The sequence below is a fragment of the Bombus terrestris genome, chromosome 7 (genome assembly GCF_910591885.1).
Source record: "Bombus terrestris chromosome 7, iyBomTerr1.2, whole genome shotgun sequence".
In the NCBI taxonomy this organism is placed as follows: domain Eukaryota; kingdom Metazoa; phylum Arthropoda; class Insecta; order Hymenoptera; family Apidae; genus Bombus; species Bombus terrestris.
The window spans coordinates 20,837,025-20,948,158 of record NC_063275.1 but is presented as its reverse complement, the minus strand read 5'-3'; the positions used below and the strand labels follow the sequence as shown (position 1 = coordinate 20,948,158).

Genomic DNA, 111,134 nt, shown 5'->3' with positions numbered 1-111,134 from the left:
TCTTTCCAGTCGTCTCTGGACATCTGCCATCGATCGCCATTGCATTCGACCGTATATCGAGGGATATTGCGCCATGGACCACTGTCCATCATCATATAAGAACTTTAACGTACCTGCCATACCTATACCACTTCATTAATTCCCTGCGCTTTTCCTCATCCAGGAATATTTCCTTTCTTTTTTTCTTTCCTTTTTTTTTTTTTTTTTTTTTGAATTTATTCCCCGTTTCTCACGAGAATCTCGTCTGCGAGATTTTCGCAACAGCAGAGAGGCTAGAGAGGGTACTTCAACCAGACTACCGATACAGAGTTATGATAATTATTTCGCACAACCCTTGAGAACGAGATGCACGAACGAGAGAATCACTCGAGGACTTGTTTCCTTTTTTTCTTTCGCTTGAACCAGTACCACTCCCGGAGCTCTCGTGTCTCAGCGAAAACAATAACTTGCATAATAAGCAGGACGAATAAAGAGGAACCTGTTTCTCGGGTGCCGCGGACGAAGAGGGAGCGTACGGCAACGGAGATAGAAGAGACGAAAGAGACAGAGAGAGAAGAAACGATCCGAGGCTCGCTAAGAGGAACGGAGGAATTCTTTCTCTCGCGCCTTAGCCAGCCTGCCGTCTCACGAGTTATGATGATCTTTTTTTCGGCGCGCCAATACAGGTATATTGAAATTTCGAAGCGAAAGGACAAAACGACGCACTAATAACGTATGCACCGTGCAGCTGGCACCGTCGTTTTGTTCTTCTTGACGCTACAGGTTCTTGAATTTCACACACGCCGTGCCGCGGTTCGATGGGGTTGCTCTCCGCGACGGTTCTACTTTCTCTTTCTCACCCTCTTGTTTCTCGCCGAGCCGGGTAACCGCGCGCGCTCTTTCACTCGCTCGCGCGTTCACCATCTCTACTCTCCTCTGTCGTTCTTTCCCCGACCGAAGAACCCCCTCTATTGTTTTACCTAGCGAGACCAGTTTTTGTTTCACTCTGTCTCTCTCTCCATGGCTTATTATATGCGCTTTCTGGCGTTCGTGCACGGTCGATTGTGTTCGCACGGGCGAGCTTCGAACCTGATTCGCTCGCTCGCTCGCGGGCCACCAGGAGAAAGAGAAACCGTGAGGGTCGAAATGCGAATCCGGTCAAACGGCGAAGAGAGAACGATGGAAAAAAAGCGATACAATAAAAGGGGTTAAAGTTGATACAATTGAGCGAGAAACGACGACGTTGCACGCGTGATTTATTTTTACAGTCAGCCCTCCCCCCCGCGCGCCGTCCCTCGCCCAGCACCCGGCTATATCGGTCCCATTGTCTTTTCTCTCATGCACCGTTCGCCTAGCAGGCGAAAATACCTTCGCGATGACTTAAAAACTCGACACGCAAGCCTTTTTGTTCGGAAAGTTCGTTACGGCTAACGAATGTCGCGAAAAGGGAGAGACAGGAGGACTGGTTCCGCTGCGTATCGAACTGTTGCGTTTTTCTTACCGTTGTAAAGAACCGAGTTGATGATTATGCTCCTTGTGTCAAAGTCTTCTGCACTGCGAAAGTTTTTATAGTACGATCAGCCAAGGAGATTCTAACATAGTTTTACTTTTATAGCGAAACTTTTTGTTTGAAAAAGGAAGAGGTTTCGCGAACGTTTATGAGCTTATTCATAAAGCAAGCTCTTTCATTTTCTATGTTTTACTAATGAGAGTAACACGAGAAACAATTTGCGTATTATCGGCGTAGCTGTAAGAGCATAAAACGGTTCTTTCTAATCGTAATTGTAATCTAACTTTAACGAACAAAGTAGAAGAAAAATGTCTCCCAACTATGCGTTGTAAGTAGTGTTAATATCTGTTTGCTTTTGAATTTATCTCTATGTCCTTGAGGAAGCTAATGGTTCTCGAAAACCAATGGTCAAGATTTTAATATACTGCTTTTTCATGTACACTGCACCGCCATTTACGCGGACTTGTACAATCTACAACGCGGATACATATACTTCGTATAGCTCTGTTTCCTATGATGCGGTAGAGGATCTTCTCGTTATACAACCGATAGCCATATTTTTGGAAAAATGAATCATACAAGAGACATAGATATAGCGACATCTTCTTTCTTTACTTCAAAATTTAAAAAATAGTTCGTCGTAAGCCTTAAGTAAAAAATATTTAAGTGCCCTAAATTCGATAATTTTCCTATATAAATATAAAATTAAAATTAATTTTTAATTCTATATATCTTTATATATCTTTTAATTCTATATCTTCTCTTATCTTCTATATATCTTTTAATTCTCTATAAAAGTTCAATTCGTGAATTAGGACGGATTAATATAGAGAAACAAAAAACTTCGCAAGCATATACTTTTCTATCAAATAATGACGATAGCATATACCTAGATCTGAATGAATAATTGTATGTACCATACACGGTTGTCGTAACTCGAAATTTAGTGGCACCGTACAGAACGCAACCATTAATCATCGGACCACGCACTGACACAACATCCCCTATACACCATTCCGACACGAGATGGCATGTGACGCCATAAATTGCTAAATTAAAAGGCCGAACGGCTATACAAAATAGTACCAGTGTGCTGTTTTTTACGGCCATGGAATGGTTCTGTTGTATTGTTTTTATATTTACTCATTTGCATCCGAATGATGTTCGCGTAATTAGCATAGAAAGAGCACAAGGTGTTACGGTTTAATTGCCTGAAAGGAATACTTTATATCTTTCTGTTTTATTGCAAACCCTATAAATATTGAAAAGTTAAAAGATCTAAAATGTTTGGTAATACAACGTTATTATTTTTAGAGGCAAATTAAAAACGTTTGGATTACCTCGATTGTGCAAGAAAGAAAATTACTTTTTTAATTCATCTTTCCATTGTGTTATACTGTATATATCGATCATCCATATCGATTGTACAAGATCGAATTGAGAGTAGATGCTCCATTTTAAAATGTAAGTATAAAATAAAAGTAGAAGAACATAATTAATTGTAACATAATTTTTCGAGTCTATTGCAAATCTTCGCTTAAAATCTAAAAATTGTACATAAACCCGTGAGATTTTATTGAATGGAATACACTTGCTAATCTGATGTAAAACAAAATATCTATCATTTGTAAGGACGCGTATTAAAATGGTTTTATAATATTTCTTGAACGTTCGTTAAAATCAAATAGGTTACTATTTTTGGATGACACTGTATATAATTTACTGAATCGAATTTTTATTCGATCTTGTCGCTGCCTACGTGACACACGGCTTTCCCAATAAAATTGCAATGTCACGTCAAAAATGACATACGACCGATAAAGTTTAATTCAAAAAATGTAATTTAAGATAACACCAAAAAAGGAATCTATCAATCAATCAAAGAGTCCTAAGCTTCTAGATTAAAAAATAAACGAAGACAAACTTCTCCTTTTCCATACAAATCTCTCTCTGTTAAATTCAATTTTTCCATCGAATACGCGAGTCGAATTCGTCAACGTTACTGCCCCCCCCTCCCGCTCACCTCACCCTTAATAACGAAAGGAAAGAGAAAGAACACGTGGTGGAAAAAAGAAACATTTCACCGAGCGGGTGTATTTTATCCATCGAAATTTCTCGTCGTTCCCTTGCTCTCGCAATCCAGCGATCCGAGAGGGTCGGCACGTCTAACAAATCGGTTCGCGGCCATAAATTGAAATGCTAAAAGCGAAATTGGGTAGGAATTAGGAAAAACGCCACGAAATGGGACGATGATTACACGAAGGAAAGTTGCAAGGCGGAGGTGAACGAGAGAACGAGCGAGCGAGCGAGCGAGCGACGGTGAAGGTTGAAAGGGTCGAGGAGGTGGGTCGGACGAAGAGGTGGGCCCAGCGGCAAAGTCGGAATTCCCTTAGCTCGCGTTGAGGGGGTTGCGCTGGCCATCGGTAGTCTATGGTGGAACTGCGACTAGAACGAACGAGGGTGAAAGAAAAGAGTGGAGCAAGCGCGGGGGTTAAAATGGTGGGGGTAGCAGTATTGCTGCGTCTTACCGAAGGAAAAAGGGGGAGGCCGGCGTAGAAACGCGACGAGGAAAGGGAATGGTTACGGGGTTGCGATGGTGGAGGGTGCTCCGAGTGCCGCGTAAATAACTTCCATCTTCGAGGGTGCAACCACCCGCTTGCCTCCTCCTTCCCACCCCCTCCCCCTCCTCTTCTCCCTTCCTATCGGGGGGATGGACTCGCGGTACAGAAGGAGAGAAGGATAGGGGATGAAAAAACGTGGAAAAAGAAAGTCGAACCGAGGGTGAAGGGGGTGGGTGATCCAGAGGAGGGTAGTGATTCCGTTGGAAGAGGGAGACGTAAAATATTCTTAATGAGCAAAGACTTTCAAGTATTGACTCAAAATGGCGGCCGTCCTTTCAAGTCGGCTTGTTAAGCATTATTCCGCGCCCTGCCACCCCCCTTTCCTCTTCGCCCTTCGCTTTGTACGAATTCTCGTCCTCCCTCCTCTCGTATTCTTCGTCCTCCTCGTGCGCACCGCTTGCTTAGCGTACCCGGATCCTACGCAAGGACACTAATCCGTGTCCCGAGCCCCTCTGTTCTCCGTAAGCTTTTGACCGAGGTACAGTGGCAAACAAGGGAAAGAAACGACAGAAAGAAAGCCGCGAAAGAAAGGACGAGAAGCCTACGATGGTAGTCTCGCCGATCTTTTTGAGGTTTTTATTAGGTCGAAGAAGACAAGAAACCCGTCCTTTCCCTCGTTTTTCGCTAATGTCAAAGGAAACCAGCCACAATGGGCTCGTTCATCGCGGAAGAAACGGAAGTCCTTTTTGTTACAATATTTACAAGGGCCGAAGTCATGGCGCCGGAAACATTCAGACGATTCCACGAGCACCGATCCGTAAATACTAATTAAAGTTTTTGAATCGACGTTGAAAAGGATTGATGTTTCGATGTCCTGTTTAAAGACTTCTCGAGGGTTTTTATACGTCTCGGTTGAGTAAACGTCGTAAATGATAGAACATGTATCTGAATATTAGTTTAATAACTTGAATCATTTTTATATTCATTTTCATATTGTATATTTTTTCCCGGTATTTATTTAGTTTGAAATATAAAATAAAATAGAAACATCTTTCGCATCCTCTTTGAAAGCTCAAAATTTAGATACCCATTTCCATATCCACTGTCCTTTCTCTTACATTTCGCACTATTTTTACGTACAATTGTTCTCTCCGATAAAAAAGATGTAAACGTCACGAATTCAGTTCCACGACTATTAAGAAATTCACTTGAATCACAATTTACTAGGAAAGAACTATCAGAGAATCGACTTAGATTTTGGATCTTCGGCTTTTCGTCCTTACGCCGAGTGTCCAGTCCAATAACGAGATATTTTACGACCGATCTTAACGACTTATAGACACACAATTCTTAATTCCGCTGACTACTGTCTTTCTTCTCACATTTATCTTACGTTCGTGTTACAATTTCCCTTTGCTAAAAAAATATAAATACGAATGCAAACATGCATGTAAAAACATAGATTCTAAAACAATGTAAAATATCTATCATCTTCTAACGGCAAAAAATATCAAGAAACCAACTTGAAACCTTCGACGAACATCCGATCCGTGTCGAAGTATTTTCCGATCAATCTGGATTTAATTCCTCTACCTACTGTTACGACTACTGTTTTACTTTTCACGTTCAACTTCTCCCTTGCCGAAAAAATGTAAGTAAATACCGCGGCTTCGGTTCCATGAATATTCTAATGTCATTTTATGTATCAAAGAAGCAGCTTAAGAGGCTCGACGACCATCTAATCCGATGTCGAAATATTTCCCGACGAATTTCAACCATCTGCAGGCACGCGATCCTTAATTCTGTCGAGCGAAGAGACCGACGAAAGTCCCAAATTTTTTAAGACTCTCTCCCCGCTGAATGATGGCTATCCAGGCTTTTACAAAAAGGCTTTCGTACGAATGGATCGGGGAGTGGATTATTTAAGGGAGAGGGCCAGCAGCGTTGGGTGCTCGGCTCGAGGCTTGTTAGAACTTGGCTTTCGCTTTGAGCCTTCGTGCACCGTTTCGTCCTCCTCCTTCGCAAGAAGGGGGAGGGGAAGCCGGAATAAGGGTTAAAAATGTATAAGATAAGATAGAGAAGATCGGTGGTGGAAGAAAGAGAAAAAGAGGGCCAATAGCTCGGGGCCAAAGAAGACAGTGAAACGAAGAAGAACGTGAAACCGAGACAGAGAGAACTTTCATTATTGATCAAAGAAACTGAGTGTCGCTTCCCTACCCAAAAGCTTGTTCTATTCAACTTGCCTTCGGCTTTCCATTAAAAATACCGGCGTCATCCGCTTTTTGCGACGTCGTCGGCACGATCTCACCTTCCGATACTATTCGCGTGTCCTACCGGGCTCTCTCTCTCTCTCTCTCTCTCTTTCTTTCCCAGTTATTTATCGACTGGTGCCGCTTTCACGAATGCTTTAATTGTATTGTCAACAATCCCAATGCTTCAAACAGTTTATTACCTTCAAGAAGTTAATTAAGTCTCGTTGCGGTGTCTCGTGACTGCTAATAAAAACTTGGAACAAATACTTTATCCTGGCCTATTAGAAATGTAAAAGTTTCTTTTCTATGGATTCTACTTATATAAAAATTTAAATTATGCGTCGTATAAAAATGAAACTATGGATCGTATGGTGTTCCCAATGATATTTTGCTAATTTGGTAATTTAGTAATAACTGTATGAGGAAATGTTTCAGTAAATATTCCAAGTGACCTACTGCTTGTCTATAGAGAAAGTGGTGAAACATTTTTTAACTACAAGAACGTAAAACACAAGTTATTTTACGAAACATACGAGGATAATATATTATTGGTACAATCAATGAATTAATAATAAATATCAATTTCCTAAAATATATTAGGGAATTTAGAAATACCAATATGCAACAAATAATGTATTATACTCGATAGAAACATCATTATTTACATGATTTTTAGTAGTATAGGTATGTACCTAGAATATCCGATTTATACACCCATTATACAACCGTAGTACGAAAAACGTGAGGAGATGTAATGAAAATTATTACTTTTATATATTATTATATGTAATTAACAAATTATTGATTTTATCTTTTATTTTTATTATGAGATAAAACACAAAAGAAAACAAATCACTGTATACTATATACTATACTATACTATATACTATATCCTTAAAATATGAAACTAGATTTTGATGTCATTTTACTTTCATCGTGACATAATCATTTAATTATGTTTCTCTCTTCGTACATTTGCATGTATTTGCCTCACATTATGTCTACGATAGTGTTCTTGAAAGGTCACAAAATGTGTTTTTAATAACGACATTTGATACCAGTAATGATTTTATATATCATCTAATAAAATTCTATAGTGTTGCATAAAGTATCTACCTGTACAACACACAGAAACTCGTCTTACCATAAAGTAAATGGCCGAATAATACAGTGCACTCTATCCTAAAAGTCCACAAGTTCTATGAACTGCCATTGTGCAGTTACCGGCACAGACCTTATTCTATCACGGACAAAAACCATCGATATTGATTATCAACAACCTTTTTACCATAAACCATACAGTCAACTGTGATGGACTTCAAACTTTTGCATGATTAAACCATAAAACATAACGCGATTATATTATTCTTACATTTGTCTATCTTAGATAGATAAGTATACATTTCTGTAAAACCGTAATAGTAAAGCTTTTGTAACGTGAAACAATAGCGATTATATCTCATTTTGGTGGAACTATTGGGTTGCCAATACCACCTAATGCAAAATCTGCATAGTTGCCAACCCAATAAATAGGACCTTCAGTAGTAGACCGCTAGAGACAGCACTGTACTGTGGAACAAAGACAATGCATATGAGCTCCGTTACTTCTCTGATATTATGTATATTTTCCACGGTTTGATAAGATTGTTCGATGTTATACTTATTCTGTTATAATCTGTTATTCTTAAGCTTACATTTTTCCAACACTTAGCGTATGAAGTGTCTCTAAGTAGCATCGGCATCATGTCATCTTCAAAACTTACTGCAGATGCGAAGTTCGGTGTTGACATCGGAGGTATAACTTTATCTTTTGTAATTATTATAAAAGTATATTTCGTATATTATAAAAGTAACTATTATTATAAAAGAGAATTTCTTTTTATTACCATTTACGTAACTTTTAAACGAAAGCCTTTCACGATTTTAAAGCAAACATTTTTTGGTAATTATTCACAATGCCCTCCTCATCGATTTCAATAATTTTTGAATGTATTGTAGAAATCAGTATTTTGAAGTTTAATACTTTCGATAGTTTTCGGTAAAAATCTGTCGGACATAATAGTGAATTATAATAATTCTACGAATTATGTCTGCAGCGTATCAAGCACGTTGATTATCAAGCACTTCTCTGCTTACAAACGAAGATCGGACGAATTTAAAAACCTCATGGACATCTGATATTATTTTATCATTGATATTATTATTTTACGAAAAGAATAAATTTTTATTATTTCACACAAACGTAGCCGGCCGCTTTGCGACAACCAGATTAAAAATATTAGCCCAAACCCAAACGCAATACATCAATGTTATTCATTTTTAATTGAATTATAAAATATAGTACAGTCTCGTATATGCTCGCTCGACTCTCACTTACATATACTTTAAACAAAACATAAAAGTTAGGTTTCGATTATATCATTATACCTGCCCACTACAAGACTACCAAGAACCAATACTGACGCAAACGCTACCACAGACGTATAATTATAGGCAGAATTCTCTATAATAGCGCTGATAACTTTCGTGAATATCTCGGAAACTAAAGCTAATCTACAGTTATATAGGAAAAAGTTCAAAAAAAGTTCAAAACGTTGAGTTTTACAATGCATTAAAAAATCATCGAAATCGAAGTTGAAGGTAAACTTCTAAATATCTAATTACTTACTTCTTGTAGATATGCGAATTAGGTACAAAGGCAGAAACGAAACTTTTACGGAGGAACAACTTGTTAGCAAGGAGCCTATTGGTCAATTTAAAGCATGGTTCGAGGAAGCCTCCAAGGACCCGCAAATTTTCGAGCCAAACACCATGTATCTTGCCACAGCTACTAAGTAATACTGAATAAATCGCTTGGCATTGCCTATTATAAGATATTTCCTACAGTATCGTTTTTTACAGAAATGGAATTCCGTCCATACGACCAGTGTTACTAAAACATTATGGTAACGATGGTTTCAAATTTTATACGAATTACGAAAGTAGAAAAGGTCGCGATATAGTAAGTACATTATATTTTCAATTTGCAACGGTTGTAACGATATGTATAAGTACTATATTTAACAATTTTTTTAGGCTCAAAACTCAAATGTAGCGGCGTACTTCTATTGGCAATCTTTGAGACGAGGCGTAAGAGACATTATACCGATATACATTGGCTATAGGAAGAAATAAAATATTATCTTAAATTAACGTTTACAAATTATTAGCATATTATTATACTATTAAAGTAAGAAATTATGTTTAATGAAAATGTTGAACAAATTTTTTTATTAGGTGCGTATAGAAGGCAGAGCAGTAAAAACTTCTCCAGAAGACTCGGATGATTATTTCCAAACCCGACCATATGCGAGTCAAATAGGATCAATGTCTAGTAAACAAAGTAGTGTGATCGCGAGTAGAGAGACGCTTATTGTGAAAGAAAGAGAATTACTGGCGCAGTTCCCAGAGGGTCAAGTTAAAAGACCAGACTGCTGGTAATTCGATGAATTATTAAAAACGCATCGTGTACGATAATAATCTAATCTAATTTTTAGGGGAGGGTATATCATTATTCCACATTCCGTAGAATTTTGGCAAGGTCAAAGCGATCGTTTACACGATAGAATTCGTTTCAGACGGCCTACGCCAAACGAAAAAATCGACGACGTATTACTCCATCGAGGAGATGACGGATGGGTTTATGAAAGATTATCTCCCTAGATAATACAAGAAAAGATATTTTTTATTAAATAACATTTCTTGTTTTACAAATTACAAAAAGAATAATGCTTCTAGAATAATAAATTCTAAATCAACCTAAGATTGTTGCTTCCTTGTAATTTTTAGAATTTCTCTTTGTAATCCTAAAAATGTATATATATATATAATATACAAATATAATTACATATATTTTAAACTATATAAATAAACTATATATATAAATAAATTATATATATAATTATTGCTTGTTTAGAAAAATACCCTCTGTATTTCTCCACACTATCTCAACATCAAAAATAGCATCTTCCTCTATTAGGTTCTGAAATTGCCACATTCCTCCACCGACACCGAAATAATAACTTTTACCGGCAATAAACCTAAGAATATCACGTGAGCCAATGTTATATTGTGTTCTCATAAAAGTCGAAACCAAGATTAGATAATAATTGTACTTGCCCAATGCCATTCGCTTTGAGCCTACGTTTGAAAACTTCATACAATTTTTTATGATTATCGGGGTCATAAATTGTTTCACTTGTGAAAATCAGATCGTATTCTACGAATTCATCCCCATTGTTAGAATCACGCAATTTTGTGAAGGATTCCCAATCACCGCAAAAAAATTGACACCTATTTAATACGCTCTCTCGATCCTCAAAATTCAATAGAACATTCGGGATCGTTACAGTTTTAATTACCTCTACATTCTGTAATGGTAATTAATCGTAAAATCAACTTTATAAGCCACATCATGAACATATCATGATAAATACGAACATAATCTTGAAAATGAACGATGGAATTTTTAAGAAGAGCAATAAGACCAATAATACCGGTACCGCATCCTAAGTCCAAAACAAATTTATCTTGAAATTCGATATTTTTTAATAAGTATTGGCCTAAATCGTAACTGCACTCCCAGATTTTTAAGCCACCTTTATACAAGAAATCGAACAATTCAACAATTTTTTACTGTCGTTAATGATGACGAAACTTTTTTAGAAAGTAAATGATATTGTTTTAAGGAAAATTAAATATAGTCTACCTTCGTATTTAGCGGGAATACGATCAGAATGTTGCGATTCTGCCTCTAAAATATTTGTACAATTATACTTTTGCAAATCGTGTAACGCCTTTTCATGTTGAATTAATTTTAATTTGCAATCCGGAAAAAGCAGACATTCTCTGTAATCATTAGGTTCATATCGGTTCTCGATTTGCAATTCCAATTCCGATACCTCCACCTTTGAGGCAGGTATCCAATTGAGTGTTGATTTTTTAGTATCTTCACCTTTCACTAAAATAATAGTTTTATTCATTTCTTCTTCATACACTTATTCTTTAAAACACTAATTCAACGAAAACTTGGATCGCGTTCAACAATTATATATATACGGAAGGATAACGCAAGCATAACCTCAAAAATAATTCTCGATGCTGAGAATTTTAATTAGTTATAGAGAAATGAAATATATAAAAATACCTTCATCCTGTTTATTTTCCGAAAATCCGAATTTAAACATTTCCTATTTGATAGTTTTCCTGTCACGCTCTATTACAAAAAATCATTGAAAAATAAAATAATTGAAGACAGAAATCAAACCATAACCGTGTGTTTTTACCATTTTAGTGTCGTTACCAACGTTATCGACATAACGTAGAATAAGATAGCAATCACAGAGAATTACTTTCTTGTAATTGACCTTGATATAGTTTATAACGTCTTTCAAGCTAATAACAGAGTTACGAAGTATTTGCAGTCTATTTAAAAATTTTTCGAACTTCCTTTAGGACTTTTAGCTATCTACATTGAACTACAAATATTAATTAACCCTGCTATAGTCCTACATTTTTTATATCTGAATCTTAATCTTGTTTTAACAAAAAGTTTTAACAAATTTTCTATCAAAAAATTAAAATAAAAAATCACGTATGTCAGTAACAATTATTTCATATGTTCCTCAAGTTTAAGGAATTTGTTAACGATAGAAAAATACGCTTGGATCGACAATAATTGAAAGAACGCAACAGGATTAAATAAAACTAGTAATCATGCACAAACAATATGTAGTCGATACGTATAAATGATTAGTATTATACTTACCATTACCGCCACAATTTTCAACAGCAAAATTCCTGTGTCAAGGTACAACTAGTGACTCCTTCCGCCCAAAACCGTGCAATGAACCGTCAGTTTAAATATTGTAAAGATTTTCTAGGCTAACGATAGGCCTAAACAAAAATTTTGGAAGTACTTGTTAGAATATATATAAATAATGAAATATAAAACTGAATAGAATATACTTTTCAATTAAGTTTAGCTTGTTATTCATAGAAAAATTTTTAATTCATATTTCTGAATGATTATAATTGCAAAAAACATAAATATTTATAAAATAAAATATTAAATATTATGAAATAAGATACAGTTTGCTTACAAACCAAATCTCTTAAAGAGCATCTTATATCATTGCTTTAATGACTATAGCCCAAAAAACTGGACGCAACAGAAGCTAATTCCATTAAAAAGAAATAAAAACATGGAATACAAAATACTTACACTGCTTTATTCACCGTTTTGTTTAATTTTTTGGCAATAAAAATGCAAGGCTCTCTTAACCGACACTTTCAAACTTAATAAACTTTCCGGAAGCTGAACTGCTTGCGATTCTCGCATTACTTCTTATCCTATCGATTATCGATTCTATAGAGACAAGAAATTTAAACTTTTATTATTCAATAGGAAAAAAATATGAAATTATTTGTTGTAAAAAGAAATATCATTATAGAATATATTTAATTTGCTGTTTTATTGATATTTAATATTAAAGAAACTATTATGTTATTATAAACAATAACGTTAATATATATATGTATATATACTTTTTTATACTATCAATACTATCTCGCCTTTTGTTATGCATGTACTTCTATCAATTATTAAGTTGTTTGATCGTTTCCTTTATCTTTATAGATCATAACTAGAATGAATGAAGAAACTGTGTGGCAAGAATTATCAGAAATACTTCCTGATCCTCCAGAGGCAAGAGATAAGTGTTCGCAATGCAAGTACGTGTAAATATGAAATTAGGTTATGTTTAAGCAATTATATATATTTGTATGTAGATGTATTTCACATATCATTTTGATTCCATTAAAATTGATTAATGCGTTATATACAGAAGGCCTGTGCCAGTATGTTGGTGTCCGGGATTACCAAAGCATCCTGTATGTCCTGCATCAAGAATAATAATTTTACAACATCCAGCTGAGGCAAAACGTTGCTTACGAACTGCACCTATGCTTGCTCTTGGTTTAGAACCTGGAAAATGTGTAATTTATAGGTGATCTATTTAAAATATTGGTGTATAATATTAAAATTTGGAGTTATATATAATGCTATGGCATTCTTTTATTTTAGAGGAAAAAAGTTTCCACTTTCAAAACATGAAGGCTTAACTGAAATTTTAAATGACAAAGATACTATATTATTATACCCATCTCCGGGTGCTATAGCACTTGATAAATTAAATCCTGTTGGAATTAATGAACAGAAACCTTATAATCTTATTTTATTAGATGGAACTTGGCCACAAGCAAAGGTAGTGTATCTAGTAACTTAGCCAATTTATATACTAAAATGAATAAAGGAGAAGCTGTTTGTGACAGGCAATATATCATTCAAGTCCAGCACTGTGTGTTTTACGAACATGTAAATTAGTTGGTATTCCAACAAGTGAATATGTTATTAGAACACAACCAACTGAAGGTTGTTTGTCTACACTTGAAACTGGTGCATTTGCTCTTTCCATTTTAGAAGGTGATCTAGAATTAAAAAATAAAATGCTTGGACCTTTACATTATCTCTGCAGGCAAGATTTCTATTCATGTAACATAAGATTACATCTTATACAAAAAGAGAATATAATTATGAAAATTTTAGGTTTCAACTAGAAAATGGTGCTGTAACTCATCAAAGTAAAGAATTTCTAATTAAACAGAAAGCTTATCCAAAACTAATAGGACGAAGACTAGCTAAGCAATTACGTATACTGCCAGAAGAATCTACATAATATTTTTTATATGATAGTTTTTGTAAGGATATTTTATAATATGTAATTTTTATAAGCATATCTAAAAAATAAATAAAGAGGTAAATAAGACGAACCAATAAAATTTTTAATTGGAAGTATATTTTTATAAATATTATATCATATTATTTCATATTTTTTCACAAAAAATTAATTAATTAATTAATTAAGATACGAAAATCAAATGTAATATTTCCGTATCGTGGTACAAAGCTAAATGACCATAAAACAGTACTTTGTTGTGTAACATGTGTTATGTCCCTAAATAGATGTACACCTTGTCTTGTAAATGGGTCCCATGATATTCGCTTTCCAAATTGTACTTCGGCAGTAGGTCCTGATGATACTGTGATTTCGGAACTCAATTGCCAATCAACCCATAAGGCTACACCATTACACATTCCACTTCTAAATTAACAAAAAATATAAAAAATGTAAACACGACTTTGTAATAACCATTAACATAAAATACCACAAACTCTTACGTTAAAATGGGTACACTTTCTGAAATATTAACATTCTCACATTTATTGACATCTTGCGTTAAATCAAATTTTTTAATAACAAAAGGTAAACTTAATGCTTTGGCAGGATATTCCCATAATGGTTGAGCTTCTACAGAACTATCACTTTTATCACTTGATGTCTATAAACATTATAATTAAAATTAACATTACAATTAAATATTATAAAAATTAAACTTTCATCATTTTATAATCTGCATTGCTGTACTTACTTGTATAAGTTTGTCAAAAATAGATAAGTCAAAATCCTCACAAACTCCAAGAGGTGCTCGTATTTTATGCAAATCCTTAAATTCAACTATAACGCCCATTATTGTTGCTGCGATTGGAATTCTTTGTATTTGAGGTGAATATCTTGATACTAGATACCAAAAGTAAAGATTTTCCCAAGGTACAATTGAAGTGATAAAATATGGTTCACCAAAAATTAAATTAATTGCACTTTCAGGAGGCAAATCGTTTATTGATTCAACAATTTCTACTCTCTCTGATAGCTCGTTCGTTTTAACAAACATTTCGATACATTTCCGAGACAAAAAGTTTGTCTCTAAGATAAAAATCTTTTTCGCACCTAATTGAATAGCTGCAAGACTCAATAGAGAGCCGTCTGAAAGACATAAACACACTGTGTCAGGTGTAACTTCTTTTTCTAGAGCTTTGATATATTTTTCATTTCGTATATGATCATTTAATTGTCCTATACGAGTTCTACAATAAGCTACATGTACATTACAGCTGCAAACAGGTCTTTCACAATCTGGTGCTTCATTTCTGCAAACAAGACTTTGTATTTATTCTTATAAAAAAGTGAAACAACTAAAACAAAATAATAAGATCGTTAAAGCAGCTTACATTGATTCATTCATTAATTGAAACCATAATGAATATTCATCATGATATCCAATCAGGCTAACTTCTTTGTTAACAGTAACTAAGGTTTCAACAGGTAAATAGTAAATAGCTTGCATCCAGTGATCTCTCCAGGGTATTGCATCTGATATTTCTTGCAAACTGAAACCTTTATTTTTTAAAATTTTTGTATCTGGATGTTCCCACACTGGAGCACTGCTTAACAGAATCTACATAAAGACTATTTAGTGATAGGTTTAAAATCTTTTAATAAATAATGATTACATACCTCATTATTTACGTCCATAACTAAATCCCACCACATAAAAATAGCATGTACAGTACCATTTGTAATTGGTTTTACATGCAAACACTTTTTTTCATTATATAATAGAGTTGATTTACCAGATAAATCGAACCTAAAATATTCATTTTATATTTTGACCTTTTAATAGGTCTTTTCAATCTTGAACAATTTACATACATATGTAACATATATTTACCTAAAGATAGGCTGAGGAGGTAATAAAGGTTTGAACGCATTATCAGGAAATTGTGTTAACTGTATATCATGTACTGCAGCTGCTCCAGAACAAGATTTTATAGAACATGGGGTACTTAGTAAATATTTACTTTTATTTTGGAGGGGATGTACTGTATTCCATGAGCATACAGTTGGACTCTCCACTGCTTGTACCCAAATGGTGGCAGTATGTGGAATCACAATACTGTTTTCCTTGAATAAAGTAAAAATGCATATATATTAAATGATATTATTCAAAATTGTATTAACTAAAGATGAGATTATACTTCAAGGAGATTTTCATGGGCATGACGAAATGTAGAAAGTGCTCCTTCTCCAATAAGTTCGGTATCAAATACTTCAGTAACTAAAATGTTTGCTTTTTTTATCATATCACCATCCTTTCCAATAGTCATTCTTGTGGAACGCTTGTGTATTAATTTAATTTTGTCTTCAAGACCATTCTCTTGAATTATTTTTATAGCACATTTAGCCATTGGTGTGAAAGTCTAAAAAATGTCGCCAGGTCATAAAAGCTGTTTAATTTATAAATGCAATGCATAGTAATTTTTGTGAAAATGTTCACTTCGCAAGCTGTTATACTATCTGCTCCACATCTTGCAGCCATCATTGACAATAAACCAGTTCCAGTTCCTATATCAAGTACATTAGCTTCTTCTCCATCTTTATGTTTTTTCTCAATCGCTGCTTTAAGAGCTAGGTAATATTTCTGATTCTGTAATTATAAAAATATTTTGTAAACAGCACAAGTAAAAACTTATTTTAAAACTATATAATATATAGTACTAACTCTTTCATGGTCATGTAACATATCAGCAAATGCTGATCTAGCAACTTCTTGATGATAATCATAATTTTCATCCTTTTCCTCCCAATTAGCAGTCCCAATTAAAGGATTCAGGCATTGGATAAACATACTCATATTTCGTGTACGAATTAATTGAGTGAAACAAACTTTTAGCATAACCTTTTTCTGATAAACTCACGGAAACATGAAGTTTATTACCAAAAGCAACTACTTATTTAGGAAACGAGAAATAGAAAACATTATGAAAGATCAATGTCAAACATGTAATTAATAATAAATTTATTTACAGATATACGATACAAATTAAAGCTAAGGTTAGAATTTATCATATATTGAATGATTGAATCTATAATAATTGCGCTATAATTAATGCATAAATCAGAAATAATGAAATAGAATAAAATAAAATGAAATCAATAATTGCAGAAAAATATAATTTTAATTTTAAACACTGCAAACTACAAGAGCACGTGTATTCTACAAATTTATAGAATTTACTGATGAACTGTTGATAAATGTATGTAAATAAGTACATATGTATGTATCTGAAATTATTTTCTGCTATAGCAGAGTAAGAGATCATTTAATATGATAATTCCTAATATATTAGTTTTAATTTATCTAATTATTGGGCATTAATATTCTCCTTGTAATAGTACATATAATGTGTTAAAATGACTACTGCATTTTTTCTACTACAAGTGGATATTTTTTAAACATACTAATGTGTATTAAATATTATAAACAGTAATTAGAAATATACTATTTGAGAAATAAGTAATAAAATAATAAAAATTGATACAAACTAGATACTGTTAAATTTTTAATTTTTTTTCGCGCGTATTTTTACTATTCCGTTTCACTACCAGGTGGCATACTTTCGCGCACATTTTCAACCAATCATAGTCATTTACTTAAACTTCGCAGATATCTAACTCAAGAATACCTTTTCATTTGTTTCGTGTCTTGTTTACCGGTAACGCATTTCTTTAAAACGGAATGTGTGTGTATATTTCTTTAAAGCGCATTTATATCTCGTTCCGCCTGTTTTAAGTGTAATGAAACCAAGAAAAATTTTTAGAAAACTAAAAACTATGATTCATCGAAGCTATTTGATTATCGACATAAAAAGTACGTAAACATATACTTTCTGCATTTTATGATAGTCTTTATGATTTACTGTATAATATTCTATTATCTGCGGTATGTATTTAAATGATTTCTATTTCCTGTATTCTTAACATATTTCGTGCTCCAAAGATTGAATTTCGGCAGATGTCCGATATATAACCAAGAAATTACATAAAAATATTTATTTATAAAGAAATTGCAACAGCATTGAATTTTTTCCGATATGGTTTCGTTTTGTACGAATTTCTTCGTATTTTATTTGTATAGTACATTGAAGAATACTTTTATTTACTGAAGAAACGTTTTATATCCTTAGTCTTAGTGATCAACATGAAAAGATCTTGATGTCAATTATAAAATAATACTTTGTGAATATTATTTTAAATGATATTTTATGTAAATATTAAAATAATATTATATATTAATATTATTAATATGAATATATTATTCTTAATTTAAAACTAAATTTTATCTCTTAAAAAGTTAAGGAAATCGATATAATAAGAAATCCACATTTACGCCCGGTATTTATTTTAACATTCAACTGACAACAATATATATATGTACAGTTTTATGTATGCGTAATATCAGTGTGTATATACTCATTATTCTTTATATATAATTATAACATTAGCTACCGTCCGTACCTGATCTTTATATCTTATTTATTATTGCGCAAGCTACATCGACGTTGGTTACCTGATACGATGTATCATTAAAACTTTAATATAACACGAATCATCCTCAAAATCTGACTTCACAGCTTACGCTCGTGTCTCTTCGACCGATATATCAACCTTTCTTTCACGCTTAAATTGTATTTTAAGTATGGATGGACACGACTTCCTTGTTATACACTTTGAAAACACAATGAGATATGTAGGAGAACGATAAACGAAATTATCTAAAATTAAGATATTAAGATTAGTAATCCATTCTGTTATCCTTGATTAAGCACATAATAGTTCATAATTATTATTGATACATTTCATTGACCCTTTTTGTGCAGTCCACGAACATCGACATGAAACAACGTTCTTCACTTATCCTTGAATGCCATAAATGGACTTTAAACTACTAAAATCGGCGTATAAGTGTACAAAGTGCGCTAAATAAATTATATTTTATTTTTTCTTGCTTTAAATTCTTATCTTTTAATTATTGTCTACTGATTACGTATTGTTTTGCTCGGGCAAATAATACTTACCGCATTTCGTATTTGTGTTATTTACTTCAGTTTCTTTTATTATCGAGATCGATAGGTAATAACACTTCGTATTTACAAATAATTTACGAAGACATTAACAATTACGGATTAACAATTAAACGATGTTAGCGCACTGCATACACCAACGCAGCCCTTCCAGGCTCAAGATCTTGAGTAACGATACGAATAAATAAAATTAATTCGTGTGAATTATTGTCTGAGACTTATATGTTTCATAGTTCGAGGCAATGCATACGAAACACATGATAGTGAAAGAAACATTTGTACTATTCATTGCAGGGGCGATTCATCATGTTTCACGCGGCAGCTCCTTGTCCCGCAAGTTATTGTCCATTTAGAGTTTAAAAGACACTTCAACAATTATTTACAATCGAACTATTCCATACGAATAATAATAATATAATATACGAATACAAGTAAATCACTAATTGATTCAGGAGCAACATAATTAATCCTCGGGACTGTTATTAAGTCTGTAACAGGACCTTAACAAGTATAATATAATATTATCAACGATTTTGTTTATATATATCATTTTGTATTAAATTCTCTTATATTATCATAGTTTAGCACCTTTTTGAGGAAACAAGAGAAAAACGACCTATGAAAATGTTAATAACTCGAAATCAAAAGTATATGTGGTTATTAGTTTATCGAATATAAAGGTTCGAGTTTCTTCTCTTTACCGATGATGGCAAACCTATTTCCGATACTGTGCGCGATTTCTACAATGAATTTCTTCTGTTTCAAGCTGTTTCATTAGAATGATAGTGAAACATGTGACAGTTCGTGATCAACAATTTGTCAAAAAGAGTTAAGACCATACCCAAAAGCGCGCATACAAAATAGAGAGATTCGAAGTACAAATAGACGCGATTAGAGCGTATCTCGCTACTGCTCTAGTCTCTGTTAATAAACGATCTTCTTATCGAAGGAATGGATTCGTTTATCTTTTTCGTAAAATACCAATTTCGGAAATATTTCTGGATTTTAATGTTTACGATAGATTTGCATCGTTAGCTTTTGCCTTAAAGAGACCCTTTAAAGTGTAAAATTGATCTAAAAAGTATGCTATCTCATTTGCATGTTACAAAGACGATTGGAATAACGTAAACGATACCGCAACATATATAAAATACATCGTGTATAGTACGTTAAGAAAATATATGAAAACGAAATTCTCTATTCCTTCGACCGATGCAGTAGCTCTCGATTTCATAGGCCTCGGTGAATGTGCAAGAAGTGCAGTGCATACGTTTATCTTATTGTCGAATTTTTTAGTCGATTAAAAGTTCCGATTAATCGAATCTCATTATTGTCGTACGACTCCTCGTCAATATCAAGTCTTAAAAGATTTTCTTATTGTCCTTATACGTTAGAACGTTCGCCGACAAGATCGACGAACATACGCTAAAATCGCAACGAAATTTTCTCTCGCCTGATACGTCGTTTTGATATGCGATCCTCTTTTCTCTCTTTTCTATTCCTATCGGGGTACTTTCAACGCGATATACCAAACAAACATGCTGATCAATTCTCACTTGCCCTTCGAATTCTCGTTCTCTTTTCTCGGCTATACTTAGAAACAAAGTTTATAAGATATGTATGTAGAGATATCGTTAAAGTAACTGATATTCGTTTAAGAAGGCTACGATGGAATATTAATTATTCGAATGCAGCACACTTGATCACACCTTGGGAAAGGTTTTTTCTTCATATAATTCTTGATCTGATTGCTATTTCTATTTCTTTCGAACTTTCGTCGTAAATTTTGCAATGAAATATAGATGTCACCTTCGTGATATAACTTTCATGTAATATTAGTACGCAATGGTAAGAGCTTAACGGAGAATCAATCAGCGAAGTAGCGCTGTTTAATACCGTCACCAAAAACGAGAATAAAAGCAATACGATTTGGGAACGTCCCCTTTTTCACGCCCATTGGACGGTTCCTACTCTAATCTTAGGTCTCACATTATTTAAAATTTACTAAGCGGTAAAAGTTCTCTCGAGTCTAATTTTAATATTATCCTAGTTATATTATGATCTGCAACCTGTCGCAGGGATTCAACTTGTCTTTTAAGAATGTATATTGTAAATGCTAAAATGACGCGTTACATGCTAAATAGTCCGGATATACGATATATCTCTTAAATTATTGCGAAACATATGATTTAATTTATGAAATTTTATTCGATAGGATTCCTATCATTTTGATAACTGTTCCATCTTTCTTTCTTTCTTTCTTTCTAGAAGACGATTGAAATACTTTGTTATATTTAATTTAAAATGATTTCTTATTCGCTGTATATAGTATGAATAGATATATTTTCTTTTTTCTTCTTTTTTTCATTATCGCGCAATGTGTAAAAAAGAAAATTTTATCTCTTACAAGTTTTTGATATATCGAATATAATAATCGAATTAAATAATGGAATTTAATAGATCTAATGACAGTATATCGTATCGATAGATGTATCGTATATCTGCATCACCAAAGAAACTGTAAGTTTATATTAAAAACAGAACTTGCAGTTTCTTATTAATGTTTATCCTTATCCGTTTTGTATTCGCTTCCACATATTGGAAATTACTTATTGAAAATGTTAAACGCTTCTACCTTACCTTCTCAATTAATATTGACATTCGCACGTACCGCTAAATGATTCAGAGACTCGAGAATCAGCGGAAAGACACGTCTAAAAATGAAGAGCAATTAATTGCGCTTTAATCGTCATATTAAATCCGTACTTTCGAATTTCTCCCTTATTCAAACGTGTTTTATAATATATCTTCTAAAAGAAGTTCATCATAACACCGCAATGTAAATGTAAATCGAATTATATAAACGTCATTTCCAGATTAATTGACACGATGTACCCTTCTAAATATTCTCTAAATTAAATTAAACGATGTCAAGTGTTAAATTTAAATTGAGACGAAGAATGGTAATCATAACACCTGGTTATTCTTAAATTAATTTCCAATGATGCAAACCTCGATATGAAATTTAAAAATGCTGTTTCTCTGTCTATGAACCATTTAAACACGTGTTAATCCAACATATACGAGGATAACCATTCCTAGGTGAGATCCTCGTCGTCATCGCTGGGGCCACCAGTTGGGCAACAAAGACCCTCTGAGCCATCGCTTCTTATACAGAATAACAAAGTTTCAGCAGGTGTAACTTCGTGTGGCACGATTCCGTGAAATTCTTTCAGATCGGCTGCGGGGAACCACGCTTTCTCGTTATCCTCGATTATGAGTATTCCAAAAAGTCTAAATTGAAAAACGAATGACAAAAAATTGTGAGAATATGAAATATTAAAATACATATATAAAATGGTTTCGGATATTACGAAATATTTGAAACGTGAAATTAATCTTTGACTATAGGTCGCATGTTCTTAGGAGAGAATCGAAATTTTGTTCCATTATCATGATCTAAATATCTGTAACTGTAACAATTTTTAACAAAAAGAAAAACGCGTACTGTTGAAGGAAATAGATTAATTTACTAATTTTTATCGCACAATTTAATAAATAGAATCATCGAGTAATTTGTTTGCAATAATAGAAAAATACGAAGTTTATAGTTAGCGGGTTGTAATAAAAAAAAGTTGAAAAAATACGAAAACATCACCTGCAAATAGCAACTGTGGGGATCCAAAGAACAGAAGCGAGAATGAGGATACCGATGAGAACCAAGGCCCAAACCGGCCACTCGTGTTTCTCTGTAATACCTTTACTGGCAACCCAGGCTGGATAACCACTTCCATCGACAATGATTTCCACGATCGAGGCAACTAAAATGCTCAACATAGCTAACGGACTGAGATATTTCCAACAGATTAGCCAATAAAGGCCTGGACGGTTGCCAGTCATTAGCTCGATATCATCGGCGAATCTATCAACGAAATAACACCAACAATCCAAATGATCTTACGGATAATATCAATTAATATTAATAATAATAATAATTATTATATACCTTTTCAAACCATATACATATGACACCGCGATACATTCAAAGAAAGCGATAATCAACAGAGGAAAGTTTCCACTGAAATTATCGAATAATACGAACACGTAGCTACCAGCACCGTGAGCAAAGGCCATTGAAATCGTGCAGCAAACCAAACAAATACCCCCTATATTGAAAATGATTAACTTTAGTCACGTTTAACTATTTTAATGAATAGCTAATTTTTTTAATAATCGCTGACCTGTGAGAATTTCTTTTCGTAAATTTGGAAACAATTTCATGTCCACGATACTTGTAACGACTCCCTCGAGAGTGCCGAATTGAGAGTCGATTCCCAATGTGAATAACATAAGGAAGAATAATATGGACCAGAATTGTGCTCCAGGAAATTGATTAATCGCTTCTGTGAAGATGATAAACGCTAAACCTGTGCCAGATGCTGACTGAAATGATCATTAGAAAAAGATTAAGCTTCTAAAACAATTAAAGATAAATTCTGTAATAGTAGAATTAGGCTGATCGTCATTATTATAACTTACATTATCCAACTCTTTCTCGAGATCACATTCGGGTAATTCTGGCATGATTAAATTATCCAGCGTTCCATTCCCTGTAGTAATATTCAAAAGTGTACCGGTTGTTGGTATTTCATCCGGTATTTTATCTATCTGGCCAAAAACATTCATGAGCGTCGTGTTCCTTTCCACCAAACAATGTTCATAAACCATAGTAGCTTTGAAACCTATATTTCAACAAATACACATACATATGTATTTAATATATCCTTTTTCGTATTTATCATTTAAAAATCAGTAGAAAAATAATTACCAATAATAGAAAACACAACAATTCCGGCAAACATCGAAGTGAAACAATTCGTCAAACTGACCATGATAGCGTCTCGATAGCAATTGTTATTCACGGGATTGTAAGAAGAGAACGCTATTAAACCACCAAATGCCAAACCGAGGGAAAAGAATATCTGAGTGCCCGCTTCTAGCCATACTACCGGGTCGGTTAATTTCCACCACTAAACAAATTATTTTATTATTGAAATTAATAATAATAATTAATATTCATCTACTATAATACTAATGCATATTATAATATGAAGATTAAATGGGAACTAATGAAGATTAACACGATAAATTTATATCTGTCGATCTTCTAATTTTTGTTACCTGATGACTAAAATAAAATACTTTAATATGACACAATTGGAAAAAGAACCATTTGTTAGGTCCGAAGGTATAAATCTTGTTGAATCCCGCTATAAAATGTATCTCATTATCATATTTTTCCCCTGTGGTTTTCATATTAATAATATTATTATTGATAAAGATTGAAAAATCATACCTTTGGAGTGAAAAGATGACGTAGACCATCGGACATCCCCGTCAAAGTGACGCCACGGAAGAAGAATATGATCAAAACGATATATGGAAATGTGGCGGTCACATACACGACCTATAAAATATATTTCGATTTATAAAATTCTTTGAAAAATTGATCATATAATCCTACATATAATTACATAAAATCATGCAGTCAAAGTTTGAATACTTTAAAGGAATACCTTCCCTGAAGACGCGATTCCCTTGATCATGCACATATAGACGAGAATCCAAGCGATCACCAATGCCAGAGCAATTTTCCAATTAAATATTTCTGGGGTATTGATGTCTTCGGAGATTGCCAATGTCGTTCGATACCAGAAGTACTGCGTGGGACTGCTAACCTGAGAAGCAATCACTGGTAGTAGTGCAATTATCCCGATTAAGCACGGAGGCATTAATTAATTCGATCAATCGTACCACACACTCTGGTTCAGGCGCATATGATCCGTTTTGGAAATATACGTTAGGACACTCTGCCCATGGTAGCTGTGATTGAAAACTCTAGAGAGGAGATGATTTATTCGTTAATTTATTTATTAACTATATTTAGATATAAGTACTAAAAAAGTTAGCATACGAGTTGATATATCTACAGCTGACAGAAGTTTTCGGCCACAGTGTGATTCTATTTTAGTCTAAATTATGCATTAATAAAATCTTCTTTTCACAAATGTTTTATGTTATCCCAACGATATAATAAAATTATGTTTTGATTGGGAATTTTTGGCAACCGTTATAGAAGTATCAAGAATTATAGATTAGCAATTTTTTAGCGAGCAACTATTTAAAGATGAACGAATACTTGCTTGAACGAAGTAAAAGAGGCACCAGGCGATAATAGTATTGTAATACAGAGCTACGTTGAAAGATACTACAGCACTGCTTACGCCGATACCAGCCATATATGGAGAAACCTGTTAGAAAGTATGATGTATCGTAAGCGTAAGTTTATTTTGACGGATGCAAGTTATACATTTTTCATCAATCACCTGATTCCATACACCGATAGCACCCTTTCGTAATCTCTGGCCAATTGCCAATTCCAGATAAAATATAGGGATACCCTCGATGGCCAGCATTACAAAGTAAGGGATTAAGAATGCACCTGTTTTGGATGGTTCAAACAAAGAGAAAACAGTGAATTTTAAATATTTAGAATTTCTATAATAAAATAACTCATTAATCATTCTAGAGCCCTGCCAATTTTTAAAAATATGTTTCTTTTTTCATTATAAAACAATCAACGCACCTCCACCATTTTTTTGCGCGAGATATGGAAATCTCCATACGTTCCCAAGCCCTACTGCGTACCCCACGGTTGCTAATAGAAACGTAAGCTTACTATCCCAGTTTTCTCTTTCATCTTCCCCCGCTTCTGGTCGGAAAATCGGTTTTCCTTCATTACTTCCAAGCTTGCTACCCCCGCCCTCATTCCCCGTTTTGTTGTTCTGCAATGACAAATAATAACCAGATTACGTATTTCACTTCATAACAGATGTTCTCTACAGTATGTTTATTCACACGTAACAAACATTTTTTAGTCATAAATTAACAAATACAAGTAATTAAATTTACAGGCAATTTATATTACGTATTTAACTTCCAAGTTCTATTTTTTTTATCATTGATTCTTCTGTCATGACGTATTATTTTTATAATATTTTTCAAATTATTATTGCTTCACATTATTACCTTCGTGTTAGGACTGGAGTCCTCAAAGGCTGCGTTCGTGGCCCCGTAATTGGCAGTGGTGTTAGTCTTTCTATTGTCCACCACTAATCTTCCTCTCATTTCCTTCATTTCGAGTTTGTCGACGCTTTTTTGAGGCTTCAAGTCGCGCGAACTTTGCCGCCGGACGAGGTGGGCCGTGTTCGCCATTCTTTCTGTTTATTGTGCGACCACGGTTTTCTTTTCTTCGAAAGATCAAACAAAAATACCACGCGCGCCTATGGACTCCATCCTGTTGGAATTAAAATGCCTATTTTATTTTATATACGTATAAATATTAATTACTATTATACCTATGGAGGAATGTCTGTAATCTTGGAAAAAGAGCAGCAAGTGTGAAAGTTGTAAAGCTTCGAAGATTTAAATAACAATAGAAGGTTGGAAGAAAAAGAGAGAGAAAAACAGAAAAGTATAACTTTTGCTACGTATTCATAAACATGAATGAATTTGTAGATACAAACGTAGTAAATTTTAGTCACTTAATAAATGGAAATTTCAGCGAAAAAATTAAACATAGTATTCGTGTTTGAGATATTCAATTTTAGTACATAGATAAATATAAATGCAAACTATAATTATTCAGCTTTTATTTAATTTAGTAGTTTTTAATTTTACTACGCTAACATTGAGTTCAATTAATAACTAATTGACGGCTAATAGATGTTAAATTCTTTTGTTCCTTAAAAATTTTTGTATACCATAAAATTCAATATCCTATGTTTCAACGGTACTAATGAAATAGAATGCCAATATTGTTCGTCGGAAAGGTTCTATTACAGCATCTTATTTTACATTAATCATGAAAAAATCATAAAGGAAGGAAATGAATACATTTCTGGAATTAAAATTAGGCTCGTTTCAGAAAGAATTATTGAATTACTCTTCGTTTCACACGCATTCACAGTTCTCGGTTCCGTTCTATGGTGTTAACAAGTACAAGCAAGGACTACGACTAGTACAGCCTTTTACAGTCCCATTTGTAAGAACACGCTCCATAAACTCGACGCGTTACATTTGGAACCTCTAGTTATTTCACTCGTTTATTGATTATAGTTTTCAATAAAATATTTATTGAAAAACAAAATATGGCTTAGAACATTCAACACGTTATTTAAATGTCCAATTACAGTTTTTCATTAAATATATTCATTGATTTTACATATTTATTGATTTATTAATCATTTTTAAAAACGTCTATTTTTTCCAACGATTGAAATAATAAGCAAGAATAATTACTCTGTATTCAGCAAATTCATATGATTATGTAACATAGATATTACATGTAAATTCTAATATAGTCGCGAGGATTTAAAGTAAACAATAGATAAGGGTGAGCAAGTGATGTGTAAAGGATCGCACGCGATTTCTCCGTTTACTAATTTGAACGCTCTCTACGAGAAAAGCACTTGATAGAAAATGTCTTAATAATTCTACTTAAAGAACCTGGCACACGTCGTTTTTTTCATCAATAGGACAGTTAGTTAGGAGGGAGAGATGTTTGCCTTGCGACTTTACCACGGCCCTGACCTCGTATACAGGCAAACTGGACAATTAATTACGAGTCGCTAAATATTCTGCAAGTATGATTACATCGAGAACGCTCGCCGTTGAAAATGTTTACTTCCATGTCAATTGTGATCGAATATCCTTACAGTTCTCCAACCGAACGATTTGCGCTAATTTCATGAATAAAAATTTACTCGGAAAAGAAAATGACATTAAGACGAATCATTTCCATACAACTTCCTTCGCTTTTGTTTAATAAAGATCAAGCGAAATCTAATCATTTCTTTAAAATATTTTCGATAACATGTTGGGCGGCAATTTTACACGAGTGACATGCACTATAACTATCGTTCCCATTGACGTCATGAGTGCACTAGTCAAGTGACATTTTTCGTCCTACGTAATATTCCCAACAGAAAACGTCTCTGAGAAATATCTTCCAAATATTTCGAACTGCATTCATTCAACGAAACTTATTCATACGAACGTAACTCGATGTGCTTTCATTCAAAAGTCCGGAGAGAAAGAAATGAAATAAATACGATTCGACCCTGTTATTTTCACAAAATAATCTCACGTAACAACAACGTAATACGATCTATATCGACTTTATACAAAATTATTAGCAAAAAAAATTGTACCATTTAGTCAGAAAATAACATTGCAAGCTCGTCACTAACCTGTTGGGGCGAAATAAAGAAAAGCGCGAGGGCCTCCTTATGGTTCGAGGAGCAGTGAGCTACTGTGGCACCCTCTACTACGATGGTAACTTTTGAAATCACGATATTCAACAGAATCAATAGCAAGCGCCGGCGCCCCAATGCGTCCATGTCCTACAGACCGGAATATGCGTGAGCCCCTTTTGTCAGGAGATTGGTCGATGATCGGCAAACCGATCGTAGGAGTATGACGAGTAACCAATGTCATCGCGATTAATATTTGTCGTTGATCAAAGGACTAAAACGCAAACGTAACACGACACGGGACGATGCCTGATATTACAATCGTTTAGTTTGAAATATTACGGAAAAATGGAATTCTTTCTTATGAAATTCCGCACGTATAGACATATATATGTGTGATTTTGATAAATGCATTTTGCAATTAATACTTTACCTTGCATACTTTTAAGCAATTCCTCATTAAAAACTAACGAATAAGAGGATTTTTTAAAGAGGAACTTTTAAAAAGGATTCTAAATACTTAGAAACGCATAATAATTGTATTAAGTTGGAAAAGTTCGTGACAGGTGAGTAGTTTATAATAGACTTTACAGATTAGGTATATCGAATGCATAGGATTTTATCTGGGTAGGTAATTACATTGGAAATTCCGGTGGAAGATTAAATAAAAGCATTTGACCTTTACAAAAATTGAATCGATAATAAGTAACACGAATTCTACTATTCTATATATACGAATGTAGAAGAAAGTGTCCAAATGTGACATGTCCAACAGAAAAAAGTCGTGAATTACGTAATTATTATTTTTTCTGTTGTGGATTTTACTTCATCTCGCGAAGGAATTATGTTTCGCTAAGTGGTTGTTTTCTCCAATTACCAGTTGCTCGTGTTATGGATAAGTAATGCGAAGAGGGTAAACCTCAGCGACAGTAATGAAATTATCGTTAATATTGTTTCAAGCTAACGCTCATTTCGATTAAACAGCATGCTTTACTTCCGATAGACAGCGAAGCGGCTTTGTATTTGCTAGTTGGGGCAAGGAATAGTCAAATTTTGCTTGTATCATGTCAGAATGTTTGTTAATACAAAAAGGAATATCAAACCTTCCATATCAGTTCCTTTTTTATGACATGAATTTAAATCCACATACATATTGATATAGTAAATAGAACAAAAAGTTAGCAAAGTTTTAATTGAAATTTCACTTCAATAACATATCAGACATCGTGAATCATTAGTTCACGCAAGAAAAGTTGTGGTATCTTTTTATTGCTGTCACCTGCAGATAAAAGAAGTTTATACATATATTCGTCGCTTCAGTAGATAAACTTGCTTTTAGTCAGACAAGGAGAACACGCCGTGCAGTCTGTGAGTGTTAACTTATATAACAGCTTATACTACTTGTAATATCTATTTCACTATGGATTTCATAATCCGCAGGCAATTAGTTTTCATTATTTTGTATGAATTAAGTTTTCATATATTGATTTTGTGAAGTATACAAATATAAAGACACATATTTGCGAGTTCACTCGGTATACTTATGGTTTGCTGTGTGCAGGAACTTCTTGAATTTCAGTAAGATGAAATCATTGAAGAAATAATATAAATACAGATATTTTTATTTATTCTAATTATATATAAAATATTGCAGGCTCTAAAAATATTTGCTTATAAAGATTTGTGGTAGTTATACGCAATAAAAAGAAATTTCTAACGTAAAGACTCTTTTATTAAGAATTGCGTAAAATATAGTATACCTGTAATAAATAATGCAAATTAACGACAAAACTGCTAATTAATTAAAATGCTAATTAAAGCCAGGCACTTACGTTCGATCTGCGCCCTTTTAAACCGGTCCTCGACGAAAGACTTCGTTAAATTTTCAATCGTATCTTCATCTTTGTAATTGAACTGTTTTATATTTCCATTGATCAGAAGATATCTAAAGATGTTATAAATTAAGAAAAATCTGCACATAGATACAGTAAAATTGAAATCTGAGAAATATTTCCAATTAAAAGATACAATTCATGGTAGTAATTGAAAGCCTCAATAGCCCATTCTAAGAGCAAATTTAATCGTGGTCTATAGGGTGTTCCATTGATTAATTCCTTCATTGTTCCCTCATCTAGCGAAACCTTGCTTCGTGCATCTTCCAGATTGTTTAAACGATTTTTTAAGTCCTAAAGTAACATTTTCAATAATTCTATCACATCACCGATTAATTAATTTTTTACTTTGACATAATTATCTCTACATATTTTTATATGCGATATTATGTAACAGTTTCTAGGGAAATTAATCTTTTTATATAAATGATAATGTATTACCTTCAATTCTTTGTAATCAATAAGAGAAGAAGAATTAATTAAGGTTATATGTATAACAAACAAGATATGAATGTAGAGATGAAAATTTTATTTACTTGATTAATGTTATTGAATCGCATTAAAATGTTGAACAGCAATGTCAGTTCATCGTCGATCCCCATAAGAATTTTAAAAATCAATCTTTCACGTAGCTCATTTACTTTACAGAGTTCTGCATCATCAACTTCGCTGCTGTAACAGAACGACATCTGATGGTAGGTCAATGAAATTTCTACTTCTCTGAAATATCGATGTAGCTCGGAATTATGTGTTGAGTTTCTACTCTAGCTACTGTATGCGCATAACGTCTGAACCAGTGATAAAATTCGTGACAAAAAATAGAAAGTTAACGTTACCTTATGACGAGTCGGAGTTGCTCTGATTGATTTCTCAACGCATGTAGAGGCCGCTTAGCTTCTTCGGATAATTCATTCCACTTGCAATCTACTTTCTCTAACTGTGAGAAATAATTTATCAAACATTTATGTACTTCCTTTGCCATGTCGTCTATAGGTTATTAAACAACTTTGGACATGTCCTAATAGCTTCTGGTAGAAGAAACAGAGAGCGCTGATTCACACTAATGTTATCACCGCAAAGAAAATTTTGTATTGATGTATCCAATGTGTTATAAATACAAAATTCGCAACATAGATAGATTAAATCAATCCAAAATTTACTATCATTATATTAAATAATAATTGGACATATAAAAATTGGACAATGAAACATTTTTTATTAAATACGTAACTGTAATTGACCATCACGGATAAATTATGCAATTAATGCTATTGTTTGTTTCATTTTATAAATCAAATTATTTCTGTAGATATATTACATTATCATTATAATTATTTAGATAAAAAGCACTTGATTATTGGTTAGTCGCGGCATTGATAGTACTGTCATTGACGATTTGAGATCTCTTTCACAAGGTTCGTAAAACTGATCTCTCGTGTAAACTCATTCATTCATACAGAAACACAGCTTATATGAAACAGAGAGAAACAAGAACCTTTCTTCCGTTTAATTGTGCTTAGAATAGAGCGAAGCACAACCATTGTATCTGAAATATACATACATATATAAATGCAAAAACATCGATATTAAATTACAGAAAATATAAAAATATTGTTAATTAAATACAGAAAATTTATTATATTTATAAATACAGAATTAATTTATTATATTTATCTTTTATTTACCTATGTATAATTTACTCAACTACATTGGTAATAATAAATGTATCTATGAAATATTCAATTATTTTTAAATAATATTTCAGATTACAGAATAACATTTCAGTTCAGTTTAGAATAAGTTAGTAGTCTTTGAAAGATTGGTTTATCGTTGTGCCTTGAACTGGAACAAAATTTTTTATTTACCCGATTATGAGAGTATAACTTCCTCGTTCTATAGAACGTTCTATATCATTAATGTTTAAAGTTTCGATACCTTGAGAACTTCCGATTTATAAGCTACACTTTAAAGCGTATCTGTTTCCTTCGTCTTTGTTCTTTTATTGATCATTCCTACAATTGTACAGTATCTTACTGGCACTTATTTACTACAGTATCTTAGTAGCAGTAATTTTCATTTCACAAAAAGTAATTACAAATTTTAACAATTGACACACTTAAAAATTATATATTTAACACCATTATTAAAAATTAAATTACCTACATATAAAATTTAAAAGAATATATTTTTAATTCTGAATTAGAGCATTATAAGCAGAATTTATTAACATTGACAAAATTATAAGAATATATACGATCGTTTCTAATATCGAAAATATTATAGTTGCCATTAGGTTCCAGAATTTTTCATAAAATGCTATTTTTATTGGGCAACTATTATAGTCCATATATTTCATGTACTAGATACCAAGTAAGTTAATTAGACGTTAATTTCCGATAGTTCTTCTAGCTGAATTGGTCAGAAATCACTCGTTAAGTCCATCAAAAATTACTTCGCCGATTCTGTGAATTTCTCATAACCATGAACATTGAATACAGTTTTAGACCCTTACCTAATTTTAAAACTTTTTAGATATTTAATTTAACACGGCTACTTATTTGTTTAAGAAATATACTATTTAATTCAAAGAAGCAAGTATTAAAATTTATTCTCTATCATGATTATTTCCCTTCCTAGATTATACTTCTAACACTTTTAAACGAAACATTTGATTAAAAATTTTGACATTAACGTACGCTTACATTTTTTAATTTATCTGTACGTAACATGACCTTTCCTTCTTTTTATACGTGGGGAAATTCTCATGAACACCCCGCCGCTCTTTTAGGAAGCGGCGGGATAGTATCGGGCCGACTAAAATCTCACGGTGGTCCGCCTGACGCCCAACAAGGATGCCCCTGATCTCTTTCGAATTACTACCGGAGCACTCCTGCGTCTTCTCCCATTCTAGAGGAGTCGTTCCTAAGTTAATTCGGGCATTGAGAGGGACCAGCCCTCTCAACGCCATCCCCTGGGCCGTTGTGCAGGTCCGAGGAGATCCCAGAACCTCTTCGACGCGTCGACCCCTATGAAGGGCGAGTCTCATCTTCTCCCGCTCTGTCCGGTGTCTATGAAAATTACTCAATTAAAAAACACCAATTTTGATTAACTTTTTACAGAATGATAATACCAGTAACAGATGCAATGAGTGACAAAAATAATCAAAGTTCAGTACAGCTCCAGAAAGTCCTCATATCCTGGAAGCTACTTTAGATAAAAAGACCTAGGCGCTTTCAGAGAAATGTACCTTTTAGAGAAATTAAACTACATCAATAGTTTTTTGCAAAAGTCATACATTATTACAGATTTTGTACTTTCATTGAATCTTTTGCCCCTTGAAAGTTAATTATGGATGTGCAAAAATATTACTCGGATTTGTTTTAAAAACTGCTTGTAAAAAATATATAATATGTAACAGCATTTGCAAATAAATAATTCCTCATTGTAAAATTTAAGTGTAGGATTCGAATCTGTATTCAGGCTCCGCAAAATTTTTAAACCCGGCCTCGCAAAGAGTCACGTCGGCCCTGTTTGATTCCTTTAAATGTCGTACGATTAATAAAGTGACGTTTTATTATGAGATTTATCATTTGCGTAGTAGTATACAGTAAAAGACATAAAAAAGCATTAAATATCATACAGTTTTATACAAAATATTCAAAATTAAATGATGTAGCATATATTTAATATATATAGCATATATATAACATTCACTACATTTCTAATTTTTACTTTTTAATTTCAATTTAGAAAAAAGAATAATATAAAATTATTCGCCTTAAAAAAAAGATTATTTTTTAAAAGTAAACTTATCTTAAGTGAAGTAAGCTCTTCAGAGACCTAAACGTAGAAAAGGGAAGGGCACCTGGGAACGAAGATAGCGGTCCTGACTCGGCTTCCTCCTGCCACTTTGCTTTCACAGGGGCAGTCTGACGGAGATACCCGAAGGAACTTTCGACTAGGCGGCAAGATGCGCACGCATCCGACAGTATCCCCCATGCATTCGGTGGGGTTCGGTAATGGTCGGAGAGCATTTGGCCGGTTCGTCCCGTCGAGTCGACCGCGAGCACAGTAGATCGTCGACCGACAACCCCTTCGCGTACGATCATGTCTCGCCACGGCTGATTAAGAGCTCCCTTCTTTTTTCTTCGTCATTTTTTTTTACCTGTCTGTCTCGGCTGGTACCACATTATAAACAGTGTCAAGAAGCTCGAGCATATCGCCAGAAAGTTTCGCACCTACCGATACATATCGACGTTTCGCGGCTTGCAGTGTGTGACACGTCAGGCTACTAAGCCGCGTTTATTGTCTTGCTATCCCTCCGTATATATCTTTCTTCAATCCTCTGTCTCTTTCTTATTCTCTGCCTCTCTCTCTCTCTTTTTCTGTTCGTGACCACTGGGAAAAAAGAATATGGATGAGGCGAACGGAAAAATGCGGAGCAAGCACGAGGACGTGGATACTGCGTCCCTCAGCGCTGACATCCTGAACCCCTTCGTACACCGTCTCGAGCTCGACACAACCTACGACAAGCTCAAGGTCAGTAGTTCTTCGAATCTTCCTGCACGCGAAAATGCTCCACGGAATCGATGTTCACGCGTCGGACCCGAATGTTTCAGGGGGTTGTCAAGGGCGGGGCGGGGAATTTTGCGATCGTTCCAACAACGTTTACGTCTGTCACTTTTCGGCTACTACTCTATACTTTCTATGTTACACATGCCGGTCTGTGTTTAGATGAACTTGGTAGACGGCTACCATCTGGCTCGTAAAAATAGAACGAATTCTTTCTGAAGCGACGTGACTTTACGTCACTGATACATCATCAAATGTTCGATCTCAAGTGTTTTTCTTATTCGGGAGCCATCGCGTCGCGAACAGTTACGTAAAGTTCGAATCGTTGTTGCGACGTAATGATCGGTTTCCGATTGGGGGCGAAATTTGACGATTGAATCACCTGGTTACGCATGGACCGCGTAACGTTACTCGTTGCGTTAACAAAAATGTATTCTCATCATATTTTAACAACATTAATGAGCCATTATCGAATGTAGGTATTGAACATCCGATGAATATATAATTTTTGGCAGAAATGCTCGTATTTCGTATTAATCGTAAGTTCTCACGAACTCCTTTTATACATATATAGTATTATCTGTTGTGTTATAAGCCTTATCTGAATTAAAGTCGATCTTTTAAAGATCTTGTTTTTAGCTCGAAAATATATATAGATAAAATGTATAGATGATTGACTGAATATAAATAATAACATACACGATTTGCTTTAGAAAAAGTAAATGTCGTAAAAGATAAGATTCGAAGATATTATTTCCTTTTATGATAGCAAAGATTAACTGCGAAAACTGTTTAAAGTTTTTCGCGTTTACGTGCACACGGTTTTGACACCTTGACATTATCGAGTTATCGACATTTTCTAGCTGTTCCTGTCATTTGAAGTGATACAACTTCGCTATGGATGTGATCGAATTTTTCAGCCTCAAATACACTACGATTCATCTAAATCAGCTTACGAGCTATTGAACTTCCCTCACCACAAATATTTTAGCTAAGCAAAAGCAGATTAAAACGTAAATTCCTCGTAAAATCAATATTAAATTGCGTGAAATACCTGTGAATAATATTTATATTATTTTATATGGACGTATTGTACGATTCGTCAAACGTTAATGACGAATCAATGATTTCATCGATTGTTTATACGATCGCTCGATATACATTCACTACAGCAATGAAACGTTTCTTCATTGACACACATTGATAAATATTACAAATACCATCTTTTTCAACTGTTATGCATTTTAATATCATAATCAGTAATAATAAAATTCATTGAGCGATTTCACTTTTCCGGAAGGAAATTAATTTTTCGGCAGATTTTTATTGAGAAAAATCGAATAACGAATTAGAATAAAATTTTATGTAAAGATTATTGCTCCTCCTATTTCTTCCGTTACCGTTTCGTAACTTGATCCACTTCCTTAATACAATTTGGTAATAGAAGGACTGATTGGAAAAGTAATACAAATACATTTTTTCAACTATGTAAGTGCATAAAATGAGATAAAATTTGTAGTTACGTAGGAAAGAAACGATACAAATGTTTCTCATGACGATAGTAACGCTTATTTCATCAACGTTTAAATATTTTTAAACATACAAAACTTTTTCTATGAAAATATAGCTTGAAGATTTTATTACTGACGTACCATTTGTTCCATTTAGTTATATGTATAATGATTGAAGATCATAACTAAAGTCAATTAAATTAATTAAAACCTATTTAAAAAAACCGAAGAGCAATTTAATCCTAAGTAATCCATTATCATTGAAATGCTTACAATTCCTTCCAAGTGTTACATTCTGTTTTAAGAGTAAAAATCTTTTTTCATTAACACATGTAAATCGTAGATATTCTTCTACGAATTAATTACGTTTATAGGAACATAATTAAAAATATCGAACACAAATAGAGAATTATTTCATCTAATAAATATTATAAGTAAACCGCGGATTTTTATGATTTCATGGGAAATTTAAGAATGCAAAAATGAATATGACGCGCATAATATACAAGAATGTGTCTATAAAATATCTATCGTGGAATACCTATTATAATCAATATTCAGCCAATAAAACAGATACTGTTTAACTTTGGTTTCTTTAATTTTGATCATAAATATAATTGTTACGAATACTATGGATATTATATAAATATATTTTTGCGTACTATCTGTACTCTTGAATTTCTATGTATAAAAATATGTAAGTGTATAAAAACCAGCTATTTAATCGAAAGATTTTATGGCTTCCGGCCACAAATTCTTAAAAATTCGTCTGACGTGGTAATTAGCACGCATGTGCACTATCTTACAGCGACCCGTGCAGGCGCATAACTTAAACGCACCATGAGATGCACTTTTTTGAATAGAAGAGGCTCAGAAAGCGTGCTGCATCGCATTTGATGCGGGCATCACTGCCTCTACATTGTGGACCGTATATATCACGCAATCGTCAGAGATGAAACAAGTTAAAAGATTGCGTTCTCTTTATTCCACGACTCTTTTAGTTTCGTTTCTTATTCGCTTTTTAAATCTGTCGAGCATCGGGATTTCACTACGTGTTTAAAAACCGTTTTGTACCACGTACAAAGTCTGCGTTTGAAATTTTTTCTTTTTACTGCCTTTTCCTTTTATGTGAAATAGATGACCGGATGATAATAAAATTAATTGTTTTATAAAGTAGCTCTATCGTAGGTCTATCGCAGTAGTGAAAAATATTTTGTAAAAGAACGGAGAAACAGATGAAGATACGGATAAGTTATAGATACGGATAAGTTGAATTTGGATTCTAATTGACAGATGATCTTCTTACTCGACGACTATAGCATAAGCAAAGTGCACTGATTAGACAAGTAAGTTTGTTTATAAATAGAATCCTATCATATGATGAAATGACGAACATTCATTTCTTAAAGATATTATTAGTGGAGCTACACTTTGTCTATAGCCATAACGTTAATATTAGACACATAAGTTAATATTGTGTTAACATTAAATATGACGCTATATTATAGGCACACGTTAATCTGTTCATACCAATTAAAATAATAAGTAATACTATGTTTCTATATATCTTTTCAAGATCTAACGTTATGTATTTTCATATTTCATGACAAACAACAGAGTTGACATCACATAAATCATTTAAAAAATGTCTCTTATCTTGTCATAAAGGATAAAACATTTTTTTTTTATTTATCATTATAATCCTTATCTTTTGGCTTAGGCTAGCTTTCATTTAATATTGATCATAAAATCTATATAATATTTATCTATGAAATAATTTTCATTAATAATTCTTAATAATATTGACGTCTTTTAACGTTATTCCTTTGCTAGGACAACAAAAAACTACATTAATAATAAGCACTAATACAAAAATATCATTAATATATGCCATTGAAATCTACGACAGAAAAGAAATAACATTAGTATAAAAAAGAGGGAACATCGTAAAAAGGAAATTGAAGTATATGTAGGTCAACCAAAATTATGATTAACGATATATTCCTTTATATCTTTCCGATATAGTATAAAATGTATACATTTCCACATTTTATAAACTACTGTGCCAAATTATGAGTTTTCTTTAAATTCGGTGTGAAATACAATTTTCTATAATTTATGGGTAAACCATTACCAAAGAAAGATTTATCAAATTAGTCGCATTGCTACGCGTATTATCTATATATTATCTTATATGCTTAGGAATATAAGAAAAGCATGATGCAGATACATACTGTAACAATTTTAACGGCATCATTCGGTCTTATCCACTAGGGTAGGTACCGTTAAATTTGATGCGTACATTAAGCGAAATTGCATCGCGCAGATGGTTCGATGAATAACCATATATATCGTGAAAGAAGCATTTCATTGCCCTGTCATAATCTAATAAGAAAAGAGGTATGATGAACATATGGTTAAGAAGAAAAATTCTGTGGTAGCTAGATATAAAAAGGAAGATCCGATAATAAATACATATATCATAGGCGATAAATAGTATATACCGGATACATTGTTGTTTTACGTATATAATATTGTAGGTTTAAGTTGTTTGATTTTTTATTTTTCTTAATTTATATTCACAAACATAAAAGATTTTTTAGAATTTTGCAAAAAATAAAGCTTCCACTTGCCATTAATCTTTTCTAAAAGTTGTTCCTTTCTTTAAGTGATAAATTAGGATATAATATTTTTAACGTAATATCATCGTTCTTGACACCATTTTAATTCTCGCACAAATGAATTCTCGCTGTGTACACGAATCCAACTTTCTCCATTTGAACTGGACATACCGGAACCAGCGTAACTAAAAATAACGTAGTATTACAAAGGAATTATAATAAAAATTATTTTTGTTCAATAGTGCGAATTTCAATAAGTTATGGCCCCGTACAAGAGGCTTTTCGTTGACCTTTGTGCGTTTATTGCAGAGATATTATGCAATAGGAACTCGATAGTATAAAAAGATATTGCAATAGAATATTGCAAAGAGATTCTATAATTGACACAACGTTGATCATTTCATATTACAAGAAAAAGGCATCTGTATTCATAACAAGAAAAAAGTGTATTTCTCAAAAATTGTACTTTGCATCGTATAGATAAGATGTATTTGTTTCACATTTATTTGTATTTCTAAATGTCAAAGATAAATTAAAGATGTTATTTTCTTTAAAATAATTTGATATTACAACGCGTGCAATAGTTTTATAATAAAATTAATAATTTATATGAAGTGATAATAAAGCCTGATTTCGATTAATTATTTAATGTAAGAAATAATAAATGTGAAGGTTGAAATTCAGTTAAGATAAACAATAAAGTTTACTTTTTAATGATAATATTTAAATAATATATAATACGATACAATAATGTTTTAATTCCGATCAGTTAGAAGTTGCTGTATTATTTTTAGTTACAAAATAGGAAAGATATTTTTAATATTAACTAACATTTTACCACATCGTGTATATATCATAAATATAAAGAAGACACAGCTATTTAGAGCCTTTAAAATGATATCCTGTTATAGTAAACAGAAAATATTCAGGTAACGCATATGTAATTGATATTGAATTCCGAAGCCTGTAAATATCCTTTCAGTCGGGAAGAAAATCTCTTTAACTACGGCAAGAAAATCTGACGATGGTATACTCTATCGGATTCACGATATGCTTCCGGTATTTACCGGCTGTAACTTTTTTCCATATAAATTGGCACAATATGTATATATCGAGATGCAACGAATTATTAAATTTCGTATAATTAAAACAAGTATCTAATAAATTAATTCACCTTCGATAACAACTTAAATTATATAAAATATACGTTGATTTTAATTTTTAACTTTTATTTGTAAATTTTTAGATTATTAAAAATTTACAAGTGAAAATATATATGTATTAATAGTCTGCAACAGAATCATTTCAATGTATACTTTGTGAATTTTTTTACCTAGTTAAGTACAGAATAAACTAGATTTCCACACTAAACGAGGCTAAAAATTGTTAAAAATAAATACTAAATAAGAAGCACGAAGATAATTCATACAGAAAAAGACGAATAAAAATATTACCAGTGACTTTTCAATGCAATTTCATCATTGCGTTTCACGTTTTACTTTCACGTCGTTTAATCTTTCTTAAGGTAAAAGATATGAAAAGACCAATAAAATGAAAGGATATTCTGTTTTATCATCGATAAATATCGATGTTTGGCAAATTTTGATCGGTTGCACAAAAACGCGTCAAATACTGACGTGAAGAAAATAAGCGATGTAAAACGACTGGAAAAACAATTCTCGTCAATTTTTGCTGGTAGAAGAGCAAGTCTTTCGCCTGCGCAAAATGTGGGTCACAAGTACGTAGAGAACTTACTCTGTGGAACGTATTCTTTACAAAGAGCAAAAAAGAGAGACAGAAAAGCAGTCCTAGAATTTTCTCCGCTTTTTTTTATAAAATTTATACCAGGGAAAAATCATGCTTGACGGTAATAATCGAACCGTCGAAATATGCATGTAATCTTCACATTTCCGGTTATTTAGAAAAGAAAAAACGAAAAATGTAGTATTAATAACTATAAATGAGTATCGAAATATTTCTGTGTAAATATAGTCATAGCATTTAATTATCTAAGAGTTTAATACGTCACGCCGAGAAATATCGTCATTGCTAATGGAATACAGGAAGTTTAATAAAAATGCATTAGGTAATCCTAATATTATTTTAATCACAATTAAATGACTCTCGTGAGGTATATTTAAAAATTCATCATATTTTTAAACACCTGACACGTGACATTCAAATATATGCATATCTATATGTACACCGTATATATACTTAGAACTATGTATATAGTTTCTTCTGATTCAATAACGCCGATTGTGAAAATAACATAATTAAAAGGTACGAGGGAAATCATTATAGAATCGGTAAAAACTATCTATGGCATATATACATATTTCTATCAAATGTTTTGAAAATATCTTATCGGTTGCGCAAAAGTATTAGTCGTTCTCATAAAGTTGTCGTGTTTTATATGTTTCACGTATGTACATACAGATTCGGTGCATACAGCATGAAAAGCTCCTTGTCGATATACATGTACACGTTTGAAAATTCTCACATTTAAATCACGTGTTTTCCTCATCTTCATCGTCCTGAAGAGCCTTGACACAATTTCTGACCGTCAACCTAAATAGCTATGAGTTCATTAATTCACAACGTAATGTTATACACGGTAGATTAAATTCGTGCTTCGTTCACGTGTTTTCCATCTCATTACAGCATATACAACACGTATCATTGACGATGTTCAATGAACAACCTTCTAGATTTCGTACAAATACCTTGTACGACATTGAGAAGTTCATTGAAAGTTTCCGAACGAAGTCTTACGTAGATGCCGCTCATTCTTTTCGAATACTAATTGTTAATTTAGCAAAGACCTCATTCGATCAATTACGTCTTTGACTGTACTTAATATTTGACCATGAATACACTTATAGAATCATGGTCCTCGTTCGTTTTCAGGCAAAGTATTTTTGTTTGAAAATTATAAGAACATTGTAAGAAATGTACCCTAAGAATTTGTTCTCGTTATATTTATGGAAAACGCAGGTCAAAATGAAAAGATTTTAGCAAACTTCTACTATAATAAAATCATAGTAAATTAAATTCTAGTAAAATAAAATATATATATGAACATTATTTATTAAACCCGCGTCTTATTTTTACAAACATCGTCTGCATACTAAGTCGTTTAAGCCCACGCAGTTCTTTTTTAGGTTTTTGTCGGTTGAAAAATCCAAAAAGATTTTTTAATATTCTCCCGAGTATCCAGAATATCATCCAATAGTTTTTATTACTACATTTTACCTTAATCTTTTTAATCAACGCAAAATTCAAACAAGAATTTCGAAAAAATGAAAAATTATAAAAAAATTTATGATTAATTACCGAATAGTATTTGGATCTGTACCTTTGGATTTGTACACTACCAGGTATGGCCTGTTATAAGAAAACGATGGCATGACAGCCTCGGCTTAAAAAAGTATAGTTATTTTAATAATCGAAAATGGTCAAAATTTTTGACCATGCGTCGTCGGAAACCTTATCGTAAGTCGAAAAAATACCGATCTAATAATTAATTAACCATTTTTAAGGTACATAAACATTTAAAAACCAACTAAAAATCGCGAAAAAGCAAAACTTTCAAACTTTTGAAAACATTAATGCGGTCTCTATCCATGATCAACATGACAATACTAGCCTAAACTTTATTTTAGAAATAGGACGAGGTCTCGGTTCTTTGCAACCTTCGAGTAACTACAAAAACAAAAACAGTTTATCCGAAAGACGAGCAAGTATGCAAACGATAGGTAATTTAAAAAATTACTTTAAATATTTTTCATCCATTTAGATATATTTATAAAATTCTTTTATCATCGCATTGTTGATCTATCGAAGATTTCAATGCCTTTCAACGCCTATAATAGTAGTACGTAATTAAAGAGATAAAAATCAGTATTCTCATTTCCTTATTTTCTCTCAAGATCTAGGTTAAGATTTTCCATCATTTAGAGACACGTATCTCGTGAAAATTTTTAGAGAAGAAACTATACGATCAAAGGTGCACATAAGTGGTGAATTTCACTATCAGCGTCTTCTATGGAACTTAGTAACATGTCTAATAATTAGTTGTAAGGTAGTCACAAGCAAATAAATATTTTCTAACGATAGAACGACAAGATTTAATACACAGTTTGTATTTATAATTGCACAGTCTGCGATATCACTAAAAGTTTATTATTTACTTTCCCTCGTAAACGTAACTTTACGGAAATTGTTTTCGTGAACAGAAGACAAAAAGCAAAATGCAAAAACGATAATTTCGAGTCGGCTGAAAGCGAATAGACTAATGATCTTTGCCTCGTAAACATTCACCGATCTTTCTCTTTGAAAAGTTTTTAAGCGAGAAAGGGGACGAGAAATCGAACATAACCGACGAAACTGTCAGATCAATTTTCACCGTCACATTTTCAGTCTTTCGATTGATCTACTAGTCTGTATAATATTCGAGAGTAATATGCAACGCGAACAAAGAAGAGCAGAATATAAAAAGTGTAGTTATAGGCTACTTGCAAGTGACCTAAATACAATCATTTTGGAAACGCTGATCTCGTAGAATAGTTATTCGACGAAATGCACGATTTAAAGATTTCGAAATTTTCATAGATAATTTTAATATACACGCGTAATTTACTTCTTAGACATTAAGTTTGTAAGAAGTTAAGAAACGTACATGTTCTTATATTGATAGTTCACTAGTTAGATATTGATAAATGATCATGTTGAAATGTATTAAAATTCGTGTTACTTAAAGTTACACATTACTATTACACATTATTATTCCGTCATGCAAAAAGAATACTGTAAAATTTTTTTTTTTTTTTTGGATTCATAATTTCATTAAATTTATTTCGCTAAATACGAGATCGTAGAGAGTATAAACAATATCAGTTTCTCAAGGTGGTTATGATCAAGGTAATTCTTAGTAATAATAAGACGAATATACATTTTTCCATAATCTGACGTATATAGAAGAGAAACATTTCTGGTGGGAGGACAAGAGATTAAATGTGCAGATTTCTGAGGAAGATAGAGTGTTAAAGAAGTTACTTGGATATAACCTTGGTGTTCAAAGTCACAGATGATGTATACATTATGTATGAATAGATGAGAAATTAAACAAGAAGCCGAGTGCATTGAACGCCAATTCATCATTGTATGCCTACATATAGTAATCTCATGATTTCATACTTCAAAATCCAATGGCTTCTAAATTCAGTGTGCGTCCTACTTAGAATATATTTTCATAGAGGCTATTGTATACCTATCTTGTTAAAAATGTACATGAAACAATTTTCTAAGGTCAAAAATGGTCTGGAACATGCTTTAAAACAACAAATTGCTAAAACACTAATTTAAACATGCAATCAATAACTTTATTATCCCACTTTTATTAATAACTTCAACTTTATATCGAGTACCTTTATACGATAGAAATAAAAGTTTAATTAAAAATTGTAATTTCCTCCTCCCCCTTCCCCTCTCCTCTTCAAGATATCGAATCGCAAAAAATATGGACAAGATAAAGGCACTGCCCATTTAATCAACTACGTTGTATTCAAACATTTATCGCATCTAGTATTACCAGTCACATAGTAACAATTTGGCCAATTAAAGTCTGCACTTAATTACCGCCGACGTCATAAAGAAAAAGTGAAACTTGAAATACAATTTAAATTACTCAGGCCTTTTGTATTCGTTAAAAGTCAACTTACAAAGAGAAATATCTGCTAAAAGAATTGCAAAAAAAATAATTTATACATAATATTTCTTGTTGTTTTGAAATAGAACGTGAAAAGGAATTCCATTTGTTAGGAATCTCCAAGTGTCGAAAGGATTACTCGGTCGTAACCTCGATCTTGAAAGTTTCTTGTGTGCGTGTTATGTAAATACATGTGCGTTTGTCTGTAACACATGGACGAAATGAAGTTAACAGGTGAGATGGAGCCTAACGGAACGACTGAACGGTACTCTTTCTCCTTTTTTACTCTTCGCTCTCCCTTCCGTCTTTCTACGCCTTTACGTTCCTCTCTTTATCGGTCGAACCAGACAGCATCCTAAACCATTTACAGTCTTGTAGCCTTGGCCCACTGAAGGAAGAAGTAGTTCTCATCGAGAAAGAATAAGTTCACTCGGTTAATACAAAATTGATTTGTTCGTTGAATATCGATTAATTGATCATCTATTTTGCACATGAACCTTCTTTGGAACAAATTTCACGTATAAAAATATTAAAACGAAATTGTAGATACAGGGCGTCGTACGAAAAAGTTATCGAAATTCTTAGATTATTAAATTGTCGAACAACCTTGCAAAAAGCGTAAGCTCGATTAACTTAAAAAAAGAAAAGACATTTATCGAACATTTATTTGTCGGTAATATAAGTTTACAAATCGAAAGTAAAATTATCTATTTATAACAAAAAGCATCTTCTCTTGGAAAGAAATTTGGAAATGTTAAGAAATGCAAGAAGTTTTGAAAATACTACAACGAAATAAATGAGACCCAATAATAATCTGACGTAATGATGATCGATGTGAAATAAATTTTATATCAGTAATCAGTACAAAAGGTCGTCGTCCTTTTCATCGCTCCTTGTCATCGAAGGTAGGCGATTAAAGTTTATCGATTATCACGCAAAACGAGCTCTATGGAATATTTGTGGCGTTAGTCATTGTTCGCTGTTGAATGCACAAAATGTGCTGATCTAGGTTTTGTTGGCCTTATCAGCGAAATACTTGTCCATCCTCCAATTTAAGTCACCGTCAACAACAACTGAAAATGGCACGAAGCACCTTCAGGTAATCGCCGAATAAAGAACCCCGAGCCCTTCCTTTTTGACCTGTTTTAACATTTTCTTCCTCGAGATACGATTTGGCAAATGACCTACATCCAGCGTATTGCCGCTTTCTGGGCTCACTCGCTTCGACGTCGAATTTTGCTCGAAAAATTTTGGAACATTTTATGCTACCCGAGTTTGTAGCAAATTGAAACTATCGACCAGCTTTGACGTTTTGAAATACACGTAAACTAGAGTAGTATATTACACAACAGTTCGTAATTATTAGGATATTTACAAAAATTTAAGTAAACTGGAACGTACCATTAGAAAATTGTTAAAATATTTGAGAATTATTATTTTCCTTGGAAATCTTATTAATTTATTACAATAAAATTATTGTTTTCTTGTTCATATCTGTCGTGTCTTTCGATCGTCATTTTCATTAATTTTGTACACTCGTATTATTATTGTATTTGATGTAATTCAATTCTATATATGCTACGAACAATCTCATAATACAGATTCAGATTTTCAATGGACATTCTCTTCCTAATTCATATGAAATTTTTCCAGTAAGATTTACGTTATCAGCTTCGACACGTAATTATTATAACTTTCTATGTTGTTACACCTTTGAGAGATAGTGTTTAGTATATATTAGATCGCAATCATGCATGTATTTTAATGCATTAAAATCATACCTTATGCAGTTTATCTAGAAAATCGCAAAATAATGCAATTCAAATTTTCAGACAAATCATATCCAAAGCTCAACTGAAATACGAATATCTGAAACTTATTTGAAAATTATATAATCATTAATTTATTATAAAAATAGAGTGACACACTGTACAATATATTTAGAAAAACATAAAATAAAGCAACATGAATATCAAAACAGAAAATTATTCAAATCCTAACCGAACTCTACATTTTACCAAACTGAAAAGAGCTTATCTTTACAGTTACTATGTCTTGCAGTCTTAAAGCCTCGAATGTTTTATTCGATTTAAGAGAACACAGGGTAATATAACGCGAATATCAAAACGAATCATATTTAAATCTCAACAACAACTAAAACTTTAATTTTCTCAAATTGAGAACAATTTATTGTTAATTTATCAACGATACACCTGTCGTAAAATTAACCAGCAACGTATAAACAGGTGCTAGACTACAAAGAGCCAAACGGTACAACGACAAACAGGTAGTGAGCATAAAATCGACGCTTTGACGTACAATCTTTCTCTGAGGGTTGTAGAACTTGATGGTTTTTTCTTCTATCGACCGCTGTAATACGTTGAAAGTGGTTGTTGAAGCGGAAATGCTTCATGTTTCAGACGGCATTCCTGACGGTAGCACTACTACCATTCAGACTGGCCGCAATTACGGCTCTGGTGATCATGGCCTGGCTCCTGGCTTGTTTAGGTCTTCTTGGATTGTCCGAAGAAGATCTTCGTCGCGCACCTCTGACAGGGTGGAGACGGTAAGATACATCAACTTACCGTTACGTTTTTCTTCCTTGCATATATGCATATATATCATCTGCGCATCATCTCATTTTCTGATGTTCAGTTTGTAGTCACAGCTATCCGCGAGCATCGAGCATTTTATTTAACTTTTACTTCATTTTCACTTGATGACCATATTCGTTTATTCTATTCTTATGCATGTAAAATGATGAGTTTCCGCTTGCTTCCATTACTTTGTGTGCTTGTATATGTTAATTAATTTGATAACGTTAAATATATTCACGCTTTTAGTCTTCAGAGCTTGTACCAATTATATGTCTATGATAACATTGCATTTGAAAATCACTGAAGAAAATTAAATAATTTTTATTTTTTATTATTTTTGAATTTACTATGTTAATCGAGTTCATGTTATCAACACTTTGAAGATATTGACTATCACAATGTTAATTATGCTAATCGTAATAACAATTACTGTTATATAGTTTCCATCTTCCTTCATAAAATTTTGTGGATTTATCGTGGGTTTTTAGGAGGTTTATGCTTTTGAGCCAGAGTTTCTTTCTTCAAATATGTTGCATGAAAATACTACCTTCCAACCACCGAAAGATACTAAAATTATGCAATCAATAAAAATGGACTTACTATGTTTCTCCACGCGTTCTTCGTTCGTTGTCAGTCTTAACTTTCATTTACTTCATACTCGCACAGCAAATTATATTTAGGTCGAAACATTAGTATCATGCTGTTATACAAGAAATACGCATATTCACTATTTATTTATATGTAGCACGAGCTTTCAGAATTATCCGGTCAGACGTTATTTTTAGATAAATTTTAATTTGATGAGACGTAACGATACAGAGTCACAAAGACAAAATTAGAATTTATGACAAACGGATGCAGTTTATGAGAAAAAATAATACGTAAGTTAGTTTAGATCACTATAGATATGAGCGACGTGCAATCGAGATGACGTGGAAAATACCAAACGTTTAATAAATCCGCAAGTTCCTCTATAAATTACACAAAGTTTCTAAATCTCAAACTAAGATCATTTTCAACAGAAAATTTCATTTTCAATTCTTTTCTTTTATTCTTTATCTAACACTTTTTTATTTCGATTTTTTTCCTAGTATTATAATTTATATTTTCCTGAACCAAATAGAAAGAAATACTGAGGCAATAAATGTCTGTTAAAATTTTCATGATTAAAGAGAGAGATAAGCATATGGTTCCTAGCGAAGGCGTATTATCGTCCAGACGAAATGATGAGGATAAATTGCGGAAATCCCTTGAAGAATTTTATTTCATGGTCATACACTTGAAATGATTGAAGATGTCCAGTGGGGAGAGAGCGTGAATGACCGCAGCGAAGAAACGAGCGAGGATACGATAAAAAGAATAAGTAACGGGAGAAAGTATGCGTCGGATAAGTAGTTCACGTCCGTTTCGGTATGAGCTTCGAATCGAAGTAATTCACAATACGCTTGCCTGAGATGTTTTCGTTGATCGTGTGTCATCATTTCGATTGTTCGATTGTTGCGACATTTAATCGTAGCAAATGTCGTTGCACTTCGCTTTGCTCACAATTCGAACGATACTTCAAACGAGTTTCGTTTATATATATACAATAGATTTTTGAAAATAATTCGAGAAGTTTCACTTCTATATTATTAAATTGCATTATTGTAGAAATTTGTATTATTGATTATACTATCATTTTTATAGTAAAAATGAAAGCATTAGTTATTTTTTTTTTTTGATAAAATTTAAAGAATGTAGAATACGATTCAATGGAAAATTGTACCCACGATTATTTATTGTAATTATAGGTTTCGTTATTTTTTATTAAAAATTTAAATAATTAAATTTTCGTAACATGGTAATGATATTTGGAATCTAGTTCAATGAAAAGGAAGCGATATTTACGTTTATATTGATAATATTTTAGTTTTTTATATTATAATTCTATCATTTCTAATTAATGACGAGGGAAAAGCTATAACATGAAAATTTGTTTCATATTACTATAGTAATCATTTAGAAGCATTTATTTGGGTGTGCGTAGTTGTTTGGATTTCCATAGCAGAAAGTGTGTCAAACTGGATTGAAACTTTCATTAACACTTTCACACGTGGACATTGTTTAGAATAATAAATTCTTTTGTAAGAATACATGAAAAAGAGGAATAATATTGACAAAAGTTAGTTTACACGCAAATGTAATTGCTTTTTGCATAAAACAATGATTATCCTAGCTGTTATTCTGCTTCGCACACCTTCTACAGTATGTATTAGATACATACCTGGCATTTATTATTAACTGGAAATGCAAACCTCCATGCACGCTGTAGAAGTAGAATATTGATTTTATGTTTTATACATTTTTAGGTGTAGCATACCATGCGGGTTATTAATCCTCTGAAATATATATTTGTAAATATCAATCCTCCAGAAGTAATTAATCACCCTGACATTGCTTTTCTAATTAAACAATAAATATTTAAAGTAATGTGAGTAGCTCGTATTAAAAATATGTTCAAATGAAAAAAAAAACTATTTTCTTCCGAACTTATAATTTGTATTAACAATTGCTTTTTACGAACGATTAAAATCTAAATTCTCAGAGTCTTTTAAATATATTTAAAGTCTATGATAAGAAGAGAAATTCAGTTATAAAGTAGATTGATAAAATAATTTCATCAGATATTTGAAATAAAGATCGAGTAAACATTTTTCTGTAAGCTTGACTCGTAGTCAGTAAAGCCAAAGTACACGCGATGATTTTCTTTATTCATGTAATAATCAATATAAACGATTCCTTAGATCTAACATACATCGCCAGTACCTAGTTCCTGATAAAGAATTTAGTAACAAAGCATAGACTTCAGATTCAATGTAATCTTTAAGAAAGTAGTTCAATTGTCCTCTACATATTGTAGGAGAAATCTCAACTGGTCATAAAACGTATATAAACTAAATATTCTAAAACTTTTTAATTTTCGTTCAATTTCGTTCAAAAAAAAAAAAAACGTTCAATTTTTGTAAACATTTTTATTTCACAAATGCACTTGTTATCTTTTGTAGATGCCAACGAATGTGTATTTTGTTTATCATAGTAAGTCTTTCTTTTAATGAGAATTATTATATCCTTATTTTCTTATCGCAAAACTTTTCAAAACAATTTGGAGAAAAGCCATGCATGTCTTGTAACATCAATATATCGAGTAGTTAAAATGCTTTGCATGTTACAATAAGTACGAAAAAATATTACGTGTACAAAATGAATTCATTTTGCTATTTACTGGAAAATCTTCCCCCAATCGACCGAATAACGGTTTTAATCGAAACAATATGCATAACCTCATTTCTATATCAGTTTAACTATAAATAATTTCATAGAAAATTTATTTTAATCAGCACAGTAGAATCTCGGTTACCAAAAGGAAAATAATAAATTTGTACATGCAATTTCTTCGCCAGACCTACAAAAATCTTTAATCCGCAACTATTATACATTACTAAATTTCATTTGATAGAAAAGAAAAAAAAAAGGTATAAATAGAGGACATTGTCGAATAATGTATGTTGTAAACGAAATTCTACTGAATTTTACAATCTGATTCTGAATATCATAAATTGGGAAATATAGATTGCACGATGTAGCAACTAGTAAAATTATATATACCAAATAATATTATTTAAATATATTTACTACAAAAAAAAAATAAAAAATGAAAAAAACAGAGATATGAGAATTATAATCTGCTGGATGATACGAGCATTGTTCATCTGCGGGGGATTTCATCACCTGAAGGTCAAAGGTCGTAAAGCGGAAACAAAGGATGCCCCCGTGTTAGCCCTAGCTCCGCATTCAAGCTTCTTCGATGCACTTCCGGTTGTTTACCTCGGCGGACCGAGCATCGTCGCCAAGGCAGAGATCGGACGCATTCCTTTTTTCGGAAGTAGGTCTCCTACTTTTTGCTCTGTCAAGCCACCAGAGTCGTTGTTCCATCTCGTGGTATTTCTTTAGTATTATTAAAATTTACATTTCGCATCTAAAACAATGAAATAAGCTAAAGAACTATTGTTTTATAATTTTATAGTTCATTTACGAATTTGTTGCATTTTTTGCTTTTTTTTTTACTTGACAACTAAATTTTAAGAACCGTGATAGGTATTAGAGGTTGATAATAACGAGAATCCTTCAATACGATAATCTACCAAGTACATAATGACATTAGTGAATCGACATAAGTTACAGGTTATAGATTTCTGTCTTTTTTGGAAATTTATAATTTTGCATTGAATCAACTGATTGGCAATTTGTAAAATTTAGATGTGCAACTTCGTTTGTTTGATATTCGAGCCTGTTGCTGTTATGTTAATGACTTATAACTTGTGACTTGTAAAATTTCATTAATAATAGCCTGGACATAAAGAGGTCATAGCTTTCTATTCCCTTTCTTGAAAGACGCAACAATGGTACTGTGCGAAACAGATTGGAGAATTTTTAAAATACAATTTTAAATAAAGAAAGAAAGTACGCCATTTGCTTGGCTCATTTTAAGAAACATGAAATGGTGGAACACGACTTCTATACGTCTTATAGTACATATGCAAATCTACAGATTCTCTACCTTATTCTTATAAGTTGAATACTTGAATACGAACATATCCTTTCATTTTACATCGATACTTGGCAAAGAAATATGTTGAACTAGAAGCTCGTAAATTGAAAAGTTTCATTATTATTCAAGAGTCCTTGTAGTTTGTATCCGACGACTAAATGATTTACCTCAAAGTTAAAAAAAAAAATAAAAGGTTCTAAAAAACGAATTTTTAAATAGCAGTTCGTAAAAATTTCGTTTGATTAAGTTTTCAATTATATCATTAAAACGATTCTACTTGCCTGCATGTATTTAAAATTATACAGGATCATACTGCTCTTCAAATTTTTGGAAATGCGTAATGTTAATCATATTAGACATATCAATTGCGAAACTATATATTTGTATACACGTGCACAATTGTGAAAACAGAAAAAAGCAGAGTTATCTAAATTAGGTTAACAGAGAAATGTACATATATATGTGGTGAATGGGAACATCTACATGGTCACTAACAAGCTATGGAATAATGGGCATACCTATGCTATTAACTGATACTATTTAACGTTCTAGAACACAGTTGAAACACATTATTTTCCATTGCGAGGTTCAAAGTGTTACACTTTTAATGCTTGACGCTACCAACCGCTTCGTATATTTATTCATTCCTTTATTCTCTAATTATTCTATTTTTCAACTTTTCCTTTCTTTCTGTCTATACTTTAACACTGGAATTAATCAAATTGGCAAATTAAAACGACAAATTTCAGATTCTTTATGTTGACAATTATTAAGAACATGCAGATATTTTTGACCAAAGTCTTAATCCTCGTTCAATAACTTATAAACGTTATATTATTATTTTTATAGTAACATAGTAACTAGTACTTATCGTTTGAAACATTATTTTGCACACCAATTACAAATCAGTAATTCTAGTGTTAGAGTAATCTTAAAACTGGATGTACCTAATCGTTGCGTATAAGACAACATAAAAGTTCATTCTTCCCTTTTTAACCCTTTCGGGAATTCTTTTGGAATCTTCGAAAAAATTATTTTCTTTTTATTAACCCTCCAATGTACGAGTGAAAAGTAAATTCCAAGGAAGTTGAATGGAAACAAACGAGAAAAAAAATGGCACGACCTGATCGGCCACGACCCAACACGTGCACTGGATGGTTAATGATTAGGGCAATACTGAACAATAATAAGAAATATACCATGCATTAACTACAAACTGCAAAGATAACTACGTTTATTGTTTCATTAATCAACAACTTATCAATGTACGATGTTACGTATTTTCGCAACATAGAGCCTGAAAGGGTTAATTGCTTGGAAATAAAGGAAAAAGTTTTCCAAAGTATATTTTCCGAGGTGTAATAATATAACAAATGAAAATTGTCGGTACTCGTAGAGTAACGAACTCACGGCTGCGTAAACTTTCTCGTTGCAGTGTCACGTGGCTCTTGAAGCCGTAAAGTTTCACTGTTGTGCAAATAAACCTGATCGTGGAATTTTCTGCTATAATAGGTCACTACAGCTCTACCTATTTGAGATAAAAAGCGCTTGATATATTTTCAGCTCTGTCTACATCGATGCAATGCGCTATAAGAACCGTGCGCCATCGAAAAATGCGATATGATTGCGAAGTTTATATTACCCAAAAAAGAAAACTTTTGTTTATGCTAAAATTATCGCCAACTAACTTTCAATTTACGTTTATCATCAGTACTTGTCGTGGCTAACTTTACGCTGGTACAATATTCAAGACGTTAATTGGCGCTAATTATATATTTGCACCGACGAAACTGCAAATCACTTCTGTAGAATATGCAACTGAGAGTTCGAGCGAACGAGCACGCGACAATTTTTGATATACATATATACATATACGCAATGAATTTCTGCATGCTTTCGAGCCCATTAATATAACGAGACGATGATTTTCGACGTCGCTAATGCTGCTCGAGATTTCCACAGTAAAGTTACCTTGTCTTAGAAAGTCGATTCGAAGAAAAGTGCAGAGTAACGTGGCCCACCAGAAACTTCGAGCAACGTTACATGTAAAAAGCCAGGCCGCGAAATGCTAAAAAACTGCATTATCTTTTTCGATTTTTTGGCTATCGACTCTTTGTTATTTGGCTATTAAACTGCGAAGATTTGTACGATATTAAATTTTGTACGATACGATCTATCAACAACTCCAGAATGCTTCTGTAATAAAATCGTTTGAAACCGGGGTTTCATACCAAAAAGGATTATCTTAAATATTCATAAATTTATTTATACAGTATCCTTCTTTTCTCTTACGTTTTTATTGGTGAAAACGGGAAAAAAAGAAACAGTGTTCGCCTTATCGATATCGCTGTAGCGCCAATGAAGTTCAGACAGTCAAATCAAGACCAATGAGTCTCATCCTAAATTCTAAATTTTTTGTCAACAACGAGATACCTTTGTATAAAAATACGTTGAAAAAACGAACGAAAAGAGAAAGATACGAAATTATCACTTTTCGAGAGAGCTCTTCGATAATCTCTTAAACAATCCACTCCGTTCAAACGTTCGATTGATAAGCGATCAGTGATAAATATTCAGCTTGTAGTAAAATTTGGAAAGATAAGAAATAAACGTTGAGCTCGTTAAGAGCGTCCAACGTCCGAACGATGTTTTCTCGAGGCTGAAATCTCGAGACGAAATAAATAGAACGCAAGAAATCGCGTTAATGTAATTGGGATTCGTTAACCATGCTCGATTGAAACCTGCAGCAAAATAGTGCCCTGGCTGTGTTTTATGGGCCGGCTGACATACCAAGCAGGAGGAATGAGAATCATTGTGCGTGGAAGACAGGCGACGAGGGCGGAAGCGCCGATTTTAGTGGTTGCACCCCACTCGACCTTCATGGACGGAGGGATCGTCTACATAACCGGGTTCCCTTCGATCATCGTAAGACGAGAATCAGGATTGAACCCATTTATCGGAAGTATGTGCAAATTATTGAAACGATTTCACGCTCGCTTTCCACGATTAACCCTCTCCGTTAGCGGTAGACTAACCGTGGTTGCCGCAACACTTCCGTATGGCGGTTGTTCGATAGATCGGTGGTTCTAACGAAAACAGTTGGACTAACCGTTTGTAGGATGAAACATAAAACTTATAACGCACAAACTATTAGAGGTTTTTCTGCGTAAATTGGATTTGATATAGACGATGATAGATTACGTTAGAACGTTAAAAAGAAAAGTTAGACATTTGGATGCTTCGTGATACTTAATTCATTGAGAAAAGTAGAAATATTTAATTGACATTGAAAGATAGATGAAATTAATTCTTTTACGAGAGGGAATTTTAATTCTTTATGTGTAAGTAATTTACGTTTGTTGAAAATGGGCTAAAAATTAATTAAAGAAATGACAAGGAAATATTATGTATTAATTTTAAAAACTTAAAAAAGGAAGAGGTATCGTATCATGATGAAAGATTGTCGTTAATATAACGGAGATATAAGATTACAGTAGTAATACGTTTACCTGAAATTCGAAGACAACATTCGTAGGAGTGAAATTTCTATTCATTTAAAGTTTTCTTTCACCTCGTGGTGTACACATTTCCCATTCATTGTTCTAACTTAACTACGTTAACTAACGTTGTTGTGGTGCAAATTTAGCTCATTAAGTATTTCTACAAGACTGTATAAAATTATATTTTACACCGAAGCTATTAATATTAGATGCAACATCGATTAAAACACTCTTTATTCCTTTTTCTCAAAGTTTTCTTCTTTTTCTCAATACACCGCATAGTTCTGTTATTTTACAGTTTTTCGATTGTTTTCATCATGAAAATTGATTTATGTATTACTGTGAACTGTATCGACAGTCTCGTTTACTTATAAATACAATCGATACGAATATTTATGTTTTGAGTTTTCGGTTCCTGTATTTCGCCTCATTATCTTGTAAAAGAATATGACTCACACTTGAAAACCTCTATTAGTTTAACTGGAAAATCATGAAGTCTTCGAACTTTGATTAAAAGGATGCCCAACCAGTTCGATAAGAAATATTTTACCGATACCTGTAGTAATAAAAAGACATAGTGGTATAATGATTTGATAACATAAACGTTAAAACTTTTCAACTATTTTATCGATAACTTTAATGAAAGTTTTAACGTCTGTTGTATGCAAATATTACTGGTAATTTAATGGTTACTTGTACAAATAACGCTTCAAGTGTATCTTTTATCAATTGGAAGGAATTTCCAAAATATATAAATTTAATAATAACTTCTTTATGGATTGTCCCATTCGCCACGATATTACCTAGAAATGAAATTTTTTTTTTTAATAAAAAGATGAAAATTCAGGTTCAAAACATATAGCACAGAAAATATGATAAAAAGTAAAAAGTATTATAAAAGACGCAGTTTTTATTAACTCTTCTTTGTAGATAAATAAAATTTATAGAAAGTAGGTTTCTCTACAGCATATGTATCGCATAACAATTATTGATTTAGGAGCATATGTTTCCGTTTGTTACATTATGCACTTTTTTATGATGTACTCGCAGAACTTATCAACTATACACAACCGGTCTATGTTTGGAGAGAAGATCCGAATTCACGGCAAAATACTATCAAGGAAATTATCGAAAGAGCTACTTCAAAAGAGGATTGGCCACAGGTAGCCCTCATAAAAATAGTACCTTTATTAAAAATAAGCTTATGAACTCGCTGCAGTCGCTTATTTTCTAAAAATTACTCTTGATATTATGATCCGTATAAATTTTTCAAGTACAGCAGCGTAACTTATAATTTTTAAATTAAACATATTTTTTTTTTATAATTTATATATAATTTTTTTTTAAATTACATAGCGCTCTAAATCGAATTGCAAGGTAGTCGTTCATCTGCAACAAAAATGCAAATTAGCATCGGTATTAGCGTTATTATTTGTTAATTAGAAACATCTTAAGAGATGCCTCGCTCGAAAATGTGTACAACCTTTTGAATCTTGTACAATAAAGTCTTATCTTCGATCCCTTATTAAAAAATATTTAAATCAAATTAACAATTTTCTTCTACAGGTGATGATATTCCCGGAAGGTACTTGTACAAATCGATCGTGCCTTATTACTTTCAAATCAGGTGCATTTTATCCTGGTGTTCCTGTTCAGCCAGTCTGCATCAGATATCCTAACAAATTGGACACCGTAACATGGACATGGGAAGGTCCTGGGGCGTAAGCGTCTTATTCTAAATGTCTTTTTGTAATTAAAATTACTAAATTGAATATTTTAGAAATTGAACAGGAAGATCTGCTGACATTCTGTTTATCAAAATGTTAAATAACAAAAATTTTAATTTCAGATTAAAGCTACTGTGGCTTACATTGACACAGCTAAATAGCAGTTGTGAAATAGAGTTCCTTCCTGTTTACAAACCAAGCGAAGCGGAGAAAACAGATCCCAAGCTTTATGCAAATAACGTGCGACGTCTTATGGCGGAGTGAGTACATTTCATTACTCAAAACAAGCGTTTCTCAATTCTAAAAAGTCATTTAACTTGTCCGTGTTTGACTTAAGTCGAATGTTCATAAGTTACTAACATGTTCAACGATAAAAATCTGATAAGAAAATTAATCTAAAATCTATAAACAATCTAATGAATTCAAACTTAATAGAAAAAGAAATGAAAATGAAATTTGTATTTTTTAAAATACATTGTTAAAAATGGAATTTTATTTATTTTTTAGGGCATTGCAGATTCCCGTGTCAGATTATACGTATGACGATTGCCGAATTATCAGCAAAGCTCATCAGCTAAACATACCACGAGCATCCATCATAGTGGAAGCCCATAAACTTCGTAACAAACTCGGGTATGTCGTTAAAACCAAATACATGTGTGTAGAAAAATACAAATATGTATTATGTAATTAATCTTGCAATATACGCTATTTTATTTCCACAGTTTGGTATCGGCCAAAACGGAAGAGGAGTTAGTTCAGAAGAAAACAGAGAGATTTAACGAAGAAGTTAATTTGCACGAATTTGCGCAAATCCTCAGAATAGATGAAAAAGAGCCTGTTACTCAGCAACTATTTCGGATACACGATAGGGTCTGTATCATTTGTCATATCCTCCCTTAATTAAATTTTCTATACATTTATAAATGTTTCTTATTGTGTATCATACATAGGTACATAGTTCATTATGTAATTCTAATATAACCAATATTTCACTTTCTGTTATACACAACGTATCACTTACTCATCCTATAACTATTCCAGCATGGAAATGGTAAAATAGATTTAGAAGAATATTTATTCACGGTGTTAGCTACAACAACCGCAAACTCGGAGCTAGACAAAATCGAAACAGCGTTCGAAGTAAGTAGCAATGAAAACTAATCTCCTAAATTATTTATCTGCTACATATACGTATTATTTACGTCATAATCAACAGGTATGTGGTACCAAGTCATTATCTTGTATCAATAAAATGGAATTAAGAAAGGCTTTAAAACTCTCATTAAGTACGCCAACGGAAGAATCTGATAAAATTTTTCAGAATGCAAAGATCGATTTTGCTGATACAACAGTAAATTTTGGTATGTTTTACTTAAACCAAGCTGCTATATTAAGATAGAAAGTTATCTTGACTTTATAACAGTAATTACTTTGTTCTCTATTATGTTTGAATAGAATTCGTACTAGCAGCATTATCAGCAAGAGCAGAATACTGTCATATATTCGCTGGTAACCCCGAGACGAGGAAAAAAACTATTTGAGAGTATTTCATCAACTCGTTCCATGCTCATCGAAGATACAGAACACACCGTGTCTGTGGCAGGCCGCTTCTCAATCAGGCATGCTCCAGCCCTGTATAAATTTGTTCAATTCTTGCTGATATTACTACCCTCTCAACGAATAGATAGCCATTTTTATTTAGTATTATTATCGTTGACGAAGCAAGAAGTGTCGTCTTCGTGAGAATTAAACAAGCGACGTACGGAACGAGAAGATTATACACCGATCACTAAAAAGTCGCGTTAAACGAGTCTGGCGTTTGTATAGCATGAATTTTCTTCCTTTTTTCTTTTTCTTTTCCTTAAATCCTAGAAGAAGAACTTATCACGTACGAATGAAGTCAATTTTCGAAAGGAACGTTAAAATCCAGAGTAAAAAAGAAAGTAAGGAAGGGAAATGATATGTATTTATTATTTAACTCGCATTGTAATGATTTTTTATTTTACTACGACTTAATTTATGAAAATTTAAACTTTTATATCGTACTATTTTTTCAATACAAGAGTTCATATTGCAAAAAAACACGTAGTTATAGAAACATGAAAAAGAGGGAGACAACGGTTGACTTTTTTTTAATTTATTGCGCAGTTCATACGCATACGATAGTTGTGATATAGTTTTTTTGTTTCGTTCGAATAACAAGGCATAATAAAAGAGAACTACTATGTATTTTCATTCACAGATATACACTTATCGTTGTTACTCACGTAGAGCTTACTGAAAAGCTTTCTTCCCTTTTAAAATGTCACGTTGAAATTCAAAGTCATGTACATAAATAGTATTACACTGAAGGTTTCTTAGACGTAAGCAAATTCCCCAAATCTAACCCGTGTAAAAATTACGAATCACGGCGGGAAAATTGTCCATGCAAAGTAAAATTAGATTTAGAACTATTATCTAGATTGCTCAGGGTATCGATTAATTAATTCGGAGGCTATTGAATGTTTCGCGCGTTATATCGTAATAAAACATACTGTGGCCAACAGTTGGCGAGTCATCGGTTCATACAAACATAACCAGAGTTTCTAATATGTCTAAGAAAACCGAATATGTTTAGGACAATGCATTTAGAATAAATATACTATAAAATTTATTCTTTGCACGGTAATAATATATGCTACAGTATTTAATATTTAATAAACGTAAATACATATGCATGTATACGGATGTATATATGTACATATATGTATGTAAAATAACGGTAATACATTGATCGAGAGATACGAAGTAAATTATTGATCATTGTATATACACATATATATACATATATACGTATACATGGATTATATACATGTAATGTGTATCAACATATATGTATATACGGGAAATGTAATTGTATATATATATAGATACAATAAAATATTCTTACAAGATATGATCTATTTTAAATAAATTTGATTAATTTTTTTCTTTCTTTCGTTTACAGTGAAGAAGATAATATTATCTGATTTATATTTATGTAATCGATTTAAGTACAAATATACATACATATATCCTAATTGTAATAGATCTATAATATCACACAAAATGCTTAAACGTGATAAGAATAAAGACTATTTTGCTTCGTAATATCAAACAGTAATACAAAATGAAATTATCTCTTCCGACATTCAACGCTTAATAATCACAACCGATTTCTTGCATAGTTAATTTACCTATAATTATTTTTCTATATAATTTAAAATATAGCAAATACTCTTAAAACTTTACTTTTAAATTCGTAGTCGTGTTATGGCAGAATATATTTGAAAATTTTTTTAGTAGAAGCACGATAACGTTATACGGTTCATAAATTATCGGCGTTAGTAAGTAGTGAGATTCATTTTAATAAATATTTCACAAAATATAAAATAACAAACTATAATAACATTCTACTTATTACAATGCCTTGAAAAAAATAACGATATAAAACATTGCAACTATTTTAGTATTTAACGTTATACTTAGTTGTGCAGTTAAAAAACAAAATTAATATACTATTGACTTTTCTTCTATCTCCAAACAGTTAGATTTCGTAATTCACGTGATTTAAAATTACATTTTAAAAGGCACACACATCATTACAGCAATATTCAATAATATTTGTCTTCAAACTTATATGTATTCCGATTATAATGAGTAATACTTACATAATATTATATCCTGATTGGTGTAAATGTTGTGCATCGCTTGTACCGTTAATCGTATAATACATATACATGCGGTAAGTACAACAGAGATTATGAATAAATAAAATTTGAAAACAATGAAAAGAGAATATAGAATTTTGAAATGATAAAAAGTAATATTTGTGTATAAATATGAATACGAAAAAGATCTTACTTCTTTCGAAAGATACTTGACATACTTGGTGAACTAGTCTTTTGTTGAAATATTTTGCTCACTCTTTGTCTCATGTCTTCTACACCTTGTCCTACATTTACTGTAGCCATTGATAATGAGAGGCCAGAACTCATTGATAAGGATCTGAGAAAACGGCAATAAACAATCCATTGCAAAATTATTTCCAAAATAAACAGGTTTTGTATTTACCTCTCCATTGGTTTTGAAAGATCTTGCCGAGATTCGGCTTCTCGCAAAAGCGACCGAACAGCTTCCTTCTGTTGAGGTAAATATTGATTAACCAATTGTTCAAGATATTTTAATCCCGGCAATAATACGCCAGAAACACACTGATTACTCAGTGGACAATAAACCAAGACAGAATATGCTTCGACCAAAGCACTAATGAGATCGATCTTGCGACCTTGTTGCAACGCCGATGAAGTTATCCCCATTAATTGGGTAGATATAACTATACAAAATTAAAGACTTTAATTTCGCATGTTAAATATTAAAAATGCAAATTTTTATAAAAACTTACCATCTTCTATATAATTTTGAGGACAATTAGGGGCAATAAATGCTAATGTTGAAACCAGTGGGAGTGCTAAAGTAGGCGGAACACCTTGAGGTTCTTTAGCAATGGTTTCTAAAGTTAAACGTGCTTTATCACGCATCTCTCTCACTTTACATTCCGTTATTAAACGACCGAGAGAAGGAATTGCAGCAGATCGAACAGTTCTGAAAGTATGTTAACTATGACAAATGTTCATATTGCTTCAAAATAGATAATTGACTTAATTAATTTTATTAAATGGTTTTATTATTATTATTTTAGTATTAAATAGTTAATTTGAAATAAACGAAATATTTACAAAGATATCTTACATATCAGGATCATTAACGAGCGTAACAATTGCAGGAACTACCTTAGCACTTGCTAACCGATCGGAAACGTGAGCTATTACACAACCAAATAATGTTGCGGTTGCACATCTTACAATGGGTCTTTGGTGCACTACCCCTATAAAAAAAGCATGAAAAACAAAACTTGATTACTAGATTTCTAATGAAAAAAAAAATAACAAAATTCTATCAAAACTATTTGATAAAACTAACCATCCCATAAACCACTAAGGACGTATTCTTGCATATGTTCTTGAGTACATAACATAATGATTGCGATCTGTAAACTAGTAATACTGGTGCCACTCATAGATAAAGCAACAAGGAACTGTTTTAAAGACTTAGAAACATCTATACCGTTTAAAGTGGACAATATAATTAAATATGTTGGAATTAACGTCAAACTCATATTTTTTTTATCTGTTGCAAGAGTCGTTAACTGTTGCTCAAGTTCAGTTACTTCGGATACGACTATCGGTTGGATCTGAAAGATAGAAGGTTGTTAATTATGCTCGTGATATAATATAACAATCAAACTTCATTAAGATATCAAATTTACCCGTGTTTGCGTGATATATCGCCCAAAACCCAAACATAAAGAATGAATATATGTTAAAAGAGCATTTAAAATGGTCTCCTGTGTACTTTCAACAGATTTTACCATTTCCAAAATGTCCAATACTCTGAAAGTGTTAATTGTAAGTATATGAAAGTATCGATTGAGAACTTAAAGGAAAAATATCAAGTACAGTGAATTTGTAAACCACTCTAATTCTCCCCATGAATCATTCTCCCACGTATTTGCAAAAAACGTATTTAGAAGAGATCCTATATCTACATCTCCATTATAAAATAGCTTTGGATTGACGATATTGGAATGACACAAATTCAGGAACACGTCAGCTGCATAATAAAACATATGTAAAATTTAAAATGTCACAATTATTTAAATATTTTCTAGACGCAAATATATGATATACTCACGTATATCGGATGGTGTTCCATGCTCAATATAAGATCTAACAGAATCAGTATCTGCAATGCAGATAACCATATGTGGAAGTAAATATTGTAGTACCGCGATTGATGATACTATTCTTCCTTCGTCAACATGATCTTTGTTAGGCGAATGTTGAGAATACCCAGACTTTAAATGACTTTTTACTTTAGATATTATACGTGGTAATAAATGTGTTTGTAATCTTTTAAGACAGAGTGCCCACTGGGCTAAAATGGGTAAAAGTAAAGAGGATGCAACGTCAACGACGATAGATGACGTGTCATGAAGTGCCGTTAGTGCTAATTCTTCACACTGTAAAAATAAATATCATCGCTATGATACATTTAAATCTCTATTAAACGTTAAGTAACTTCTCTTTTCATATCGTACCTGAAAATATTTATCAGGATCATCCATTAAAGCTATCAACAGTGCAAGACTTCTCACTACACTAGCTCTAACTGTTGGATCTTTATCTTCAAGTAACATTTGCTGAAGCATGGAGAGCATTAAAGAATTTCTTATCCCAACTGACATGTATGGAGCTAATACAGAACAGCATTCAACAGCTAGCAACCTTTTCTCAGGATACTTATGCTGACTTTGTTCCCAACAAATGGTCAATATTTCTTCACCTTCCATTGGTTCATCTTCAAGTTTAGCCATAGCAACGAAACCTATTATTAAAAGGAATAAATAAAAAGACATTTCTACTTAAAATGATTATATCATCAATGATAATTTGCGTTAATAACTAACCAGCTAAAATTAATTGCCTTTCATCTTCTTGTGGCCTTTTCTTTAGATTGAATAGCATTTGTAATAATTTTTCCCTTTCTGTAGAGTCATTATGAAGTCGAATTGCACTTAACATTAATGGTATTACCTCTTCGCGTTTATTTAAAATAACATTGGGTACGATGCGAGGTAACGTTTGTGCTAAAATATGAACGAGAGTATCGCGCGTAACTCCATTTTTGAAAACTTCTTCTGCTGCCGATATTACAGAACTTGGAACATTTACTAAACAATGTGATATTACTTCCATTTTAAATTTCAATGGTAAATGTCTGAAAAATATTTATTTTTTATAAAATATTTCTATATATTAAAAAAATATGCACATTATTGCGAAAAAATACAATACCTAGATGGCGGATTTGGAAGGATGGATGATCCTTCAGTAACGTCCACCCTAGGCAATTGAATTCTAGTCCATTCTTTATCTCCAGGATCTGTTTCACCAAGACTAACAACAACAGAAACGCTGTCGTCTTCCTCGGCTTCTTGAGTCACTGTCGACGTATCACGAGCTGGAGTTTCAAGGAGTTCAAACTTATCTGGAGTAGTAGAATTCGAATTTATCGTTTGTATCGTTCCACTGCTACCTTGCTACATAGAAAATACATCTATTATAGGAATCTAGAAAATAAACCTTTTTAATATTTTTGTACACGAATTTAGTTTATACCTTAATTGGATTTTGAGATAGATTTTCCGAAGTGGCAATAAATTGTTGCAAGTCCAACCTTTCTTGTTCTAATAATGCAGTCTGTTGTTTAAGTTCTTCTACTTTTTTTACCTGTTAATGATACTATTTTTTAACAAATCATCCATACAGCAAATCATAGCAGAATGTAAATTTTCTCATAGATACGATTTACCTACCATTTCTTTGAACTCATCCTTCTCTGCTTCTGTTTCTGGTTCTAATTCACAGAAATCAGTTTGCACACCAACACTTACAGAAGGTAATTTATCATATCCATTTGCCTTCATATATTCCCTATATATTTGTAATAATTCTGCTGGTTTTGGGATATTCAATCCTACATCTTGCCAATCTTCAAAATCTTGATTTCCATTTTCATCACTAAATGTAATTGATGTTAATTTGTAAGAACTTGCTAGCAGGTATTCATTAACAAGAAAATTTATAGCTCTTTGTTCATGAGGTTTTATAGGTGTTCCAGTAACAAGATGCTTATCAGAGCATTTGTCAGGTGTAGTCCCTTCTGACTCTAAAATATTAAAATAAATATCAGTTCTTATGTCATAACTGATGTTATGAAATTGTAATAGTCAAACTGAAAGAAACCTGTTACTACAGTGAGATTTGCACGAAGAGCAGAAATACTTTCCCTGGCCTTTCTTAATTCAAATTCTAAAATTGCTACTCTCTCATCAACACCTGCACCATCTTCTGAGTATCTGGTCATATCAAGTGAGTCTAAAGTAGCCTGACTAGAGGACCTAGCTAATAAATTAAAATTCAGATATTGTATTACTCTTGTAATATTTTACGAAATTAAATACACAATTTACTTGAAGAAGTGAAATATGCACACAAATATGCATACATATAAACAAATAAGCAAGCTTTAATATTTAATCATAATTTTCTTTATATTTTTTAATTAATCTTTTTGTAACATAAAAATAAAGAATTATTACAATATAAATATAATGACAAAAATTTATTTTAATATTAAATTTTTGTATTGATTTCTATTCATTTCTTATTTATTTTGATTATTTACAAATTTGTATAAGAAAAATAAATAACTCCTCTAACATATATTTTATACATACGCATAGGAGTATATGGTTCTGGCTTAATACTTTGACTCTCAAAATGATTGGGATTTGAAAAAAATTCTCTTAAAATAGGTAATTCTTTTCCAGCTTCGCATAGTTCTGCGTGTAATTCCAAGGCCGTTAATAAAAGCTTTTCATTTAAAAGCTTGGTAGCAATTTCTTCATACGATATCGTTGGTTTTACAGTCGCACACCCTAAAATAATAAGTAAAAATCCAATATTATGACATTCTCACGACAAGAATGTCACATTATTAAAAATTAATATAGGATAATTTGTTTGCCCTAACGTTTGCCCGATGACGTGTATATATTCTATGGTACCAGTGACACAATTTATATTCGTTAAAAACACGTTTTTATTTCAAATTGTGATTTTGTGTAATACACAAATATTATTTAAAAAATAGAAAGTGCAAACTTTTTTTCATAAAATTAAGCTACCAAAAAATATTTATTACCTTTACTGTCTGTAGACAGAGGATCTCTAACCTCTTGTGTAGCACCAGCCATAGCTTTCACTTTGTTCGAACGTTAAGAGAGAATGACATGTCCATCTAGGTTGATGAATAAAATAGTAACCTACTCAAGCGCGTGCCATGCTTTCATTAATTTGATTAAGTATATTAATAGAAATCACTTGACTCTACGCAACACAGCAGAGCATTTAAGATGACAACAAAGCCATGTTACCCTCCGTGATGTCAGTAAACTAGCGCCTTTGAACTGGCAACTATGAACACATGAATTCTTAAAAGATCTCTCGCAATAATGTATTTAACTATTTGTATATCACATTAACATAAATTTATGCGACTAATACTATATTATAAAATTCAATTAGGTCAAATCGTTAAAGAATCGAAATAATGCATAATTAACTCCTCTTAATAGGTAAAATTAAATTTCCGTTTTTTTTTGTAAGCATTTTGTATAATATTGTAAAACCAAATAAAACTTAAACCTCTAGTTTTTAAAAAATATTTAAATAATTTATAAAGGTTCTAGTTACATGGTGCACTGAATAACACATAAAAGGTATAAATTTGTCAACATACACATGTACTTCAAAAACATAGTTCTTTATCTTTCTCAGTACAAGTTTGAAGCAATTTGAATATCAATAATTTCTTAGAAAAATTACAAATAAAATATAATTATAAGGAAATAAATGTGTATAAAATTAATACTTAAGCAGAACAAGTATTACAGATATAAGTGTTTTTGTATTATGTTACACTTAAAAGTCTAAACGATCCTGTGGCTTGCTGCACATGGAAAAACCTAACAAAGAATAGGGTCTGAAGTGTACCGAACTACGCTTTAATTTATTACAAAGTCACATTTATTAGTTCAGCTCAGCTATCTCAGCATCATCAATAATACGAACCTGTTGTTCTATATACAATCTACCTTCTGCGCGTCTTTTTTCAAATAATAATTTTTAATAAGTAATAATAGTAGTAATAACGTGTCTCAAATTTTTTCGAAATATTTTTCAATTTTTTTTCTTTTTTGCTTTCGCCTCGTTGATATTTTTATAAGTGTGCTGAAAAATCGGTATAAATGTAACTACTAAAGGAGTAATATTTTACCGTATTAATCATCGTAGCTTAGAGAAAACTCGGAAGGACTGTAACACTGTTTTATGTTATCCTATATTACTATTGCAACATTATTAAAGTTGGTTCGTTTAGATATATGGTCATCGAAAACCATTTAGAAACAAGATTGGCCGAACGGTCCATTCTAAATAACTAATACGAAATTATTAACATTTTATTCCTACAATTCGTTCAAGCACCATTGGCTGTTAAATATATGAGCGATTGAACAAATTGGATTTGATTACGTCTATAATTATTACTTCGTTCTTGTTTTACTATCACTGATAGATACTACTTTGTAAATGTCGATAATGAACTTCGATCGACCCTAGATGCTAATATTATTCTTACAACTAGATCACTACCGTCGATATCATCAACGATGAGTTTTTTTCGTTAGTCTTGCCGTGTTTCTTGGTGTTGGTAGCTACGACACTTGATTCGTATTGATATCTTATTTTCTTAAACTTCTATTTATTTTCTATCATCACGTCATATAATTAACAACTAGTTTTAATTCGAACAATGATTTTTTTCGTTATATACCAATATATTCAACTGTCTCAGCAACCAACGGTAAAGTCAAAAACAGCATAAAATTCATATAAAGTATTACAGGTCTTCCAGAATTTTTCTAAGTTATAATTATTTTATTATATTTTTTCTAACCAGAAACCGCCATCTCCAGACTTCACTCAGATTGGGATCAAGAGACACAAGGCGGTGTAGTACTTTTTTTTTGATTGGTATCAATCTAAATCTAGTATTTGGACGAAGTGCGAGGATGGGTCGTGCGTGCTTTTGCTTTCTAAATCGAGCGTGCAAATCTCATAAAATCGTTTTACTTCATTTAGCCACAGATAGCTTACTTTCGTATTTTCTTCGCCAGTTAATAATTTATCTTCGTTAATTCATTTGATACATGTGTACTAGTCTTGAAAAAAAAAAAGGAAAAAAGAAACAAAAATACGAATGTCGCAATTATGTATATGAATGTGTTTATGTTTGTGTGTGCACATATCAACATGTGTGTGAACAATGATTGGAATTTGTAGAGCAGCCCTGAGAAAGAGCGATTGACGCGCGTGGAAATAACGTGTAGGTGAATTAAGGCATGTTGCCTGTGTGAATTTGATCTGTATGAGAATGAACGTTTCATTGAACATGTGAATTTGGGAATTACTTATTATTTACTTTTCTTTTTTCTTTACGTTTACTTTTAACCTCAAGTCTTAAGGGCTGTGTGACGCGAATCTGCACACCCGTGCCTCGAATTTGTATACAAATGACAACCTTCAACACTAAATATCGATACTTCTGTAAAGAAATAATATCCGATCAATGACAAATTACTGTTCCAGTGAGATAAATATATATTTTTTTAATAAATATACTGAACTTACCGTCAGGCAACTCGTATAGTTTTCTAGGAAGAGAGGCAAAGTAAGGATGCCTTAACGCTTCTTCAGCTCCAATCCGTTGATCCGGATTTAATTGCAGAAGCGACGATGCCATACTATCACCTTCAGCAATATCATAGAGTCTAGGAAATGAAAGACCCAATTTTCGTGGAGGATAGAATCCCAGTCTATGTGGTTTATATCCTGGCAGGTGTGTGACACCAGGCCAAGTTTCTTCGGTAGGAGTACCCAATACTTTGAATATTTTATCAAGTTGGTCGTACGTACAGCGTACACCTGGGAATGTTGGTTCACCAGTCAACATCTCCATAAATATGCAACCTACTCCCCACATATCAAGCGAGGTAGAATACTCTGTGGAACCCAAAAGAACATCAGGTGGCCTGTACCATAATGTCACAACTTCATGTGAGTACGTATGTGACGGTACAGATTTAGCTCTCGCTAAACCGAAATCTGCTAATTTAAGTTCTCCTATTTCACTGATTAACAAGTTTTGCGGCTTCACGTCTCTATGTAATACTCTCCTAAATTAACATACGATAAATTAGTTATTAATATTAAACTCGAAAATCTTAAATTCATATGTACGCGTGGTTTTACCTGCGGTGACAATATGCCAATCCTCTTAATAATTGAAATAAGAATAGTTTAACATTTCGTGGATCTAGACCACCATTACCGCTTCCATACCTCTCCATATATTGCGATAGATCAGTATGAACATATTCAAAAACAAAAGTAAGAGTCTCGCGCGTATGAATTATATCGTGTAAAGTAACGATATTGCTATGCTTCAATTCTTTAAGAAGGCTTGCCTCGCGGATGGCAGTAAATGGAGCACCTTCTTCCTCTTGTAGTCTAATTTCTTTAAGTGCCACCATTTGATTTGTAAGATGACTATAGCCTTTGAACACTGTGGCATACGATCCTTCCCCTAATTGTTCCAGTTTTATATAAGCTTCGGATTTACCGAAAGGAGAATCTCCCTGCGAATATAAGCATAAACACTTGTTAACACTAAAATGTTGAAAGAATATAAGTAAATATGAGTCTAGCATTACCCCAAATGCTGAAAATCTCTTGGTTCTTCTAGGAGGTGGATCTGGCCCAAGGAAGACCTCTGATTTGGGTCGCGGTGGACGCCGAGGTCTTAAGATTACTCTCGCTTCTTCACGTATATCCTCGTCGAGAAGCTTGGAATCACTAGAAACGGAAAGCTGCCGATGCACTCTCTCATGGTCGCCCACACCTGTCCATTCTATGACATCCAATTTCGTCCTTAAAACTTTCTTTAAAATAACAGCAATAGGAATCCACGTAGAATCATAATTCCTCAATATTTTATTAATACATAAAAATTTTAGTGTATGTGCAATACATATTTAGTACAATACATTATAATGGGTCAATTTAATCATACTACTAGTTTCTATTAACTACTAAAGTAACAAATATTTACCACAGATATCAAACCCCGATGTAAATGTTTTTCATAACAGTTATCTATTTAACATGTTATGACTTCAAAAAAAAGATGGTATGTAGCTTCCTGATAAGTGCCAATGTGCACTATAAAAACTTAGTTTGATAAATATAGTTATTTGTTAAACTATTTATAGTCATACCATATATTATAAAAAATACAATACTTTCTTTTATAATAAATAAATTTTACACTTACCATAACGACGATCCTTATCTGCAGGTATATTGCCGTTTGGTTCTAAACGGTCTAGGAACTCCTCAGAATAGCCATTATACGGCAGTTGACCCCTGTTTGCAGCATCATCAGCCTCTTCTTTTGATATTGCTAAAAAAGACAAACCAATAATATTGATAAACTAATATTAAAAACATTTTTTATCAATCTTTACTACAAAATTCAATATAAGAAGTAGATAAAGTGAAAAATGTAAATAAAGATCAGAGTAGCAATTATTTAATTAACTTGGAAGTACATGCGATAAGCAATATTATTTTACAATACAATGTTAATATCAATGATAATGAAATTATATTTGTGGAACCTTTTAAGTGTCTAAATAGACATTAATTCTTTTATGACTTATCTTTATATAATGAAAAAGTACTATATTTAAGTAATAGGTATTAAACTCTTTTTATCTTTTTATTTTATAAGGTATTTTACATAATACATTGACATTGTGTAACATTAGATAATTTTGATTATACTTACAAAGTCTTCCAAAGCTGTGGCTAAGCCTTTTTTTCAGCTTTTGTACTCTGCTAAGAGCACCTCCTTTCTTCTCCCGCATTGTCACAGACCCTGTGCATAATAAGCGCAATCTTTAGCAACTGTAAATCAAAACAAAGATATATAAATTCAGACATTGGCGTACTATAATATATAACCAAGAAACTCAGAATAATTCAAACATTATGGATTATTACATGTGTGATGACATCATGCAGTGTGCAATGCCAGTGTTCCTCAATCTTATGATTAATAGTGGCAGGGATGTGTAAGATATGTTTGTCTTGGATAAAGTGCTATATATATATGACAATATTATCAATGAACACTTCTTTCAGAAAGAAGAATATATCTTGTTTATATAGATAACAATATTTTTTCTTCTGTTAAATAAAGTAAAGATTACCACCATGTAACAGTATGTTCGTTGAAACAATGAAATAGTAGAGCAGAAGAGTTTATAACTGCTTCTACAAATACAAACGACATTCTTTCTTAATTTATGTACCATATAAGTATGTATGCTCAATTCGAAAAGATAATAGCACCAGTTGTTCAACTGCATTGACAAAGTTATTCTATTGAAGAAAATTCATATCTAATTAAATTCATGAATTAATACATAACATGAACAATTGTTAGCAGATTATGATATTGAAACAATGATATGCTAATACATAATGATAACGAGAATTTGAAATTGATCATACATTTTTTCAAATATAAGATAAGTTTTTCTTTAAAAACCTATAGTTTATATCTTAAGAACAAATATCTTATAACTCTATAAACATGAATTCCATTGTTAGGAAGCAACAAATAATTAGAAGTTTGATAAATATATATATACATAAATACATGATGTGTATGGTTATGTGTATCACATATATAACGTATATACACCGTACAATGTACATACATGCGTATACGCACATGTGTTGTTACTACAGGTCAATGAACTAAAGAAAGTTTAGTTATAACGTGTGAAATAACGATAGATAAATTACGTTGATAATCTTTAGAATGACTACTGACTCCACATCTCATTTCACGGTGTTCCGCATGCTTCCCCGTACACAAAAGCACTTTTCTCCATTCACGCATCTGTCGCGATTCTACGAGTAACGTTTTCGCGGCAATGGAAAGACACTACAATATCCAGAGCACTCAAGGTGACGATGCACAACTTTGATACAATCTCACATCTGATAAACTCGTCTACGCGACTGAAGTTCGATAAAAAGCTTCGCCAAGAATGTACATGATTCGTTTCTCTCTTCGAAATACATACTGTCCGCCCCCACCCCTCTCGTTAGTAAACGACACGCTCTCCTTGCCTCTCTCTTTGCTGCACTCTCTTCGCCTGTCACTTTGTCTCTCTTTGTCGGACCAATGTCCGCCCCCATAATCGCGCAACTTTTGACACTCCGTCAGACTATTACTCGATTGTGTTTTACCGAGTCCACATGTGTAAACCAGAGAGATGATTCAATTCGCAATGAAACACGAACAGAGGGTAAAAACGAAAAGCGGTACACGAGCTTCGAGGACACAGTCTAAGGCTGCGGAAAAATGAAAAAGGGGGGGGGGAGCAGCCGGGGGAATTAGTTCTGTGATAGTCGGATCTCGCGGGCGTCAACTTACCCTCTTTGCTCTTGGAGGCGGTGGAGCCCTTGTCTTGACAGTACATGATTACTCATTCGCTCGAACGCACGAAACACATCACATATGGGCGGTGACGCACAGTGTGTGTGTATATGTGAGAAGCTATGTTTCGTGGTGTTCCTCTCGGGCAGGTCAGGTCCGGCGAGTACCTCCTTCACCTTTCCCGTATCTTGTACGTCGGTGGCAGCGTACGATACTTTCCTAATGAACTGATCGCCATGAAAAACACACCACCGTCTTCCCGTTCACCGCTTAAAGATCTCGCGCCGTGCGCTCTCGCCGTGCTATACGCTTCGCAGATATTATCCCCGGTTAGACCTCACCGAACATTTATACGTTCTCGATTCAGTGAAATATCTCAAATATCTTTTGCAACCGGGTTTCTCTATCGCGACTTCCTGGATATATGGCGGGTGCTCGCGCACGCCACCACTACCTCGAATAACTCATCCGCGAGAACAAACTTCTCCCACGAAGTTCTCTATTCCCATAGCCCCACTACTGCCTCGCGCCACAGACAAAAGTCTGAAACTGGCCGATCTACGTTGGCCTGGGTATATACAACGTGCAACTAGAATGGCTACTCGATAGGATTTTCATACGTGTTCGTTTACACCCATCTGGATTTCGTTATCGTACTCTTTTGGTGCTGGAGTTACATTGTATATATTTCATTGCATTGTGTAATCTTTTTAATTAATAATGTGTATATGCGTCAGAAAGTGAGTTTTTATGTTTATTTTGCAAAATAAATAAAGTCATCAATAACATATTGTTAGTTTTCATGTTACGAACAATATCAAATATTGAGTTTTTATTTGTCATATTGTTGACAAACTATTCTTAACACACGATTACATACTTGGCTAGTTTAAAATCTACTTTTCATTACTGTAAAATGTACCTAAACAAGTTCCTAGTATAATATTCCTTTCTGTATATTACATAATCATAGGCAAGCGTTAACCGCTTATTCTAGCTGTACCTAAATTATGCAACTTATATCTTTTTCTAATTCAATTCACTTCAAGTACGGACTCGCGTGTACAATTAATTAAACAATTCTACCAAATATTTGCATTTAAGTTAAGTAAAAAGTGAGACAACAACTTGTTCTCAATGAAAATAGGACAATTACAATATCAAGGAATTAAAAATTAATATACTTGGAATAAAACAGTAACATTGAAATTTTTAGTACGAATATAGGATATGGATTAAAATCAAAATTTGCGCGTTTATGTCCATGGCGACATCAGAGCACGTGATTTGTTCTTTTTAGCAGTTATAGTTCCATTTTTATTCACATCTTTGTATATAGCATGCATATTGCGCATGCGTCTGCGATGGTTTGAGGCGTTGCGTGTTAATGCATACTTTCGCGTTGTGAGTCGGCAAAAAGGAAAAGCTCAAAACGGGTTTTAAGACATTTCGATATTTAAGGATTTTTCGAATCGCGATTCAACATCGAGCGATGTCAAGTGTAGAAAAAAAGCCATTTCGTCGGCTGCCCACAGATGTTCAGCCTTACCACTATAATATCGTTTTGTCACCGAATCTGAAAACTTTTGTTTTCGACGGCAAGGAGGATGTGCACATTGACGTAAGCTCAGTCAATCTAGTTCACTCATTGGCATATTAATTATTCACGTGGCTTCTAGTAAATTTATAATTTGAATGATAGAACAAAAAATATTGTCCATATGGCAAACATAACCACAAAATTTATATGCTATATATAAAACAAATTCTAATATAACCTTGAATGACAGTAAATTTGAAGGCATTTTTCTTATCTTGCTTTATCTTTATCCTTAAAATTCTGAAAATGTGTATGATTACTAAAAGTAGAACATGATAAGATAGTCATATGAAAGACATTTGATTTGATGTTTTATGCTAAGATGTTAAATGCTATGTTCTTTTAATTTTATTGTCACTTTATTAATTATGATTTTTTAATATTCGCAGGTCAAATCATCTACAGACACTATCGTTTTAAATTCATTGGACATTGATATAAAGAGCGTAATTTTTAATGATAATGATGGAAAAGTTATTCCAACAAAACAAATTGAAGTTTGCTCACCCGAAGAAACAGCCACTTTGGTATTTGAAGAAAAATTACCAATGGGTAGAAGTGGATACTTGAGCTTGGAATTTGTTGGGGAAATTAATGATAAAATGAAGGGTTTCTATAGAAGCAAATACATTGGGTACTATAATTTGTATAGAATTATAATAATATGATTCTATCAAATATTTATTTCATTATAAGAGTTATACATTTTTTTTTATCATTTATTATAAGAATTTAACATTTTGTAGACAAAATAAGTACTATGCTGTAACTTATTTATGTCCTACATCAGCTCGTAGACTTTTTCCCTGTTGGGATGAACCATCATTAAAAGCTACTTTTACTATACAACTTGTGCTTCCTCGTGATATGTCACTTGTTGGTTTATCAAATATGGTAAGCAATGATTGGCATTTTTAAAATAACAAGGACCTTTTATGTGTTTGCAGGACCAATGGAACTGTTGAACATGCAGCTGTAACTCAATTCGAGCCAACAGATGCTAGACGTTGCTTCCCATGCTGGGATGAACCAGCACACAAAGCCACGTTTGATATTACTCTAAATGTACCGTCAGGTCTTACAGCACTTTCCAATATGGTAAGCAGCGCCTAGCACATGTGGTTTTATTTATTTTTTCTTTTGTTTTCTTTTTTAAATAAACATTAATATTATTAAACATATACATAATTTTAGAAGAAATATTTATTTATTTGTTGTAGCCTATTAAAAGCAAGGTAACGAATGAATCGGTCGAGACTTTAATATTTGAGAGGACACCAATCATGTCGACATATTTAGTAGCAGTGGTAGTTGGTGAATTCGATTACATAGAAGACAAATCGAGCGATGGTGTACTAGTACGCGTGTACACCCCGAAATCGAAGAAAGAACAAGGACAGTTCGCGTTGGAAGTAGCGACAAAAGTACTACCATATTATAAAACCTACTTTGGAATTGCTTATCCACTCCCAAAAATTGATCTTATCGCGATTGCTGATTTCTCATCCGGAGCTATGGAAAATTGGGGTCTAGTTACATATCGAGAAACTTGTCTTCTGGTAGATCCACAAAACACATCCGCTGTGCGGAAACAGTGGATCGCTTTAGTCGTAGCGCACGAACTGGCGCATCAATGGTTTGGAAATCTCGTAACCATGGAATGGTGGACGCATTTATGGTTAAACGAAGGATACGCTTCGTTTGTAGAATTCTTATGCGTTGCTCATCTGTTTCCCGAATACGATATTTGGACTCAATTTGTGACAGACACGTACATCAGAGCATTAGAGCTTGACGCTTTAAAGAATAGTCATCCAATCGAGGTACCAGTCGGTCACCCTTCTGAAATCGATGAGATTTTCGATGACATTTCTTACAATAAAGGAGCATGTGTTATTCGAATGTTGCATTCCTACATTGGAGACGACGATTTTCGAAAAGGTATGAATCTCTATTTGAAAAAACACAGCTATGCCAATGCAGAAACTGGAGATCTTTGGGACGCTCTGGAGGAAGCCAGCAATAAGGACGTACGCAGCGTGATGTCCACTTGGACCGAGCAGCAAGGATTCCCTGTTGTCAGAGTTCAACATCGTCAAGAAGGCAGTGATCGAATTCTGTCTCTGTCCCAGGAAAGATTCCTAGCTGATGGTTCCGTGGATACCGGAAACAGTTTGTGGATCATACCAATTAGCATAAGTACGTCGAAGAATCCAGAGGAGTGTGTACTTAAGGCTCTGTTCGACGAGAAGACGAAAGAGTTTCGAGTCCAAAACGTTCCTGAAGATCATTGGGTAAAGATCAACCCTGGAACGATCGGCTTCTACAGAACTCACTATAGTCCAGAAGCATTGTCTCTCTTGTTACCGGCTGTCAAAGATCACGCGTTACCTCCCTTAGATAGACTGGGTCTACTGGACGATCTATTTGCTATGGTACAAGCTGGTCATGCTTCTACCGTAGAAGTGCTTCAACTTATGCAAGCGTTTCAACATGAAGACAATTTCACTGTATGGTCCAGTATAGTCAATAGCCTAGGAAAAATCGGAGTTCTCGTGTCTCATTTGGATTTTGAGGATTCGTTCAAAGCGTTTGGACGTAACTTGATGCGCGACATCACCAACAAACTAGGCTGGGATCCTAAACCTAATGAATGTCATCTGGACACTCTTTTACGATCTCTTGTTCTAGGTCGTATGGCAGCATTGAACGACGAGGATACTATACAAGAAGCGAAAAAGAGATTTGAGTTGCACGTTTCTGGCGTCACGCTACTCGCTGCCGATTTACGTAGCCCTGTTTACAGGGCTGTACTCTCTGTTGCTGATGCCGACACTTATGAAACCATGTTGAGGCTTTATCGAGAGGCAGATTTGCACGAAGAGAAAGACAGAATACTGAGAGCGCTAGGTGCGATCAAAGATGAAACCTTGTTGGCCAAAGTTCTAGATTTCGCTATGAGCGACGAAGTCAGAGCTCAGGACACAGTGTTTGCTATCATGTCGGTGGCAATGACTTACAAAGGTCGCGTGATGGCTTGGGACTTTTTCAAGGAAAATTGGAAGACCCTGCTCGATCGATACGGTGGCGGTTTCTTGATCTCGAGATTGGTGAAATTCACTACGGAGAATTTCGTTACCGAGGAACAAGCCAAAGATGTCGAGGAATTCTTCAAGAACCACCCGACACCGGGAACCGAAAGAACGGTCCAACAGAGCGCCGAATCCATCAGATTGAACGCGGCATGGCTTGCCAGAGATAAAGACTCTATCAAGGAATACTTGATCACTCATGTTTAGTAGTATACTGAGTTATTTATCTTGAGTTCTTGTCCTTACCTTGTTACAATTTCTCATACAATAGGAAATCTAAAAGGCTACAGTATGCCATTCTGCGAACGTTTTAAAAATAAAACACGAGTTGCTTCGAGTCAATTTAGAGAAAAAGAGAAGATTGCAAGGATTCTCTTGTAACACACGACATCGTAGAATTCGCCTTTACAGACATACATATACACACGCATACACACAAACGGGTACACATATACAACAGTTGCTTCAAAGGAACCTCGAGTGCGTGCATAGTTGCTCGTTGTTTCGTTGCAAATTTCGTTGCAATTCTTTCGAACGAATGTACAGGAGCTATGAAAGGATATTACAATCTGTACTACCGAACTTTATCGAGTATCGACGACGGCATTTTTTAAATTGCTGCATTATATTCTTTGGCATTTACTTTCCCAGTCTTATGATTCACGTACGATGCAAGTTCTTTTCCCGATAAGTATGATGTCTCAAAACCGCGCACTAGTATTTACTACTTTTATAATATGAGTAAAATGAGTGAATCAAGATGAATAAAAAGAAAGAAAACAAGCGTGTAGCTGCAGAAACTCATTTATATCACGTACTATAACCGAGAAAATTGAAATAAATACTTCTACGCTTGTATCTTTACGACTACGTATTCAATTAGCTTTCTCCTTTCTTAATATTTAATATTATTAAAAATTTCATTTGATCGTCCATATTCACATTTTATTAATCATCAAATTCATAACAACCAGAATCCACCCCTCGAGCCTCCAACCTATGAAAGTCTCCGCCTCCTCGGTATCTCGTGATTGAAGCACGCGTGGGCGAGCAGAAGTCATATCGGTCACTTAAGCGTCGTTACACGCTCGCAAGGTGACGGTTGCGGAGTACGAGTTCGCTCCTTATCCCCAGCATTGATCAGCTCTTTTAACCCGCGTAGGAGGGTTGCGCTGCCGTGAGTCAGCTTCCACTTTCGTTTATTAGCGCGTACACACGCGTGTATCCAGCCTGGTGGTTTGCGTCGACAAGTCGTCCGCCACCCTCCTTATCTCTCTCTTTCTCTCTCTCTTTTTATCTCCCTGCGGTGCTTCCTCCCCATCTCTCCGTATGAATACGAAGCAAACTCGAGTGGCCGAAGGGATGAGAGAGCTAGCCGGGCCGGGGGCACACGCGTTCGGACGGAATCAGTTCCCGTGGGTATTCCGCGGTCTCGAGGTTCCCAGGAGCGCGCACGCGACCCGGGACAGGGGACACACGATCAATACGGGAACTTGGCGAACTCCTACAACGATACATCGTGCGACCACTACCAGCCCTGTCCTCTCCTTGCCTCGACGAGGACGACCATCCGAAGGGCCGCCTCCTCCTCGCACGTGTGCACGGATTATTACGTACACGTGTGTCCATTTAAGTCAGCCCACCCCGCGCGTGTTCCACAGGATGCTCGCGGATTTATCGTTGAAAGCGATGCAGCGACCTAACGAGAAGAAATTGCCGATGGGGATCGTTACGGGTTGAGCTCGATTGTCGGGAACAGTCCCTTTTTCGAGGTAATGTCCCCGGAACACCTTATTCGCCAACAACTTCGTTGGCTTTTCCATTGCATCTCGTCGACCAAGGAAACCTTTATTGGGCCATTCTATTTCTTGTAATAGGCACCTGTGCTGGCAGGTACGAACGCGCGGGATATATCACCTATTCGAATCGTTTTATCGATGATTAAGACTTTATACTCGAACGCCTTGGGCAATTTAGCGTGATGTATGCGTTGGACCGAGGGTGAAAGGATTATGGTATCAGATGGATCTCCCGGATTGGAGATCGGGTAGAAGGGCTGGCGTAATCGCTACAAGTTTTTAGGGTAAAACTTGGAGGAGAATGGCAAAAGTAAGATGTATATGAATTTATTGGCGATATTTTACGAAAAGGCTGCGTGCTTTGGAACATTATATTTATGAAGAAGGAAATATATCGTCGAGTTATACTTTTACCTTTAGCTTTCTTCGAAAGGCTGAGATTTTCTGTTGGATAACTACTTACATAAATATACGACTCTTCTCTTATTTCTCTTCAGCGTTGCGCACAGTGGCGAGCATAAAAATAGAAACAGTCCTAATTTTATTTGTAATTATTAATCGAAATAAAGACAAACATTGTTCTACATTATAAGAAAAAAAAGACATTTCACGATATAATTAGTTGAAATTACAATTTTCCTCTTTATACGCTTTTTACAGCTTAAACAATATCTTTTATCTTTCTTTTTTCGTTAATTAACTAATCTGTTAAGGGGAAGGATCATCGTTGATGAGAAAACAGTATACACAAAAGTAATCGTATGGACACAGTTTGTATTTTATTTCGCGCGCGAGCGAGCATAACCAGCTCGCACATCAAATATACTTACACTTTACAGCCTTTCAGTCTTCGCGAATATACAATAATTACGGAGAAAATTTCTAAATTATAATATGAAAAGCAATAACAATGATAATCATGTAATAATAATATAATATAATAATAATAATAATATATAATCGACCGTTGCGATTAATGTAATAATTCATAATACAAATAAATTCGCTTTATTATCTACAAGGGGGAGTTCAAAATAATACATGCTCTGATCAACGCGATGATAAACATTTCTCTTCCACGCGAAAACTACGAAAGAAAAGGAAAGGCGATCCATTCACGACTGATTGTGGGACGAGGGGGTGGTACTTACAATTAAAACGCAGGTGATCAATTCGATTTCGATCTTCGTCGATCCTTAAATATACATTCGTTCCTCTAAAACGAACATTTATAGAAAAATTTCCTAGATTTCGAACTAAACTATCAGAATCGATCGGAATTTCTTGTCGAAACGAATAGTTGCAATATTATAAAATCAATCGATGCGAAGAAACGATTTTCCTATATATTACAATTTGGAGTTACGAAACAAAGTAACAAGAGAATGATTAAAAAAAAAAAAAAAAAGAACAACGCGATCGTCGTTTACGATATCAAGAAACGAGACACATGTAACACAGTTCGGATTAGGAGAGGATTATAAGAATCGGAGAAGGGAGGTCGGAAGGCGGAGAGAGTTTGGTGGATCAAAAAAGAAGTGAATCGATTAAAAGATGAGAAAAGGGGTCTCGTGCGAGGAATGCGGTGAGTTCTATGTACAAGTATTTACATCTTTACTCGAAGAAAGAAGTTAAGATCGGCCGTAATCGGCCCGCTTCGTCGTCCTTCTTTCACGTCGTCTTCGTTCTTCTCTTCAGGCGCCGCGCCGCCTCGAGACGTCGAGCGCATCCCTATTCGATGTCCTCGCTCTTTTCTCGAAACGCTTGACAAAATCCCGTTCTTCTCCCGAATACCTGAACATCAGGATACCTTTCATCCCTGTTTCCCTTCTGGACCTTCGAAATCTTCAAGAAATCTCTATACAGTCGAAGACGAGCACAAAACATGGTTGTAGCAACGTTCTTCCGGTGAAACGCTACCACAATGAGCCGAGTTCTCGATTCAACTCCCCGAAGATGACTCGAACAATCCCGCGACGTCGAAACACGGAGGTCAAGCCGTCAGCCCACGAGGACAAGAAGCTCGCAGCGACCTGAACCTCACTGGAGCTCGTTCGCCGATACAGGTCACCGTTCCGCGACCATTCCGGTGATCGTGGATGTTGACGATGTTGTCGTCGTCGTTGGAACGGTCGTCGGGGCATTCAACAACGGTTGCAACGGTTGCCTCGGTGTCGTTTTCGCTACGGTGGATTCGTGATGAACGTTCGTTTCTTCCAGGGTCGTCTGAAGATCGCAGATGTACTCGATCACCCTCTGGATAACCTCGAGCTTGGATAACTTCCGTTTCCTCGGCATGTCAGGCACCAGGGATCTCAGTTTCGTTAGGTAAGCGGCCACTTCTTCTGCTTCCAGGTCACGACGAGTTCCGTTGATGCCCAGGCTGCTGTGCAGAACACCTCGACTTGGCGGTACTCTGCCGCCCACTGGGCTTACCACCATCGCTTTCATGTCGTACGCGTATATGCGTGTTTCTTACTTCTGGTCGATTTTCAGTCGACGCGAGAGTTCGCTCGCTAAACGGCACACAGTCAGCAGTTAAGCGGCGAAAAAGATGTGGGTCGTCGATTAATTCGATCGGGCAGCACACTTTCCGAAATATGCGGCTGCTTATCTGCCGGACGCCAGTGCACGCACCCCGTGTATTTATCGATCGAACCAACCCACCAAAGTAAGCGCACGAGATAGCGGTAGAGACTCGCGCGATCTTGGTCTTTCGTTCTTCTTTCTAATTCCGTCCACTTTGTATGCCGCTCCTTTTTCCTTTCGGTGAAGTTTGACGATTTACAACACCAACGTCACACACTATTTCTATGGCTGTCTGTGTTATCGCAAGATAGTTACACTCACGTTGAACATCGCCTTGATCGAACTGTTTGTTAATTCGAGAAGAGAAATTTTCTGATTCCGAACGCAACGAGTGCGCAAGAAAAGAGCGTGCAGCGTACTCCTTGTAACGTACACGTTACGCTCGACGGATCGAAATCAACTGGCCTCCGCCCCTCACCTGCGCGCTTATATAGCTTTCCCCCACCCGGTACCGTTCTACCCGCGACGCCTCCACTATCCATACGGCGCAATCGCTGCCCGAATAAAATAGCGTTGGACTCGAATCGCTCACGAAACGAATTGTTATCTGACCTATTTATATATGCACTTTTGGTAAATATTTATGCATAGGTAATTTCTTTTTTCTTTTTTTTTCTTTCTCTTTATTTTCAATCGACTGAAAGAAATGGCTGCTATTTGCGATCGGAGATAATGTAATCGATGATAATCTTGTTTGCACTGTACTCGATTGCGCGGGCTATTTGCCGGTACATGTGAACCGAGCGTCGATTTCTTTAGAAAAATTATTTTACTGAGAAGTATAAAGTGGTATTCGTGTCGCATCGATGCTTTGTTCTTAATGTCGACTAGATTGGTTTATTAAAGAAGAATGTTGATATTTATTCATATTTGAAGATTCTTTTATCTAATTTTTCCTTTCTTCTTTTTGTTTTAAACTTTAGGTCTTGTAATTGTCGCCATATATTTTGGTACGTAGTTTAATAAAAAGAGATATACATATTGGCAGAATATCGCGTAGGTAATTCGTTTCAAAATATGTAAATTTAATTTATTCGTCAATGTATAGCTACAAATACAGACAAAGCAAATATTCAGCTTTCTTAATCAGTACGGAAATACCAAAATAGTAACGTATAAAATGTGTCACATGATATATCATTTCTATTAATATATTCTTTCCACGGATTAATTTCCTGCGGTATGATCGCATACGTATTATGTAGCCCAAAGTCATACAAACTACCTAAGAACTTCAACCGTACTTCCTTACCCATACCAGGTGTACACAGCTTCTATATAACCCAAAATCCTGTACAACGACCGAACACCATATTGTACGTACAAACACGTTCCCAAACCATCGATCTCGTCATTCTTCCAAACGACGTTCTGTTACCCCCTTAAGGCATCCCTTATATTCCATTCACAAGCTGTAGCCAGCAGCTAACCGAAGAAGCAGTGAAAAAGGACGAGGCAAGACAAACAGGAGAAAAGAGGGAAGAAAATCCGACAGAAGCGGACGGGTACACGTATCGTGAGCCGAGGCGACGAATAATTCGCGGAAAGGCGCGAGCAGGAACGCCGCCAGGAATTCCTGCTGGACGCCTGCTCGCTATCTCCGTCACCTCCTCCCTGGCCATGGAGCTTGTTCCAGCGAAAATCGTTCGGCTCGAAGCCAACCGTAGTCGGGGGTGTTTGACGACCATGGGACCAGAGGCGTCGGCGGGACAAGCCGGGCGTGGAAGAGAAGGGCGACGCCGCTAAAGCTAAAGCTGCCCACGACGAGAGGGACACGGGTGGCGGCGGCGCTTGAGGGGAGGGGGCAAAGGCATAGCGGTGTGGTGGCGGGGTAAGAGAGGGTGCGCGCTAAGGGTTCTAGGCGCGGGTGGAGGGGTGGGAGAGCTGCACGGCTGTACGCGGTCGCGGGGAGGGGGGAAGGGGAGACACGACCATTGTTGAACGTCCGGCGGCGCCAGCCACTAGCCATCACGGCTACCACTACCATCACCAACTCGCGTCGTCTCACTACCACCATCATCGACGACAACCACCGTCCTCTCATGCATGCTCATGGTTCACGAGCTCTCGCGGCACCGTGCACCGCCAACCTGTACACCATGATTCCGGCTACGGTTTTCTATATATGTACGCGCGTGTATAGCATATCTATATATACGTGCACGCATATATGTATACAAGCGCGAGGTGCCCAGCGCCGAGACTCTTTCGCCTTCTTGACTTTGCGTGCTAGCGCGTATACATACGACTCCACGCTCTCGTGGTCTTCCTCCGATCGCCGGTTCGTCGATCTCGCTCTCGCTCCTCGTGACTCTCTGGTTACTTCGGCGTCTCGTTACCGGTCGCTGGGACAAGAACCCATCCGTTGTCCGGCGCTACGGACACACAGCGAGCGGAGTCCTTTATTATGCGCTACGTTTCGGATACGAGTCCCACGAGACGTCTCGGCGAAATTGCGTTGGAGGAGGAGGCGGGAGAGATCTCTGATTCGTAGGGTGAGTCGGTGCTGATTGCACGAACGCGGCGGTGAGGATACGAAGAAGGTTCCTATATGATATACAGAGAATGGATATATGACACGAGGAAGGTTGATGTTAGAACTTCGGATGTATCTATTTTTGTCTTTCTTCGGTTTACCTTCTTTGCCACCTTTATGCATTAATATATCACAGTATCGTATCTTTTTTTGAATATGTCAGATATACAACTCTTGTAAAAATTATTATTTCGCTGTAGCTGCTCTGATATTACTTCGCCATGCATGGGATTTTAAATAAAACAGCCTTGCATATTATTTCATCCTCACAAAATTACGTACATACAGCGTGAACTTGTTGTTTATTTTCTATATCTTCTAATGTATTCAACTTCGGTAAAGAGTTCAATAAGAAGTAATTCGTTAATAGCTATGTAGTTAAAAAAAAAACTCAACGAAAAATAGCTAACAAGGTTCTAGTGTCAGGATATATATGAAGCTTATGAATATATATCAAGATTAGGTACGTTCGCACTTGAGTATAATTCGCTGTGGGCCAGCTTGCCTCATGGTTATGTTTATGAACGTAGCTAATGTCCGTGCAAAGTTCACGGCAGCGGTGAAGAACCGAAAGAACCCAGGGTTCAACATGATACAAAATGTAGAGCAAAGTTCACATCTGCAATTGTGTATTTTAGAACTCGTTTTGATAGTAGTGGTGTTTGTAGAATTTCAGCGAACTAGATATACTTCTGAGTTTTCCGTACACTCGAATCATTATCAGTTGAGAACGTCGAAAAAGATTAAAATTTCTAGAATTTCAGAAACTTTTTTAATATTTCTCAATAGAGATGAACGATATTTACGTTAAAATCAAACAGATAAAACATTTGTACGTTTACATTCGATCGTCGAACGAAAATGATGCACGAGTATGACACATCGCGATGAAATTTGTCAAGCACAGTTACACTCGAATACTCACGTACCTATTAAACATTCAAAATCTCCTATCTTTAAAACAAATTTATATAGAAAATCTTATTCGTGTTTACATCTCATTTTCTCGCATAAATCGCTTTCTCATCGAAGCTAGCAGTTACGAAGCATCTCGCGTAACAAGCACGCGTAACATTCTCCTATAGAAAGAAAATTAAAACTCTGGAGATAGAAGATAACGTTATCTAGTATCGGAAAAGGATGAGATCTTCGTGAGAAAGCTGCTTCGTGGTAAAGCTGTTTTTTCATCGATGTCTAACGAGGAAGAAGATTGAATATCTTCGCGAGCAAACTTTGTCGAATGTTGGACGAACAGGTAAAAAGAAAAAAAAAAAAATAGAAGAGTAGAATTTCTAAGAACGAGAAAGAAGTAAATATACTGCTGTAGCGGATAAAATAAGTTTATGCTCAGGAGAAACACGCGGCGAGAGTATAAAGCGGAGAACGCTGAGAGAGATGCGAGTGTGATAATCGGAAATGCAAAGCGTAACGGAGCGCGCCTCATTGCGCGTGAAATCTCGTCGTGATAAAGATTTTAGATATCACGGAATAGTTGGCCGAGTTGGAAGCCGCGATTTTCCATTCGGCTAAAAGCGAAGGCGTGAGTCGAGTCGATCGAGAGGAAGAATATGGGAGTTAACGGTAAACGTGGAAGAAATACGTAATTCGCGAGCTTTTGCTAATCGAGGAGCTGCAGACGACGACGCGCGCCGGATGTTCCGTTTAGCTGTCGGTGGAGCGCGAGACGAGCAAAAAAGAATAACGAGGAGAAATAGAAAATGATGTGGTAATAAGAATTGTGGATGTAATTAAAGCGCTAAGTAGCATGTAAGACGCCGTGACGTTCTGACATGTTAACGCGATGGAATGGCAAGATAAAGGCACTTCAAGTCCTAGGTAAATATTTTTAACATAAAATGATGGGTTTTGATTCTCTCTTTCTGCGATTAATAAGAACGTATGGGTGTTTTTGCAAGATTGAAGTTGATTTTCTTTGAAGTCGAAACGTATTAATGTACTTACTTCATGTTCAGCATACCATTTTGATTATAACTATTTATATATGTGTATATAGTATACTTGTGCGCACATCAGTTCTATTGTATTATAAGTAACAGTTAGTATGAAAATATCGTTACATATAAACCTTCTATTTTTATATAAAAATTATAAATATAAAATTAATATTTTTACTATAGCTTTAGGCGAAGTTAAAGTTAAATCAGGCTGTTGAATATCTTTCAACTTTTTGCTATTCTTTTAGATAGATATCCGAAGACTTCGTATAGATTATGTGTATAATGACTTTTTATTTCGATGCCAAATCATAATACTTCAGCTGCTGTCAGTGCGCAGCTATAATCAGTCATTATTACGCCATCAAACAAATCTTACAAAAAATTGTTCCAATTTATAGCAGCTTTTTGTATCACGGGGAAAAAAGCTATTAATAAATCATATTTTATCTAATCGACATAAATCAATCATCACCCTTTCTCGATCAGATACCATCAACGATTTTGCGTAAGTTAATCTGCATACGAGCGGTGAACTAAAACCATGGAATTTTCGATGCTTATCTTCGTCCTTTTGCAATAACGCGAAACAATAACGCATAACTTGACAATGCAGTAATCACACCTTCTAACATACTTGGTGCGTACGTACGATTATCGAGCAATGACGATCGCGTATAATAATCAGTGTCGTTAGTTCGACGAACGTGAACGATATCTCGATGAAGAGATCGTTGGTGTTTGTCGATGCAGAGTCAACGTTAACCGGCACGAAGATTCCATGGAAAATTACAGGGAATAAAATCGAACGAAACGCCCGTGAGACTCGGGCACTTGCGCGGTTACATACCTGAGCAACCGGATCTCATTGACTTCTTGACCTTCGAGTTTAAGAAATGGAGTTCCCTTGACCTGGGAATAAATAAACTGACGAAACCGCTGCCCGGCAGTATCATTTTAGCCCAAGTGTATTTATACTTTTCCCCGGTATCGTGGCTCTATTACGCGTAAGCAAAGTATTAAGTGGTACCCGGTAATTGAAACTGGATACCGCGCACGCTGTTCCTTTATCTGTCATTACGGGATCGCGAGTCGGAGAACACCAGTTACCGGTAACGACCGCGAGCACCCGCTTTTAACCTCGTTTAATTTCGTTAATTAATTGTTACAATCGATCGCCTTCGGCGTCTCTATTTAAGCTTCCGTTTCTCGTTACACGTGTACCGAGCGAAAAACCGCGTTTACGTTTATAGTCGCCGGGGTTATCTGGATATGTTACGAGCTTAATTAGCATCAGAAATGTAGCTTCGCATTAAGTTCCAAGGGAGATAAGTAAATTACTATATTCCAACGCTTTCTAACGAGTCGAATAGTCACGGATAAAAGAAACGTCGACTAGAAACGTTTCGTTCGGCCGGTGTATCATTACTTAACTGGAATTATTTTACTTACTTGCTGTTTATTTGACTCGAAGTATCTTTTTCAATTTCTATCCTCGTTTTTTGCTAGTCAAGATGGTTAACTCCAAGCTGCGTGTGATCAAGAATGCAGCTTGAAACCATTTTACTAATTTGCAGCTATTATCTTACTTCGCTTGAAATATCCTTTCAAGTTTCTCGAAGCTAATATTCTTCCAACTATTCTTTGTCTCGAAGGAACAATAACTGTTATCTTCGTGTTTTTGTTTCCTTTCTTTCGCGATCTCTCTCAATGCCATTTCCAGCATCCATTTTCCATTAGAAATCCACCTGAAGCCAGGTGGCTCGAATTCGATAAAATTATATATCAAATAACTGAATGAACTATTAACGCAAACTTGAAGTGATTCGGGAGCTGGAACGAGGCTATACTCTCGATTTATATGTTACGACATCGACCGCTTGCTCGATCGTTAATTACCCTCCGAAACGTTCAGTTTCCACTGAAACCTACGAGATAATTATTCCCGTGTTCCTATTTTCAGCTCGTGGCTCTCACTTATACGCGTCGTTTCGCTGGACACGTTTTTGGATCGTCGTTTAGTTTAGACGATCAGCCAATCTACACTCTGAACTGAGCAGTTTTCAACGAGAAAAAAAAAGCTCAATGTCCGCCGTTAGAAACCGGAATAGTAACGCGTTACGTGGAAATTCTACGGAATACTAACGCGAGCCGAGGAAATCACTCGAATGCCGGACACGTAGCTCGTCTCACGAGCACCGGATCTTCATTGACTCTGGATAGCTCGAGTGTCATTCGAAATTAACCCCGGCGGACAGGGTAACATACTTGTTACGTAACTGGTCGATTGGAAGTATAGATGTGCTAAAACGTACTATCTAATCAAAAGTGTAAAATTACTTATCCAGTTGTTTTCTTCTATTCTTATGCCCCTAAAAATTTGTAAAGAGTTGTATGGCTTTACATTAACTTTTACATCAAGTTTTTGTATTGTAAGTTTGCTGTTTCTCGAGGCACGTGAGATTTTAAATGCCAATTGTAGGAAGCTTAAATTTGGATGTTACATCTTTTAAAAAAACGGTATACATGAGAACATACTTCATTATCTGGTTCATTAAGTAAAGATCTTATGTTTAGCCGTGGCTACGATTTGCGTTTTGTAAAATTCTTTATTACATCAATTCTATGGGAATTAAAAAGAATAAAACGTCATCAGAGTATATAATAAATCACCTGCTAATTTTATTATTAATTTCAAATTAATGCTACAAATATCAATAATATTCTTTAGTTTCGATAGTATCTTGTATCGGGAATTGCAACTTGATTTTTTCTTTAAATTCTTCATTTCTATGAAACACATGGAGATTTCAAATTTTAGATAGCGTACTTCAATAATAATACAGCGAAAATTATAGCGTGAGACTTGTATCAGAGAAATAAAAAGAAAAAGAGGAAAGTTATATAGAAAAAATCCATAAGGCAGGGGAAGTATATATTTTACAAAAATCATGATAAAATTTCTCCGTTACGTATCCTTTCAAATCTATAGATCAAGTTACCGTGAAAGATTGCGAATTGATCCTGCTGATCTCTCTTCGATACCAGCTTGTCACAATACGATACGATACGATTGTAACTATCTATTATAAATGTCAACGCATCGTAACTTTTCGAAATATTTTGTATATTAGCCATCAGTCATTCGAGATCTTTGCCTTTTAATTACTAGCCCTTCACCTTATGCGTCACTGCGTTTCTACGAAGACGTAAATAACAGGTTAACGAGCTAAGTATATTTTCTATCATTTTGATTTACACCAACTACACGTACTTAACACCAATGCCGTTAGATCAACGTTTATAAAGCTTGAACTTTACCATAACGTTACTTAAACGATATTTTTATCGCTGCTACACTGAAAGGAAATATCATGGTAACAGGAATAAAAGAAAAGGTATCAAGGTTTCTAGGTTAAAAAAAATGGTGATAAGATGACTCGAGTTGGTACAAGATCAGCAAAAGATAAGAGCCAGACACGTAACTATAAATTAGATTATGTAAATCATCGATGACGTGCCATTGACTGCGACCCGATACAATTTGCAATCGAGTCGCTTTCATACGTAACGAGGAACTGAACTGGAATTGCATCGAAAATAACTGCGACATTCCTCCGGGGCCGATATCAGTTCGATGTTTTTAACCGTGACCAGACGCAATAGAACGCGCAACGCACGGTTTTAAATAAACCGTAATCGTGTACGCATTACATAAATCTTTTTCGAGCCTGGACAAGTTAATCGGCCATTTTACGCCGCGAAGAGGTGCACCAACGAGTCGTATAAATTATCGAGTAATTGCTCGACGACTTTTCCGAGGGAACGAGAATGCGTGTCGTTCGATGGTACTATCGCGTTGGTAACAGAGACAGATAGATACTTGTTCGTATACATATAACGATCGTGGCGAATCTTATAAAACGCGATCTGGTTAGCGAGACCGATCAAGCTGTAGTTTTCAACTGCACACGGTACAGCCATGAATGCAAATAAGGATAAACTTCGTGTCGTTAAAGGTTGGAGAAAATGATCTTTCGAAAGAACGTTACGCCGGAGTAAAAAGTAAAAATAAAGAAGAAATAGGAAAGTCGAACGGACGACGAAGGTACGTACGGTTTCGATGTAAAAACACGAATCGTTGTGATATGCAAATATATTGGAGAAATGCGAAATGCAAGATGATCGAAAAAAAGAAAATGATCTTTCGGCAGAACGTTATACGGGAGTAATAAAGTAACTGAGGAATAAAAAGAAAACTCGGACGAGCGATCGAGGTACCGTTTCCACGTAAAATCACGAATCGAATGGAGAATCATCGTAGCATGCAAATATATCGAGGAAATGTAAAATACGAAAGGTTGAAGAAGATCTTTCGAAAGAACTTTATATTTACAGAAATAAGAAAAAAAAAAAAAAAAAAATCGAGCTTTCGGTCGTAAAATTACGAATCATATGGAGGATCGTTGCGATATGCAAACATGTTGGGGAAATGCAAAATGCAAAAAGGTCGGAGAAAATGATCCGTCGAAAGAACGTCATATGGAAGTAAAAATGAAAATAAAAAGAAAAATGAGAAATCGAGCGAATGATCCAGGTACCGTTTCGACGTAAAATCACCAATCGAATGCAGAGAATCGTTGTGACATGCAAACACGATCCAACACGAATACTCGAAATGCAGTTTCGTTGTACGCTTTGGAACAGCGTCAATCAGAGCGTGAATTCATCGATCGCGCCTCGCCCCTTTTATTTGCTTCGCGATTCGTCCTCGATTAGCTGAAAAGGAAGAAATCCGTCATTTCACGGGGATTCCAGAATAAAAACAGCTTGGTCGTCTCTGCTGCCGTTGACAGTCGGTGCCACTTGCGGTACCACTGGAAAATGGGACAGAGGAAATTTATACGTACGCATCCCATGCTTCACCTGTCTTCGGGTAATTAACATAAATCAACGCGGAGGAGAGCGAAATTACGATTAACCTCCTACATTCTGTGGTCGGTTATTACGATGTAAAATATAGAATAAAATGATTCATGGTGGATTATATTTGTCCTTTGTTAATAAAATATCATTATCGTATCTTAATTAGCAGAGAAGACACGGAAAACTCTACAAATCGATTCTACTTATACCGTTTAATTTCTGTCTAAATTGTATCGTTCGTGTATCGAATGTGATTTCATTCGACCCGGCTGGAATAATTAAACGACGAATATATTACGTTGTATTATGTATGTTTGACGTTTGCACAGTGACGTTTTCGGCTCGATTCGAGAATTATAATTGCTATCATAATTCGTCGAATATATCATCTATCTTCTACTATATTACGATTATAATTTTATGATTCCTACTTATATATTCTACTATAAATAAAGTGACTGATATAATTTAACCGAAGAAGAAGCTATTTGAATTATTCATAGTGAACTAATATCGTCAGTAATAAATTTTAAATATTGCTATTGAACCGTTGAATATGATACCATCGAATCTTTAAATATAATCATCGAATATTGGATCTTTTTTTAATTTCTAAAAAATACAATTTAAATATTACAAATTACGAGTAATAACGACCTTTTCCCTTTATATCAAAGAAAGGAGAAGAAGTATTCAATAAAGTAGAAATAAATTTGTTGTAATTAGTATGATTAGGTAATGAATACACGCACAACGTTTCAACTAAAACTAAATCGAACGATATCGTCTTTAAATTCGCCATCTGCATCGTCGGTTCGAGCATCTGAAGCTGCTTAGTTCCAGCGTAAAGCCTGGTTCGTTATACATGTGTTTTCATAATGGAATTGTATCATAAATTATAATTTATAGTTTTATAACGTTTTATGACTTTCTACCTACTAAGGACCATATGTAGAGAGTGTCCCAAACTTGGAAATCCCAACTGCGAGAGTCTAATCTGCTGGCAGAAATCCGAAACAGATGTTACACAAAGTTTGTCAATAAACGCACTGTCACAGAGAAATAAAGGAATACTGTGCGCATGAAGTAGGTAACGACGCAGCTATCAAAGGCCAATAATTGTTCGTTGATCCTTTGCTTGTATCCGAACACAAGGGTAACATTTTGAAATATGAAATTAAAAGTACCTAATCATTTTTATTGTATTATTATATTCCATAATTATTAACGACGCAGGATTATTTTTTCCAACCCAACTCGTGCGTGCTGTGATGGAAAATGCATACAATATCTGTGTATAGTCATGAAAGAAAGCGTTTATCGACAAACTTTATATAACATTTCTTCCTTCTTTTTTCCCGTAAATCAAGACTGTTTAAGTTTGGGACTCCCTGTATATTCTTCTTCACAAGACATATGTACGATCAAAAATATAGGCATACAGAATGCAGCTGTCTCTTTGTTGTTACAATCCCTTCGACTTCTCCTCTTATCACCAATAAAATAGTTGGTTGTTTCTATTCCCCGTTCCAATTTCAATACGATATTATTCGTTGCAACGTACAAGTACCGATTCTATTAGTATGCGCATTATTTTTTAGACACAAAAGAATCATTTTCCATAAGTTGGGAGAAAGAAAGGGTTATCTGTCCGGCGTACAAAAAGCCACGTTTCCTTCGTGATTTACCGATTTCACCAGGAATCCATAGACCTTTTGAATGGGACGAAACGAAACGCGTCTGTTCTTTGTCGGTCTTGCGCGTGGAAACGCACAGCCGCTGCGGACGCATTCGTCAACGGGTGACTTCAAACTGCTCGTCGCTATTATCTCATGCATTATGAATGATTCATGAACGATCACGGCGTTGGCTACGTGGCCTGTTTTTGTAAAAATCATAGATTTTCCCCGGTGTACCGTTTCCGAGAACGACATTCACGACACGTCGGTTTTCGGAGTGAACCAGAGGAATTTCGAAAGCGACGCTATGTTTGTTATGCTGCATATGCGATATTCGTATCGCAATATTCAACGTTCGTGTTAAAATTCGCAAGTACGGTTATATTAATATTTGGTATTCCAGGTGACTGAACGACGTCACATCGATTTGGTCGCTTTGATCAACACGTTAGCTAGCTATTTATTTGGAAATATTTCCATTGAGCGGTATCTTTGGCGATCTCTAATCGTCGAAGAAGCCGAAAACTTTTTGCTTCTAAATATACGTGCCTGTATCATTATGTGCAAGGGTACGAATATTTGCTTTGCATTTTGTAATACGAAATTAGACGAGATTCAAAAAACGATAGCAAGCTTTCTTAACGTAAAAGTTCATGTGTACTGTGAATCTATTCTCATCCTTGTTCCATTCGTGTTTTTGATAAGATATACATAGATTTATTTTTTAATCATTTATTTATTCCTCATAATATTAGGTACGTATCTATCTTTCCATTTGTTACTATTTTATATAATACCTTATTGTATCGTAACTAATATATAATTGTACAAATTTTATAAAGTTCGAGTTATTAAAAAAGAGTAGTATTTAGTTGTAAAAATTTAATAAATAACGATGGCAAAACGTATACTAATTATTTCCGACAAATAATTTTCGAAAAATATTTCGTCGCAAGAATTTGCGAAAAAAGCAAATCTTCGCTAACGCATATGATACGCAAAAGAATCACGTACAGTAGCACGACTAAGCACGTAAACAGAATATCGTATCTCAAGTAAGCGAATTATTTGCTGCTTCACGAGAAAACACCTGAACTAATTACGCGAGAATGGGTTTGCGTAAGCGATAAAATGTTTTTTAGGGAAACAACAAAGCTATTACGTAATTTTTCGTTATATACCACGCGGTCGAATCGCGTGTACGTGTACATACATGAAGATGCACTTTATCAGACAAGCTCTATCGAGATAAACGCACCAAGAAAAAGACAAGATATCACGATGAAGAGGCTCACGACCAACAGTAAAGAAATATTAAAAATGAAAGAAACGTACGATCTAGGCTTTTCTCAAAGGAGTTCAACGTAAATTCTTGTGAATGATGAAATGGCAAACTGCAATCGTATATGTCAGTTGTTCATAGAGCATTCTGTATGAGGCAACCTTGCGATAAGATTACGTGAAATTGTCTTTAACTATTTTTATTCTTTAAAGATCGTTATGTAGTACACGAATATTTTCATCGAATAAGTAAATTAAAAACGCGTGTATGTCGTAATTAAAATTGCAGAATGTAAAATTAAGTGGCTTGTATGGAAAAAAATTTGCATATGATATAAAGGTTTCTTAAGCTAACCGTTCTGTGGACTGTTTCGAACGAATATCGAACGTACGAGTATCACGTAAATACGATGGTACGTACATATTCCAAGAATAATTAACATGTCATCATTATGTGATTCTTGACGCAGTATATACAAAATTATCTATAACCTTATGTCGACGTTGCTTTTACTGTACTTCAACTTGTCCAGCGTTCTTTGGTCTTCTGCGTACCTCGTGTTTCCTCCCTCCGAACTTTACAACTTATTTGTCACTCGACGTTTACGACACGTATGACGTCCAAGTAAATAGCGGTACTTACTTAAATGATTTTTTCTGTTAGTAATCAATTCCCACAAAGGAAAAAAAGAATCTCTACGTATAAAATGTTAGATAGATAGAGTATCAAAAAATACTCTAATCTTTTAGTTTTAGATATTCAACAATCTATTTCTCTACCAATATACGTTCCGATTTCGTATCCTGTAAAGTTTTCTTTCGTGTAATCCATTTTATTTGTTTCCATATTTATTTGTTTTTATTGTATTATCTTCTCTATTGTCCCGTTAAGATTACATTTATAACGCAACGAGTGAAGTAAAATATCTTTGATTGAAATTTCGATCGAAAACTGACTCTAATCCACTCTAAATCATAATTCTCTAAAATTAAACCTCCATAACCAAAGTCCACTGCTTTCTTAAAACCATTTATATCTCTTAATACTCTTTCAACGATGCGAATACCGGTCCTAAAATCAAACCCAATCCAACAAATTGGAGAGTGCGAAGAACCACACTTACATAAGCTAGCTGCTCCAAATTCTCAACTTAACAGGTACCCATACATATAAATACGTCTCTCGGTAAATGTCACGTCCTTTTACGTTTCTCCAGCCATCATCCTATTAATAAATGATTATGTATCTCGATAAACGTTCGCGGTCCTCGAAATAGCGTACGCTTTCGAAACTTCACCGCCGTCGGACAAGGAACATCTTCGCCAGCCTCGAGTGGTGCACGTGTCGAGTGAAATGTAATCGTTGAAATTTACGTGGCGCGAAAACAAGCTACGTGCCAGAATGCAAAACGAACGAACGAACAAGCATTAGCAGAGAAAGAAGATGGTCGTGACTGCGAAAGAAATTGAGTCACACCTACTCGGAGGTGCACGATTGTGTACGCGATTTGGTTTGTGATTCACCGAAAGGAAATGATTTGACGGAATCGATCGACGCTCGCCCAGGTGTTTCGGTCAGCTGTACTGACCACGCACTTGAAGGAGTTCCGTTCGTGGCAAAAGAATCGGCTTATCTAAGTATCGCGATAAGGAATCACGATTACGCGTGTAAGTACACCTTCGGTACAGGTGAACCGAAATTCTACGAAGTTTCGTCGAATCGCGATATCTATGTCGGATTTCGATAAACCACTCGACACCATTTTTCTGTTATTTTTTTTTCAGCTACTTTCCTCGACGCTGTCTACGTTGTTTGTTTACAGCCAACGATTTTTCTGCTTAGCTCCGTGAATAGATATCGATAGGACGTTGTAGGAAAACTACGACACCGGATTACCACGTGATCATACGTTGTCGAGGCTAGTTAATGTCGCTTTGCAATTATTTTATTATTATTTATTTTAATTATTTATTATTATTTTTATTATTTTATTATTTATTATTATTTATTTTAAATTCGAAGGTTCTCGTTATTAATGACATCAAGTATAGCGTCAATAGTTTTAAACGTGTAAGAGAAGTTTCAAACATTTCACCAATAGTATTCCTAACGTTAAATAACGATCCTTTGAATTTTTTATAAATCTGAAACACTAAAGAATCTAAAATTCCGAACGAATCTGAATAATACTACCGTTATTAATGTAAATTGCGATTAGTCTGCTACACTCGTCATCTAATACGATAAATAGTATAAATCTCTTCAATGGAATTATTTATCCTTTAGATAGAATACTGGGAATATTAACGAATCTGCCGTATAATCTTTCTCCGTCTCGCAACACCAAGACAGTTTATGAAGACAAGAAATCGTAGGAAAATACTCGATAAAAGATGTACTTTACTCCAACCTCGGCTTCATTCGTACAAATGAATGAACTCAATGTGGTGACGCAAGTATCTATAATCTGACATGAATTTTGAATCTGGATAAATATCGAAATAGATTTAACTAGACAGAGATTCGATAGAAGACTGTTCGCGATAAACAGGTGCGTCGCGATGCGATTTTATCGAGTCGTCTCGCACTTCTTTTAATTAAGCCACCAGGTGTTACACCTATCGCAACAATCATATAATCCAAGTGATCTGAAAGAAAAGGGAAAAGAATTCATTTCATCCATTGTTTTGGATCTTTGATGATTTTCTTCGTGAACATTTGAGTCACGTAATGACTGAAGAATTCACGAGGTAGTGACGTTTCAAACATCACGCAGACGACGGCCAATGAATGGTCGTTTGTATGTATGTATTTCGTGATAATATAAATTAAGTTAGTATGAGTACGTTCCGTGTAGTAGAACTTCGAATATATCAAACTTGTCATTATTAATTCTAAACTAATTTTTATATATTTCAGAATTTAACAATCGTTCATTCTTTATTTATTAATATATTTAAATCCTCTCAATTATAGTTCCATCTTTCTCTTTTTTTTTTTTTTTAACAAACAAGCATAAATTAAATCAAATTTCCTATTAGATGAATAGCTACATATCCTAATCTTGTATTATTCATTAACTTTCTACAGTTTATCAATTTTACCAAATTAAAATGAGATATTCCTCGAAATCTACTCGAAGAACAACTACTACGGTTTTGATGACATCTGTTTAATTCAAAATTGATGAAATTCTTAAAATTCATGAATTCTAATATCTTTCCATTTTTTTAAACAAACATGTCAGACATCGATTTCCTATTCGAACGACAACCATTCTAATATTTTATCATTTACTAATTTCTGACAGTTTATCGCTTGAATTTTATTCAATCGAAATCTCATCAAGTTTTCTCAAAATCTGCTCGAAGGACAACCATTTACTAATTCCAAGTACATAAAATTCTTAAAGTTTATCAATTTCGGTATCCTCTTCTTCTCGCCAAACGAATCAATGAATGATACATAAGTACCTACATATGTCTATGTCTATATATAGACACATGTCCATACATATGTAAGTACCTACCGTGCGATAATGCAGGCGAGAATGTAACGTAAGCCGACGTGTACGAATACGGGTCGATCGAACGCACTTCTTCGCGCCTGAGGATCGGACGTGGAAGAAAAAAAGCAGACGCACGATCTTTGGCGCAGATACTCGTTTCTCCTCGATACGAAGGTCGAGTCTGCACAAAAACATTTCGTAACGCTTTATGATAAACGAAAGGCTGAAAGGTCGGTTACGTAATTAGACGTATGACGGTGCAGTTTCGTTTCCATTATATCGACGCTAAAGACACGCATCGTTCGATCGAGCTTACGATCCGTACCGATTTTCCGCATACCAGAGCGGTAAACTACGGTTGCCTCTGGGAACAATCTTTCTCTCCTTCGTTTCTTTTTTTTTTTTTTTCGTTTACGAAACTATCGCGCGAGCAAAGATTGCTCAGAGTCACGTAACGCTCGCTAACAATGAGAGATGAGTATGTGGCGCGTTCAAAAATGGAGCGATCGGTATGACGTTAGGAGAGATTGCGATGTCTTTATACGGAGGTTCATCAGTTTACTGCTCGAGGATTTCGATTTGGTTAATCAAAGTTTACAACTCCGTTTGGGTAATTAGGTCACTATTTACTATTTATCGAGAAGTTTTGCAAGAATATTGTATGGAATTCCTAAGGCCGAAGTAGAAGGAGCAATGTTTCCTACATGGTATTTTATAAATTATTACCTAGTTTCGTCGAATCCTTCTCTCTTTCCATGATTTCTATTTTCTATAAATCTTCATTCTCTGTATAACAATGGTTTATCGGTTTATTGATAGTGGAGGATCTAGTTTTGATTAATAAACGACCACTATATGGTTTGAATAATTAGACCTAATTATTAAATAAATTCTGCAAAGCGTCACTTACAATTTTTAAGGTCAAAGTATGCGAACTAAAATTTGTTATACGTTTCATAAATTATCGTCTAATTTTTCTTTCGCGATATAAATAAAATTTGAACTTTCTCGGAATTTGTAATAGATTAGAATGTCTGTATGATACGTAATGTATCGTGTATGATATATTCTGTTCTATGCATTGGAGACAGGCCGTAAAGCGTTAGTCTTTGTTCACACTATGAGTGTTATCGGTGTAATATTGGTTGGACTATACAGGATAATTCATAAATGCATGTGCATATCTCGGTAGGAGAATCTATGGAAAGAAAACAAGTAAAAAATGTCGTACGAACACGTGTCCGGTATACCTTAGTTTTCGAGTACGAGAGATTAAAGAAAATATTCGATATGGCCTTCTCGGACACACGTTGCTGTACGAGTTACGTACAGACCTTATCTAATGTTTACATATAATGTTCGTACCAGATGGATTTCGGACTATTTGAAGAATATGTAGTATTTTGGAGCGAGTGCGGAAATCAGTTCTATGAGTGCGTTAGTGGAGTAGCGTCTGCTGAGACACGAGGCGGTCATTTCGCATATTTTCTTTAATCATCGATAACTCAAAAACTAAGGTATATCGAACATATGTGACGTTCTTTACTCGTTTCTTTTACTTGTATAAATTTCTTCACTGAAACATGGGCATGCTTTTATGAATCACCCTATATATTTCTCCGGCAGCCGGAAGGCGGTCAGTACCCTTATACGAAATGATGTTTGACAAATCGATTCATACATTGACAATAACTTTCGTACCAATGGACTCGCAAATTAAAAATCGCGATATTTCGTCTTTACTAGTCGACTACTACCGGAAGATGCAAAAATAGTTAAGCAAGAGGTGACGCCCCGAAACGAAGTTTGACCTATTTTCCCAAACTCCTAGCTGCAGAACGAACCAAAAAGATATTTCCCGTATAATTTGTCCAGTTCTGCGATATAATAATATAACAAATATAAATATAATATATAAATAAAATTGAACATTCTTCTTCGATAGCATCTTACGGTATCGCTATTGAAACACCTCCACGCGAATTACTTCTCAAGCCACCAACAACAAACTACCACGGCAGAACGTACAGCCATTAAAATTCCCGAGATAGCTCGATATTTCACGTAATTACGCGGCAGTGTCGGCCGAACGACGAAGTCAGGTGTGCCCAGGAGTCCATCTATTATCGCGCGAAACTTGGACGAGAGTCGTGGTTCGTCGATAAACTCGATCATAGATCAACGTTCTCATTGTTCGATCCAACGATAATAAGATCGCTCGTCGCCGTACGATGCGCTCTCCTAAGTACGATTTGTCGCGAAGAAAGGCTAGAGAACGTACCCACACCTATAATTAGCGTACTCGCGTGCTCGCCCCTTGGAAATCGGGACGGCACGATTGCGGACCGGTGAAACTGCTCTCGCATCTCTTGCAGCTGGCGCGCACGCACCGGCCGCGAACGACCCCAAAGCGAGCCGGTAATCGTGTGCTTCCTGCCGCATCGCGTCCGTCGCTCGTCGCGATAGCATGCGTAGGTACTCACCTCGTATACACGCTCGGTCGTACACTCGCGCGAATAAATTTACGCCGCCGACGAGGCGTGCGCGCGTGCAAGGCTGCCGCCGGCGATTCTTTCGTTTCAGAAAAAACCAAGGAAACCAGAGAGACTTTATCGTTTGTGGCTCGTCTCTGCTGCGCGATCAGCGGAAAATGAAGGATTCACTGTTGGATTTATGGTCGGGGCAATCGAACGAGATACGGTTGGTGGAAATGTTTGATGGATGAAGCTCGCGGATTCTGATGTTCAGGGGGTTGGCTGGTGGTTAAAGTAGATGGATCTGGTAGATACTGGTGCTGTGATATTTAGATTTCGATATCTTATGATTTTATATGTCGTTATGTAGTTGCATAAATTATGTCCGAACTTAGGTGATCTTGATATTGAAACAATTAAATTTATCGCGACGAAGAGTTACAGGTATTTTGATTTTGGCAAAATTGGCAAAAATATGAACGCTCCTTTGGGAAAAAATCACGTTGGTATGGATGACTATGTAGATATATATTAAAGGTTACGGTCTTAATGTTTCAAAGATAAGTAGAAGATACTGTATAGCATGTTGAAACGTATAAACAGGGGACAATTTAATTTATTTGTCCCGATAAATGAATCGTCGTTTTTTAATTTAATCGTAATTTTAATTACACGAAAGACGAAGAATTATTGGAAAAATAAAGCATTTTAAAGTAATGAAATAAATTTGAAATATTCTTTATTATCAATGATTCGTTGGAAAGTACTAGATTCGTTTGAAAGCTTGGTGTTGTGTTAAGCGATAGTAATTGATTTGACTGCAGTGGACAATTGAATGATGAATTGTTGGTAGCAACGTGAAAAAATAATTAAAATATCGAAGAATATTGAAAACACTCGGTACAGTCTGATTCAATAAAAAGCAATAATATCCGATCTACTTCCTAAACAGAAATTCGAATACATTAGTATTCAAATTTATCGTCACTGATTCGGAACTGTTTTTCATACGCTTTAGAATCTAATAATTGACCCACGAATCAAAGAGAATTTCTCAAGCGGATTCGATATACGGTTACTTCTGTCTAGCCAGCGACAAAATTAATCTTTTTCCAAATTTTTTCAATTTTATTCAAAATGGAATCACATTTGCCCATATTTACTCGGAGATTAACTATCCTAATATCATGCCGACTTCATTCATTAATCTTCATAACAATACATTAAAGTTTAACGATTTTAGTTTCCTTTCGTTTAAAAAAATATTTCAACAAATTTCCTCAAAACATATGTGAAAATTAAAAAATAGCTGTTACAGTTACTGTATGCGTTAAATTGTCGTTTAAAATTTAAAGAATTGTCAAAAGCAGCGGTATCGTTGTTGATTGATTAAAATTAGAAAATTTAACTGTATTCGCCAGACGAACAATCCCGCTATTCTGGCAAACGAGAGCCGTAAAAAAATAAAAATAGAGTTACGTCGAAAGGTAAATCGACGAAACCCGTTCTGGTTGGTAGGTAAATCTCTTTTTTCGCGATGCACAGAGTCGAAGGAGGAAGGCATGGGAGTGCCCCACGAAAATTATTCCGTGGAGTGTATCTTGGCATCCGATGATTGTGCGCCAGAGGCTAGAGTGGTCTCTCGGAGTGCACGTGCGCCTTGCACGTGTTAGCTGTGGGGCGACCCTCCCGATTCCTGACTGCCTACAGACTGTAACATCGTATCAGGGCCACGCCGGCTATAACTATATACCCACACTTGCCTCGTCGTACTTCATCTCTCTTCCTCCTCGTCGCTCCCTCGTTCAGCCGCGATTCCACTTTACGATCTCTGTCCTCTTCTATTCTGACGCGGTGCTAATTGTAAGCGCAGAGCTTCTCAGCCGTCACGATCGCGGGAATACGCAGGGAAATCGTGGAATCGGGAACGACACGATCCAATACTATCTTCCTTTACGATCTACTAACGCGTTTCGCTGCAATGCGATTCGATAGGGGCGTTTTTCAACTGTTGAGAGTTTAAGTTCTTTCTTATCGTCTGCTTTTTGTTTCGCGTCTTCTGCACAATTTAAATGTTGTTAGACGTGTTACAAGGAATGGTCTTTTCGCTACTTTTAAAATACTTTAGTTACGATAATTTGATAATGGGGAATAAACGATGACAACAAAATGGAATTTTTCGTGTTATAATCCGGTAATTATATTGAATTGATGAATCTTTAAGTTGTTGGTTATCGTTCATTGTGATTTTCATTGATTTAGAGATTAAATATTTTAGAGTTAATTGTTCTCTTCGTATCTTATTTTTTTTGTTCTCTATGTTCTACTTGTATTTTTCACATTTTACTGACTAATCTTATATTCGTTATAATTTGATAAGTAAAGTGTCTGTATAGCGTAATAAATTTCGATTCCGTTCAATGGACTCTTTTTTATGCATTTTATGCGTTTGATACGAGAAAGTAAATAACGATTATGATAAAATGGAATAATTTATATTATAATATACGGCTGTTGAATTGATGGATCTTTTTATAGCGTCGTATATTTTGCAGAATTCAATATCATTAGAATTCCAAAGTGTATCATAAATAATCATTCTTCGTTATAAGAAAGTAAAAAATAACGGTAATGAAAGAACGATAAAAAATGATTAATTATATTGCAATCTCGTTGATGCTTTAATGCTATAATAGCTTAATACAAAGATGACAATAATAGCAAAATCGAGGCATTTATATTCCCAAGAATGCCAAAGGACGATCAGTTACGATAAGCTAATTTTAAATTCATACGTGACCTCATACACGCCACAAATTAAGTATCATGTGCGACTTCTTTTCCTCCTCAAAAAATCCTTCAATATCCGGTTTTACACGGTCGACTTCGTGGTAACCGGTTCAAACGTGCATATGTCAGGAAGAGAATATCTTTTACAAGTTTGCTCCCACAGTGACGCGACGTACCAATAGGCCGCTAATTAGGAAACAGATAAATAGAAACTAAGTTATGCGTCACTGTCGAAACACGAACGTTGATGTTTCGAATGATGGAGACAAATCAGGACAGCACTTCCCCTTTTCACTAATAACCTCCATTAGTCGAACGTTGACTGACCTGAGATTTTTCTCGAGAGATCTTAATGAATCCATCGATCGATATCTAACAATTTGACCGGTTTATCTAAAAAAAAATTAGGTAAGGGAGAGCTGCAAATATACAGAGAGTGTTTTTAAATATTATCCTTGTTATTTAGAACAGAGCGTACGGTACTTACGGGTTATGTCTATGTACGTACGGGTTTTTCCAGTGTATGGGGTATGATACATATGTAACTAGGTACATACGAATTTTCTCCACTCCAGTAGACAAATAGGGAAAGTGAAATTTCATACCATTTTTTCATTGTTGACTCAAATAATATTTTGAGACTTTTGGATTATATTTTTGTTTATCTTGTATTAACCGAGAAAGCATTTAATGAATATAATCTTAATTATACACTTTTTAAGAGCTTAATGCCTCTATAATACCCTTACGTATATCTAGGTGCAAGTGAAATTTCACTTTTGAATATTTCGTCGAGATTAAGAAAATTTTGAACAAGTAACTTTAAAATAAGAACGTTACCAAGCTATCTGTTATTTTTTCCAAACTTCTGAAACCTTTGAACGGATGTTAAAAAAGATGGACAAAGTGTAATCAAAAGTACATAGAAGTACTGTGATATTAATAGAAAAATTTAGTATACTAATCAATGGGTCTTCTCATAACTGATAATAATAATAATCGGACAGACAGACATTCTCTACGTCACTTATCTTTTTGTCATTCGACGTGAGATCGAGACACGAAAATAACCGGTTAATTTATACGACCGATTATTTCAGCCAGTATAAAGAGTGGCTCGCAATCGGGCGAGCAATAAAAATACACTCGGCTCCGAAACGGGAGACAAAAATCGCGGCATCGCGTCGCGGCGAGGATCCGCTATTTGCGCAGCTGTTCAAACGGGTCGTACCGCGAAAATACTACACCTCGCCGCCGGTTTTTAAAATATCCGTCAAGTGACGAGTGCGCATTTGCTACGTGCGTAGAACACACCCGTGTCCACGGCCTAGTCATTAACACGGTGAAGAAACGCTTCGTGACCCGTTTTTCGTTGTAAGAGCCTAGGAGGGCCGTTTGTTCTCCGGTTTAACCGAGATCTGGAGCACTAGGTACGTCGATGGCTTCTTCACCTAGCTACGGGAACCGGAGACCGTTCCATGGAGAACAGAGCCACTCATTGTACGGCTAGACATTGAATTTTATTATTTCCAACGCACAGCTGTGCGATGCCCAAGCCAGAAAACCAGTCGAATCCCATTAAGACCGAGACAATTGTTTCTTATTCCCCTTTCATTCTTTGCCGAATGAATGCTTAAGCTGTGCTTCGCTACCTGCGTACATGCTGCACGTCTGTCCGTGTACAGTTGTCCGTTTTCACGGTCATCGTTGCCGCGCCGTGAAATTCATTTGGTCTCGAATCACTTACGAGGACCGTTCGACGTGAAATCTATACGAAGCCTGGAATTCTGCCGTTTCTGGGAATTGTTTCCAAGTAAATGCATCAGGTAATTCAGGTATGCCGAATACCGTCAAAGGTACATGGTTGGTACGAGGAACGTTCGGTTTGCCCATTTACTGCGACACAACGAGACGCTCTTGCCGATTTTCGGCACACAATGCACAGTACACCATATGGTTTTAACTCGGATATACGCAGCTGATTGGGATGCTAAGAGTAGCTGCGAAAACAGCCGTAATGTAAATAGCCCAGGTACACAGAGAGTGGTCCATAATTTAGGGCTTAACAAAGACTAAGCGAAAAGAAAAATAACTACGAGAGAGTGGGCGTCGTATTTTTGTAAATTAGGAAGATTAGTCTTGTTGGGAAAACCCCGAAGTAATATTAGTGATCTTGTCGTTTTCATTCCCTATATCTCCATATGTTCTGCCTTAGGCACTCAACGATGTTCCAGATTTTATTGCTGCAATATTATGTACGAAAAGTATTGTGCAACGTTGTCATTTTTATTTATATTATTTATACTTATTGAGAAATTGGAAATTTTTGTATAAATTCTAATTTGCGCGATGAAAAATAAATTAAGGGAATCAATGTATTTATATATTTCATTAAGAGAAATTCCTCTTTGTAATTCTATTCTACTGTTCGGTGTATACATTTTGAAATAAAATATATGAATTATATATGTATTAATTTTTAGAAATTTTATATAATTAGAACGATTGATTATCACACAATGTATATTATGTGTCAGTAAAAGACAATTGAATATGACGCTAATGAAGAAAATTATAGAATATAACTGAATGTTTGTTAAAAATATACACACAGTAAAGAAAATCGTGTACCATCAAAATGACCATTAATAAGGTCCTAGGTAGACTGAAATCTCTAAGATTCTAGCGTTACAGATGTAATAAAATACACACAGTTATTAATTTAATTTAAATTATAAATTTAAAATAAATTATTAATTTAAATAAATATTTGTTAAAATTGTATTCGTATAGTCAATTTGATAATTGAAATAATTTTTTCGAATTGTAAACTATTGCAGTTGACTTGAAATCTCGTTAAATCGATCTAAATAAACATTGTATGTTATTATTGTACTGTTGTGTCGAAAAATTGTAAAAGAAAGTTCATTTTGTTACTCTTTGAAGCATCGTTATCTCGTAAATCCAAGTGAGAAGAAAAACAAGATAAAACGAACGAGTACGGTAAGCATAGATTTCCATTAACCACGGTAACCCTTCTACCCTTGTCATCATATTTCTTGAAAACGAGGCACGACTCTCGTATCAAAATTTGGATACGAGTCATGAAAAGCCCAAAAGTACGTCGGCCACCCTCGTAACATCACTCAACGTTACTTCACTTCGGATCGATAACGGTGTATATCACAAGGACCACCTCTGTTCTCAACTCTACATTTTCCTCTTGGCTATACAGAACAGCTTTTTGTGTAAAACGCGTAACGATTAATCAGATGAATATAATGCAAAGTTTCTTATCGTGATATTAATACGGAAACAATAAGACTATAGATTAATGTTAGAATCTCATAGAATTCTTATATTAAATAATATTTAACAATAAGCGACAAATGTCTTTTCTCAAGAAAAAAAAAACATATGTAATTAAAATTTCTTTTTTCATTGCTAATATTTTATTACGTACGAAGAACATATATCTTTTCGAGGATCTAAGCATTAATTTCATCTTACTGATATTTTCATATAGCCTTTTGTTAGTCGAAAATTCAGACATGTACATCTATCTATACAATTTACAAAAAATTAAATTTTAATTAAAAATGTTCCTATCAAATTACACATATCAGTTTCATTTAACAAACTATTTTACTTTCGTTGCAAGACTATCATTTGGTCTTCTTAAAAATACCAACTGAATCATAATCAGCGTAAGAACAAAAATGACCCATTAATTATTTGCCTTTCTTAAACGATAGCCAATTAAAAATTGTATTCCAACCTCGCAAAATTAAATCTATCGGTTACCAAGCGAAGATTGTAATTCGTATAAAGTCCTTATAGGAATCATCTCGATTGAAACATCAATTGCTTCTCGCAATGAAATAAGTCAACCAAAAACGGATGTTTTTCATTCAGCGTCGTTGTCCATCGAACAGAGCCACCATGGCGGTCCTGTATGGTGATTATATGAGCCTGGCGATACTACATAGGGGAATATAATAACGACGATAAATTCATTTGATCATCTCCATCTCGAACACTGTATAAAGCCTACCACGAGCACGCCCGTGGCGACGAATTCTGTAAGAAGAAAGCCTCGAAAGCGGGCTTCTCGCATACGTATGCAACATGTTCTTGCATTAGCTAGCAGGTACGTCGGTAGAAATAAAGGAAATGCGAGAGAAACAAAAAGAAAGAAAATGGAAAAGAGAGGGGAGAAGGTAAAAAGACGAGGAAGGCGATAAGAAAGGAAGGAAAAAAGAACGAGGAAGGACCCCCGTGTTCGTTTCTCTGTGCTGTTTCGTTCCGTGCGCCACGAGAATAGAGTTGCGAAGCGAAGAAGCTTTTTCAATGAAACGTTAATTGTACCGTTCGAGGACAAGTGTATACGCGTCAAGATAATTTGCTTTTGTCTTTTGTATGAGGTTTCGTTGTCGCGTAATTTATTATTCCGTGTTTTTTTTTTCACATTTTTATATATGACATTTTTCATACTTTGTTCTATTTTTTTTAAAAAGCATCAATTTCTAATGTATCCAGTATATTGATCAGAAATTTTATACGTTTTAAATATCTTTGTCCGGATATTGCGGTTTAAATCACGAAGTTGTCATTCGACAAAATAGAAATACATCGGAATAATAAAATTCATCGGAAATAAAAAAGAGTCTGGAAAATGTTCAATTACAAGTGGGGAAACAATGAGTTTAATCTTAAAATCTCTAATTTTCTGAAACGGACTAATTTCAGCGGAAGCATGCACATGTCTAACTGTCTATGTTAAAAATTTTCTACGGAATCGTGTAACCTTTATGGAAATGAAAGTTCATGCTGAATATACATTTCTATGCGGCAACGGGAATAGAGTTGCAACGAAGCAAAGAGGAATCGTGCGTGCGGATATTTTTAATGAAACGTCAATCGTTCGTGTGTCTGGTGATTAGCGCATGCGGAACATTTTAATGATACGCGTGCCCGCTAAAGACTTTACCGAGTTAAATTTAAAATGCATGTACGCGTTCCATTGAAACGAGCAATGCGGCTCTTTGAGCGATGGGCTGCAACACGTGAAGAAACGCTGGAAAAACAATATTTTCCATGAAACTCCTTTCAAATTAAATTAACCGTTCGTGGGAACCGAGGCACGTGCAAATACGATGCCTTGATTGAAAAATAAATTCGTCATATTGTTAATAAAAAATGTATACCTGGTTAATAGCAAGAATTATAATTATAAAAATGAAAGAATTGTAATCATCGTTATACGCGGGTATTTATAATTATATGAGGGTGTATCGTAATTGATAGTACAATTGAGAAGGAAGTTCTATTAGTTCTATTAGAGAGAGGAAATTGAAGATATAGAATAAAATCTCTTCGTACAAGATTTTGTTTCCCAGGAAATTTTCCTTAAATATCTGCGTGATAATTGTTCTCGCAGTAGATTAATTAATTATTTATGTTTGTCTTTATTGTATTAGTTAATTAGGAAGATATTTATATAGAAAAGTTTTATTTCGTATTTTCAATCTACATTTTTATGTAGTACCAACAATTACACAGGATATTCTGTATATTACGTATGTTATTTAGAAAATTATTTCAACAACGAAAAGACATAAGCGAGTCTCTCTTGAATGAATAAAAATGAATAAAAGACTGCAATTAACCGTTGATTTCTATCAACTTGCTCGGTATATTGCTCATCAAAGCGCGTACATGATAATAGTATTGTTCAATGATTTCATTATAATTTGTAGTCAATCTCCCGTAAGACACAATAATTTCTTTATTTAGCACTAACTTTTCGCGAATCGTTTCATTTTTCCCCAAATAATCGTATTTACGTTTCCAAAATTTAAAACTAACCTGAACCAAAATTGATTTGTCTTCTGCAACTTCTAATCCTATAATTAAGAAACGGTCCGGTTGACAGGTTAAAATTTTCATAATCGTCGTATGTCTATCGAATAATATTCCAGAAGTCAGGTATTCGGAGAAGAATCAGCCTTTTAGCGGGTTCTTAATCAGCAGCTATCGTTTACGATAGATATTTAATTAATGACTATCTGGTCGAGGAGGAACAGTCAGTTACGCGCGGCAGTCCATTAAGCTCCGCTCGTTGCTTATGCTTGGGCATCGTCCCGTAAGTAGCAATAAAATCCTAACGATCCTTTCATAAATCATCATCGGGCAGCACGTTTCGAAAACGAATCTCCGTGTCATGCAAAAAGCCATCAAATCGCATTGGAGGGCTTCGTTCTATCCGGTAGAACCGTTGGAATTACACGGCAAGTGCGCCGCGTAAAAACGTTGTTGCACCAGCGTGAGTAATCTTCACGAAACAACGTGGAAAGGTATGAAGCGGAGGTGAAAAGGAACAGACAGAAAGGGAAGAGAGAAGGAGGAAAAGTAAGACAGGGAGGGAAATAGGGAGAAAAGGAGAGAAGACGAGCGCGATAGGTGGCGAGTGGAAGGGAGACAGCCCAAGGGGCGAAACGGAGAAAGAGAAAGAGGTAAAAGGCGCGTTCGCAAAGGCGACCGAAGCTGGCCGGCCTGGTCGGTTTGGCCCCGTGGGAACGCGTTGGTGGCCAGCTGCACTGATTGCCATGAGAGGACGTGACGTAGTCGTCGTCGAAGCCACACAGCCGCGCATGCAACACGAACGTGTCTTTTACTCTTGTGTGGACCCGCAGTTCTAGCGATGGGACCGAGCCGAGCACTCCACTATCCTTCATTCAAGAAACCAACACACGAATAAAGGTGCGCCGTGCTCTTCAAGGAAAATAGGTGCATCCAGGGAGATGAAAGTTTCCGATTATGCAGCTGGTTTCGATTCACTCGAAATGGGAATTAGAGGGGTGATCCTTCCTGTATTTCTGTATTTTCAAGAAAATTCTATAACGTGGTTTTGCTGTTTTACGTGGCGGTTGTATTGGAATTAGTGGAATTCTTTTTGAAAAGAACACCGCTTGTAATTTGTATTATCCGTTCGGTTAAGATACGGAAATTGGTATGAACTTGATTCATCGTAAACCGCAAGAGCATACGTATTAATGGGATTGGTACGGGGATCATATGGAAGATGAGACAAAGGATAAGGATATTTTTGTGGAAAATATCACCGTTGATCTCAAACAGTTTCCAAAAATTTTGAAAAAATGGAAGCAAAACGATAATATCAACAGATCGATAACAATTTATTAAGAGATATCATTTTCGCTGTTTGACCTTAATAATAATTGTTTGGTAGTTGCGCAAAGATTGACTAAGCGTTTATGGTTTTGGAATTCGTCTTAAAAGCTGTGACTCAAAACTATGACTCACCAAGATGTTCAGAATCTCTCATCTAACTATTATTACGAATGAATTCGAGTAATAAAAAATTTGCATATAAGCATCATCCTAATTACGTAGTCAAACGCCAACGAGCTGTTGATCACCGCGCATTATATTCAATTCACCTATTGTAACGTCTATTGTTTCAAGTGCACGTTCTAAATCTATCAATCAATCGTTTAAGCTTGCCCTACATTTTTTCCGAAGTCTCTATTTTCAAAGAATGTCGGATACATTCACGGTCGGGCTAGACGTTACTATACTCGAACAAAGTAAACTGTATAAAGGTAAAATGGAAAATTCCTGCGGCTAAGCGAAATATTGCATCGCGAAGGATTGATTTCGGGCAGAGCCATTATCAAAAATATTGCTACTGCTGTCCAACGAAAGAAAAATAGATTTATCAGCGTCGAGCGCGACGTTTCTCAAAGTGCAATTAACCCTAAAAATTTCGAAGAAGCTACGTAAAAATAAAACGTCGAGAAACATCTGTATCTCTATCCGAACACAACGAATAACCTACAAACACTCGCAACATCCTCGACTATCCATCTTCCAATCTAGCCAACCAGGTCTAGTCTTCCGAGGGATCATCCAAGGGCAGAAAACACCCAATCATCCATCAGACTCAACGCGGTAAAAAGAACCTGTAAAAACCTCTAGTTGCCCTCTAATAAACTGGAAGATCGCGAGAGAATCGGTTCCATCGCTAGCAATTCGCGGTCTCGATCGTGTGTCGCGACTGGTAGTGGTGAAGCGGTGTGTTGTTGGCTAGCGCGCGGATGGTCGCGGAGGAGGGTAAGCCGCGAGGGTCGGTAGTGGTGGTTGGAGAGAAGCGGTGGGGTGGAGGCCGACGAGGCGAGCGGCATGGCGAGGGGAGTCGCGGAGAGGGGTCGCGCATTCCAGAGAGGCGCCGGCCAGTCTGCGGCACACCTGCGCGTTCGGTTGAATCACGGCGCCTCCGACATAACCCAATCTCTTCGTCCTTCTTCAGCTGGTCGGTTCGTCCGAGCTAGTCGTTCTATCCTCGTTTCGCTCGCATGCCTCGTCTGCCTGTTCCTTCTGTTTCGTCCCACGAAGCGCCTTTC

General features: G+C 34.7%; 11 protein-coding genes and 3 long non-coding RNA genes across 25 annotated transcripts; 6 read left to right on the top strand and 8 right to left on the bottom strand.

The window, feature by feature from the left end:
* Nucleotides 1-7,855: 7,855 nt before the first annotated feature.
* On the top strand, nt 7,856-10,104 carry LOC100642845 (pyridoxine/pyridoxamine 5'-phosphate oxidase). The gene is made up of 6 exons (XM_012310636.3): nt 7,856-8,097; nt 8,980-9,136; nt 9,204-9,303; nt 9,378-9,431; nt 9,579-9,778; nt 9,839-10,104. Exons 1-6 carry the CDS (start codon nt 8,046-8,048, stop codon nt 10,002-10,004), a joined length of 729 nt encoding a protein of 242 aa, XP_012166026.1. The 5' UTR covers nt 7,856-8,045; the 3' UTR covers nt 10,005-10,104.
* On the bottom strand, nt 10,009-11,650 carry LOC100642928 (histidine protein methyltransferase 1 homolog). Its single transcript, XM_003396499.4, has 6 exons — nt 11,488-11,650; nt 11,050-11,301; nt 10,782-10,939; nt 10,461-10,711; nt 10,266-10,381; nt 10,009-10,147 (listed from the first exon to the last, which is right to left on the bottom strand). Exons 1-6 carry the CDS (start codon nt 11,525-11,527, stop codon nt 10,101-10,103), a joined length of 864 nt encoding a protein of 287 aa, XP_003396547.3. The 5' UTR covers nt 11,528-11,650; the 3' UTR covers nt 10,009-10,100.
* Nucleotides 11,651-12,879: 1,229 nt separating this feature from the next.
* On the top strand, nt 12,880-14,187 carry LOC100642727 (tRNA-uridine aminocarboxypropyltransferase 2). The gene is made up of 5 exons (XM_003396827.4): nt 12,880-13,073; nt 13,187-13,348; nt 13,426-13,606; nt 13,674-13,876; nt 13,948-14,187. The coding sequence occupies exons 1-5, from the start codon at nt 12,991-12,993 to the stop codon at nt 14,075-14,077; spliced, it is 759 nt and encodes a 252-aa protein (XP_003396875.1). The 5' UTR covers nt 12,880-12,990; the 3' UTR covers nt 14,078-14,187.
* A 58-nt stretch (nt 14,188-14,245) lies between these two features.
* LOC100642606 (protein arginine N-methyltransferase 7) lies at nt 14,246-17,294 on the bottom strand. Of its 2 annotated transcripts, none has more exons than XM_012310634.3 (9): nt 16,803-17,294; nt 16,578-16,727; nt 16,279-16,500; nt 15,972-16,204; nt 15,758-15,887; nt 15,472-15,698; nt 14,832-15,402; nt 14,581-14,741; nt 14,246-14,503 (listed from the first exon to the last, which is right to left on the bottom strand). In XM_012310634.3, the coding sequence occupies exons 1-9, from the start codon at nt 16,974-16,976 to the stop codon at nt 14,254-14,256; spliced, it is 2,118 nt and encodes a 705-aa protein (XP_012166024.2). In that variant the 5' UTR covers nt 16,977-17,294; the 3' UTR covers nt 14,246-14,253. The 2 variants fall into 2 exon arrangements, with proteins under 2 accessions (XP_012166024.2, XP_003396874.2); XM_003396826.4 differs by having other exon boundaries at nt 14,832-15,390; nt 16,803-17,288.
* Nucleotides 17,295-17,794: 500 nt separating this feature from the next.
* LOC125385460 lies at nt 17,795-33,825 on the top strand. The gene is made up of 2 exons (XR_007224768.1): nt 17,795-17,951; nt 33,159-33,825. It is a non-coding gene; the product is annotated as an uncharacterized LOC125385460 (long non-coding RNA).
* LOC100642490 (sodium-dependent neutral amino acid transporter B(0)AT3) lies at nt 18,460-28,604 on the bottom strand. The gene is made up of 14 exons (XM_003396825.3): nt 28,476-28,604; nt 26,254-26,521; nt 25,811-26,009; nt 25,551-25,666; nt 25,368-25,475; nt 24,979-25,062; nt 24,741-24,902; nt 24,521-24,631; nt 23,993-24,194; nt 23,704-23,906; nt 23,406-23,607; nt 23,171-23,330; nt 22,823-23,086; nt 18,460-22,458 (listed from the first exon to the last, which is right to left on the bottom strand). The coding sequence occupies exons 2-14, from the start codon at nt 26,437-26,439 to the stop codon at nt 22,263-22,265; spliced, it is 2,193 nt and encodes a 730-aa protein (XP_003396873.1). The 5' UTR covers nt 26,440-26,521; nt 28,476-28,604; the 3' UTR covers nt 18,460-22,262.
* LOC125385459 lies at nt 28,638-32,113 on the top strand. 2 transcript variants are annotated; one of them, XR_007224767.1, is made up of 2 exons: nt 28,638-29,044; nt 31,019-32,113. It is a non-coding gene; the product is annotated as an uncharacterized LOC125385459 (long non-coding RNA). The 2 variants fall into 2 exon arrangements; XR_007224766.1 differs by lacking the exon at nt 31,019-32,113 and adding an exon at nt 29,110-29,589 and having other exon boundaries at nt 28,644-29,044.
* Nucleotides 30,080-31,352, bottom strand: LOC100652282. Of its 3 annotated transcripts, none has more exons than XM_012310632.3 (5): nt 31,207-31,352; nt 30,907-31,042; nt 30,507-30,664; nt 30,311-30,423; nt 30,080-30,238 (listed from the first exon to the last, which is right to left on the bottom strand). In XM_012310632.3, exons 1-5 carry the CDS (start codon nt 31,350-31,352, stop codon nt 30,192-30,194), a joined length of 600 nt encoding a protein of 199 aa, XP_012166022.1. In that variant the 3' UTR covers nt 30,080-30,191. The 3 variants fall into 3 exon arrangements, with proteins under 3 accessions (XP_012166022.1, XP_012166023.1, XP_048263550.1); XM_012310633.3 differs by having other exon boundaries at nt 30,907-31,039; XM_048407593.1 differs by having other exon boundaries at nt 30,193-30,423.
* On the bottom strand, nt 32,350-34,374 carry LOC110119455. Its single transcript, XR_007224765.1, has 2 exons — nt 34,236-34,374; nt 32,350-33,438 (listed from the first exon to the last, which is right to left on the bottom strand). It is a non-coding gene; the product is annotated as an uncharacterized LOC110119455 (long non-coding RNA).
* A 37-nt stretch (nt 34,375-34,411) lies between these two features.
* Nucleotides 34,412-58,979, top strand: LOC100652042 (lysophosphatidylcholine acyltransferase). 2 transcript variants are annotated; one of them, XM_012310631.3, is made up of 11 exons: nt 34,412-34,909; nt 47,205-47,350; nt 54,717-54,931; nt 56,520-56,632; nt 57,036-57,190; nt 57,319-57,456; nt 57,704-57,829; nt 57,922-58,069; nt 58,241-58,339; nt 58,416-58,560; nt 58,655-58,979. In XM_012310631.3, the coding sequence occupies exons 1-11, from the start codon at nt 34,784-34,786 to the stop codon at nt 58,738-58,740; spliced, it is 1,497 nt and encodes a 498-aa protein (XP_012166021.1). In that variant the 5' UTR covers nt 34,412-34,783; the 3' UTR covers nt 58,741-58,979. The 2 variants fall into 2 exon arrangements, with proteins under 2 accessions (XP_012166021.1, XP_003396868.1); XM_003396820.4 differs by lacking the exon at nt 54,717-54,931 and adding an exon at nt 51,086-51,303 and having other exon boundaries at nt 34,417-34,909.
* LOC100651602 (RAB11-binding protein RELCH homolog) lies at nt 56,514-66,512 on the bottom strand. Its single transcript, XM_003396816.4, has 16 exons — nt 66,047-66,512; nt 65,580-65,780; nt 65,086-65,244; nt 64,656-65,008; nt 64,459-64,569; nt 64,135-64,379; nt 63,747-64,057; nt 63,378-63,664; nt 62,972-63,299; nt 62,737-62,890; nt 62,547-62,670; nt 62,201-62,471; nt 61,970-62,105; nt 61,623-61,822; nt 61,292-61,553; nt 56,514-61,225 (listed from the first exon to the last, which is right to left on the bottom strand). Exons 1-16 carry the CDS (start codon nt 66,096-66,098, stop codon nt 61,078-61,080), a joined length of 3,342 nt encoding a protein of 1,113 aa, XP_003396864.1. The 5' UTR covers nt 66,099-66,512; the 3' UTR covers nt 56,514-61,077.
* Nucleotides 66,513-66,648: 136 nt separating this feature from the next.
* Nucleotides 66,649-73,028, bottom strand: LOC100652163 (cyclin-dependent kinase 14). Of its 6 annotated transcripts, none has more exons than XM_012310624.3 (7): nt 72,476-73,028; nt 70,814-70,932; nt 70,298-70,426; nt 69,678-69,874; nt 69,217-69,602; nt 68,596-69,140; nt 66,649-68,509 (listed from the first exon to the last, which is right to left on the bottom strand). In XM_012310624.3, exons 2-7 carry the CDS (start codon nt 70,890-70,892, stop codon nt 68,418-68,420), a joined length of 1,428 nt encoding a protein of 475 aa, XP_012166014.1. In that variant the 5' UTR covers nt 70,893-70,932; nt 72,476-73,028; the 3' UTR covers nt 66,649-68,417. The 6 variants fall into 6 exon arrangements, with proteins under 6 accessions (XP_012166014.1, XP_003396869.1, XP_012166012.1 ...); XM_003396821.4 differs by having other exon boundaries at nt 70,814-70,903; XM_012310622.3 differs by lacking the exon at nt 72,476-73,028 and adding an exon at nt 71,839-72,328 and having other exon boundaries at nt 70,814-70,903.
* Nucleotides 73,029-73,829: 801 nt separating this feature from the next.
* On the top strand, nt 73,830-78,034 carry LOC100651719 (puromycin-sensitive aminopeptidase). Of its 2 annotated transcripts, none has more exons than XM_012310621.3 (4): nt 73,830-74,099; nt 74,468-74,712; nt 74,825-74,972; nt 75,299-78,034. In XM_012310621.3, exons 1-4 carry the CDS (start codon nt 73,971-73,973, stop codon nt 77,375-77,377), a joined length of 2,601 nt encoding a protein of 866 aa, XP_012166011.1. In that variant the 5' UTR covers nt 73,830-73,970; the 3' UTR covers nt 77,378-78,034. The 2 variants fall into 2 exon arrangements, with proteins under 2 accessions (XP_012166011.1, XP_003396865.1); XM_003396817.4 differs by lacking the exon at nt 74,825-74,972 and adding an exon at nt 75,026-75,176 and having other exon boundaries at nt 73,831-74,099.
* Nucleotides 78,035-79,723: 1,689 nt separating this feature from the next.
* LOC100642250 (DNA-binding protein inhibitor ID-2) lies at nt 79,724-81,974 on the bottom strand. Its single transcript, XM_003396823.4, has one exon. The coding sequence runs from the start codon at nt 81,418-81,420 to the stop codon at nt 81,037-81,039; it is 384 nt and encodes a 127-aa protein (XP_003396871.1). The 5' UTR covers nt 81,421-81,974; the 3' UTR covers nt 79,724-81,036.
* Nucleotides 81,975-111,134: the final 29,160 nt, after the last annotated feature.

Bases quoted from the DNA above. Each gene is read 5' to 3' on its own strand.
- LOC100642845 (XM_012310636.3), top strand. From the start codon at position 8,046: ATGTCATCTTCAAAACTTACTGCAGATGCGAAGTTCGGTGTTGACATC. The intron at 9,432-9,578 runs GTAAGAGACATT...TTTTTTTATTAG, and splicing joins GGCAATCTTTGAGACGAGGC to GTGCGTATAGAAGGCAGAGC. The intron at 9,779-9,838 runs GTAATTCGATGA...TCTAATTTTTAG, and splicing joins GTTAAAAGACCAGACTGCTG to GGGAGGGTATATCATTATTC.
- LOC100642928 (XM_003396499.4), bottom strand. From the start codon at position 11,527: ATGTTTAAATTCGGATTTTCGGAAAATAAACAGGATGAAG. The intron at 11,302-11,487 runs GTATTTTTATAT...CTATTATTTTAG, and splicing joins GGAAAATAAACAGGATGAAG to TGAAAGGTGAAGATACTAAA. The intron at 10,940-11,049 runs GTAGACTATATT...TCTTGTATAAAG, and splicing joins TATTCCCGCTAAATACGAAG to GTGGCTTAAAAATCTGGGAG.
- LOC100642727 (XM_003396827.4), top strand. From the start codon at position 12,991: ATGAATGAAGAAACTGTGTGGCAAGAATTATCAGAAATACTTCCTGAT. The intron at 13,349-13,425 runs GTGATCTATTTA...CTTTTATTTTAG, and splicing joins GGAAAATGTGTAATTTATAG to AGGAAAAAAGTTTCCACTTT. The intron at 13,607-13,673 runs GTAGTGTATCTA...TGTTTGTGACAG, and splicing joins GAACTTGGCCACAAGCAAAG to GCAATATATCATTCAAGTCC.
- LOC100642606 (XM_012310634.3), bottom strand. From the start codon at position 16,976: ATGCTAAAAGTTTGTTTCACTCAATTAATTCGTACACGAAATATGAGT. The intron at 15,888-15,971 runs GTAAATATATGT...TGAATATTTTAG, and splicing joins CCTCCTCAGCCTATCTTTAG to GTTCGATTTATCTGGTAAAT. The intron at 15,403-15,471 runs GTAAGCTGCTTT...ATAAATACAAAG, and splicing joins CAATTAATGAATGAATCAAT to TCTTGTTTGCAGAAATGAAG.
- LOC100642490 (XM_003396825.3), bottom strand. From the start codon at position 26,439: ATGGCGAACACGGCCCACCTCGTCCGGCGGCAAAGTTCGCGCGACTTG. The intron at 25,063-25,367 runs GCAAGTATTCGT...TCTCCTCTCTAG, and splicing joins GCCTCTTTTACTTCGTTCAA to AGTTTTCAATCACAGCTACC. The intron at 24,632-24,740 runs GTATTCCTTTAA...TATATTTTATAG, and splicing joins GAATCGCGTCTTCAGGGAAG to GTCGTGTATGTGACCGCCAC.
- LOC100652282 (XM_012310632.3), bottom strand. From the start codon at position 31,352: ATGGCAAAGGAAGTACATAAATGTTTGATAAATTATTTCTCACAGTTA. The intron at 31,043-31,206 runs GTAACGTTAACT...GTTCTGTTACAG, and splicing joins CAACTCCGACTCGTCATAAG to CAGCGAAGTTGATGATGCAG. The intron at 30,424-30,506 runs GTATCTTTTAAT...TAACATCTTTAG, and splicing joins TTCAATTACTACCATGAATT to ATATCTTCTGATCAATGGAA.
- LOC100652042 (XM_003396820.4), top strand. From the start codon at position 34,784: ATGGATGAGGCGAACGGAAAAATGCGGAGCAAGCACGAGGACGTGGAT. The intron at 58,070-58,240 runs GTCTGTATCATT...TAACTATTCCAG, and splicing joins TATTTCGGATACACGATAGG to CATGGAAATGGTAAAATAGA. The intron at 58,340-58,415 runs GTAAGTAGCAAT...CATAATCAACAG, and splicing joins AAATCGAAACAGCGTTCGAA to GTATGTGGTACCAAGTCATT.
- LOC100651602 (XM_003396816.4), bottom strand. From the start codon at position 66,098: ATGGCTGGTGCTACACAAGAGGTTAGAGATCCTCTGTCTACAGACAGT. The intron at 64,380-64,458 runs GTATAAACTAAA...TTTTCTATGTAG, and splicing joins TATCTCAAAATCCAATTAAG to CAAGGTAGCAGTGGAACGAT. The intron at 63,300-63,377 runs GTACGATATGAA...TTATTTTTACAG, and splicing joins ATCCTGATAAATATTTTCAG to TGTGAAGAATTAGCACTAAC.
- LOC100652163 (XM_012310622.3), bottom strand. From the start codon at position 71,935: ATGCGTGAATGGAGAAAAGTGCTTTTGTGTACGGGGAAGCATGCGGAA. The intron at 69,141-69,216 runs GTAAAACCACGC...ATGTTAATTTAG, and splicing joins TTGGCATATTGTCACCGCAG to GAGAGTATTACATAGAGACG. The intron at 68,510-68,595 runs GTAAGTTCAGTA...ATTTCTTTACAG, and splicing joins ACTATACGAGTTGCCTGACG to AAGTATCGATATTTAGTGTT.
- LOC100651719 (XM_003396817.4), top strand. From the start codon at position 73,971: ATGTCAAGTGTAGAAAAAAAGCCATTTCGTCGGCTGCCCACAGATGTT. The intron at 74,100-74,467 runs GTAAGCTCAGTC...TAATATTCGCAG, and splicing joins AGGAGGATGTGCACATTGAC to GTCAAATCATCTACAGACAC. The intron at 74,713-75,025 runs GTACTATAATTT...ATGTGTTTGCAG, and splicing joins TATAGAAGCAAATACATTGG to GACCAATGGAACTGTTGAAC.
- LOC100642250 (XM_003396823.4), bottom strand. From the start codon at position 81,420: ATGAAAGCGATGGTGGTAAGCCCAGTGGGCGGCAGAGTACCGCCAAGT.